A 130,667-nucleotide genomic window follows, 5' to 3' on the forward strand; every position below is an offset into this window, starting at 1 on the left:
ACCGAGAGGGAGCTGGCCCTTACTTATTAAACTTCCCAGGCATTTGCCATTGTCCTTCCATAAGAACTAATGTGACAAAAAGTAGCCAAGACAAGACAGATCGCTCTCCTTGCCTGCTGACTGGTCTTTCACCCCACATTCAACTCAGCCCTTCGGCCTCACCCCTAGAAAACCACCATGACCTCGCTGCAGCTCAAGGACAGGCCCCAGTACCACTTCCTATTTCCCCCAGCCATTGACTTGCTTGTTTCTTTTTCTTTTTTTACCTGTTTTATAGTGGAAAATTCCAAACTGGTGTGAAATGGAACCCCTGATACTTATTACTCAGCTTCAGTAATTTTACTGACTTAAGTTTCACTTCAGTGCATGCTGACAATGGAGTACATTAGTATTCCTTGCATCTATCTATAGGGCTCCTTACCGGGGGATATTTTCCTTAGGATTCAACTTTAATTTTACTTTTCTTATCCCCCCACTCCCCACTTCTTCAAACTAGAGACCTCTAAAAGCAGTACATCCTCTTCTTGGTTTTATGCATCTTAGCACTTTTAGCGTTAGGTGGCTCCTGAAATGTTCTGCAGAATGACACGCATACAAAAATTTTTTTTTTCCCTCAAGTCCGCAATTCTGTCTTTTGTCCCAGTTAAGCTCTAGAATCCCCTAACCTCAGCTCAGTTTTTCCAAGGGCCTGCTTCCTCAGGTTTATCAGCATTGCTTTGTTGCAATCAAACAGATCCAGGATTTTGTTGTTCGTTCCTCTTACACTTTCTTTTAAAATTATTTCTCTACCACCACTCTTATTTGCCATTTAATAGAGTTTAACAGCGCAATGACAGTATAGGGGCAGCCAGGTCCATGCCAAGAGTTTCTCACTGGCGTAGGGCTGAAGTCACCTCTGTGTCCCAAAGTTCCAAGGACAGATCTTGGCTGGCACGGGTTAAGTGCTCATTAAAAGCTCACTTGCTTCCAGTCCTAGGTCTGAAGGCTGCCATCTGCATTCTTTCGTAAGAGCTTCCAGCAGGGAGGCAGAAGGTGGGACTGTGAAGCGCATCATCCCCCCTGTAAGCATTTGTCAAGTCTCTTTTCCCTCCTGTACTGTACGGTTGGTGGGGGCAGGAGCTCTCTGCCGCTGTGTCCCTACCACCTAGTGCCATCCCGACACAACAAATGCACAACAGACTTTTGTTTGATTTGCTTGGATAGTATCTGCTTCCTACAATTACCTTAAATATTAAATGAGATATTTAGAGTAACGGTTACCCTGGTAAATGGTAACTGTTATTCTTATTATGAAACCAACAAAATAACGGCCTCGGGCAGTGAGCCTGTTTCCTTCCCTGGAAACTGGGGGTAACGATGCCCCCTTAGGAGGGGTAATCAAATAAGGGAATGTGTGGGAAGAACTTTGCTCAGTGCTTGACAGATAGCAGATGGCCGGTAACAAGCACACGAACTGCACATACTTTTCCTACCTTGCAGCACCGCCTTCCGGCTGCTACGTTTATCTGCCTTTCTCCAAGGGCTAGGTTACACTCCAAACAAGCACCCAGCACGGGACATTTGTGAATGTCTCCAGGAGGCATACAAGTAAGCAATTTAGCTTCCTGAAATTACTCAGTTTGCAAGTCTTCCAGGGCAGGCTGTCATTGGGGGTGATGTGGAGTCAACGTGAGGGCTGGCTCCCCAGGGCCAGGTACATAACACGAATGGGTCAAGTGGCTTGGGTGCCGGGTATGTTTCGGTTTATGTCCAAAAATCCTTAGCATTTGCCAAATGCTTAAGAGGAAGTCCCTCTTTCAATACATCTGATAAAATCTGCCCAAACTCAGTAATTTTTCCTATGCTTTAAAAAAAATCAAACTCCAGGTTTTGAATATTTTTGGTGGTCACAGCTGGGAGGCGGGTGCTGCATATATCTGGTGGAGAGAAATCAGAGATGCTGTTGAACATCCCACATGCCCGGGACCACCCATGACAAAGAATTATCCGGTTCAAAATGTCGAGAGTGCTCAGGTTAAAAAACCCTGATCTGGAACAATTTTCTTTCTTCGTTTGTAATTTTTTTCTCCTTCCATAATGAAAATGACTCTGGAACTCTCCCAGATTTCACCCAGGTTATTGGAAGGGATTAACCCGTCTCCGAGCACAGTTCCTGCAAACATACTCCACTGAGCCTGTCCTTCCACGTGCCCCCATCTTTCATGGGGGCGGTGTCCACTTGAATTCTGAGAATGGAGCCAAGAACCACATTTGTACATGTGGCCTTAAAGACCACATTCCTTGGTCTTTAAGAACCTTAAAACTATTAATTAAACACATCATTCTGGGTTCCCAGCAGTCAAAAAGAGTTTATTGTGATCTAACTTTTTGCAATCTTTCCCTTTGTCCCTAGCAGTTTCTTGGCACTTGGGTCAAAGATTGCTCTAAATGGGTTTGTTGCAGGGAGGCTTTGGGAGAGAAATTGGCAGGAAATTTGGGGTGCTGCTTGCAACATCTCTGTCCCAGTGAAGGGGCTGTTATTATAATATTAGAATCTATACAAAGATTTAGAATTTCATCTTTCCAGCATTTATTCGAATTTTCATTAACAAAATTAATTCATGTTAAAATTTGTTATTTGTCTCCTTAGAGATCATAAGCTCCATTAGGGTTTCTAAATTATAAGGTTCAAGGAATTAAAAACATTTCATGTAAATATATAGTGGACACATGTCAAAGGTTTTACTCAGCTCAGTAATTAGGGAGAGAACCAGTAAGATGTTATGACCGGTTCAGAGGACACACTGAAAAGCAGACATTCATATACACAATTGGGAATGCCAGAATGAATATTTACCAGTAGCTGCAAAGCCTGTCACCAGCCATAGGGTGTACCAAAATGTTGTGTTTGGGTCATCTTTTCTACAGGGTATAAATGCAATTATCTTTCGTAGAGAACATTCATTTGCATTGTTATCCATGTTCTACAATTTTACTTCTATCCTTACAGATTTGTAATAGAGAGTAGTCAATAAAAATACAATGAAAGGTACACGCCTCTGTAGAATCTAGTAATTCCCCGAAGGTCCTTTAGACCACGCCTCTCACTCTGCCGAAAAAATGCCAGTCATCTCCTTTGCCCATTTCCGAGTGTTGGACAATTTCTTCTGCGGGGCAGAGATCAGAATATGTCCCAAATATGTTCTTTTCTGACTTGGATCCTTGCAAATCCTTGGGGCATAATATGTAAGTTTCTGTGGGATGCGCATTAGCTTGTGGATCCGATAGCCCCACACTCTTAATCTATGAAACTGGAAATAAAAAGAGGGGTGGGGGCGGGGGGTGAGAGCGAGTTTGGCAAAGAAATAGAAAGTGCAGATATAAGAGCTGACATTTATCGCCTACTCTGTGCCAGGCTTGTTGCATATGTTGGCTCGTTTAATCTTTGCAAAACCTCTATTTTGTGGGTAAGGACACTGAATTTCAAAGAAGTTAAGTAACTTATTCAAGGGCATATAGCGAACATGTGTATTGATTTGGTGGCTTTCATGTTTCATGTTCTCTGTAAAGGCGTGAGCTCTGGGAGGGCAAGGGCCTACCCCTTAATTTTACTCTCTGCCATATCTCTGCTCAGTCTGGCCCACAGAAGGTGCTCAGTCAATATCTGTGGAATGCGTGGTTAAGCAATGTAGGAGAGAATGAATGAATGAATGAATGAATGAGCAGAGCACGAACTGTCCTCATGTCTATTCAAGCCCCATATCCCATGCTTTCCCCACCGTACCGCAAAGAATCGCTGTTTCTTCTTCACCCTGTGGAATAAGTAGCTGAATGGAAATATAATCCTTTATATCATATTTAAAATTTTTTATTTCATTTTATGCTTTCCAGTTCTACTGAGAAAAATTTTTTCCCGTGATGAGAATTTTTCAGGTCTATTCGCTTGGCAACTTTCAAATACACAATAGAGTATTGTTAACTAAAGTCACCATACTGTACATCACATCCCCAGGGCTTACTTACTTATAAGTGAAAGTTTGTGCCATTTGACCACCTTCACCCTTCCCCCCCACCACCTGCAGCCCCCACCCCTGGCCACTGCAAATCTGACCTCTGTTTCTATGAATTCGTTTTATTAGATTCCACATGTAAGTGAGATCATACAGTATTTGTTTTTCTCTTCTCTGACTTATTTCATTTGGCATAATGCCCTCAGGTTGGGTTGGGGTTATAATATAACATTTTAGTTGCTCTGGCCCAAGTGAGTGTTTTAATTAGCAGTTTATTGTGCTTAAAATAAATATCTGATTATAGCTTAGGTAAGCAGATAGAGTATGAAGCAAAAGAGAATTCTTAAAAAAAAATAGTCTCACGATGAGGAAAATAGGCATGGGGTAAATAAGAGGAAAGACAGTGTTTGATAAAAGTTTTCTTGTTTTCCCGTAAGTATATTCTGGGTCAGAGTAACTGGACTCTCTAGCTCCTGACCTATATAGTAGGGGCTGAATCAATATTACTGAATGAATGACTAACAGATGGCTAATACATGTTTTCAGATAATGAGAAGGAGATAAGTGCAAATGCTTAGAAGGAAGTAATAATAGCAATCATTCCCAGAGGGGTAAAACACTTCTTAGCAGAGTCGTAAGTTTTACTGTTGTATAAGTTACAAGTTCCTGGGTGAGCCTTTTAGGGGATATGATTTAAAAACTGATGACTACAGAACCAGAAATTGTGGAACTTCCCTGCCTACCTCCCTCCTCAATCTCAGTCCAAACATTTAGATGAAAGAACCTCGCCCTCCTTGAGAAAATGAGATCAAGTATCCTCACGCTTTGTAACTCCCTTTCCTTCTGCTGCTCTCATTTTTCCCCACACAGTCACCAAAGGCAAATTAGGAAACCCCGTTTGAGTTAGTGCATGTTAAAAATGATGTCAGAGGGAAAGGCGCAGATGAAAGCCAGCCCTAGAGATGAAGCGTTTATTTAAAACTGTTACTGGAAGGCAGATCCAGCACATAAAATATAAAACCACCCCGCGCCAGCCTCCAGTAAGTGTAACGGGGTTTTCCAACTTCCCAGGTTCAGAATCCAGGCGCGAAGGTGCTGGCCTTGGCCCTGGTCTGGCCCCTGCTCTGTCTTTCCTCCTCTTTGTCCAAACTGGGTTGAAGTTTTCTTCCTCTGCCTTTGAATTAGTACAAGTGGGCTTGATGAATGAGTTAACAAATCTTACCTGAAGGTTGTTCAACTACAAGAAGCATGTTTTTTTGGCTTTTGGTTAGTAAACATCAGCAAAGTTGTTTGGTTTCTAATCCCAGAGGCAACGGGAGAGAAAGCAAGATGAATAGGAAAGCATGAGGTAAAACATTTATAGGTGAACCCTGGCTTGCATGAAGCCATTCCCTTCAAAACTAGTAGAATTTCGATTTGGAACAATCTCTCTCTCTCTTTCTCCTCCCCCCTGCCCTACCCTTGCTCAACTTCCCCCTCTCTCAGCTGTCTCTTACACAAATTTCAGGCTTAAGAAGGCAGGGCAGCCCATGTTGAGATGACACAAACCTGATTTCCTAAAGGGGCTCGTGCTGCCGTGTTTGTTGGTCATACAAGCGCATTATTTTGTTGGTCATACAAGCACATTATTCATGGTAGAAAATGTCAGGTTAATTAGAATAATATACTCACTAACCTATTTTGTTTTAGTCTTAGTGACTCAGAGAAGACTATCTAAAGTCCTTCATAAGGAACGGCTTGTCAAAGACTGAAGATTGTTGAATGAATCCGAGTGCTATATACTCTGACAATGATTAATCTCAACACTTCATTTCTAATGCTCCATAACCCTGATAATTTCTGTGGAAACTTCAGTTTCTTACCCCAGTCGTGCTGTCATTTTTCCTTTATTATGTTTCTCTATTTAAACCAGCGCTATCCAATAGACCTTCCTGTATTCATGAAAATGTCCCGTATCCGCAGGGTCCAAAATGGTAGCCTCTAGCCGTATCCAGTCACTAAGCAAGGCTATTGGACAATGAGGAATGTGAAGCCCATGGGGGTTACAGGACTTACCAGGGACCACATTGGTAGTTAGTGACAGCATCTGAATGAATCTCCTGGCTTTCCCTAGGATGTCACACTGCCTCGTGTTTAGATTTCATCTGGGCAGGAAAAATGAGGAGCGATTTCAGAAAGGGAGACCTAATTTGTGCACCTAATGACTGAATGGATATATGGGAATAATATTACCTCCTCCAGCCTTGCATGTAGCAGATGACAGAGAAATTCAGTTGTGCTAGATAGCAGGACTGTAGCATTAGGACTCCAAGCCAAATTGAACAGAATAAATCATTAAGTCCTGTGTCACTGTCTGCCTAAGGCTGCTCAGAACAGATCTTAATATTGTGTTCTGTTTATTATTCATTCATTCACTTATTGAACACCTCCACTGGTCCACATAGAGTAGGTGCTGGAGGGAGGGAGGCATATGAAAATGGCTAAAAACAGTTGAAGCATTCGGTGCCTCCAGGAAGACAGATGGCCAATCGTTTGAATGCGATGCCTGAGTACCACACGACATTGTCAAACAGGGGAGCCCAGGGCCGAGGGTTTTATGTTATCTCTCGGTACATGGGTGCACTAGGGCAATAATGGGTTCTGGAAGCCAGATCTGGGTTCAAATTCAGTGCTTCGCTCACTATCTCAGTGACCTCTGGCAAATGACTGAACCTGTTTTTAGCCTTATCTTTAAGATGGAGATAATATGCTGTCTTTGTTGCTAAGATGACACAAAATAATGCACTTACAGCTCTGGGCATAGTGCCTCATTCAGAGGAAGCATTCACTGAGTGTTAGCACTCACTCCTACTGCTTTTGTCATTGTTATTTTTATTATTATTACTAGGAGTAAACAGGAGCCTTGGGAGGCATAATTGTCTTTATTTTGCAGACAAGGAAACTGAGGCTCAAAGAGGTTAAGCAGCTCAAGCCACAGTGATAAAAAGGGACAGGGTCAACATTTGATGCAAGTCAGAGCTCGCTGCTCTCAGGAGGGGAGGACTCCCTGAGAGGGCTGCCTTGGAGTAGTGCTAGGGGCCCCTGCGGGTGCTGAAGCAGAGGCCCTTGACCAGCCAGGGCTCCAGAGAGGAAACCTCAGGCCTGATTAGACCTACCACCTAAACTTGTCATGCCTCTGGTGTCCTTTCCAGAAGTTTCCTGACCTGGCATTTGTTGTCCTAGAAGTATGCACATACAAGATCACTTTAAGCTTTAAACAAACAATGCTCCTTCCAGCACAGGTTTTATGGGAGATTCTGGAGTTAGTGAAAGTGGAAATGGTCCCATCCGTCCATCCATCCATCCATCCCCCGGCATCACAAACGTGAAATGCCTACTATGCACTAGACACCATCCTGATGGTGTTTTTCTTCTGTAAGTCTTACATTTTCCACCAGATAGTATTCTCAATTCAAGACAGCAAGTGGCGAGCGAGGTGTGAGGTGCACATTGGTGAGTGCAGTTAGAGAGGGAGTGCGTACTTTTGCATGGTTTCCACCCGCTCAGCTTGGCAGCTTGGCAGGGAGGTGAAGATGGGATGTCAGGGGACTCTCCCACATCTGAACCGAATAATTAAAGCGCATTGTGCTTCGTGCTACAGCGGATGCCTGTATGTATACATGGGAGCAAGGATTGCTTCGTGCAGGTTTTACAGCTCCAGCCACGAGCGTCGTGATTGGTACATAATATATTAAGGAACCAAATGATTTGGGTTTGGTTTTGTTTGGGTAAATTAGAAAAGAAGTCTCTTGGTTCCCGGGCAATATAAGGTCTAAAGCGGCCGGGGTGGGGGGGTGGGGGTCCACCGAGGCCTGTCTGGGCTAGAACCAGAGAGAGGAGGAGGAGTTTTTAGAAGAGTGGTGGCGTTCCAAGTAGAGGGCTCTGCCCAGGTGAAGGAGGCGTGGATGCTGGGAGAAGGGCGTGCAGGCGTGAGCAGGACTCCCGCCTCGGGAAATGCATGCAGCCCAGGCCGGGTGGGTTCCTCCCGGCGTCACCGTGAAGCTGCCCTGCTGGTCCAGTCGGGAGCGTGTCCAGAACCCCAGGCTTAGCTATCTTTAAAATACCGAGCCGGTCCCGGGCAGGCACCTGGCCGCGCGCTCAGCTCTCCGGCTGGGGGTAAGTAGACCTAAGTAGCATTGCCATTCCGGAGGCTCCATCCGCAAGTCCCTGCTCGGGAGCAGGGGAGGCCGCAACAGGTCCCCGCGGGCACGCCGGGCCTCGCTCGCGCGCCTCCAGGGCCGGCGCCTTTCCCTGCCCGCCGCGCCCCGGGGGCTGGCCGGCGCGCCGGGCAGCGGGGCCGCCTCTCCGGAAGCCGTCCCGGTGGTCCCCGAAGCGGCTCATAAATCATTCATGAGCGGGACAGAGTTGGGCGAACGCCGCTGCAAGGGGAGGGCAGGCGGCGGCGTGGGCCGCCACGAGAGCTGGACCCGGCGCACGGTGAGTAGCGGCGTCCTCATCCCGGAGCCGGAGAGGCATCATCGGGGACGGCGTGGGCCGGAGCGCATCCCCCTTGCAGAAAGCTGGGGTCGGGAAATCGGGAACGGAGGGGCTCGCGCGGCAGGTAGTACGAGCCCCGAGAGCGGTCGGGGAGCCGGGCGGCTGCAAAGTGGGCGAGGTGGCCGGGGCGCCAGGCCCGCGGGAGTTCCGGGCAGAGCGCGGACGCGCGCAAACTTTGCCTGCTGCCTGGTGGCTGCGTGGTGGGTCTTCTTTCCAGCTACAGGAGGGGAGCCGGCGGCTGTGGCTCGCCAGGTACCAGGACACAAGCAAGCGGGACCCGGACCCCCGAAGCCGCCGGCTCGCTCTCTGAGAGGGCAGAGGGCGGAGGGGAGGCTCGTCAGAGGCTTTGGAACTGTTCTGCGGGGAGGGGAGTGCTGGGGGTGCCCCGGGGGCGCGGGGCACTGAGCCTCCCCTGCCGGGGATGGAAAGGAGTCATCTCCCCCTGGTTTTCCAAATGGAGTACGCGGTGCAATAGACCATAGCAGGAGGGGGAGCCCGGGGGGAGCCACGGGAGGCGGTCTCCCCGCGTCTGTAGGAGAGCCTCACGCATCCCTGGCTTGATGCAGCCCCCACTCCCTTGTGTGCACAGTTAGGGGACCTACGGCAATTGGCGGGTGGAGAACTGAATGCTCTGGGCGCACCTCGCCAGTACCGCGCGGTGGGCTGGAACAACAAAGGGAAGCGTGGACGGAGGAAGGAGCTTCGAGGTGCGGGAGAGGCAGGGGGCCCCAGGTCAGTTTCCCCGAAAGCCGGATCCGAGAGGGGGAGGGGATTCGAGGGGGTGGCACACCGCTCCGCTCCCCCTTCTCCTTGGCGACCCCGATGCAGCCTCCGGGGGCGGCAGGGATCCCATGCGGACGCGCGGGGGCCGCCAAGTTACTCCGGCAACCCGCTCCCCCAGGCGGCGGCGGATTCCTCGAGTCTCCTCGCTTCCCGCGCCCGCCCTGCCGCCCGTTCTTTTGTGTCCCGCAGCCCGGGACAGCCTCCTGCCGAGGAGGGAGAGAGGGCAGGAAGGGGCCCGGCCTGGCGGTGGGTGGGAGGGAAAGGTTGGGGGAAGCCGGCGCCCGAAGCTTCTTGAAGCAACAGGTTGCTCCTGTAACCCCGGGCCGCTGCTGACCGCTCTCCCGCCCCGGCTCCGATCCAGAAAGATTTTCCAGGGTGCCTGTGGGCAGCGGCTGACCTTCGTTAAGACACGCAGGTGAACGATCGGGGGTCCTTGAACGCCCCGCTGGAGACTCAAACATCTGCCGTTGTATGTTGGGTTGAACCGTACGCAAATGCTGTTTTTGTGGCTCAAAGACGAGTATGGGAATCATTGTGGATTCACCTTGTGTGAAGTTACTACTTCTTTTTCTTTCTCACTTTTTTTGTGCGTATCCTCCGGGAGCTGTCCTGTCTCTCAAGGTGAGCCCAGGGCCACGGCGGAGTGTGGAGGATTGATGCTGACGGTGGTGGTTCGGTCTCTTTATTGACTGTCAGCTCTGTGCCTGGTGCTCTACCTACTCCGTGTCTAATCCTCCAGCACAATTCAAAACCCCACTTTATGGACAAGCAAAGGAAAGCAGGGAGAATGTAAGCAACCGCTCAAGTTACCAGGTTAATGAGTGGGACTAGAGACTTCTGCCCCGTCTCAAACATGTGGCCTGTTGTCACTTCAGCAATGTCCTTTAGTTTCGTTTTGCTTCCTTGATATGTCCCCATAATTTTTTTTTTTTAAATGAACTTCCTCATGATTTCCACACTGGACTATTTCTGTGCACTCCAGCACAGTGAAGTAAACAAGTGCATCAACGGACTGGTTCAAAGTAGTAAGACTTTAAGCCAAGTATTATTTTATTGGCACTGTTTAATACATGAAGGATAAAGGTTTTGCAGGGGACCAAGAGCTATCTCAGATTTGTTAAGGGTCAGGCTGCTTTGTTACAGACGATAGAAGCCAACGTCTGGTAATTTTAGCAGAAAAGGGACTGGGTAGCTTAGAGAAGTGACAGGAAGGCTGGCTAGCCAGGCTCAGGAGCTCATGCAGGGCAGGCAACAGGTCCCCCGATTGGTGTGTGGCCACGGCTGCCGCCGCAAGACTCTGGATTTGGCTCCTGGCACTGTGCCATCACTGCTAGAATGAATTAGAAACTGCCTCTGCTTGAGTGTGGGCCCCATGCAAAAGCCCAGGAATAAGCATCTGCTTGGTGAGTGTGAGGCACCCCCCAGGGCACAGTTTGGGCACCTCGGCTGACCTCACTATGAAATGCCAGGGTTCTGCCCACAGGACTCACAAAGGTAGGCTCAGAAGTTAAGCAGCTCCTATCCACCTCCCCCCCACTAAATCCCAGGTGACAAATATCCACTACAAAGATCCTTTTGATAGAAGGAGAAATGAAGCTAGATAGTCACCATGTTTGCTTTTAAACTGGTGTCTGTGGAAGTGCCATTCGCTGGACTCCAAGCTCTGAATCATGTGAAGTATTTGCTCAAAATTCACATTCTTGGGCCCCCTTTCCAGGTTGAACTCAGTGCATTTGGAATGGAAACCAGGAATCTGTACCCCATAAATCAGAAAAAATGTTGAGATCGCCTTTATTGATTGGTCTAGTGCCTGTGTAAGGAGCTAGCCTCTGAGGGAGCAGTTTCCAAAAGCCTGCAAAGTTGAGGGTCCCAGTGGAAGGCATGGCCCCAGGATGGAATCAGTTGCTCTGCCATGCAAAACCAGTAAAGAGACAGTCTGCTGCCTCTATTGTGGGGGTAGCTACCAACCCTCCAACACCTCCCTTCCAGAGGCTATGGGACTGCTAATAAATGCTCAGTACAACTTTGAAATGGGTAAAAATGACCATTTCATGTCAGTTCTGCCTCTATCCCTCAACGTTGACTTCAGCAATCCTTTATTGAGTGCCTACTGTGTGCCTGGCTCTGGGGGCACAGAGATGAGTAAATCAGAGACCCCCACACAGCAGCTGAGATAGATCAGTTTAATGCAATATAGGAAGGGCATTTGGAGGACTTTTCCTTGAATCTGTTGTCTTGCAGTTGTATTTGAGAAGACAAAGGTGTCTTCGGAGAGTGGCCTGAATAAGCCAGGTGAGTGGGTACTCAGGAACAGTGCTGGTTCTCAGACTTCAGTTGTTTTGAGAATCAGTCACCAAGGGAGAGTGTTAAAAATGCAGATTAATGGGCCCCATCTCCAGAAATTCGGTCCAATAATTAGCATTTTAAATAAATACACATTTTATGCTAATGCAGCTCCTGGTCCAGGAGAGCTGGCCTGGGTTTTAGACTGGCTGTCTCAGGAGCAGCTCCCAGCGCTCCTGCTACCCAAGGGGGTTAACAGGTGAAGACCCAGACCATCTCTTTTGGCTTGACTTTTATTATCTAGTGTTTCCTAAGTCGTGAGATTTTAGTATTAACATTTACTCTAAATGTGAGAGGGACCGACAGTTTGGAGCAAGAAGTGAAGAAATCTGGACACATAGCTCTAGGTGCCAGCCAGCTTAATTGGCATTTCCAGCCTCGCAGCCGTGAGTGGGCTGCATTTCACTTGGGATTTGCCTTCCCCCGCTTTTTCACGGAGAGTGTTTGAAACTGTTTATTCATACCTCTTCCGCAGGCCCCTTGCCATCTCTCTCCTGCTGTGTTCTCTCCACCCCAGGCATCCCTAATGCCTGGTGGCATTACCAAGAAGTCAGCCTCTCTCAGCAGCTGAGCCTTTAATCCTTTCAGCTGCTGTGCTCCCTGCCTGTCCTTTAGCAGAAAACAAGATGGGAGCATGTTGTGTGTAGTGTGTGTGTGTTGTATATGATATTTATATGAGCGTGTGTTTTGTGTGTATGCATGTTTTGTGAGTGTGTGGGGTATGTGAGTGTGTGTGGTGTGTATATGTGTAGTGTATCAGTATGTGGTGTATATGTGTGTTAGGGTGTGTTATATGCATGTTTGTTGTGTTATGTGTCGTGTGTGTGGTGTGTGTTAATGTGTTGGTGTATGTGTGCTGTGTGTGTATGTATGGTGTCAATGTGTGTGGTGTGTGTTAGTGTGTGTGGTATGTTAGCCTGTGGTGTATGTGAGGTATGTGTATGTGCGGTGTGTGCTAGTGTGTGTGGTGTGTGTATGTGCGGTGTGTGCTAGTATGTGTGGTGTGTGTATGTGTGGTGTGTGCTAGTGTGTGTGGTGTGTGTATGTGCGGTGTGTGCTAGTGTGGGTGGTGTGTGTATGTGTGGTGCGTGCTAGTGTGTGTGGTGTGTGCATGTGTGGTGGGTGGTGTGTGCATGGGTGGTGTGTGCTAGTGTGGGTGGTGTGTGCATGTGTGGTGTGTGCTAGTGTGGGTGGTGTGTGCATGTGTGGTGTGTGCTAGTGTGGGTGGTGTGTGCATGTGCGGTGTGTGCTAGTGTGGGTGGTGTTTGTATGTGCGGTGTGTGCTAGTGTGGGTGGTGTGTGCATGTGTGGTGGGTGGTGTGTGCATATGTGGTGTGTGCTAGTGTGGGTGGTGTGTGCATGTGTGGTGTGTGCTAGTGTGGGTGGTGTGTGCATGTGTGGTGTGTGCTAGTGTGGGTGGTGTGTGTATGGTGTGTGCTAGTGTGGGTGGTGTGTGTATGTGTGGTGTGTGCTAGTGTGGGTGGTATGTTAGTGTGTGGTGTCTGTGTCGTATTTGTTAGTGTGTGTGGTGTGTGTACTGTGTGTGTGCAAGCCTGCCTGCCTGTCTAATGAGAGTAGTCCTAGCCCACCTGAATAACACACACACCCTCTCCTTTCAACTCTCTCTTCTGCCCTGTGCAGCCCCGGAGACTTCCAGAGTATGGCCTTGCGAAGGCTAGCTGGCTTTGTTTCTTTCTCATGTGTCCTCTCTGGAAACTATTTGAAGATGGAGCAGCACAGGCCCGTGTTTGAATGTGTGCAGCGGTGACTTCTGACTAGAACCAGTGAAAAGCTAGAGCGCTCCGGAGCCTGAGTAGGGGGCTGCGGCAGCCATGCCTGGAAGGGGGACTGCCCTTTGGAAACTGTTACCAGGGTCCTGGTGTATCCATGGGTGTGATGGAGGGTCGACAGGAAGCTGATACGGGGTTCACGAGGTTGAAACTGGGAGCTGTAAGGGCTCAGAGCACCCCATGATTAGATAAAGAGAGAGTTTGGGTCATTCTGTTGGGAGTTCTGTGCAGAAGTAACTGGGGTGGGACAGGGCTTAGAAGATGAGGCAGTATCCAGGAGATTAAATATGAATTAACATCTTCACTCAAACAGCTCATGCATTCGCACCTTTTGTCTGGAGCTTTCTTTGACTTGGTGGATTATGGACGGCCCCTTGTGCAATGTGTCACTTTCTTGATGACCTTCCTTCTCCCATTTCACAGTGGTTACAGGAGCACCCTGCCCTTATTTTGAAAGGTACTAAGTATGTATCTCATGTACAAAACAGAAGAGAATCAGGGTGTTCCTGACCCCAGAATAGAGTCCGAGCCGAGCACCCCAGTTCCCCTCTGATGTTGTGTTCTGATACACCTAGTTCCATGCAGTGGTACAAGCAAAGCAGTCATTTTGGCGTATTCAGTTTTATATTCAGGGGAACTTACTGTGCCCCGACTGTGTGCCCTATCTTGTGTTCAGTTCTGGGGCTCAAAACACAAGGGGACAGGGTCCACTTTGGAGACCCTCTCGGTCTCTTGCCCTCGCTAGACACTGGCTTGATAGCTGCTTCTCGCATTCCTGATTCTCTCTCCCTCCCAGAAAGGGTGGTGGGGAATCTCCCTCCACCCTGTCTCTCATCGCTGGGACTCGTAATTCTCAGGTAGTGACTGGGGGGAGAAGGTTTCCATCAGGATTACCTGGTGAACGTGTTAGAAAGGTAGATTCCAGTGTGACCCAGCCTTAGAGAGCTTGGCTCCTGCCCTTGAGGCCTTCTAGTTTGGGTTGGGGGTGAGGTGGAGAGGGAGATGTCTGAAATAAGGTCAGTGCGCAAATGAGTAGAATAAAAAGCAGATAAGATATATTTCCAGAAGCAGGGACAGCAGCACCAGCTTGCAGAAAAAAATAGGGATCTAGTCTACCGCCTCTGGGTACCTGCGGGGAGCCCCAGAGAGAGGTCTCTGTAGGATCGGTGTTCTGGTGTCTTGCGTGGGCTCTGAAGGCAAACTCCCGGGTTTGAATTGTGACCCCATCATTAATCAGCCCTAACCTGGGCAAGTCCCCAGAAGTCCTCTGCGGGGCGGTTTCCTCATCTGTAAATGGGGTAATGCCTTCAACAAGGTCCAGCCGGCCCCGCACTTACAGCAGCGTTGGGTACATAGCAAGTGCTCCGTAAGTGTCTGTTTCTAAAGCCGCACAGCCTTCTCTGCACCATAGAGTGTTTCCGGAGCCCATCAAGGTCTGCGTTCTGCGTCTGGCCCCTGGGGTGGGACCTTCTGGCTTTCCTGCCCCTGCAGCTTTAAGCAGGCTCTGCATTTGCCTCCCACCCAGCAGATTAGGCTGATGCGCTGGCTCTAAATCTCTGCAGCCTTCTCTCCAGAAACTCCTGGGGCAGGCGGGCTGTGTGCGAAGTGAGCGCTGTCTTTTTCTCCCACCAGGGATGGTGCCTTGAACCGCAGACCGGACCTGGACCCGGACCCGGACCCGCAGAAGGCTCTCGGACGCCCTTCGCTGCGTGCCAGCCCGGCCAGGAAAGGGAGTGGACTCGGCACATCCAGCGCTTGCTGCCGAGCCTCTTCTGCGCAGGAACGCAAGCTCCTGTCTCAACCAAGGCTCTGAGGCCGGAGGCCCCCAGCTCTACCTCATGCGTGGGGGACCTTGCTAGCCATGGCCCTCCTCCTAGGCTTCCTGCTGCTGCTGGAGTTGGGCTGGGATACCTCTGCCCTGGGGCCGCTGTCATCCACAAAAGGTTCTGATGTTTTGGAATTTGAATTGCCTGCCAGGAACTATGAGACCAAGGACTCTTACAAAGCTGGGCCCATTGGCGTTCTCTTTAAAATGGTGCACGTCTTCCTCCGCGTGGTGCAGCCCAATGCTTTCCCCGAAGGTAAGTGCCCATTGCGGGAAAAGATGGAGTTTGTCCCCAGACACACTCATGTGCGCACACGGAATATTGTTGATTAATCAAGATACAGTAAATATGTTTTATATTCAGTATTTTATTTATATATTCAGTTTTTTAAAGCATAAGATTCAAAGTGATGGGATTGCACAGGAGCAGAAAGTATTGAGACAGAAGTTAGGAACACTGGTGCCAGGTTAATAGGTTGTCAAGGAATGTGATTATAAGATATGAAATCAAACGATGTTGCTATGCTGGTTTTCCAATTCTTGGTCTTTTTTCTCCTCCCTCTTCCCCCCCCCCGGTGAGAGCAATGAATTACTCTCAAGTGCAAACCAAAGGTAAAAATTAGGGTAAAAATGCAAATTCTCTCAGGTGAGTTAATAATCACCTCTGGTGGCTAGGCCAGCACTTACAGATTGAAACTTCCTTGACCCACCACAAAGTACAATTTCACATTGCTGCAGACAAGGGCAGGCCTGACCCGCCGTGTTTAGCTGGCTAACTCTTTGCTTCAGTTCTAAGAATTTGAGTGTAAGGAAAGGAGAGATGGCCCCTTGTCGGAGGGATGGGCCCTTGTCGGAACTTTGATGGCATGGTGCCTTACCCATCGTGAGTATTGCTACTGTTCACCCTAATCCCTGTACTGGGAAGTCTGTGGGCGTGTGTTTTCAGGGAAGAGATTATGAAAATTTAAATGGTCTGTGGGAAGTATCTGCTATTAGGGTTTGGCAGTCTAAATTTTTATTGACTTCATGTTAGACCTATTCTAGGCTTGTTCTTTAAACTGTGAAGATTTGAATGCTATTATTGATATACAAATATCAATTTACAATATACAAAAGATATATACAAATTATAAGATTTGTACATATATACACAAATTTTAAATTTTACAATATACAAATTATCAAATACAAATACAAGTTATACAATATACAAATTATAAAACTTGTTGTAATCCTTATCATCTTCTTTAGCTGGTCAGCTATTATTCATAAGAGGATTATGTGTCTGTGTGTGTGGGAGAGAGAGAGAGAGAGACAGAGAGAAAGAGGGAGAGAGAATGTATTTAGTGAGCTTTAACACTTGTTTATGTTATGGGCAGTTTATAGATTTTCATTATGATACATTTATATTGAAATTGTCTTACATTTTTTTGTCTCAGATTAAGCAATCAGAACAGTTTGAAGTGTAGTTCTCAATTTTTTGTTAGTTTAAATTTCAATTCAATGAAACAAATCACTCTGAACCCTGTTGCCCTTGAAGAGACCCTGAACATATACTACATACTCTTTATGTCCCTGCTTGAAAGACGAAATTTGAAAATCCAAAAGATGGAAGTAGAAAATAGTTTACTTATTAATGTTGGATACAAGTTCACTATTCTCAATAGGTACCTCTTCCTTTATTTGTAGACTTGGCGTAAATGTTATTAAATAATCAAATACCTACTAGTGTTTTTAGTCTTAGTTTCTTTGTTTTTTTAGGCAAAAGGAATACAATTCAGTTTATTATATGCATTTATAATGGCATCTTCAAAAAGATTGTGAAGCATCCATGTGTTATTAAAGCATATCATGTAATTAGTTAATCCTGTAATCTCTTCCCATATGTTGCTTTATTTTGCTCCCTCTAGGTTTCAGAGGAAGGCTTCCTCACACTTATTTTACAAAGGAAAGCAATATTTTTAAAAGTTTGAATTCAAACGATCAGGTCAAAGGCATCCTGCATCCAACACATCCTCAGGTTTTGAACTCCAGCGTCATTATTAGTCTAGAAGGAGGTGTCTGAAGAATTTAAATCCTGCTATAATCTGAGGGTGTTAGGACTGCTTGTCCCTTGACCTTCATCAATACTTACTACTTTGGAAAAAGAAATTCCCAAAAGTCTCAACAGTAGACCAGAGCAGAGTAGCATTACCCCTTGCAAAAAAAAAAAAAAAAAAAAAATCATTAGGTTGCTTAAAGAATATAATATTGAATTTCATAGGGGACATTGTGGAGTATTGTTTTTTTTCCCACCATCCCATTTTTTAAATTCTTTCATCCAGTTACTAGATCTCATAATGGTCTCAAAGTGCCCTATAGGTGGACATATACCAGATGTAGTTTTCCTGCTGGGACCATTGCGTTTCATGAGCTCCAGATCATAGGCAGACAGCTTCATAATTGAAGATGCAAAAACAACAACAATGAGAGAGAGAGAGAGAGAAATGGAATCCGATTCATTAGCTTAACTAACTTAATATAGTAACCTAAACAGATGACTTCAGGACAAGTCCTCTACGAAGTAACATCTTCATAGAGAGAATGATCCCTGAGGTATATTCTTTCATTTGAAAGAGTAGAGTGTTTTGAATGCAAAGTCCCAGTCCAGTGCAGGAGTGAAAGAGAAAGGGAGGACCCTCGAGCCTGGGCTCCCTTTTCTCATGCTATTGGACTGGGGAGTTTTCCACTTTACATCCTATGTCTGAGCCAAACAGCATAACGCATTTTGCATCTGTAACTCTCTAGAGCGAAGCCCGTGTTGTATCTTTATAAATACAAGATGGAAGGGTCTTGTTTAACTGGGACTTTGCACAAAAGCCTACTTACCTTCCTGGGCAGAAGAAAAGATCAGATTAGACGAGACCAGAAAGACAGGTCACAGCAGAATATGCTCAAAAACCTGGTGTGGTTATTTCATAAACACCTACCCCTGGTCTGAAGCTGCACGAGGGATGCCGAGTCCCGGGCTTAGACACACTGAGGAGAGAGTGATGGCTTACATTCAGGAGGAGTCGCTTGTCTATTCATTCAACTTAGAAAGGGTGTTGATGGTAGGATGACCGGGGGGAGCTGAAGGAAGGGTGCTTCCAGCGCAGGGAACCATGTGCCCAGAGAGTGGAGGAGACAGTGGTTCATAGTGGACCCATGAGGTGGGTATTCATGGAATAAGTCTGCTAAGGGTCAGACCCTGACTGGCAGGCTGGAGAGTTTTATAGAGAGAAGGAAGCTGAGCAAAGGTTTCATTCATTTCTTGAGAGCCCCTGCCTTCTGTGTTGTACCTGCTGGGAGCTGGGAGCCAGGGTGGAAGGGGGATTGGGTTTTGGGAAAAGAATCCGATAGCAGCTGGTAGGAAAGGTCATAGGGAGGTAGAGTCTTCTACAGTGGTCCAGAGGAAGGAAATAACGGACCTAACTTAGCACGAGGCAAAGGTAATGGAGGAAACAGAGGCAGGATCCATTTCATGGATTTCATTTCAAAGGATTTTGGTTCAAATCCTAGCTCTTGCCTATTACCTGCTGGGTGATTTTGGCCAAGTTAATTTTCAGAGCCTCTGCTCTCATAGATGTAATATGACAATAATCATAACTCACTCTGTAGCTTTTAGCTGTGAAGCTTAAATGAGATGACATATGTAAAGCCTATGTTTAAAACCATGCCTGAACGGCACAGATAAAAATCCTCAATAAAGGTAGCTGCTAGTTATATTATTATTTGAGAGGAAGAATTGACCAAATTGGACGCCAAGATTGGTGCCAGAAAGGGACATGGGAAAAAGATGTCTCCAGGAGGGATCACTAAAATGTCCTTACTGCTCCATCAGGAATATTCTCTATGGAGTTACCTTGTAAGAAGCCATTCCATTACTTTTGAAGTTCAGCGGGCTGTGTCTTCCCGCAAGCCCCACAGTCGCGGAACCAGATCTAGAAGGCAGGGTTTGGGTGCAGGGCTAGTCTACTGCGTGGTCTTTACTCCTCCACTAAAACATCTACATCTGACAGGCTCTCATTCTTCTGTTTCTTTGTTCGTTGCCACTGTCCCCAGAATCTGCTGTAAGGCATTCTTTGCGAAGTGTTAGCTCATTCGAAGCCCACGACAACTTTGGGAAATGCACGATGGTGGTAAATGGTGATCTTATTTCTATTTATTATACGCCCTTTTCCAGACTGGAAAGCTAAGTCAGAACAAGAGTACATTTTCAAGGCACATGGCTAGCCTGGGGCAGATTGAGAAACCTCTGTCTCCAGGACTAGTTATTTCTCCTATATTCCACAGCTTACCTTGTGGCTCATTTCTTTCCCTTTTACTTTACCACAGTGCTTTAAAAAGGTCTGTGGGTGGCTGTAAAAAATGGTAATTTCTGCACGCTAAGAGTGTGTGTTGCAGAAGATTATCTCGTGTGGATGGTAAATAGTGCCTTTTCAATTTCACGTGTCTGTGATGAATTTGGTATAAATCATGACCCAGATCAGAGCTATTCTATTGGAGCAAGTGAAAAAAAGGCATCTTCTGCTTTTATTTTTATAGAAAGTCTCTAAAATTATTCTCTGCTCTGTTTTGGGTGTATTTTTAAATGAGATTTTTAGGCCAGTTGACCTGTTTCTAATAGCGTTCTGGGTTAATCTGATTTTGGCAGGTGCCAAAGCGGAGCTGGGTGAGCGGGAGGTGGGAGGAGGGAAGGGTGAAGCTTGTCCTCTGCCGAGTCTGAGATCTGGGCAGGATGTTGCAGTAAGTGGGAGTTTCCTCCATGGGAAATAACAGAAACCTGTTAGCTAAGGGTGTCAAAAAGGAGTTTGTCATCATGCCTTCCGGTTACCTCGTGCTGCCCAGCCACAGGGGACTGGCGCTCACTCTGGGGCCTCCTTGCCTCCCACCTTGGCTCCTCTCTGCACCCAGTCCCTCTGCACCTCCGCCTTCCCATCCCCCCTCCCTCTGGGATCCTCCACTCCTGCCATCCTTGTGGCAGAGAACCAGGATGCCAGCGTCGCAGAATTCAAGCCAACTTCCTGGAGAATGGTTGGGTGTTCTTCTCTTTAAGTCCCAAGCCCCAGTTCCAGTCCTGCCTGGGCCAGTCACCAAACACAGACCCACTGAGGAATGGTGGCCACGGTCACACCTCGTGGGCCTGACACTGGGAGTCGTCACTGTCTCCATGGTGCCACAGGTAAGGAGGTGCTTCCCAGAAAAGGGGATGGCTGGGCGGATAGCCCAGTAGGCGTGTCTTTGCCAATGTCAGCTGGGAATCAGGATGTTTTATTATATCCAGCACCTGTGTGTTCTTACTTAATTCAAACAAAGCCAGCATTTTCTCCTTTAGATCACAGCACTCATATTGGCAATGGGCCTGGCCATAGATAAGGTCATTGAGGGAAAGAACTAATATCTAGTGATCCTTCCTCCCAGGTGTCACTCACTGTGCTGGGCAGGGTTCACCTGTCATTGTCTGTCATCCTAATTTATGTAAGAGCAAACAGCTATCATGTGCCTGCTTCTGGGATTTGAACAACTCCATAACTCTATGAGCTAGGTACTATTATTCTTATTTTATGGAAGAGGAAGTTGAGGTCCACAACAATTTGGGGTCGCACAACGAGTCTGTGGTGGAGGCAGGGTTGGAATCCAGGCTTTATTTTCCAGGCTCATAGTTGCTGCTTGTATTTGCTCATCAGGAACTCAAGAGACTCGGGGACTGTCCCAAGGTTGCACACACTGTTGGCCAAGGGGTCAACTCAGGGTTTGACCCAGGGCCCATGACTTTGCCCCCAAATGCTGCACCATGTTGCCTCTGTGGAGGAGATTTGCTGTACAGATTGCATTCATATGTCCCCAGTGACCTGTGAGTGTGGTGCGAGTTTGGTGGCAGGGGGGTAGGTGACACGTCCCCAGACTGTAACAAGCACTGCTCTAATCCATCTCACGTGTCTTCTGCTTCATAGAACAGCTTTTGCGGCTAAATGGAAAACCCAGTCCTATTGACCATATTCCCGTAACGTCTACAAGGTCCTGCTGGAATGTGCTCCTGACTTTGTGCGTGTAATCAACAGAGGCAGGCTATGCTTTTCTGCGACATGTGTGCCAAGCCCACAAAAAGACACAAGAAAAGCTCCCTACTCCTCTAGTCTCCAGCAGTGATGTCCTTTTAGGAAGCCTCTAAGTACATGCAGGAAATGAGAGATTAAGTACGAATGTAAATAAAGAGAGGCCACTGGAGCATCTGCTGGACGGAGCCAATGTTGAATTAAAGGCCACTTGTCCACTGGCATTGAGCGGAAGAGAAGTCCTACAATTTGCACTTGGAGAGTAGCTGTGAAGTGTGGTCTGTACAGGGAAGGTAGTGCTGGGTCCAAACTGAGCAGTGGGGTGGACAGTAGCAGGAGAGGTGGTAGGCCAAGCAGGCTCGCCACATATCTTCTGCTTGACGGGGATCTAGGTTCGGGAATGAGCCCCATACTTGAACTGTGGTGAAGAACTCACACTCTGGAGCCACTGCCTGGGTTTGGATCCTGGCTCCTTTACTAGCTCTGTAACCTTGGGCAAGTTACTTAAACTCTGTTTATTAGTTTTCCCTCTGTAAAATGACGAAAATAGTCATGGTACTTTTCGGGGTGCCTGCGTGACTCAGGGGGTTGAGCATTCAACTCTTGATTTCTGCTCAGGTCATGATCTCAGGATCATGAGATCGAGCCCCACGTTGGGCGCCATGCTGGGCATGGAGTCTGCTTGAGATTGTCTCTCTCTGCCCCTCTCCCTGCTCTCTCTCTGTTTCTCTCTCAAGAAAAAAATAATCATGGTACTTTTGGGGGCGTCATAATATTTAAAGAAATAGTGTTTGCAAAGCAATTAAAACGGTGTCTAACATACACTAAGTGCTGTGTGTTTGTCAAATAAAATTTGAATGTATAAAATTCATATTCAGCAAAAGCTTTTGAACTAATGTCAGACTTTGATGATCACACAGACAAAAGACCAAGTATTTATTTGACTCCCACTGTACTGGTTTCCTAGAGCTGTCCTAACAAATGATCGCAAACTGGGTGGCTTAAAACAGCAGAGATTTATTCTCTCTGCGTTCTGAGGGCCAGACATCCAAAGTCAAGGTATTGGCAGGGCCACGCTCTCTCTGAAGGTTCTAAGGGAGAATCCTTGCTTCTTTCAGCTTCTAGTGGCTCTAGGTGTTCTAATCTCTGCCTCTCTTCACAAGGCCCCCTTCTGTGTCACTGACCTTCTCTTATAAGGACACCTGCCATTGGATTTAAGGCTCACCCTATATCCAGGATGTTATCGTCTCAAGATCCGTAACTTAATTATGTCAGCAAAGACCCGTTTTCCAAATAAGGTCACTCTCACAGGTTCCTGGAGTCAGGACTTGGACATGGCTTTTTGAAGGCCACCTTTCAACACACACACCCTTCTTTAGTTCTCCCCAACAGCCCAGCAATATCAAGTAATGTGACCAAGGTCCTATTTCTAAAAAATGGAACCAGAGTCAAACCTGACTATTTGATTCCAAGCACTCATATTGTAATCCTGCAAATATGTAGTGAGCTCCTACTGCATGCCAAGCCTGGTGCTGTTTGGGCAGAGATGGCCTTGACCGAGTTTCTCTGTTCTCAAAAGGCTGACATTGAGGGAGGAAATCTCCACCTCCATAGTGAGCTGTGGTGCAGGGTCGGCTGTCCTTGCTCATGGTCAAGTGGGCTCATGGCTGTCCCGAGGAGGGATTAGTCATGATGGGGCCAATAGAAGGCTTCATGGAGGAAGTAGCAATTGAACTGAGCCATAGGATGTGGAAGGGTTCAGGAAGCAGAGGAGAGCATTCCAGGTGTTTAAGTACAGGCCTGATTGATGTGAGTTGAGACAGAGATTCATAGGATATGGCCTGGAGAACACGGAGGCTAGAGCCCTGCATGTCTGGGAGATTGTCAGGCCATGAGCCTGGGGAGAAGCCAACATATCTACATGAGGCTCTGTAGACAGCGAAGGGCGGGCATCACTCAGTAAACCTGTTGCCCTCACCTAAACTACAGGAGAAAGGCTATATGGAGTGTACATTGTCCACTGAACCTGCTCCTGGAAATTCTCAGGTACACTTGGACACGAGTGGCCTAGCTCAGTGCTACCCCAGATGTGACATTTGGAATAACAGCATCAACATCACCTGGAAGCCTATTAGAAATGCAGATTCTTAGGTCCCACCCATATCTACTAAATCAAAGTCTTTCTTTTAATTTAAAAAATACTTAAAGTATTTTTATGTTGAAGCATAATATGCATACCGAAAAGTGCACCTACTCTACAACTTGATGACTTTTCACAAACTGCACACATCTGTGTAACCAGCCCCCAGATCAAGGAAAAGAACAAGGTCCCAGAAGAACCCTGTCTTGTTTCCTGCTCATTATCCCCCAACTCATCCCAAGGGTAACCCAACTCCTGCCTTCCAGTGGCATAGAGGAGTTACACCTGCTGGGATGCCGTACATACACTTTGTTTTCTGCCCTCTTTTGCACAATATTTTATTTGTAGGAGTCACCGAGATTGTTGCATATGGTTGGAAATACTCATTTTTGCTGTTGCATACTCTTCTATCACATGAATATACTGTAATTTATTTATCCCACTGGCTTGGCATTTGGGAGGTTTCCAGTCGGGGCCTGTTTAGTTAGCTTGGGCGGCTGTCACAAAATACCACAGCCTGGGGGTGTAAACAGCATTTTATTTCTCACCCGTGGTGGAAGCTGGAAGTCCAAGATCAAGGTGCAGGAGATTTAGTGTCTGGCGAGAGTCGTTTTCTTGGTTTGAGGCTTCTTGCTGTATCTTCACGTGGAGGAGAGAGAGCCCGCGTGCACCCAGGTCTCTTCCTCTTCTTATAAAGCACTAACCCCATCATGGGGGCTCCACCTCCAGGCCTCATCTAAACCTAATTACCTCTCAAAGGCCTTCTGATGAGCTTTCATTTCCCATCACCCAAGCTTCAGTAACTTTCAACTCATGATCAGTGTTGCTTGGTTTCTACCTCTACCTGTCCCTCTTACTCATCCCCTTCATTCTGAAGCAAATCTCAGTCTTTCTATCATATCATCTGTAAATATATCAGTACCGATCCCTAAAAATAAAGATGCTGAATTTTACACTGTAGAAAGTCAACAATAGTTCTTCAATATAATAAAGTATTGAAGTGTTCAGATTTCTTGATTGTCTTGTAAATGTCATTTTTTTAATACAGTTTGGCTGAATTGGGATCCAAATAATGTCCATGTATTGCAATAGGTTGATATGTCTCCTGTCTCAGTTTAATTTCTAGGATGCGCCTCTAGGTCTTTTTCCTCCTTGCAATTTTTTTGCTGAAGAACCTAGTTATTTTCCCTGTAGTATTTCTTATAGGCTGATCTTCACTGATTCCATTTTCATGGTGTTCTTAACATATTTCTCTGTCTTCTGCATTTCCTATAAAGATCAGATACAAGTTCATTCTGGGGACAAAGGCACTTTATAGGTGGTATTGTACATTTGCACCAGGATACGGATACTATCTGTCTAGTTGTTTCCCTTTTTGTGATGTTAGCAGCACTGATGATCACTGTCTAGTTGCATTCATTCATAACGGGTCCAGTCCTTTCGATGTTGTCTGCAAACATGCTCTCAGGTCTATTAAAAATCTTAGGGAACAAAATGGAATACTTTGCATGTTCCATAACAAGTGTTCACTTAGTAGTATTTCATAGGCATCTTTCCAGGTCTGTCCCTGTTAGGGTGTTGCCTGAACTAGAAAAGTTTTTAAACAAGGAACTTGAAACATTCATTCACCAACCTTTTGATGTAGAGCCAAGACTGAACATTTTTTTTTTTAGCATGAGCTAATTGTTTAAAATTTCATGATTAGCGTTTCTGATATAAAATAGCAGCCAAAATGTATCCTCTGTAATTTGGCTTCTTTGTTTTGATTTCTTTGAATTAAAAAAAAACACTTAAGAGTTCAGAGTTGTGTATTTTTAGTTTGCTTTTTCTTCCCAAACTTTTACAGTTGACTCACACGTGATTTCATCTTATTGGCTGGTCTTTATTAAGTCTTTATAGAATATTTCATTTTCTGCGCTCATTCTTTTTATGTGCATATTTCCTCGGTTTGTATAATATTTAATTAAACATTGAACTTATTATACATAAAGAGACAGAAAGAAGTTTGGGAGCAAATTGAGTGTTATGGGTTGAAGTTGACGTCCTAACCCCTGGTACCTCAGAATGTGACCTCATTTGGAGACAGGGTTGTTGCAGATGCCAGTAGTTAAGATGAGGCCATACTGGAGCAGGGTGGACCCCTAACCCTATAGGACTCGTGTCCTTATGAGGGGAAATTGGGAGACAGATGTAGACACAGGGAGGATGCCAGGTGAAGACTGGCGGGATGTTTCCACAAGCCAAGGAACTGCCAGAAGCTAGGAGAGACCTAGAACTTTTGGAGGGAGCATGGCCCTGTCTGCTCCTTGATCTTGGACTTCTGCTCCCAGAGCTGTGAGACAATACATTCCTGTGTTTTAAGCCACTCCATTTGTGATGTTTGGTTGCCACAGGCCTAGCAAATGCATCCACCCAGTAAGTAGATGCGTGAACTGGTGTTGCAGAGGGCCACGTGGGCCCGGCAGAGGTGGTCACTTCGCGGTGCTCGATGGTGCACTGCCATGTTTTCGGAGGTAAGGAACTGATGACTGGGTGATCTGGGCAGCTGGAAAGTGGGGTTTAGCTCCCCAAGTCTCACTGTGCATTTATACATTTATGATCCGAGTCACAGCATCATTTCATTCATGAAGATTCAACGGTATGTGCTGAAATGGGGGAAAAAAGGAGAAATTACTAGTATAAATGGGTCTCTCTGCCAATCTACAACAATATTACGTAGTATTTGCCGGAAGGAACTACCGCCTCCATCAGCGCTTAAAAGAAAAACTCGCATTGCTTGTTGCAGGCCAGAGATTTAAGGGATTTTCACAGGTAGTTCCTCTCTACCTGCTTTTTGTTCACTGCAGTCCCTGCGTGACATGAGGCCCCAAGCCCCTTCAAGATCAGACCCTTGTTCCCTTGCCTCCTGGCAAAAGTCCTGTTGTTTCTTTAAAACCTTCCCCGTGTGATCCTTATTCTGGAAATCTGGAACCTCTCAACTCATTATTTTGTCTGTACTCTTTCTGTATCACTTGCACACTTCTGCTGTTCCATGTTTAACACTGCCTTTTGATAGTTTGCAGTCCTAGATTATAAACTTATTGATGCCTGGCACTCCGGAGATCCTTCATAATCTCTTGCTTTTGTTTTGGTATTTTTGAACTTGAAAAAGACATTGTACTTTTCCCTCTCTACCAAATTTCTTTATTTATTCACAAAAGTTGAGCATCTGCTATGTGTGCTTTCTTGAAATACTGGTGTCGTCTTGATACCACTGAGCTATTATACAGTAAAACCCTCGGGGCTGTGTGTCTTTCTAGAGCGTGTTGCTCTGCTTTATAAATTTCTTCTATAACTTCCCTTACAGTCAGCTTTGCAACTTTTTTCTTTTGTTCTTGTGCTGTCAGCTGTTAATTCAGCTCTGCTTTCTTGGACTCCTAATGCTTTACTTTATATACCTGAGTTGCAGTGGGTGGCTCCATTTTTACTGTAGAATTCAAAGTGCATGGACTTTATGATAGCTCTATGTATTTCAGACACTTATTACTTTATCTCTGAGGCTACTGCTTTTTTACTCTCATGGGAAAACTCAAGTTTATAATTTTTTAGCCAAAAGGATTCCCAAACTTAACAGTGATTAAATATCTGTGAATAGCTTGAGAGCAAGGAACAGCTACGATGTGAGGAACATCATGTGTGATCCAGACTAAAGGTGACCAGAAGTCCTGGAGATACCTGGACTGAGAAGGAATAAATATTGAATTAAATTCAAATCACCACATGAGTCCAATTATATACATTGCTTTCATGCCCAGTATTTATTAAAATACTTTAAAGCTAATTTTATTTTTAAATATAAAAGCAATATACACACATAAAAAGCAAATAACAAGGTGCTTGGGTGGCTCAGTCGGTTAAGCATCTGCCTTTGGCTTGAGTCATGATCCTAGAGCCCCAGATGGAGCCCCACATCAGGCTCCCTGCTCAACAGGGAGTCCACTTCTCCCTCTGCCCTTCACCCCCTTCATGTGCTTGCTCTCTCTTTCTCAAATAAATAAAATCTTTTTTTAAAAAAAAAGCAAATAACATTTAAAGGTCATGATTACTAACAAGTTTTGCACGTAGCTATTCATTCATTTCTTCATTCATTCATTCAGTAGGTATTTGGTGAGTGCTTACCAAGTACCAGGCTGTGTTCTAGGCTCTGAAAATAAACATCTACCAAATGTTTTACACACACACACATTTTTTTTAAAGGAATTATTCAACGTGCTCTTTGTCCCTTGCTTTTCAAACTTAACATATCTGACAGATTATTCTAGATATCCATTTCATTTCTCTTTAACTTCACAAAATGCAGGAAAGTACAGAGAAAAAGAATTTATAAAACATTGGTAGTTTTCTCATGCTCCCAGAATAAATAAGTAGTCAGATTGTTTTGAATAAAAGATAGAAAACATAATTGACAAAATCGGAATCCCCTTTACATACCATCCCCTTCCCCTCCCTCCCTTCCCTCCTTTGCTTCTCCACAGACACTATTCCTCTCGGGGCAGGTTTTTTTTTTTTTTTTTTTAAGATTTTATTTATTTATTTGATAGAGACACAGCGAGAGAGGGAACACAAGCAGGGGGAGTGGGAGAGGGAGAAGCAGGCTTCCCGCTGAGCAGGGAGCCCGATGCGGGACTCGATCCCAGGACCCTGGGACCATGACCCGAGCTGAAGGCAGACGCCCAACAACTGAGCCACCCAGGCGCCCAGGGCAGGTTTATGTACTTACTATACATATCCGAAAAGTATTGTTTTGTGTGTGAGTCTTGTTTTGTGTCTGCTTATTGTTGTTTTTAACTCTCTGTTAAGTTTTGGGTTTCTTTTTTTAAAGATTTCATTTATTTATTTGATCGAGAGAGAGAGAGAGAGAGAGAGAGCAAGAGAGAGAGAGAGGCAGAGGGAAAGGAGAAGCAGGCTCCCCACTGAGCAGGGAGCCGGACATGGGGCTCGATCCCAGGACCCTGGGATCATTACCTGAGCCGAAGGCAGGCACTTAACTGACTGAGCCATTCAGGCGCCCAAGTTTTAGGTTTCTATTCATGTTGAAACCCATCGATTCTAATCCATTCATTTGAGTTGTACCAAGGTCCCATTGTATGAGCAAGCCACGTTGTGTTTATTCTGTTTCTTAGTGATGGTATTTAGGTCTCTTTCCTCATCTGCTATACAGTGTTCCATTGATTAGACAATGCATTTCACTGTTTTTGATGGATATTTAGGTTACCAGTTATTTTTGCTATTCAAACACTGCTACAAAGACTGCTCTTGAATGTCTGGCTTTGCATACTTGGGCAAGTAAATCCAATAGGAGGAACCTCTAGATAAGGAATTGCTGTGGCAAATGGTATGTGTATTTAAAATTTTGATTGATATTACCAAGTGGTTCCCTAATTTGTATACCGATTTGCACTCCCAGTATTATTAGTGCATGAAAATGTGAGCTTACCCACATGTTTTTCCAATTCTGGTTATTAAGATTTTTTTATCGTTGCAAGTCTGACATGTTATAGGAAAAAAATCATGGTTAATTTGTGTATCTTTAATCACTGGTGAGTCATATCCTTTTATACATTTATATTTCATTTTGCAAAGAACTTCCCTTTTTTTGCCCTGGCTTATTTTCCAGCTGAATTATTGGTATTTTCCACTTTGATTTGCTCCAGTATCTCACTGAATATTAAAAATACTTCATTTTTGGAATAGGTAACATATTTACGTGGCTCCAAATTTAAAAGTACAAAAAGATATGTCATGTGAAACTTCTGTCACCTCTTGGTTCTCAGCCACCCAGCTAGCTTCTTTACAGATGATCGCTGTTACCAGTTTTGTGCGTGCATTTGTGTATCTGTGTCTTTTCGGACGTCTTTTCTACATACACAAGCAAAAATGTGTACATGGTCTTTTCTTCACAAGTGATAACATATTGTATGTATTATTTGGCACCTTGTTTTCTTTTTAAACATACAACTTAGTCATTATTTTATATTAGTACATAAAGAGCTAATTCCTCATTCCTTTTTTTATTGCTGTAGAAGTAGTCCATTACTGATTAACTCATTTCCGCCATTTTACTGCTACAAACACTGTTATAAACCACTTTAATTATTTCATAAACATGCAACTTACGTATGGAAGATATACTTCTAGAAATAGAATTGCCAGGTTAACTTACAATTTCATGAATTTGCACCCATAATAGATGTTGCCCAGTTGCACTCCATAAAGGTTGATCCAGTTTAATCCTACATTAACAATGCAAAAAAATCTTAATGATGTTGTCTAGTGTCTTGTAAGGCAGATATCATCTGTATATTACATATGTGCAAATAGATGCTCAGAGAGAAGAACGCCCTTAGCCAGGATCACACAGCTTGTGAGTGGGCAAAGCAGGAGTTTGGACTCAGGTCTGTCTGATTTCAGGATCTTACTCTTTTTGTCATGCATGCTTTTAGACTAGGCTATTGCATGATACCTTTTAGTGGGATCAAGCAGTGCACCTCGCTTTGTAAGTTCTACTTCCAAGAAGTCTAGGAAGGAAAATAAGTAGGATGATTTTAACTTTTGATATGTAGGTTCAAGTCCAGTTTTACTCATGGATTTTAGATCTTTTCCACGTGCCTTTTCCAACATTGCATTGCTTGCTTTCCACATCAGTCTTCTCTGCCACAACAAGAAAAAACTTCAAAACGAAGGACTGGTCTTTACCGGCTCCCCACGTGCCTTTGAAATGGAAAATTATGTTCATTTTGGTCAATCTGTTTTTAAGAGTTCTTCCCTTCTGTATTCACAAGTCTACTGAATTTTCTTCCTTAGCCTTTTGGGTTAAACATTTAGTTGTTCATGTTTATTCTCATTTCCTAATAGATTTGTGTAAAATATCCCCTGTGAATAGTTTTGGCTTTATCCTGTAGCTTTTGAAATATCCTGCAGATTTGAAATACAGATTTTCATTTGTAATTCCTAATAATCTATCATTTTGAGTTCCTCTTTTACCCAGTTTGTCAACTGAGTAAATTTTACCTTTTTGAAAAGGAATGAGTAAGAAAGGCTAAATGCGAGTTGTTACGTCCCATTGTTTATAAATGCTCATCTCCTGCATGCAGCCTGGTGTGACCTGCGCACCGGAGTGGTTCCTGGTGAGCGCTCCTCTCATGCATCTCTTCTCATTGCTTTCTGGAATTTTCTGGCCTTTCTTCAGTTCCGTCAGGACATTGTTAAGGCAGCTGTCCACTGTGTCTCAGAGTTTCCTTTTGGTGACAGCACATGAGGGAAAAAGCATTCCTTCTAGTCTTGAGTGTTTCCTGAACAACTGGCCTAAGCGATTGTAGGTGGCTTCTGGGCATTCTAGAACAGTGGCTCTGCCTCTAGCCACAGGGACAGGACTCTCCCGTGTGCCCCTTGCTTCACGTCTTCCTTTTCCACAAATGCCAAAAGCACGTGGGGGGTGGGGGAGGCTGAGCCAGAGATCAGAACGTCTCTGTCCACAGGGAGCTAAGGAGTTGTAGCTTCTGTCCCTGGGCTGGCTTGTCTTTCTTCTTTAGTCCTATTCATGTTCTCCTACAGAGTAGGAATGAAGATAAGAAATCCCCAAAGGCCAGATTCTTATTTGAGTGGGATTAAAGAAAAATAAGAACTACACAATTTCAAACTAGAGGGGGAGGGTTGGAGAAGACCCCCAGGGCAGCAGCTGAGGTGAAAGAAGTCTCAGGAGCCTCGAGAGGAGAGTGGTGATTAGCTTACAGATGGCAGCTTGAGAGACAAGAATTCTGGTTAGTCATTCTGGGGCGGGGAAGCTTCTTAGTCCATCCTGTGAGCCAAAAGGTGGTGGCAGAACTGTGTATTTTTTTGTCTGGCATTTCTTTAGCATCGATGACATCATGGAGGAATCTGTAAGTTCCTGAATTTCAATTTTAAAATATTTTAATTTGATGGGGTCGCTGATTCCATGGCCCGTGTTTACTAATTGAGATGAAAGCTCTCTTCAGACCTGATTGGAAGTAAATAGCCTTATATATCCTGGGGAAGAGGGGGCTGTATGTTGTAATAGCCTCTTGGAAATCGGCTGACCCAGAAACTCAGCCTAATGAGATTTGGACAGCAGGCCACTAGGAGGGGAATTATTGTGACATGCCTCGTTTAAGTCAGCCACTTCTGCTGCGCCCCAATAGGACAGTCTGCCCTGGAGGCCTGTGTTGCAGGGAATTGCATTTCTTTAAAAGAGTCATTCCAGATATAACTCGTGCAATAGAAGGAAGGTTAAGCAGAAATGAGTATCTGCGCTGAAATTCAAGTTCATAGCTGACTTCAGGAACGAGCACCTCCCGAGAATTGCACTGCAATAACAGGAACAGACCAGGCTTCCCAGGAACCAGTCTGTCGGCCGGAAAAGCCAGATTTTCTGCTGTGAGCATGTGTGTCAAATCTGGCGCCTTCTCTGTGTCGGGACAGTTGTCCCCGTCGTGAGGCTGCGCATCACCTGGACCGTGATGGTGGCCTCCCGACTCACACAGTGTGGAGGGATAGTGAAACCAGCTGGCCTCCCTGCTCTTGCTGGAACACACCACACCACATCGAGCTCAGGCCTTTACCCTCTTACCATTCCCTTTGTTTGGACCATTCTTCTGCTTGGCTTGTCACTCACGCCACTCGGGTCTTTGCTCAAACGTCATCTCCTCAAAGAGATTGCCCCCGGCCATACCAACGGAGGACCCCTCTCCCTGCTCCCTTCCCTTGCTTCGTTTTCCTTTGCAGCACATATCTTGGTATAATAGTAAATATTTGTTTATCTTGCTTATTAAACTCTAAACATCTCGATGGGGGGCCGTGTAATGCTACCTTGTTCACCTCTCCAACACCGTATCCCCGGATCCTGGCACGGTGCCTGGGACCTAGCGTGTGCTCAGTACATCTCGGTTGTGTGCATAAGGGGATGCACCCTCGCACAGCCCACTTGTTCACTGTGCTGCAGTCACAGCGGGATTACTTGGAGAATCCTCCCTGGGCCCCTTTCTTGCTTGCTTAATCCTACCAGCTCTCATTTGGCTGTACTGACTTAAACAAGCAAGCTTCCTACTTCTGGGCCTTAGTGGTCTCATCTGCACAATGGAAGTAATACATTGGGTGATTACTAGCCTAGAAAGTTCCTAGACTCTAAGTCACTTCCCGACACTGGCGCCTTTGCACCCGCTCTGCCTTCCACCCGAGTGCTCTGCATCCTCTGAGCCGGGGGCTGGCTCCCTGGCATCTTCCAGATCTCTTGCCCGGGCTTCCCCCTCAGTGGTGGCCTTCCCTGACCCAACACAGCAGGCCACCTCCTCGCTTATTCCTCTCCGGCTCTGCACCCCCACTTTCACTCTGGGAGCCCCTCACCTTCACTTTGTGGGCATTATAGGCATTTCCCCTTGCCCACCCCTCCCACCTGATTCTCTTCTCACAGAATTCCAAATCTGGTTGCACCATTCTCTCAGGTTGATTTCAGAGCGGCTAACTGTGCCTACTGGACTCACTTTAAATGTACATCCAAGCGCGTTCCCATTTCCTACTTACCTGCTTTCTCTTCTCTTCTCCAATTTCTACCCTATGTCAGCATCTACCCTCCATCAGCCAGTGACCTCAGACTTCATGGAGAAGATGAATGGAATCACTTAGAAACCAACCCCAACCTCCCTACTTTGATTTCCAGTTGTTCACTCAGGGTTATTCAGGCATTTAGAATTCTTTGCCCCAAGGAGAATTATTATTAGTGGAAAGATCTGATCATTTTCAAAGTTTCAGAAAGAGTTGTCAGTTTACCAGGAGGTCCTGTGAGGGTTTATGCCACCACCAGTAATGTATTGGGCATTTTAAAGAAAGAATTAATTGCAAGAGAGATAATATGCTAGTACTTTAATGTATATCCCTGACTACTCGTGAGATTGATTGTGTTTCCATCTGTTTGTTTCCTGTTTTGGGGAGTTTGTCTGTGAAATGCCTTGTACTTAGTTATGTAGCAGAGTCAGTCCTTTTAGTATTGATTCCATGAGAGCAGAAACGCTTTACCTAATCTGTTTGCTGTGAATTCCCACTAGACCATTTGGATTTAGAGAAGTTGTCATCTGGGGAAGATCATCAGGTCAGAAATAATCATCCAATGTATTACTTCCATTGTACAGATGAGACCACTAAGGCCCAAAAATAGGAAGCTTGCTTGTTTAAGTCAGTACAGCCAAATGAGAGCCGGTAGGATAAGCGAGCAGGAAAGGGGCCCAGGGAGGATTCTCCAAACAGGGAAGGCAGTGCCTCCTTTGCTGTTCAAATGGATTCCTGATCCTTGGAGCATACCAGTAGCTTTCGCTGAATGAATGTGTCTCTGTTGACTAAGCGAATTGTTTAATCATTTGTAGTATCATTCATTGCTAACACGATAGACATACCTTTATTTATTTCCATTTTAAACACTTATTTATTTATCTTAGAGAGAGGGGGTGAGGAGCAGAGGGAGAGGCGCAGAGCCGGATGCAGGGCTCGATCTCATAACCCTGAGATCATGACCTGAGTCGAAACCAAGAGTCAGATGCTTAACCGACTGAGCCACCCAGGCACTCATTTCCATTTTACAAGTAGAATATATTCATACAGAATACAGAGAAGCAGAAATAAAAGAAGTATCTATTCTCCCACCCAAAGATAACCTCTGTTTATATTTTGATCTATTGTCTTTGGATTTTTTTTTTCCTCTAAGCAAAGATTTTTTTTTTGTTATTGTTCTTATATAGCTAAAATCATACTCTACCCCCATATAAGATGGAAGCATAAAGTTAAGACCTAGAAGAAAACCAGAAAGATATTTTGATCATCTGGTTTAGAACCATTTACCCACTGGTCCCCTGTGTATGCAGATTACCTAACCTAACTGTATTTGAGGGTTTAATTTTTTTTATTATGATAAATGAGACTTTTAAAAAAATAGGTTGCACATTTAAAAACCAGACTGAATTAAGGACTTAGAGCTGCAGGGAAAACATTTTTGTCTGATGTTTAATGTACCATTAGAAGGAGTGGGGTCTAGAGGGTAGGGGGATGGGTTAGCCTGGTGATGGGTATTAAAGAGGGCACATTCTGCATGGAGCACTGGGTGTTATGAACAAACAATGAATCATGGAACACTACACCAAACCAAATTATGTAATATATGGTGATTAACATAACAATAAAAAAATTTTAAAAAAAAGAAGGACTGGGGTCTTAAAGTTTAACAATAATGATGATTTGGAATTGTGTTTTAGTTTGTAGGAAGTCTCTGATTTCCCAACCCCACTCCTTTTGGGACTTAATCGAGAAGGAATTTTTTAAAACAAAGCAAAACGTCTTATGAATAGGGCCATTATTGTATCTCTAGATTCTTTTTTCAAGGAAACTATTCTTCTTAGGAGAATGGTAGCTTCCTGGACCTCATTTAGAGCATACAGGTGTTTAGGGCATACAAGTGCTTGCCACAGGTGGATGGCACTGGGTTAGAGGGTCACAGGATTTATGTGGGAGACAGAACTTTCCTGCTTTAAGGAAAGAATAGTTTGTAGTTGAGGAGACAAATGTTTTTGCGGAGAGTAAATTGTCCAGGGAACACATAAGCTGGTGGATCATTAAATGTCACAAGTGAGTGATGACTTGTAGGTATTTAGCGATAAAGGAAGTCGGCTGAGGACCTCAAGTTTGAACTTTGAAGGATAGAAGGAGGTTTTTGATGGGTGTAGGAATAGCATCAGCAAGACTCAGGGGGTCACAAGCAACACATTTGGTTTTGGGGACAAGGGAAGAAGCCTGGCTGGATTAGAGGGGTCTTGTTTGAAGGGAGATAGAATTATATCAACTGCCTATTGATTGCTTAATATGTGCTGGGCTTATTGTTCAGGGCTTTTCACATATTAGTTTTTAAAAATGGGTATTATTACCTCCATCTTACAAATGAGAAAATTGAGGCCCAAGGAAACTAAATAGGTCATACAGCATTATGTATCAGATCTGGAATTTGAGCTCAGGATCACCTGATTTGGGTGACCATTTAGTCCACCATTTAAATCAGGGCATTTAAAAAGTAAAAGGGAACACTGGTAATGATTAGTCCAAGGCAACAGGTGTGATGAAGCAGGACTGTCTGGGCAAATCAAGAAATACGTCTGACCACCCTGTCTCCAAAGCCTGTGCTCACTTTGATTTTAATTAGAAAGATAGGGTGACATGATGGATAGTTCTGAAGATAATTAGTGGAGGCCACATAAAGGAGGTTATAGACTGATTCATCTGACTGCTCTGTGTAGAATGGAATGGAAGAGAAGAGAGATGAGAGACCAAAGGAGTAATTAGTCGGCAGCCTCACTAAGAGTAGGTTAGGTGTGTGATGAAGATCTGGATTGGATAACAGAGTATGAGGGGAATAAGATTTCCTATCAATAGTTTACAGTGAAAAATTTCAAACCTACCCAAGACTGTAAAGAATTGTACAAGGAATCCCCATACCAGTTGTCTGGCTGAAAAATTACCTGATTTTGTCATATTTGCTTCATCTGTCCTTTTTTTTCTCTACATTTTTCTTTGCTGGAACATTTAAAGCAAACCTGGACGTAATATCATTTCACTTTGCATTTCAGTGTGCATTTCTTAAAGATATGGGCATTTCTTACTATCCACAGTGTCATTACCAACCTACAAAAATTAAGAAGAATTGTTATTTTTTTACTATTAAATTCTCATTAGGTTTAATATCCACACTTTCCCAATTAGCTATTTACTGATTCTTTTCTTCCCTTAAATCAGAATCCTGACAAGGAATAAAAAACATGGTGACTCTCTGAAACCATCAAAAAGCTTTGAGCTTAGTAAACAAGAAAGTAGGTTAACTGGCTCACTGGCTTTTGGAAATAGAGTTTGATAAAAGGAAGATGATTTCAGAGAAAATGGGATGAGATCTAGGAATGTTTTTCCTTCCAAATTTTTATTTTGAATAATTTCAAACCTTTGGAACTGTTAAGAATCATACAAATGAACACCTGTAGAGCCTTTACCTAGATTCATCAATTGTTACTATTTTGCCACACCACTAAGTACTTCCCCACATCCCATAAGAATACGTCATTCTCGGGGTGCCTGGGTGGCTCAGTCGGTTAAGCATCTGCCTTTGGCTCGGGTCACCATCCCAGGGTCCTGGGATCGAGACCCGCATCGGGCTCCCTGCTCAGAGGGGAGCCTGCTTCTCCCTCTCCCTCTGCTGATTCCCTTGCTTGTGCTCTCTTGCTCTCTCCCTCGCTCACTCTCGTTCTATCTCAAATAAATAAAATCTTAAAAAAAAGGAATAAGTCGTTCTCCTGTATAACCACATGTGAACACTCTACTCAAGACACTGAACAGTATTGACACTTTTTTTCTATTTACAATCCATACTTACATTTCTCAAATTTTCCCATTAATGTTCTTTGTAGTTTTTATTCCGTAGATCTAGTGTTCAGTCAAGAATCCTGCTTCCTCTGTGGAGATTTAGGCTCCTCTAATCTAGAACAGTTTCCTAGCCTTTTTATTTTTTTGTGACATATACGTTTTTTTTGAAGAGCCTAAGTCGTTTTTGCCCCAAAAATGTCCCTCAATTTTGAATTTATCTTGATTTCTCATGATTGGATTCAAATTAAATATTTTGCAGGGCTACCACACAAATGCTGTATCCTCTCGGGAGATCCGTCCCATCAAGAGGTTATTGGTGTCACTCTGTCCCATTATTGGTGAAATTAAGTTTGATGATATTGTGAAGGTGGTGCCTTCCATATCCAACCCCAGTCCCCAGCCATCATTTGCCTAGCGCTGTTAGCATCCACAGATTGTTCTTGCCTTAATACATCATCACTGTGGTGGTTGTTAAATGGTAATGTCCTGTCATCTCTTTTCCATTCGCTGTGGGCTTTCTGCTGTGTCGAGAGCATTCTGGTGCCCTGTTATGGAGATGGGCAAACTCGCATAGTCTAGGATTTCCCAGGGACTCAGCAGTAATTTTGTGAGTGGCCAGGACAGAGCTCAGGGATTTGGATTCCATGGGAGTGCAGCGAATGCGTGTTTCTCCACACAGACGTGGGAATGATAAAGAGGAAGGGCCATGTGCTTCTTCACTTGCCGGGGAGGCTTTATTTAAGCCCGCACTTTCTCAGTGGGGGTTCACGACTGCTTGCCTGCTCGGGCTCAGCTATCATAAAGCATTCCTTTTCATCTCCACACCGGCTGCAGGGTTCCTGGCCTCATGGCTAATAAATAGACATAGGTACGGATCCAAAAGAAGTTGGTTTGCTTTGTTTTTTAATAGAAAGGAGGCGGCTTTTGGACGCTTCACTCCCTTCCTCTTCATTTAGGGCTTTGTTTTCCGACACTTAGGAAGTTTATGTAACAGAGATTCGAAACAAATAAGCAAACTGTGCTTGTATTGGGGTTTGGGGAGTTTTTTTTTGGGGGGGGGCATTGGGTTCTTGCTCTTCCCAGTCTAATTCTGAGTTTGTGAATGCCCTCGTGCTTTCCACGAGGAAGAACTCACTGAAAGAGTGTTCGAGGGCCGGGGCTCGCTAAGCCAGGGTCGGGAGTTGGGTCCCAGCTGCGTTCCCTCTCCCTGAAGTTCCTTCCTTCCACTTAATACTTTTCTACTTCTCTTTTAAGACATGGCTCAACTATCACCTGCTCTGGTGAGTCTTTGTTTAGCCCCCACAGCTCTCCACCCTTCCCAGTGGGCTGACTTTGAACTCGGATGACTGCATTCGAGCACACCCACTTCATTTCATTTACTTACCTGTGTTCCCAGCAGACTGTGAGCCCATTAACAGCATGGACTGCATCTTTTCAGCTCTGTGGCCTTAGCACCCGGTACAGGGTCTGGGACATATTCATGCTGGTTAAGTATCTTTGTGAGTGTGTAGTGCGACCCTGTCACTACATGGGAGAAAATTTAGACCCCAAGGGGGTAAGGGACTTGCCAAATATAGTGGAGCGGGTAAATGGAGAACGAAAGCTAAGCCCAAAGTCCCTCATGTCCAGGTCTTATCCCTTCCCCCACTGCTAAGAGATGTTTGGCCAATATTTTTCTTGGATTGGAAAGCCCAGAGGTCTATCTTTTACTGAGCTACCACTGCGGCCACCACCCCCTCCCCCACCACTGCCACCATCACCTCCATCACCAGCACGGATGTGCGGGCATTTATTTTGTATCAGGTACTGTTTCCAAGTGCCTTACACATAGTATTCACATTGCTTAGAATAGGCGTGCAAGGTGGGTATGATTATCCCATTTTGCAGATGGGGAGATGGAAACAGAGAATTGAAGTCAGTGGCCTGAGTCTCCCTATGTGCCCACAGGCAGCAAGGCTGGCCCTGGACTCTGAAACCTCGCAGGGTTGCATAGAGGAAAGCGAGCCTGAGTTTGAATTCCTGCCCCAATGCTCGTTAACTGAGTGACATAGTGCAGCCTACTTAGCCTTCCGAAGCCCCAGGGAATTTGGGAGTGGGAATGATGCTGCTTCTCCTACTAGATTGCTGGGAGGGGAGACAGCCACCTTGAGTCATTGATGATCTTTTTAATAAGCCCACAGGTAGTGATTGCTGTCTTTCCGTTTTACAGATGAAGAAACTGAGACCCAGAGAGTTTTTGTAATTTGGCCCATATTCAAACCAGTCGCAGAGCTTCTAACGGTTGGAGGCAGACCTTGAAGCCAGCTCCGACTGACTTGCAGTCACTCCTCTTCCTGCTCTGCCACGTGGCCCCAAGCGCTTAGCTCCGTGGGTGATTCATGGTGACAGCTAATATTCTCTTCTCATCCCCCTCCCTTTCTTCTAAGGCACGCTGAGAAAGTTAGAATATAAGGCAGAGGAATAAAATCCACAGGTTGGAGACTTGGGCAGAACAAGACAGGTAATTATAATTTCTAGAGAATTGCCACTGCACTGGTTTATGGTAAAAAAAATTTGGATTAATTTAGGGAGAATAGAGCTTTCTGATTCAACATGATTATGACTGGTATAGTTAGTTAAAGTTGGTAAATATTGGGAATCCTAAAAACTTTACATGCTTTTCTGAAGCATTTTATCTTGCCCTGAAATACAAATGTAAATCACCCCCTTAACAACCTTTTTTATTTAAATCCCTGTCTGAAAGTTCTCTAACATCTGAATGATCTCTGGATCTGATTCTCTCTTGACAATGGGTCATTTCTTTTTCTTTCTTTTTTTGTGTGTCTTGTAATTTTTTGCTGAATGCTGGACATCCTCTGTAGAACTGCGCATGCTTCTTGCACCTTCTCTGCAGTGGTATTCCTGTCACTTGGTGCCAGGCTCATGGTGGGAGGCAGGGGGGACTCTGTTGTCCTCGTCCGGTCTCAGGCATAGACAGGCCCTGTCCCACTGAGCCTAGGGAGTGGGAGTGGGGCTCATTCTGTGCTCCTGTACCTTCTCCCATGACAGCCAAACTCTTGCGTGGAATCTGTACTGGTCTTAGGAAGGAGCATGTTTTTGCTGTCATCCCAATGGTAACATGCCTGAGAGTGGTTTTGTCCCCAAACACAGAGGGGTTTTGCTTCTACCCTGTCCCTCAACAGCAGTAAGCCTTTACCTGTGTCCTACAGGTAGGAGAGTTTCCAACTTCTTCCCCATAGGCAGATGGGTTTTGCTTTTACCCCCATCCTAGGAACGGTGGAGTTTTGCCATGGCCAGAGGACTGAGAGATTTCCCTGCCCTCCAGCTCAGCGGCTCTAAGACTCTTGCTTTGTTGGAGAGAAAGACCTAGGGATGTGTGCAGGCTCCATGCCCATCCCCAGCTGCAGCCTTTCACCTCCCCGTTACCTGTACCTATACCTACGCCTCTACCACCAGGAGGATTTTCTCCAGTCACTTGTCCTGCCCCAGTCACTCTCATGAGCACCCACTGGAGGCTTGCAAGCAAATGCAAACTGCTTGCTGTTTCTGAGCCTTCTGGACCCACAGTAGACATGCTAGCCCACAATTGGTGTTAAGAGCTTGTCAGCATTTTCAGTGATTTCTTTTTACCAGACCCTCAAAGGGGAAATAGTTTGTGTGTCCCTTGTCTTTCCTCAGAGGGGTTTGGCGCTCTGTGGAATTGATTACTTTGCAGGCTCAGCTCTCTGGTGGGCCCAAGAGAAGCCATAGCACTGTTATCTAACTGGTTCTTCTTGCTGGTGGGAGGGACACTGCTTTGCAGATTCCTACATCCTTAATGTTGGATGAATGTGAGTCTCCCGATAGGAATTTCCCTGGCAACGGAAACTTTATGATTTTCAGTCTGGGTTTTATTCAAGTAACAAGAATTTGTAGTATAAACTCCATGCTGATTTTTTTTTTTCTAGATTTTTGCTGGTTTTCTCTCTGAGCTTTTAGAGCTGCGTCCCCTACATTGAATTCAACAGTTCTTTTATAAGTCAACTCTTCTTTCCCGAGTTTTTTAAAAACATTTGACTTAGAATTTATGTAAACAGCAACTAGCAGAAAGTGGTTTGGGGACAAACACAAGAGAGTCTTGGAGAGCTTACAGCGTAGCCGGCACAACCAGAAGGGGTAGACACAGCCACGAAACATCACTTCTGGTACATTATTAACAAAACACTGGAAGAGTGTATTTGGCCTGAACCAAACACTTATTGGGAGCTTGAGTATTTAGTGATTTCTTTTCCAGTGAATATTTCTTGGGCAGCATGTAAATTTTGGCAGGTTTCAGCCTCATCTCTTTTCAAGATCTCTAGTGACAAGCAGTGCATGCTACAATGCTGGAAAAAACGATGCCCCAGATCGCCTATCCTACACAACATACGGTAAAATCAGATTTACATTCACAGGAAGTAGAATTTTTAACTCAGTAGTGTTAAGAACTGTGTTTTTTTAATGTCATTTTTTGGGAAGAAAGGGGTAGAAGAGTATGTCGATAAAAGTACTTGGTTTAAATTTTTTTTTTCAATATTTTTTTAAAAATCCAAGTGAGCTCAAAAAAACCTACAGGAAAAAAAAAGTCCCCCTTTGCTCTGCCCCTCCACCCCTCGTTTGGGGAGAGGCCACTGTCAACAGCTGAGCCTTCTGGCACATGGCAGAAGAAAATGGGGTGTAGCTAATTCACATTCTCCCAGGAGTGTATGTGAGGTTATGAGGACCCCGGCGCAGACCAAAACATGTGATGCACATTGCATTCCTTTCAAAGGTTCTCAAGGCAAACTTTCCCCCGACAAACAGCAGAGACAAAGGCTGGAAATGGAATTACACTTTCCAGGAATGTCTCAGGGAACGAAATGAACTGAATAGCTCAGGAACCAACAGATATTTTGGCTTCAGTCTCCGCTCCCTTCCCTGGATTCACCAGCGGTGGCAAGACAGCTGCCAACCCAGCCCAGGTCCAGAGGCCCTTACCCAGACCCCTGACAGCATTAGGAAGGCCAGGGAGCCCTGAGCCTTTATCCACGTGCAGCTTTGTCAAGGACCCCGGGCTGCAGGAGACCCCAGAAGTTTCCCTTTGCCTGTGCAACCCGAGCTCCTGCCTCCTCTAAAGGAATTTGAGGTGATTTAAGAGCAACACTGCCCAGTAACAGGCTGGGCCCCATGCTCAGAGTAAGAGCAAACCCCACTGCAGCATCAGTGCGGCCATGTGGCAGGGAGAGAACTGCATGGGCCAGACTGGTCCCAGATGTTTTTGCAAGAATAGCTTCCCGGGCAGCATCTCGCCCGTACCCTTTCTCCGTGTGAGTCAGTGCCATCATTAATTCGAGTACAAGCCGATGTGTGTCAGTCCTTTGGGGATAAGCTGCTCCAGTCAATTAAAGGAGAATAGCACAGAGTCCTGGGCTGGCAGCTGGAATGAAGGGAAAAGCATAACGAGAGTGCTCACATTGTATGTTAAGTAAAGGAAAGGAGGCTCGCCCTCCAGAACACTCGATTGCATACTTGGAGGCAGGGGAGTACAATGGATAGGTTCTAATAAACCCGGCTTGGCTTCTAGATTTCTGAGGCATCAATCCCCGTAACAAAAACCAAACCAGAGTTTAGTCGTGCTGCTGGAGGATTTGAACAGTATCATGAAGTGCTCCGTGCGACTGAAAAGCAAGAGATGGTTGCTGCACGTGGTGCTTGTGAAAATGCATATCCCCCGAGCACTAAATTCAGACAGGCTCCTGGCAGATGTGCCAGAAAGAAATGTGCTTATCTGAGGGAATCTGATGAACTCCAAGACCAGAGGCACTTGCATTGTTTGGGTCCCCAAAATCACTTCTTTGGGCTCAGCCTTACCCACATCAGCCCCAGGAAAATATGACCCAAGCACTGGACAGACAATGTTCATCTTCATGTCAAAAGACAGCAGGTACATTTAACCAAACAGGGCTTCTGAAAGATGGGCTTGCTAAGTACTCTCTCCAGAGAAGCAACATTTAACCTTGCAAGTGACAAACAAATTTGGTTCTGCAATTTTTTTTTCCTTTTCTTTATTCTTTTGAGAGAGAGAGAGCATGCATGAGCAGCAGGGAGGGGCAGAGGGACAGGGAAAGAGAGAATCTTAAGCAGGCTCCACGCCCAGTGTGGAGCCCGATGCAGGGCTCGATCTCACGACACTGAGGTCATGACCTGAGCCGAAATCAAGAGTTGGAGGTTCAACAGACTGAGCCACCCAGGCGCCCCGGTTCTGCTATTTCTGGTGGAAATCTTTTCAAATGGCATTTATTTGCCTGTCTTGTAGTTTAACACACACCAAACATAAGTCAATTTGGGGGGGGGGGGTTGTTAAGGAGCATCATTCAAGATCAGTTGTCCTCAAACACTACATGGGAAACCCTGCCCTCGCACTAACTGGGCCCAGGTGAAGCTCTCTGGTTGTTTGGGGCATGGGTTGTCAGTAGGTACCGTTAATGATGGTGAGTCTACCTGCTCTGTAACAGGGCTGCCCAGACACGCACTGCTCAGACACCCGCAGGGCGCAATCATTCTATGGCTAACATAGCTGGCTTGGGCAGAGCTGTGGTTAGTCTTCTGGATCCACTTGACTGGGCTGTAGCACCCAATGATTTAATGAAATGCTAATCTGTGTGTTGCCATAAAAGTACTTTACAGGTGTGGTTAGCACCTACAATAAGTTGACTTTAAGTGAAGGAGATTATTCTCAATAATGTGGGTGCCCCCCCCAATCAGCTGAAAGTTTTTAAGAGCAAAAACTGAGATTTCCACAAGAGGAAGGAATTCTGCTTCAAGACTGTAATATCAACGCCTGCCTGAGATTCCAGCCGGCTCTAAAAATTTCAAAATGCCTAGCCTGGGCACCCGGGTGGCTCAGCCAGTTAAGCGTCTGCCTCGGCTCAGGTCATGATCCTGGAGTCTGAGGATCAAGTCCCACATCGGGCTCTCTGCTCAGCAGGGGGTCTGCTTCTCCCTCTGTGCTTTCTCTCTCTCTCAAATAAATAACTAAAATCTTCAAAATGTGTAGCCCCATGATTCCTTAAAATCAATCCCCCTTTCTCTTCATCTCTGTCTCCTGTCTCATCCACGCTGTTTCTTTGGAGAGTCCTGACTGACACAGGCAATCCTTTACAATGTTTGGGGACTGGTGGGGGGAGGGTAGTGTAGTTGGAGACAAGCCTATTCCTCCTCTCCCCATTTCAATCACTGAAGATTCAAATCGGCCCGGTCCCCCCATATCTTGAGTCAGAGATCACCAAGTGCTTTCCCTGGGGGACCCACGTTATGTGTAGGTGGTGTAACTTTGGGAGGCATTGACCCCTTCTCATGTACTTAAGTGTGCAGTTTTGAGATGGGGTGGTTGGCATGAATCTACTTTGAAATAAGTGAAGAGCTTTCTTTTACCATAGATGCTGTCCTAACTCACCTCCATTCTAGCCAGAGAACTCATACTCAAAGATGGACCTTGGCTTCCCATCAAACGATGGGCGAAAGATGTGTATCTACATGCCTTAAGTTAAAATCTCTAAGGCATGATTATCCTGCTTTTTCTCTTTCAACTAACCTATCAGCTATCAGAACTGATCACATCTACTGTGCTGATTTTATATAGATTCCACCATTTTTCTTGCAATAAGTTGGCACCTTAAACATTATTCTTGATAAAGAGTGAACTGAGTCAAATTATTCAAATAACCAGAACTTTTTCAATTTGTTCACATTGAAATATCTTTCTGCCAAGAGAAGAAATAAATGTTCATTCATTGAAAATGTGCATCAGGAAGTTCTTTAAAGCACAAAAACAAAATCCAGCAAGCTTAGCCCAAAGAGGGAACACAAGATTCAACCACAGTGAGTTTCCTTTCTGTAGTTTAAAACCTCTTCATGTGGGAGCTCTGGAGAAAGTGCAAGGGCCACATAAAAACCACATAAATGTTTACATTTTTACCAACTAACTTTACATCTTGATGAAAATCTGCATTCTGCTCAGAAAGAGCAGCCTACCTTGGGTAGCTGGTGCTCTCAACCCATCTAAACAGCCATTTTGTGCCCATAACTCTTGGAGATGGTCCTAAGATCTTAAGCCAACTTAGTCTTAACTCCTTTTTGATGCAAACTTCCCAGGATAACACTGTAACCTGAGAGCATTTTCCTTAAATATTTCGGCGGTAGAGACGCCTGGATCAGCGTGTTTTGAACATGTGTTTTGTAGATTAGGAAAACTCAGCTGGTAGTGAAGCTGTTGAAAGGCTTATGGAGATTTAAGGTGGGAATGTGGATGTTTTCCAGAGCTTTGCAGATAGGAAGGTGCTCTACCTGAGCTATACCATACCCCATTTTTGCAGGTTTCTAAGTTGAACTTGAGTATTATTTTATACTACTTATAAAACTGATCCTTTTAGTAGGAACCCGAATAAAATCTTTTACTTTAGAGTGTTGATTTAATGCATAAATTTAACAGATTAAGTCATTCTTAGTAGAGAGACCCCCACACCACATGAGTTTAAGACAGTGCCACTAGAGGTCAAAGAGTGACATGGTGGTGTCTCCACGGGGGAACCCACTTAACACTGTTTATGCTCTTAGTTAATCACATTTCCAAGCAAACACTTTAAGTGCCTAAGAGAGCTTACTTTGTGTGTGTTTAATTTTTATTAATAAGAGTTCTGAGTACAGGGGCGCCTGGGTGGCTCAGATGGTTAAGCATCTGCCTTCGGCTCAGGTCATGATCCCAGGGTCCTGGGATCGAGCCCCACATTGGGCTCCTGGCTTGGCAGGGAGCCTGCTTCTCCCTCTCCCTCTGCCTCTCTCCTTGCTCATGCTCTCTCTCTCTCTCTCTGTATCTCTGTGTCTCAAATGAATAAATAAAAAATTTTTAAAAAAAGAGTTCTGAGTACAATATATACTTTGACATTTGGAAAAAAAAGGTTCAAAAAAAAAAGATTCTCTAAGTTGTGTTCATAAAGAAAAACCCATTCTGTACGTATTAATCTCTAATTTTGATGCTGAACACCTTAATGCTCCCAAGGTTATCACTTCATTTTTGGTTTAATTTTAATAATTCTGTCTTGTTGCATCTAGTTAAAGAGACAAGAAAACATCAGGCAGAGAAAAAGCAAAAAGAGCAATTAAAATGACCTGAATATAAAACTTTACTAAACTTTAAAAAAAAAAACTTTAAAATAAAACAAGCTAAAATTAGAATACTTTTGGCAGAAAAATTACCAGCAACGAACAAAATAACATTCCATAAAAATATTTTCTCAAGAACCACATTACAAATAATATTGTTTTACATAGATTAAGACTGAGCCTGAGTGGCTCAGTCGTTTGAGCATCCAACTTTTGGTTTCGGCTCAGGTCATGATCTCAGGGTCGGGTCATGAGTTTGGTTGGGCTCTGCACTCGCTGGGGAGTCTGCTTATCCCTCTCTCTCGCCCTCTAGCCCCCACCATATGTTCGCTCTTTCTGTCTCTGAAATAAATAAATTTTTAAAATCTTAAAAAAAGAATGATTTGCAACACATTAATGTTCATTTACATCAGACATCAAAATCTCTTCCTTCAAAAAGCTTTTAAATATAATTTAGGAGTTTTTAGGAAGTTCTGTTTCCAATAAATGGCAGGAACACGCTTTAGAAGATATAAGGTAGCACATCTTTTAGTTAGAGACCTAGCCAGGTAGGTCTTGTCAAATAGATATCAGCAAAATCTTTGCAAGACCACTTAAGTTTGTCACAGATCTGATGAATCAACTGCTAGCAGCAAGGTTTTTTGTTGGTTTTTTTTTTTTTTTTAAGTTGTCTACCCATTTTCCAAAATGTTCCAAGAGTGAAATCTCATTTGGCCCAGCTTGGGCCAGAACGTACGTATGTATTAAGAGAAGCCAGTTAGGGAACAGAAATATCTTAGTCAAAGATGAGTTTTGACTAAGATAAGGAAGATGGATTTTTTTTATATACGGATCCTACTTTTCTTGTTTTATCTTGCTGTGTGGCTTCAGATATTAAAAAAAAAAAAAAACCATAGAGAAATTATTCATACACACACACAGCAAAAAAACCAAAACCAACCAACCAAATAAAACCAACTTGCTTTCTAAGTTGGTCATCTAACACAAGAGGTCAGAATTAGCCCTTGTTTCTACATTTCTTAATTTCCATCAGCACATGAAATTTAAAATTAAGTCCCAGATAAGAAGACATCATACCATCAAAGCATTGAATGAAGAAAGGCTGGTAGCCACCATCGTTGTGGAAAGACCCACAGAGCCCCTTCATGAGACCAGATACTGGGAAACAGCCTTTTAACCATGAAAAGAACTTCCTTGTCCACTGGCTTCCAGTTTTCCTTCCAGTTTTCCCTCCTACTGCTATATCTTAAGAGGCAACTGTTAGGTTGTGGAAAGAGCATGGGACTGGTGTAATGGAAAATAAATCGCCACATGGGAAAGGTGGCCAGATAGCTCCCCAGGTTCAGAACAGGGAGAATCTTTCCCTGGTGTCTGGGAGTTGTCTGGCCCTTGGTAAGTGCCTTTCAGGCTCCGTCAGAGCAGACCCTCCCTCAGTTCAGGAAGAACAAGGTGGCCACTGTTGTCCACACCGAGGTCTCACAGAGGCAGCCAAATGCTAATGGCTACCTAGCTCACCAGGAATACCAGGACCTAATCACAGACTTTGAGGATCCCATCTGATCTACGGAAAGGAAGCAACGCTTTTTATGATAATGTTATGTTTATGCAGCGTCAATACCACAAACAGTTCTGAAACCTCGGAACTTTCCGGGGATGCAGGCGATCCAGCGATCAAGATAGTCTCCCCTGGAAGCCTTTAATGAGCTGGCCAGGAAGACAGAGGCAAACACAAAGGATTGCAGTGCAGCAGAATCACCAAGCGGGGGTGGCAGGGGCTCGGGGAGCAGAAGTGGAACCCCGGGTCTTCCACATACTTTCTGAGATGGACCACAATCGATTCAAAGTTCTCACCACCAACGAACATGTTAGAACTGAGATAGAGTTTCCTAGTGTGGGGCTTCATGAGTTCCCACATGAGGCGTGAGTGGCAGTGTTCATGCCAGGGCTTTACAAATAAGGACGCTGGGCTGTATACCGCAGCCTTTCCCATGCTCATTTACCTGGATTAAAAGCCACTTAGAGATACACAGGGAAGGCAAAGGGAACATGGCTATTGTGGATCTCATTTGTGTTCTCGTGACAAGGTACACTGGGAAGGAGGGGGGTTAAGGAAAATGACAGAGGCCTTGGTGCTTTGGGTAAAATGGAATCGCTCCAAGGTGGATGACCTGCAGCTTCTAACCCTGTGCTGTCCAGTAGGGAGGCCATGGCCACGCGTGGCCCCTGAGCACCTGAACGGTAGCTAACCTGACCTAAGATGTACTGATGTGCATTTTACACCTTGAACACTTAGTTCAGGTTCAGACCCTGAGCACTTAGTGTGAAAAGAAGGCTGTGAAGTAGCTCATTAATATTTTTATATCGACTGCATATAGGAATGACAATATATCGCATGTATCTGGGTAAAGTACAACATATTATTAAAATTAATTTAAAATAATCACCTGTTTCTTTTTCACCTTTTAAACGTGGCTACTAGGAAATTTGAAATGACTTGTATGGCTTGTCATAGATTTCTCTTAGGCCGTGCTGCTCTAAACCAGGGGGAGGGAGAACATCCCTGCTCCAAAGCCTCGGATCCGCTTTGGCAGAGAGGCAAGGCTAGCTGGCAGACCAAGGACAGGGTTGAGCTGTCAGTAGGGAGTGCCCTTTGGTGTAGCTGGGACCGTTCCTCGACGCCTGGGACCACCAGGATCCCAGGAGCTTGCGAGAGTCCTCCAGCCAACTGACAGGATCATCTGTTGGACATTGGAAGACTGTCACTGTCTCACGGAGCCTGTAGCCGACACATGACCCACGTGTGTCATGTTTGCCTGCCTCCACGGAGTTCTGTTAGGGAAGCACCTGCTACATGTGTTATTGATAGAACCGGTTAACGTGGAGCGAGAACGATGTGGTAAAATCCTGCGTCTGTCAACCGCACAGATAAAAAAGTTGCAAAATTCTAATTTTTCTTCAACACTCTAATTTTATCACTGGCAACAAGTCCTGTCAGCCGCTTCCTTGAAGTTGCAAGCTCCACTCCCTCCATGTCAGAGGAAACGTCTAAGAGATAGTCAAGCCCGGATAACCACGGTTTCTTTCTTTCGAGCGAAAACAGTGCTCTGTGAGGCCCGTGGTGGGTGTAGCTCCCAACTCAAAACTAGAACCCAGTACTCTTTCTGGAGACAGCTGGATACTGGGGTGTGCAGCAGGAGCGCCTTATGTATACTTCTGTTACTCACAGGTTGAGATCTGATAAGATCACCATTTTGTAATGCTTCACCAAGATTCTTCTGACGTGTAGCAGGGCTTTCTATCTTCCTCGAGTTCATGGCAGCGCCGAACACAACGAACACTGTTTGACTCGTGCCCAATCAGTACAACCTTCTCCACCACTGCTTTTGTACCCTGAGTACAAATGCCAACACAGAGAGACGGCAAATAACGTCTTCTGCTTCCACCTTGTGGGCACCCTGAGCAGATCTTGAGGATTCCAGGATTCCTGGGGGGTTGGGGGGTTCACGGGCCACATGTGCAGATCTGCCCACTTAGGCCAGTGAGGATCCATTTCTCTGGGGCCACTTCCCTAGTCAGTGTGACTCGAGAGGACAGAGGGGGCAGGTCCCCCGAAGAAATCCTATGTTTTCATTTGGGTTGGTTGGTTTGGGTTTATAAAGATGAGAAAAGTGGATGGGTACTGTGTGGCCAGACTAACATAATCTCACTTATCTCACTTGGTCCGAAGCAGTCCTTTGAGGGTGGAGACAGACATCATCCCGATTTGCAGATGAGGATGCTCGTGGCAGTTAATTCTTCACCCAGGATTAGACCCCCAGAAAGCAGTGGAGCTTGGACTCCATCCCAACTCTTACCTGGACCAAGATCCCCAAATACAACACATGAACATCACCTGTGTCATTAAATATATTTTAATAAATGGATTATTTCCAATTTAAAAAACATCATCGGTGGACCCTTACATCCAATGAAATCTAGAACAGAAACACAATCTATAAAATAAACCAAAAAGGGGCACCTGGGTGGTTCGGTCGATTGAGCGACCAACTCTTGATTTTGGCTCAGGTCATGATCTCAGGGTCGTGGGATGGAGACCTGAGTCAGGCTTCGCACCCAACAGGGAGTCTGCTTAAGGATTCTCTCTCTCGGGCGCCTGGGTGGCTCAGTTGGTTAAGCGACTGCTTTCGGCTCAGGTCATGATCCCGGGGTCCCGGGATCGAGTCCCACATCGGACTCCCCCTGCTCTTTGGGGAGCCTGCTTCTCCCTCTCCCTCTGCCTGCCACTTCCCCTGCTTGTGCTCTCTCTCTCTCTCTGACAAAGAAATAAATAAAATCTTTAAAAAAAAAAAAAAGGATTCTCTCTCTCCCTCTGCCCCTCCCCCCGTGCTCTCTTTCTCCCTCTCAAATAAATAAGTCTTAAAAACCAACAAAACAAAGCAAAGTGACTAGTTCAAGATGGGAGGAGATCCCTGATGTCCCTTGGAGAAATAACTAGTGTTCCCAGTGCCCTAGGGTTAGGGTAGGCATCCCAAACCTTCCAGTATGATCCCTGCTCCTGCAGCACACCCTTTAAAGATCTGCTCCATTTAGGCTGCTCTATGAAGGTGGGAAGTTGTTTTCCAGAAAGCCCTGCGGGGAGGTGACTTGCTTTGTCTCCTGGCATGTAAATCTGAACTTCTCGCTTTAAAAAAGAATTCACAACAGGGTTTCCTTTGCCCCCCTTGTAGTGCACTTTAGAAGTGATCAGTATGGATACAACCATAGCACTGCAGAAGCTCATTGCTGGAGTCGATTACAGTGTGGAGCATGGGAAGGACCCTGGAGCGGAGAAAGGAAGACCCACCTGGGCCTTGGTCTGGCCTCCTCACACATCACAGACTTTAGTCAAGTTGTTCTCTTGCTGGGCCTCAGTTGCCTCATATCATGACTAGATTGGTGATTCAGAATAAGAGACGAGTCTTCACCTATGTAAGAATTAGGAAGTGCCCAAAACAAACATGCAGGGAAAAAAATCCCATTTTGTGTATTATTTCAGGTTTTCACGTGCTGCTTGGAGATGGGGAGGGAGGGGTGTTTCATGTGAAGAACTGCTGGATTAAGTTAATTGTAAGATTCCTTTTATTTGTAAAATATTATGTGACTATGGAATGATTAAAGAATGAATTGCATTTGTGTTTCCAAAAATTAAGAGTGAGCAGTTTCAGTGTCACGTTTTATCAGTAATTATTAATGACGTGTATGTTGGTAAATATTAAGTGAGAAATTGAAAACTCTTAAAAATGGCAACCCTCTAATTCTGCCACTGGCAAAATAGGAAGTCAAAAATACTTGTCTTCCATTCTTTGCTTCTGGTTAGAGCCTCATTAGCTCAATTATTTACCTACATTAAGAAATAGGAATAAAATTGGGGCTCCCGGGTGGCTCAGTTGGTTGAGCATCTCTGACTCTTGATTTTGGCTCAGGTCATGATCTCAGGGTCCTGGGATGGAGCCCCGCATCGGGCTCCCCACTCATCGATGAGTCTGTTAGGAGATTCTCTCCCCCTCTCTCCCTTTGCCCCTCCCCCTGCTTATGCACTCACTCTCTCTCTCCAAAATAAATACATCTTTTTAAAAAAAGAAATAGGAATAAAGTTATAAGAATACTACATAGAGGTACAATAATGTGTGAGTATATATAGACATTGTTTCCTAAATATACATTTTGTGTTTTTACTGAAAAAGTAATCCTGCTATTCTTTTGTGGCTTTTTTTCCTCAGATATTTTAAGAAAAGTTCTACAAAAGAAGTTTGACTTCTCAACTGAGTATGAGAAGGTAATTTTTATTGATATATTTGTTATGAAAATAAGTATGTACAAAATTTTGGCTGACTTGGAAGTAAATCTTTAAGCAATCAGTTAATCTGTGAAATCTGTAATTTTTTTTGACTAATAACTTTTATGGAATACTGAAGCACTGTATAAATCCCATTTGAAGCACCTTATAAACCCCATTCGAGCAAAAGCAGAAATTCCAAAAGTAGGAGTCGAAGAAACATTCGCCTTTCAAGGTGTATGTTATTTAAAAATCGAAATTTCCTTAAGGGAAGCATTATGGTACTTTTTTAGCTAAGGGAAAAGAACTCACTAACTAAGAAGAATTGTTTGAGCATTTCTAGAAACAGGGGTGTATACTTGGTTTTAAAATATAGTTTGTGGAAAAGCAGCTTCACATTTGAGCAGGTTCATTGAGAGCTTTGTGTGTGCACTTGCCCTGGCTAGAGATAAGGAAAATAGCCCTTGGTCTCAGGAGGCGTACCAAATTGTTTAAGGAAGAAGAAGGAGAAGAAGGGAATAAGTAGATTTATTAGTAACATGCAGAGGAATGTAGATGAAAATAATTAAATCTGACTGGAAGCTCTTCCATAAGGAGGTGATTGGAGGGCTGGTGGTACAAAGGATAATTAGCAGGGCTGGAGCAGGTAGGGAGGTGGCTTTCCTGGCCTCCCAGGCTTTGGGGACCAGGTGAGCCGCCAGGACAAGGTGTGAAAGGGGCGGGGGGAGAGGAAGGAGAGGCGAGCTGGGACCCTGAACGCTCGCTAAGACGAGTGGACGTTATTTTCACAAAGTATTAAAGGACCTTGTGTGTCTCTACTTGATACCAAGGTACAGCTCTGCTCGTTCACTCTGTGTGCCTCTACGATCGACTACCCGAACAGAAGAGGGATCCTTCTGATTTTGGTTTACTGCGAGTGTGGGTTGCCAGTGAAACAGACAAATGTTTGTTGCATCGAATGTTAGGGTAATAAAAAAAAAATAGTTGAATCTGTTTGTCAGGCTCTTCATCCTGCAGGATTAGGCACTTTGCTCTCTCCTTCCCTGGCATGAAGGTGATTATCAAGAGAACAATAAAAGCAGACATACGGTGGATATTCTTGAATGGCCAGCCACAGCAAACGCTAATGACAGTGTTCCCAGTGGGCGTGGGGGGCAATGTATGGGGAGGGCGGTGAACTCCTGCCCAGTGAGTGGTTACCTCAGATACTGTGGTTACCATGCCTTCTATTCTCAATTTGCAATACAACGATACTCAAGAGAAAACAAACACAGAAGCCAAAGAGGAAAGCCTTATCTAAAAACCATTTCCGTGTATAAAAGATGATGAGCCAGTTTCTCCCTAGTGCTCATGGCCTTCCCTAGTACCGTGGAAAGCATTTTCATTATTAAATGCCACTGGCTTCATGTGTCTCCCAAACCCAAGGGCCCACATCTGCCTGCCTCCCTGGGCAGAACCAAGTTACAGTTGCTTCCATATCGGTATTGACAATTCGCACGCCATCAGCAGCCTGGCCTGAATGCCAACTAGTTCTGCCAAGGAACGGGTGGGGGCAGTGTGCTTCACCTGCCCCAGGCCTTGGAGGATGGGGTCCTGAGACCCTGAGGTCACTATGAGCAACTCAGCAAGTAGGAGCCGGTGTGGGGCTGCCACTCTCCAGGGCAGGATTCTTAGCTGGGCAAGTCCTTTGTGGCGGGCTTCGTATTCGATTTGGAGTAAAATTGGGCATCTCCCTAGTGCCTGATTTCCTCTCCACCTCAGGAGCCTTCGTAGATGAACAAAAGCCATTGGCACGGGGGCGAAGTGGGGAGAGGAGACAGAATTGAGCCCTCATGAATGACCTGAATCCTCCCCTACATGTGGAACTGGGTCATGTTTTCCATGGCTGTCCGAGGAAGAGGGATTTGGGGAGGCGAAGATACCAGGGAAGCCAGGCACCTTGGGAGGGGAGCTCTCTGGTTGGTTTTAGTTTGATGTATGCTGGGTGTGTTGGGTTAGAGTCCTCCCAAGCCGATCAGAAGTCAAGGATTTGGGAGGCGCAGGGAAAACTGGCTGGGAAGTGGAGAGAGAATACAAGGGAGGGAGGGCGGCCTGTAAAGGATGTGGCCTGACGACTGAAGCGTCATCCTATAGAATTGCTGGGGAAATGGTTCCAACCACCAGTGTCCGAATTAGCCCACGGGAAGGGTGAGGAAGCTGAGGTGTCCAGACACCGAGACTGAAGGCGCACAGGTTAAGGGCTGCGTGGGAGGGAGGGGGAAAGGGTCCACCCCTAAGCACTTCTGACCTTCCATGGTTCCAGAAAAGGCCCTCTAGTGCAGAGTTAAAGATGCCAGGGGCTAGAAGTTCAAGGAGGCATAGGCGGATGACTGAGGCCGGAGGGAGGTTGGGGGGCGGTGCCCCAACAGCATCTTCTGCACTGACCGGTACCCATGGGCTCTCTAATTCATGCAGTCACACAGTAAGTTCTGGCCAGGCGAGCGGCCCTGAGGAGGCTTTTCAGCTATCTTTGTCCCGAGCTGAGCATTTCCTCCTCTGGTGAGCCCTCAGATGGTGGCAGAGCCGCTGAAGCAGTGACCTTCCCGCCGGGCGCTCTTTCAGTGAACTCTCTCCATAAGGAGGTTCAGAAGCATTCAGCAGACCTTTTGTTCCGAGGGCTGGGCCTGACTTTTGGAAGGGACTCCCTTTCACAGAACTGCCTCCTTTTTATGCTTCAGCTGAAAGTTAAAGGTAGTGCTTTAAGATCCTTGGCCCCTCTCCTCCTTGACATTCTTTCTTTTACTTCTCTCTTGTTTTATGTATTCATTTTATCACTGTTGACAGAGTGCTGACCAGGAACAAGTCACGGCAGGGCGACAAACATGTGAAAGTTGGTGGAATGGGATAAGAAATAAACATGAATGTTAGGAACCGATTTGCCCCGGATTCATATGTTGAAGTCCTAATCCCCAGCGCCTCGGAGTGGGATTATATTTAGAGATAGTGTTGTTAAAAGGGTAATTAATTTTAAATGGGGTCATGAGTGGGTCCTAATCCAGTCTGACTGGTATCCTTATAAGAAGAGGGGATTAGAACACACACGCGCACACACACACACACACACACACACACACACACACGATCGCATAAGGACAGAGGGAGAAGACAGCCATCCGTCTCCTCCAAGGAGAGAGGCCTCAGAAGTCACCAACCCTGCCCACACCTTGATCTGAGACTCCCAGCCCCCAGACCTGTGAGGAAAGCCCTTTCTGCTGTTCAAGCCCTCCGGCCTGCGGCGCTCGGTCCTGGCAGGCCCGCAGACTAGTGGGGTCGACAGCCGGACTGTGAGGTGGAGGGCAATTCGCATCACGGAAGAAGTTCTGATAAAGGACCGTGAACGCTCGGAGGAGGGGGATTGTTGTTGCACCTGGGAAATCAGGAAGAGCCTCCTCGGTAGGGCTGGCATTTGAACTGAGATGTCAAAGCATGTAGCGTAGATGAGAAATACAGCCTCACTTCCATTTATGAGCACTTGGCTGAGGGCGCAAAGCCGCTTCATTGCTTCTGAAGCACAGACCGGGTCATCGCCCTCTCTGTAATACTAATTCTTGTCCACCCTGGGTCCACACTGGCTTAGGAGCCTGACATTGTTTCTCTTCCTCACAATGACACCTATCTGAGGCAGAAGTATCTCTGTGCTGCGCATGCCAGAAAATCCCACACTCAGAGAGGCTGGGGAACTTGCCCAAGATCACCCAATAACTAAATGCTGAAACTGGGATTCGCACCCAGACGAGTCTAACTCCTAACTGACAAGCACATCACCAACAAAAATTAGGCTCAACCCCGGCCACTGGACTGTAGTCCTAAGTGACTCATTTGGAAGATGCAGCTCATGTGAGTATTCTGGGCTGTATAGAGAGACTGACAGCCTCCATGCAGTGCCTTCTACCTATTAAGCCACAAACGGTGACAGTGGGTAATCATCCCTGGGAAGAAGTGGTCCGGCAGAAATAGAAATCCAGGAGGCAACTAGGATTTGGAATTATGGAGCCATGAGGGAAGCAGAGAACCAGGCGGATGAAGCGATGGAAATCCAAGCAACGACTCTAATAACCCCAGGTTCCTAGCGTCTCTGTAGCATGCGCTCGGGAGGTGGGTGCCCTTGTTCATGACTTACAAGTATTACTCAGTTTGGTCTTCCCAGGAATAGTCTGTCCTCACCACAGATGTGAAGGTAGAGATTACATGGGCAACTCGCACCTGAGGGCGTTCCCTTGGGAATCAGCATGGGTGAGCCCCTTCCTAGAGTCGCTGGCCGACTGAAAACCAATGGAAACAGCATTCCATCACCCTCCTCCCAGCTCACATGGGCTTCCCACAGAGAGAGCCTCTTAGCTGAGTTTGTCAAGCAGCGCCTCCTCAATTAAATAAAAGGACACAGTCCCTGTCTTCAAAGAATGCATAGTTTGGGGCAGTTTAGGTTGATGATTATGATTGGTTCCCATCAACAACCCCTAAGTATCACCTGCACCTCTAGAAATCTTTCCAGGGGACAGTTCTCCCAGCAGCACCCCCCACCGCCACCTCTATCTCTTCATTCTGTGCATCCCTGTCCGTAGGAGTGGCCAGATTCTTTGGGATGACCTCCCGGATTCCTTTCCTTGTGGTCATGGTCCATCTCCACTCCAGCTTCTTGGTTGGCTGCCCTTCCTCATTCATGTCATCCCTCAGTTCTTACCTTTCCCTTTCTTGAAGCTTCCTTTGGGGGCAGGTGCTGGGCCTGGGCCTTGTCCTTGCTGCCTTTCATGACCTCACTAGTGCTAACAGTCATTGGATATGGATTTGGCACTTAGGAAATGGCAGGTCATCATTCCAGGTGGGTGTGTGGTATTTGCAACCCACCCTATGTGTCTGCGAAAGATAAGTGAATGAGTTCCTTGTTTCCTGCCCCCCCCCGGGGGGACGTGGCATGCTGCCTCTAAGAACACACTCTCCTTTCCAAGTAAGGAAAGTACCTTCTAGAGATCTCAGAAGCATTTAAGAGAGCAAGCAGTGCAAGATAGTCCGTGACCAGGATCGTTGTCCGAGGCTTATTGGAGGTGAGAGATGAGAATAACGTTAACATGCATTGATTATTTCTACTTCTGATGATGAGGAGGAGGATGATGATAATGATGACTGAGCATTACTCTGGGAAGCCAGGTCCTAAGCACTTCACAAGTATTAACTCATTTAACATATAGTAAATAGTATATGTAAAGTGCTTAGAACAGAATAATGCACAAAACCGTGTTGCTGCTCACTGTTTTCTCTTGTTCTCTTTGCAAAAACTGCATAAAATAGGATCTCTGCTTATCCCCGTTCTGTCAGTAAGGTAACGAAGGCTCAGAGTAGCATTGGCAACAAGACCCAGGCCCGTCCCCCAGAGATTCTGATGTAGTTGGTCAGGGCTGGCTGGTTATTGATATTTTTCGAGAGGTCCCCAGGTGATGATAATGGGTAATTAACTGGAGTGGGGAATCACAGACACAAAGCGTACAGCAGGATTCAAACTGCTGCACTGCATGAAAATAACTTTAGACCTGTGCGACAGCCAGCATGAATGGGGAAAAGGTGAAGATGCACCCAGCTCCACTGCGGGGTTTGCTGGTACCCCATCAGATATATCGGACCAGACCAACCTCTCAGGGGCAAAATTAAACACAAAAGAATCAGCGGATGGTGGTAGTTTACAGGTCGTTCTGCCCCCAGGGCTCAGCCCAGCACGACCAGCCTTAGAGCCGAGAGCAGGTTTCCGAAACCCACCTGATCACAGCCAAGACACAGGGCTTGCTTTCAAGACAGATGCCTGGGTTTACCCAAATCTCCTGATACCCACTCTAGAGGAGGATCTGGAAGCCGGTATTTAGTATGAGGTGCTATGAGGTGGTTATGGTAGTAAGTTGGGGAGACAACAAGCCTGTGGGGCCCACGCCCAGGGTCATTCAAGGTGCCCCATGTGACCCTGGGGCCATGTGTATCTGAGCTGCCCACCCCAACACGTTGGATGCCTCGTTTAAAAGTTATTAATATCACAATCATCGTTCTTTCACATCTGTGAAAATCTGCCATCCAAAGCTATAGTTTCCAAATTTAGATTTCCCAGAGTACACTGTTTCAAAAAAGTAATCCAGGGAATGGCATAGAGCCACCCGATTTTATTTTGCCACACAGGGATATTTAAAGCCCACCATAGCAACGATATTAACTTTGTCCCCTTTCACATACCTATCACCCCCCTCTCCCCACCAAAAAGATACACTGAGCAAATTTCACTTCATGGGACACTCGTTTTATCTTCATTTTTCCTATTTCACTGCAGGGCGGTCCAGCCCTCTCTCTGGACCACGATTTTGGAAACTCCCTCACTCAGTTCACCAGTTTACCTGATTCCAGTCGGGCACCTGTTGCACACCAGTTCCCGGGGTGGGTGAGAGAATGATGAGCATGACGTCATGGTTCTTGTTCTCCCCGAGCAAACAGCGGGGCTCAGGCAGTGCTCCCATGGGAGAGCCCTTCCTCGTGGGGCAGGAGTGGGCTCCAAGGCAGCATGATAAAAGCAAACTCACACTCGGTTCTCAAGACAGATTTCCAGGAGGACGCAACATCCAGGCCGACTTGAGTTTCATGAGCAGAGCAGTGAAGGGAAAGCTGTTCTGGGTGAGGAGGCAGCACCAGGGAGCCAGAGGGAGGAAGGGGGAGCGGGACTTCTTCCTAGGAACAGAATGGTCAAGATCAGGATGTGCAGCCAGGAATAAATAACAGGATCACATGAAGAGGTTTGAATGAAACATGGTGGGAACCCTTGGAATGCCTTTGAGCAAGAGAGTAACGCCACCAGAGTCTCAGTTCAGAAAGGACACTTTGGAAGCCGTTGTTTTGGCTGGGGTTCTAGGCAGCTACTGGTCCTCTGTTGTGCGAAGACCACATGGTTAGTGTGTTAAACATGTGTAACTTCCCCTCTGTTCACCCACCTCCCGCCCGTCCACAACTGATGAGCAGACTGATAAGAACCTTTCAAGAAATCCATATATAAATTTCAGATGTAAATTCCAGACCTGACTCTACCTGAAGGCTGTTTCTCTAATAACACTCAAGTTTTGTGCTCGCTTCGGCAGCCCATATAATAATAACACTCAAGTTTTGTGTTCCTGTCTTGTTGGATCCTCCTCTCACTTGATTTTCTCTGTATGGAATATTAACGTTCCCAGTTGTGGTTAATTGCTCATGTAACTTTTTCTGTTTTCTTGATGCATGCTGCCTCTGCCTTACTGTCCTCAACTCCTCAACTGCTTTGACTTCCACAGCCAGAAAATGTAGTCTTGACTCTGAAGGTAAAGTCCTTGTTTGCTGTTTCTTGTTGCTCTGTCTAAAGCCAGCAGGTAACGAGATGCTTCTGCCAGGATTTTCTGTTCTTCACTGTGTCTCCGCTGTGGGGGTTTCTAAAGTGGCTTGCTTCATTTTTGTTTATGGAATCGTCGTTAATCCTCTCTTTCAGTTTCAGTCCTTCGCCAAAGAATAGCGACCCATCTCAGTACATTTCAATCCTGATCTCCCCCTCCACATAATCCACAGAGCGCCCTGGAGATCCTTGTGTTATCAGGAAATCATTTAGGTCCTTGCCAGACCTTGGCCAGACTTCAGCCCAGAAGGGAACTCTTGAAATGACACATCTTGTTCCTGATACTTTTTGACATAATATTGAGTCAGCAGCATTGCAAAGGTTGTATATAAAGTGTGAAATTTGTACTTGGAGCTAAACATAGTGCATTGAGAACATTTCAAAACACCTTCTCTCCTGGGTTTGGGTTCATTGTCTTCCTGGGATTCAGAAAGGATTTTAAATCCCTTTGAAAAATAGTAAATAATTTAGAACATTTGCTGGGAAATGACAGGGAAATTGAGAAGAGTTTGGGGTTTCTGAGGCCGGTTTCTCAATTGGCCAATGATGTGGGTCCCCCAACCCCACGGGACTCTCCGTGACTGTGGGGTGCAGCCTAGTTTAAGCAGGAGCGTGTACTTGATGAATGCAGTAAAATTCAACCACTTTTTTTTAGCATTTTATCCTTAATATCAAAGGATAGTCAATTAATATTCAAGTGCCACGTGCACGTCAATGCTCTGAGGCATTTGGCCACAGAGTGAACTAATACTGATTGACTTTTCACTGTGTGTTGGGTACTTAGCTGTTGTTTTCACTTTAAATCATTTAATTATCTGACCCTTACAATACTGTTTATGACGTTCATGCTAATTCTGGTTTAGGGAACTAGAAGCCCCCTGCTGGAATTTAAAGCAGGTCTTCTGACTCCCAGTTCAGTGCTAAGACCTCACATTCGCTCCTAGGAGCAACACTTGTGTTTCGTTTACTTGGCTCAGCTTGGCTTTATGGAAATGTGAGTAACTGTATACATGCATTGGCATAAACTCAAGTTTTGTGTCATCCGGGTGCATTAATTTTTTTTTTTAATCCCAGAATATAGCCCCAGCAGAGATTTGGAAGATATATTTAGGTCACATGATCCTATCTCGAAGTTGTGCTAGGTCCTAGGAACATAGGACTGTCTGAGACATGGGCTACTAAGCCCAGCCTCACCAGCACGGCATGAGTGGTACCACTTATGAAGGCTACATACTGCACTTGGCACATTATCACTGATCATACATTATCTGTAATGTTCCCAATGACATGACCTTACAAGGTATGTATTATTAATCCCAGCCTATAGATGGGGAAACAAAGCGAGTGGCCTGTGATTAACATGTCTGACTCAGAAAGTCTGAGCCTTTTTTCTAAATTTAGATATATTCCAGATTCTTTTGTAACTATGAATTCGTCATGAATTGATCCAATCCAAATTGCTTTGAATCCTTAATAACTTCTACTGGTCCTGTCTTTCTGGTGAAAAATCATCCCGATATGTAGATTATTCATAATGCAAGTATTTCTGCCAAAATGTGTTATACCATTTAAAAACAAACAAAATACCTTTGGGGTTTAAATTCAGCCATTTGCAACTTGACCGTGCATTTGGACATTTTACCCTGAGTTGAAAGAGGATAGTAACCACTTGGTTCCATATTCTGGTAACTCAAATCTGTTTCCTCTGTTTCAAGAAAGGGCATCAAGGGACTCCAGGGTGACTCAGTCAGTTAAGCATCTGACTCTTGATTTCGGCTCAGGTCATGACCTCAGGGTCGTGAGATCGAGCCCTGTGTCAGGCTTCATTCGCTAGGCACGGAGCCTGCTTAAGATTCTCTCTCTCCCTCTTCCCTTGCCCTTCCCTCTAAAAAAAAAAAAAAAAAAAAGGAGCATCAAGATGGAAATACACACATTAAGATTTAACTCGCGCTGGCAAATAGGTTAAAACAAATGAAACATGCACACTATGGAATGTTCTACTTGTTATTTTGTGTTACTGTATACGCTGTTTCTTTTGTTTGATTTGCAGATTATCTACTATGAAATCGGGATTATTATTTGTGTTGTCCTGGGACTGCTCTTTGTCTTTCTGATGCCTCTGGTGGGGTTTTGCTTTGGTCTGTGTCGTTGCTGTAACAAGTGTGGTGGAGAAATGCATCAGCGACAGAAGAAAAACGGGACCTTCCTGAGGAAATACTTTACGGTCTCCCTCCTGGTGATTTGTATATTCATAAGGCAAGTAGCATCTTGGAGGGCAGCGGATTTGTGCTTTGGGTGGGTGAGGAATGGCCCGTGTTTTAACTGTTAAGCCCATGAGTTTAAAGCAGGACAACAACAACATACCCATAAAACAGAAGAGAACAAAAATGCATGTCCAGGATGGTTCACAACAGTGTCACCGTAACCAGAAGTTAGCGTGGTAATCAGGCTGCCCTCATTTACATGCTAAGCCAACCCTTTGGTATTTTTTCCTGTTGAAGACAAGCTGATAAATCTTGGCCCGCGAGAAGTATTTACCTCCCAGAACAGCAGCTCCTGCCTGAAATAGCTGGTTGGAGACAGGCGGCCTGCAGAAGGCAGAGCATTTGCTAGTTGATTTGTACATTCAAAGGGATCTTGAAGGATAGGTACAGTCCCCGAGCTGGGGAATGTGTGAATATTGTAGAAGAGAATTAACTTTCTAATAATAAACTCTGTTTTCTTGAATTTGCAGTTAAGCTGCTACCCTGTCCCGAAGCCTAGAACATGCTTCATGATTTAGAGTGTTTCTTCTGCCGTTCCTTCTGCTGCCATAAGTTTTCCAACTGACTGACAGATCAGTACACTGCTCTTAAGACACCAACATTCTGGGGACTCCTGGGTGGCACAGTCGGTTAAGCGTCCAATTCTTCGTTTTGGCTCAGGTCATGGTTTCAGGGTCGGTTGTGAGATTGAGCCCCGTGTTGGGCTTCACACTCAGTTCAGAGTCTGCTTAGGACCCTCTCTCCCTCTACTTCTGTGCTCCACCCCACTGTCTCTGTCTTTCTCAGATAAATAAATAAATCTTAAAAAAAAAAAAGACAGGGTAACATTTTGTCAAGTGCGAATCAGGATCCTCGGCTGAGCAACATGCTTCACGTGACTGGCCCCCTAGTTGTGATATTTGGTCATGGTTCCATGTCCCCTCATTCATTCAGCCAATGAATGTCCTGACATCTAGCGACAGAACTAAAAGTGCCCACGACGTGAATAATGCTAGGCACCAAGGAGACACAGAGATATTGAGGACCGGGAGTCAGCCTCCTCCTCAGTATTTTCCCAAGCACTGCGTTTGCTCAGTAGCTGTGAGTAAGATTTTTTGGGTTTTGCTAAATAACTGAGATGAGGGAATTTAAGCAGAATTCAGAATTAAACAGAAATTGAGCACAATGAAACAGAGCAATTTCAGTTGGCCTTCCGGCTGAAGTTTTAGCTGGAAATCCAAGAAGAAAAGTTATGCAAGTGTGGCCATTAGCAGGGTCCTGGTAGGATATATACTGTGGGGTGATGATTCATCGGAATGCACTGTACCTATTGGAAGGGATGGGGCAGCTCTAGACATGCTGAGATGAAACAGTCCCCAGGAGAGATGGGTTGAGAGAAGCAGCTTGCAGACTGTGTATAGAACGTGGCCCCTAAGACAAAAACAAAAAAGGAGAGACACAAACATTTGGTTATATTTGCCTAGAGCATACGTGGTAGGCTCGCCACCTGGCAACAGTGGTGGCCTCCGGGAAGGCAATTTGCCGGTTGTGGAGGGTAGGAAGGAAATCACTTCTCACTGCAGATAGACTTCTCGTCTCTTTGAGAGTATCTACCACGCTCAGGTATTACCTACTGAATTCATTGCACCCAAAATTAAACTTCATCAACCAAAAAAATCTCCCCAAAAACCAAAAGCCAGTGCATTACCACTGATTCGAGGACAATCATCGTTGTTTTGTTTTTTTTTTAAAAGACATACTTTTTCCGAAAATAGTTAAATAATAGACCTTAACAGTCTAGGTGCAAACTGGACCCATGTGAATGGGTTGCTGATTTCACACACCCTTGTTTGACCATCAGGGAGGGCTTTTCTGTTTTCTCTTCTCTGTCTCTCCAACGCTCTCTTTGTAAATAACTTGAATCTGTTCCTGCACCTTGAATTATGAAAAACAGCTTGAGGTCAAGTCAATGGTAATTTCAGATGTCCCTGACTCTCTGCTTTGTGTTTGAAATACTTTCAGGAATGCACAGACCGCACTCCAGCTGTGGGAGTGGTTACCTCCTCCCCAGCTACCAGGAAAGTGTCACTTGCCGTCCAAAGACCTATCAGACCCAGCAGATGCTTATGCATTTCTTTTAAGCCTAAAACTTCCATCTTTCATTCATCCCGAGACTTGGACAGCCATGCCTCTCCCTCTCTAGAGGCAAACTCTGGACAGCAAAGATGAGGCTCAGGAGACAAAGTGTCATCTGAAAATACTTGCCCTTAGGGCTTCTTGGTAACTTGATTACTTAGTCAGTAAGTTAATAGTTTTCACTTGATATAAATACATGTGCTGTAATTTCAGGAAAACTCTTTGTTGCATGTAGTTACTTATTTACCCAAATAAATGTTTACATATGTAATAATAGACTTTACATTTTTTTTGAATGAAACACATGTTGTATATTGGGTTCCTATTTTGGGGGTTCCTATTTTATTTTTATTTATTTTGGGGGGGCTTTTATTTACAAATAATTATGTCCACATGTGTCATATTTCACCCTGAACTGTCTGAATTATTTACATTATGTTTAAAACACCACTGGGGTGCTTGGGTGGCTCAGTCGGTTAAGCATTTGACTTTGGCTCAGGTCATGATCTCAGGGTCCTGGGATTGAGCCTGGGTGAGGCTCCATGCAGGGCTCCCTGCTCAATAGGGCATCTGCTTCTCCCTCTCCCTTTGCCCCTCCCCCTGCTCACGCTCTCTCTCTCTCTCTCTCTCTCAAGTAAATAAAATCTTTAAAAAATTTTTTAAAGTAACAAAATATGTGAACAATAAAGCTACAAAGTCAGAAATAAACTCGGCTTTCATTTATATGTAAAATGAATGCTACAATTTTTTTTATTCTTCAAAACTCAGATCCATCAAATAAATTTAGATAAGTTCTTTTTTCTTTCTCTCCCAGGGATATTTTAGTTTAGAAAATTCTTTAAACAAAGACATGCTGTGATTCTGTATAGCCTTCTTTACATTCAGTTTAGATATGTTTCCCCAGGGGTGCGTGGGTGGCTCAGTCGGTTAAGTGTCTGCCTTCGGCTCAGGTCATGATCCCAGGGTCCCCGGATCGAGCCCCACATCGGGCTCCCTGCTCAGCGGGGAGTCTGCTTCTCTCCTTCCCTCTGCCTGCCGCTCCCCCTGCTTATGCTTTCTTTCTTTCTCTCTTTGTCTCTCTCTCTGTCAAATAAATAAATAAATAAAAATCTTAAAATTGTATAAAAAGAAAAGATGTTTCCCCACCCAAGTAAAATTTATTAATTTAAAAACCACATCTTCAAATTTCAATATAATTAAAACAAAGTTGATCACCTATTTGAGGCTAAGTGACAATTTAAAACAAATTTTACATTATATATTGAATTTCTATATGAATCATAAATAGCCCTAAAAAAGAGTAGTATTTGAGACTGTCTAGTTTACCTTAAACTCACACTAGAAGTTTAAACTTCTTGGCTTACATTTGTAAATTTGGAGTAGCTATTATGATGTCTTTCTTTTGAAACCTCTATTGGTTTGCAAGTATTTTCAACATGCGAGTTGAATAGTAGCTCTATTTTATTTGCAAATAATCAAAACTAGCCAAAAATAGGGGCGCCAGGGTGGCTCAGTCGGTTAAGCATCTGCCTTCCCCTCAGGTCGTGATCTCAGGGTCCTGGGATCAAGTCCTGCGTCAGGTTCCGTGCTCAGCGGGGAGTCTGCTTCTCCCTCTGCCCTCCACATGCTCACTCTCTCTCTCTCTCTATCTCAAATAAATAAACAAAATCTTTAAAAAAAAAAAAAACTAGCCAAGCCCTGTGCTGGGTGTGAAGTCTACTTAAGATTTTCTCTGCCTCTTCCTCTGCCCCTCCCCCCTGCTCTGGCCATGAGCGATCTCTCTCTCTCTCTCAAAAAAAAAAAGATAACAGGCAAAATAATGTCAACAAAGTAACAAAGTTAGAAGGCAGAAAGAGAAAGAAAAGGAGGTATAGCCTCCGGGTTTCTACGGACCTCAGCAGAGATTGGATACAACTGATGAATAATCTTTGGATATGATTTTTTTAAAAAAAACCCTTTGATAAACCCAGAGCAGTCTACTTGCCTTTTATCAAGCTCAACATCATTTTGTGGCTTTATACTACATTACAGTTAATCCTGAAGTTGGTTGGTTTTTTTGTTTTTGTTTTTGTTTTAAAGATTTGATTTATTTATTTGACATAGACAGAGAGACAGCCAGAGATGGAACACAAGCAGGGGGAATGGGAGAGGAAGAAGCAGGCTCCTGGTGGAGCAGGGAGCCCGATGCGGGGTTCAATCCCAGGACCCTGGGATCATGACCTGAGCCGAAGGCAGATGCTTAACAACTGAGCCTTTCATCTTGAGTACTCTTATTTTTCATCCATCCTTTTTTTTCATTTAAAACAAATTAAATCTTTTTTTTTAATTGAGAAAGGCATAGTTTGTGGAGGAGAAAGGCCCCCTCGTATACATGGAATATATGTAGTCATGTTCTCTCTCTGAGCTTTTCCAAAGGCAGCTGTGGAATGTTTGAATTCACAGACGTTGACATATGTTTATGTAAGTCTGTTTGACCATCGGCAGAAGATTGAATTTCCACCTCTCGCTGTAGACGGTTCCAACAGATGTGTCTGACTCCAGAAAAAGCCAAGTTTCCTCTCCTTTCTTTCCTTTGTGCTTTGTCATCACTGTGTTTTTCAGAATTCCAAAAGGGTGATAGACAACAACAAAACAGGATCAAACAGCCACCCCTTCATTTTTGCAGTGTATTTCTAAGTTTCTGAGTATAGTAAGTCAGCTTTTGCCAACTGCCATGGTGAAAATTGAATCCCAGTCTCTGTCAGGAAGATGGCTATTTTCAAAATTCATTTTTTTTTTAATTAGGATTGTGATGATCAATTCCTGGCTTAGAGGCCACAGGGTTCTAGAAGAGAAACTGAACTAGCACGCCTGAAAATCGTGAGACTTTCTTAATGTGAATGAGAGGGGGATAGTTATTTAACATTAAAATTTAAAAATTATCTTTAAAAAATAAGAGATCAGTTATAGACTGAAAGCATTTAATTGACTTTTATTGGCTAATTTCATTAAGTCAGTGGAAATTGGTAGGGAAAAAATTGCTACAAATCTTAAAGGTTTATCCTTAGTCTTTCAAAAGCTTTATTTACTTTTAAGTGTATATGGGAGAAAATTGGCCTGTCCATAATAAAATATAGAAGATGTAAAACTAATATGCCATAAAAATTAAAATTCCTGTCTTCAGCTAAAAATTTCAAGAGATTTTGTTGTACTGCATAAAAACACACGTCAAGTGCCAGATTGCTAATAGTCCTTGAAATTTTATTCCCTTTTTGTGTGAGGCAAATTTCCCTCAGGATTCTCCTATTCTAATGGTTGACTGATGGCTGTTTAAAAAAAAAACCAAAAATATTAATTCATGTGATTTTTTTTTTGCTTAAAAAATGTATTGAATAATAAGGACTTTGTAAATCAAGGGCAACAAAAGCATAACTTCTTTATTCTCTATTTGTGTTTAAATAGGAGTTTTAAAGGGCACCTGGGTGGCTCAGTCAGTTAAGTGTCTGACTCTTGATTTCAGCTCAGGTCATGATCTCAGGGGGAAGTCGGCTTAAGATTCTCTCCCTCTCCTTCTCCCTCTGCCCCTCCCCCACCCATGCGCATGCATTCTCTCTCTAAAAGATAAATAAAATAAATCTTAAATAAATAAATAAACAAATAAATAGGAGTTTAAATTAGAGATGACAAACGGAGTTTGCATAGAATTTAGTTTTTTTAATTAGTGGGCAATATTTAAAAAGAGAAGATTTTACATAAAAATCCAGATTTCCAGATTTTTGTGAATAATTAGAAGATCTGGCAATACCGGTCTCGCATCATGGTGGCACTTGCTAGACAGAGCATCTCCCCGACTCCCACCTGCGACCTCCCAGCTCCCAGAGGTTCACACCGTACACTTGCCCTTTGTGCTTTCTGCCTGCCCATGTAGACTTTTGAATTTGCCATCCTTAATTTAAATATAAGATTTACAATGTGTTATAGGTCTGAAAATTAGCTTTGAAAGTTGCTGAGTTTTATTCCAGAATTCTGTTTAGGACAGTTTGTTTTCTGAAAAAGACCAATGCTTTCATTTTAATTGGATCCATAAATGATTGGCAGAAATGTAGGTCTTTTTAAATATATTGCATTGAAATTCAGTGTTTTATTGCAAAGTTGTATTGCAATTCATTTTACTGATTGATGATATTTTGAGTAAAGGCATTTATTCAGTAAAGGAACAAAGACAGTTTATGGACTAGACACTCCAAACATAGGGCTAATCTTCTAAATGGATCAAATTAAACAAAGCCCAGTCCGTAAACCCACTTTCACTGAGCACCCACCATGGACAAGAGACCCATCATTTACCCAAAGTTGACAAAGAAGCAGTTTCCACCTCTTTCTAGGGAAATCAAACATAGGTAGAAATAGGGCAACCGAGAGTATGAAGTGAGAAATAGCCCACCCGAATTTCAGGGAGAGTTCTCTGAGAGTTCAAGGCAAGGAGGTTCTTCTCCCATTGAGTGAAAGCCAAGTGAACTTGGACCTGTTTGTTTTCCAAGTTCATTTTGACTTCCTCTGTGACAAAATGGGTCTGGAGCATGATGAATGACAATGTGGGCTTGCTGGGGAGAGAGAGCAAGGGGCCTCCAGCTTGAAATCCTGTGGTGGGCAGGTGTATTCAGGTGGTGGCCCTGACTCATCATGAGATAGAATGCTTGAAATTGGGCAATGCAAATAAAGCTTCAGGTGCATTGCTACAAGCCAACTTTTTCTCTTCTTCTGTTCACACTACTCCAAAGTCATTTGGCCTTATTCTGCATGAGCGCATCATTTAATAACTATTATTTTTACGGTATATTGCCTGTCTGGTAAATACCAATGCAGACTTCAGAATGGCAAAGATGGATTGTAAGGTGGTCATTCCAAATGGCACAGACTATTGTTAATGTTCATTTTTTTTTAATTACCATCAACATGAACCCAAACTTTAAAAAAAGGTCTTGGAGGGGCACCTGGGTGGCTTAGTCGATTAAGCATCTGCCTTTAGCTCAGGTCCTGGGATCAAGTCCTGCATTGGGCTCCCTACTCAGCGGGGAGTCTGCTTCTCCCTCTACCCCTCCACCTGCTTGTGCTCTCTCTCTCACTCTCTGTTTCTCTCAAATAAATGAATAAAATCTTTAAAAATAATATAAAATAAGTTCTTGGAGACCTTGTGGACATCCAGTACCCCCTCTCCTTTACAGGTTGAGAAGTACTTATCCAATTTAATTTTCAGTTTTGCAATACCAGCCGAAGCTCACAGAAAGAAAGTGACTTTCTCAAGCTCCCATGGTGTGAGTTAGGGGCAACAGTGGGATTAGAACCCACATCTTATGTTCCTACCCTAGGTCACATTCCGTTCCATGGCAACTTGTTAACCATAAGAAATGTTGTTCAACAGTATGTGTTACAGACTTTTTTCAGATTGGTTTGGAAAACCTAATGTACCTATGTAATACTGCAATGGGAAAATATGTTTTAAGCGAGACCAGCAATGAACCAATGCTGCTTGGAGTGAATCATAACTGTAAATAGGGCGAATGATTATCCCCATTTCTCAAGACTGAGGAGTTGCCTGGGAACAAGTTTGCCTATTATTTGCAAAACTTTGTTCTAGAAACCTATCCACACCTTCCATTGGATGGTTACAAACGAACAATTTTGTCATTAATTTCTGTGGGTTAAATACTGTTGTTAGGAGTTTAGCTAATTCCTTGCTGCCATCTAGTGGCTGAATCCAGAAGGGCCTTGGTAATTAACAATTTTCAATGAAACATTTTAACGTTGGAAGGCTTTAACACAAAAACAAACCAACTGGTCAAGTTAATTTAAGTCAGGGGATTGTTAGTAACTAGTTAACATTAAGAGCCCATAGAGAAGAGTGTCCGTATCATAAGTACGTAGGCATCAACTTGCATGATGTGAGCACGTCAATGATGTTATGAAGTTATTAGTCACCCCCCCCAAATACACTGACTTTTAGCACCATTGGTTTCTTGATTTTGTACATTATATAAAATAGAATGATACAATATGATGCTACTGTTTGCAACTTTTCATATGGCAGTTTAATACTAAAGTACTCATGTTTCTTTTCCACCTGGACAATAAAAAAATAATAAAGACAATTAGAGCAAAAAAATGTTAGGAAACCCATACCATTCTTATCATTTTGGTATTTTTCCTGATAGTTTTCTTTGGAGGGAGCAGAGGTATGCACGTGGGGTGTGCTTGTGTAGGCACTGGGCAGGACAGTGTGCACCCACATTCTCCCATGTGGGCAGGAATGACGCTCTCTTGCACACACTGCCTTACAAATATTGCTCCTTCTGTTCTCTCCACAATTTAGTGGGAACTTTCTCCATTTATAAGATTTGTATTTAACAGAACAATACATCTTAAATGGCTGTGTGTCTCATGTGAGAGGACTGAGTCCCATGTTGTGGTCTACATGTTGGATTCTGGGATCTTGGCGGGAAGGCTGCAGCAGTGGGGGAGGGGCAGGTGGGGGAGAAGGTCCCGCCCTCCTGGGCCCCCCCCCCGGCTCGGGAGCCCTGCTCCCCTTACATCTGCTGGGCTACTCTGCTGGCCAGAAGACCACGGGTCACATAGTAAATGCCCTTCCTTCTCTTTCCCATTTCCGGCAGCGTGGGCATCATCTATGGCTTTGTAGCAAACCACCACCTGAGGACCCAGATCGAAAAGACTCGGGAGTTGGCAGACAGCAATTTCAAAGACTTGAGAACCCTCCTGAATGGGACGCCAGAGGTAAAAACCACAAAGACGTTTGGTGTGTGGGGCCTTCCTGAGTCCCTGTGTATATGTGGAATCTCATTTGGACTTCTAGAAGCCCAGAAAATCAGAGTAGACAGGTGCTACCTTTGAACTTTGTAGATGAAGCACTAAAGGCCCAGTGAGTAATTTTCAAAAGCATACAAAAGCATCATTTCAGAACTGGTGTCGTTATTTTATTATTTTATTTTCCTTTATTTTAAGGTATGACATCAAATTATAGTATTTATTATATAACTGCTTAACTATTTTATGGGTCTCGTGATTTTTCTTAGAAAGAAAAATCTTTGGGTGCCATTGTCTTTTCTCTTTAGCAATATAGTTAACCGCGCATGGTTTGCGTGAAGCTACTCTTGTCATGAGACAAGACTTTCAAGAGTTTTCTGCTTTATAAACACCCATTTGCTCATCTCTGCATAGATGTGTAGAATTCCTTGGGAGGGGGGATACACACACACGTTCCCCCCCACACACACACACACAAGTTGTTTTTGGAAGAAGGGGGATGGGGTTGCTGGAGGGCAGGTTTTTCTGTATCCCAGAAGCATGTGATGTCTTGCCTGTAGAGAATATTGTTTTTAAAAATATCTGAGTATATACCAGACCAAATAATTGATGATGAGTTCATGGGTACCAGTATGTGGAGAAGGATGCCTTCCTGTTGAATTCCCTCATCAGAGCCCGCCAGAATCTATGGGCTTTTTCACAAAGAGATGTGCTCTTTGAAGTTTGTTATATTCTAAACAATACTAACATATCAAATATTGTACCAGTGTTTAAAAATGGGGTTGGAACTAAAAGAGCAAAAACTGCAAGCATTTTTTTTAATATTGAGGTTCGAGAAGTTAATTTTATTCAGAGCTTTATAAGAGGGAAATGTTTCCTTTTCCCCATCCGTGAATAAAAATTCATATTTTTTTACCCACCATTCTAAAGACTCTGAAGTAAAACCCTTTTCCTAAAAAGGTGGCAACGTTAAATATATAGCGGTCATGGACGGTGAACTTTGGGATTGCTTTCGGAATCTTGGAAGGATCGTAAATGGTCATGACTTTGGGGGAAACTTATCTAGTTCAAAATATATGAAGAGGTCTAACAAATGTATAAAAAATGGACAGAATGTGAATAGTCAATTTAACGAGGAAATATAATTGGCCCCAAGCATAATAAGATATTTAACCTTACTCTAGTATTTGGAAAAATGAAAATTTAAATACTCATGTACATTTTCACTGAGGGGATTGGCACTGGCTATTCAACCAATGGTAACACCCAGTGTCGCAGAGGGTGTGGGGAAGCAGGTCCACTAGGGCCCAGAAGACAGGAGGGTAAGCAGCGGCTCTGGAAGCCAGCTCGGTCGTAGCCACTGAATGTAATGATTGGTCCTACTGCAGTAGATTACAGACGGCCTCACATTCTTTTTAGTCCCTCGCTTGTAGAGGTGGATCTGTTTCCAATCCCTTGAATCTGGTCCGTGCCTGTGATTTGCTTTGACAAAAAGAACGCAGTGAGTGCAACTTTGCACTAGCTCTGACCTCAGGCTTTCAGAGACCTCACAGTGTCCACTCTTGCTCTCTTGCTGCCGAGACCATGGTGTGAAAACACCCAGACCTGCCACTTAGAAGATGAGAGGCCACGTCAGGGGAGGGACCCGTTTGTCCCCAGCCATGCTGGCCCCACCCCGACTCTCCACAGAGCCAATGCACAGAATCAGGAGAAATTAGAAATCCTATTTCCTAAGCCAAGAAGTTTTGGAGTATTATTAAGAAGTCTGGGTACCAGAAAATACAAGTATCTCTAGGAACCTGCTTTCTTTTTAAGATGTTCTGATTCAGAATAGTTTTTGTTAAATCTCTCTTTATTGTGGCTTTGGACTTTAGCAGAATTTCATACAATTTTTTTTTTTTTTTTTTTAGCAAATCAACTATGTACTGAGCCAGTATGCAACCACGAAGAAAAAGGCATTCTCAGATCTGGATAGTGAGTAAAACTTAAAGTTGCCTCAACTTGGTTGGTTGGTTGGTTGGTTGGTTGGTTGGTTGGTTGGTCTAGAAGATGCTCTGGCCATCTCCCATGAAACATGGGCCAAGTGATCAAGTATGCCATTTCTACAACCTCTGCATCAAAGTTGGAGCAAAGAAGAACAATTCCCTAGAGTTAGAGACAGTTTTCTGTTTGTCACCCGATGAGTAAAACCCAGCCTTTATGGTAAGAATGCCTATGCTTTCTTGTGGTCACAAGAGCTCATTCTGCCTTCCCCAGGTGACGGAGGAAATGGGTCTCTGTTAGGTCCACTGTTACAGATGGAGATGGGCTCCCCAGAGAAACCGGTGGGCTTCAGAAATAGGGGGGTGGGCAGTGCTGGTCCCTGCAGGTCCCCGAGGAGGTCCCACAAGGCCTTGCTCAGCGGTTCTCCCCCAGGGGCTGTTTTGCCTTCCAGGCACCATCTGGCAACATCTGGAGACATTTTGTTTGTCCCAACAGGTTGGGGGGGGGGTGCAGTGCTGCTGTCTTCTGTGGGTAGAGCCCAGGGAGGCTTCCAAACGCCCTACAACCCACAAGACAGCCCCCACCACGAAGAATTATCCAGCTCAAAATATCCGTGGTGTCATTGTTGGGAAACCCTGGCCTAGCTGAAGAGATCAGAGACACACGGCTTAACTTTATAAACACTGAGTTCCTAGGACAGGTTTTCTGCTACCCAAAAGCTGAGCGTTCCTGTGAATACTCTTGTAACCTGAAATGGCATAAAGCAAAGAAACAATTTACCTTTAATTTATATGGAAGCTCTTTGGAGCGTTCCCAGACCCCAAAAGTCACCTCTCTTAGGCTTTCCTCATGCTAGCGGATGCACACAGTCGCTGGAGTCGAAGCCCAGAGTTCTGGGGCTCCACCCTGAGATGCTGCGTGTGATTCCCGAGGAAGGCGCTGGGGCGGCGCCGCTCTCGCGTCTCTGTATGGGCTCATCTCGCTGCAAAACCAGCAGGGGACACCTGTAAGATTAAATACCCAGTCTGTGCTGATTGCTTTTTCACGGGAGACTGCTCGTGTGGGAACTTTGGACAGCGTGAAGAAATCTCCCCAAGAATCAACACCTAAATGGGGTCGAGGATGAAAAGAGGGCTTTCAGGGCAGGCGAGACCCCAGACGACTTTCCAAGGGAGGACATCCTGCAGCGGGAGGAAAATGCGGGTAAGAGGAGAGGAAACTCATGGAGCCTACCCTCACAGCCCCTTCTGCTTCTTTACATTTAGATATTAAGTCATTGCTAGGAGGCGGAATTCACGAACAGCTAAGACCTAAAGTGATGCCCGTGCTTGATGACATCAAGGCCATGGCGGAAGGTAGGCACCGCGCCGGAAATGGGTGAGAGAGGCTTCCCAGGATCACGCTCCCCTTTCTTGTTTTCCCCAGATGTGGGCATGCCAACAGGACAGGTAAAGACACACAGCATCGCAATGGTTTGGTTTGGTTTTTGTTTGTTTGTTTGTTTGTTTGTTTTAAAAAAGCTTGTGTCAAAGAGGTTGTACTGTCTCCAAGTCCTTTGAAATAAAAACAGCAGCATTTGATAGGAGCCTGCCACCTGGTTTTGTAAAGATGGTTATTGGAAGGCAGCCGTGCTCCTCCGGTTAGGGGGCATCTGACAGCAGATGTGGCCCACAAAGCCTGAAGTGTTTACCATCTGCCCCTTTATGGAAAAAGCTTGTCGACTCTTGCTATAGAAGGTAAGTAGCCTCGAGAAGTTTAGGTCTTTGGGGGTCTATTGGTTACTCTTTCCTTTTCTCTGGAAAGAACAACTTTTGGGAAAGAGGAATCTGTAGAGATATCTTAAGACACCACAGTCAGTGATCTAAGTGAGCAGATGTACTGATTTTAAGAAACTACATATTCAATCACAATGAGAAAAAAAAGACTCCGAGCCCCTTCCAAATGTTGAGGAGATATCGGTGCTAAGTGTTTGATAGGACAGTTTCATCTGTGTCTCACATTTGTCAACCTGCCCCTGTGAATTTTACTTTCACGAGCCAGGATTCCCGAGAAGACAGGCCACAAAGGAAGGACTTGGGTTGAAGTTGGAAGGTTACGCCCGTCCCTTTTGACATTCCTCCCTGCCACCCCCCCATCCCCTTAGAGTTCAAAGACATGGAAACAGGAAACGGGATGACATGCAGAACAGGCGAGTTGGTAAGATTCATTTTAACCAACTGATTAGGCTTCCTTGCTCTTCTCCTTGACCCTGCAACGGGTCTACCTGCAACTGAAGGCATGTCCTCTGCTGTGGATAATGTTGAGATGCCTCCCTGATACCTGCTCCCCTCAGCACCAACCACGTCCTTCCAGTGCAAGGAAACCAAGGCCCAGTGAAGGGATGTGATGTAAACACCCATGCCGCCTGCCTGCCTGCCCTCCCTCCATACCTGGCCCCTGCCCATCCTTCCGGTCACTTTCCATCTCAGCCGCCCAATCCCCAAAACTTCCCTTCCAAGCCACGGATCTCAGGGTTTATTCTACCGTAGGTCTCTAGGCATAATTCTCCCTCAGACCCCTGTACTGCACGCACGTCCTTGGCCTGTTGATTTTGTTCGTGTCTTAATTCCCCTTGCTTGTGTCTGGAGACACCCAACACAATGTCCAGCCCAGAGCAGATTGTCATTTCTTGAACAAATAAAGGCCTGCAGAACTTACCTTCATTTTCTAGGTGTAGAATACTCTAACTTTGCTGGTGATGGAGTGGAAAATGGATTATATTCTTTCATAGTCCTGCTTCAGTTGCTAGGCAACTCCTTTTGACTTTACAAGCTTCCTGATCTTTTACTTTTAATGTCTGTAGTCATTTGATTTTTTTTTTTAGTTGCCCTTGATGCGCTTTGTGGATATATCTATCTATTCAAATCAGATTATAGTTGTTTTCATTTGCTTTGGGAATTTTGCTGATGGTTCTTAGAGGTCTTTTGGAGATGCCACTGATGTGATATCAATGCCAAAGACCCTTTACGTGGCTTAAACAACAGGAAATATATCACACATGACAAGATATTGGACGTATGGTGGTTCCAAAGTTAGCTGCTTCGGGGGTTCAACAACCCTGTCAAGGAGCCCTTCCCCCCACCGCCCTATCCTGTGGTTAGCAGAAGGTATTACTTAACCAACCACCAGGAACAGACAGTGAAAGGAGGTGGGGGCCTGGTGGCTCCTCATCGCCTCACTGGGAGAATTGTCACTCCTGTAAAATGCTGACCCTTCCCTTCCCACGTCTTCGGCATCGCTCTTGCTGATTATCCTCCACGTCCCCTTATCACAGCTTCATGTGTTTGCACTTCATCAATGGGTTAATGATTTGGGCTGGCTCTGTGACCTTTACAATCAAATGTCTCCAGTCATCTCTCTTAGAATCATCTCTTGAGTAATTATGGGTCATTTCCCCCAGCACATATAGAAAATCTGTCTCTATCTGACTTTCAACTAAGTGGATTATTTCATGTAACTGACAGTGGCTTCAGGTAAGGCTTGATCTAATGGTGAGATTCTTTTCACCCAGTTGTCCTCTACAATGTCTGTATCATTCTAATGCAAACTTCCCTTATAATTGCAAGAGGGCTAACACCAGCCACATTGCTCCTCCTCCTCAACCGGATTTCTCTCCAGTTGGGCCAACCGGGGTTCCATAGCCATCTTTGGACCAGTGCTACACAGGGGAAATGGGTTAAGTGGGAGGTGGGACCCATGTTATCCAAACACAGGTCTGCTGCAGTGCAGGAGACAGATGACATGGCTTCTGAGATGTCAACCAACAAAGTCCACAGCAAGTGTTTGTAGAAATCATTAGCCATAAAGTAATATTTAGAGTGTTGAGGGCCTTGAGTGTGGAGGGCCTGCTTTTCCTAAATCCCGTTAGTACTCACAAGAGTTCTGTGTGACCGGTATAGTCACCTCCATTTTACCAACTCAGGACAGTAAGGCTCAGAGATGATGTAACTTGTCCAAGACCAGGTAGCTGGGGAGTGGTGGAGCTGGGATTCAGATGCAGGTCTGACTACGAAGACTGTGCTACCTGGTCCACACCAGATGGTATTTGGGTACCAACACCATTGGAGAGTGTTAAGCTGTAGGGTGATTTTGTGCCATCCATGGCAAGACAGCCCAGAGTAACTTTGGAGGAGGAGTTAGGAAGCTAGAGTTCAAGTGCTGCTGTGGCCACAGGAGGATACCAGGCATTTGGAAAACTGGTCTTCCGAGTTCTCCAGCTCCAAAATTATGTGACGGTAAATTCTGTGCAAAAATATATGACTGGTGCAATGTGGTTGCTGTGTATTTACGTTTGGCCCATGATTTGCCCAATTTTTAATGTTTGAATTATAATTTTCTTCGGATTAAAGGCCATGAAAACAGATTTTGTTTTTCTCTTCAGTGCTTCCTGCGTGAGTGTTAAAGTTTTATTATTTTTTTAAACAGGCTGAATATGTGAAAGTTTAGCCTCTGGTGTTGCCAGAACATTTTATACTATGCTTAATAAACTGCTTTGACAATTTCTTTTGGTCCTTGAAGGGGAGCACCATTCCTGGAGGTCCTACAATGCCAGGTCAATGTGTGGAGTGGATGGAGTAAACTCTCATTCCGTCCCCCTGCTCCAAAAACCCATTTAATATATTGTCCTTCGATAGAGGACGTATCAGATATTAAATTGATAAGAACAGATACTGCACTGGATCTTAGCCAAAAGGCTGAGAATCAATGCTTTGACAAATTTTTTGCTAAAAATTCTTTGCAGCTTTACGTGTTTAGTGGCTTTGGAGAGAGCAGAAACATGCGAATTCATCTGTGTGAATCTTATTTGAGCTGCAGATCAGGACCTACAAAGAAAATGTGCTATGAGCTGGTAAAATGTTAATTAACTAAAATTGAGAATCTGAAATATCTTTCCACTGACTTCATATACATAATATATGTGATCTTGCTAAGTCTGGAATGACTCCCAGAGTTGTAACCCAGTAGATATTTTATAGATATAAAATACTTTGAAGCCTTTGGAAAATATATATATATTTATTACCTCTGAGTCTTTCTTGGGACATGACAGAATAGTACCCATAACCCAGAATGTCTATAAACTGTGCTTAAATGGACACATGTATTCTGGGCCATCAATTTATTTTATCACCCATCATTCTAGGTTGCTGTTGTCTCTTGCCTTAAAATACCTTCTCTTAAAATGGAAAGGACTGTGAGAGGTAAACCACATTAAAATGTGAGGTGTGTGTTGTATGATGGGAGGCATACTTTGGCACACTCTTTTGCATCCTGTCATGTGTTTTTAGCGCAACCCTGTTCTTTGTTTCTTGTTTTTGCTGTGGTAGACATTCACTGAGCCTCTAATATGAGCCATGCTTTGCTGATAATCCTGGGAGGTAGGTACAAGAGATGAGACATTGACTTCCAGAGTGACTCTTTGACAAAGTCTTAAATATTATTATATCTCCAACACTGTTAAGACATGACTGGACCAAAATTCAAGAGAAACAATTGAAGCAGATGTTAGGATTTTATATCTAGGTAGCGTGACAGAATTTGGGGCCAGTCATACAGTCCAATCCTGGAAGCCTCCCAGGTCTCAGGGTAAATCACCAGAGCTGGGTTGCGGTGCCATCTTGGGTGACAAGGGCAATGCCATCTCCTAAAAGCATATCTGCTAGCACACAGCCGAGAATCCTAGACTCTCCTAAGAACCAAGAGATGACCCAACCAGCTCCCCAATTTACACATGAGGAAACTGAGATCCCCAGAGGTGAAAGAGTTGGCCAAAGATGCTGTCACAAGGTGATCTCAGAATTGGGGTAAGACCTCAGATGAGATCCCATAACACGAGGCGTTAAAGTGCGTGTGTGTGCATGTGTGTGCGCATGTGTGCATGCAGTTTGAGCACTCAAGTTTTATGTGGTTGCCAGGGAAAGTTAGGGAAACCAGTTCTTAAGAGCATTCACACTTTTGCTTGTAACGTCCAAGTGTGGCTTGATGCTCTGCCATCTGTTCTGTGAGCCTGGAAGACTTGCTACCTTAGGAGAAAAGTAGTGCCCTCTGATTTAAATTTCACATCTTTTACTGCTGTGGCTTTAAGTCACTGTAGAAAAGTGTTGTAATTCACGACCTCCCTGGTCATGAATACATAGTTGTACACCTCAGAAAAATCAGGAGGATAGCAAACAATGATCAAGGATTTCCTAGTATAAGAATGTGTCCTGGCCTGGGAGGCTCCCCAAATAGAACAGATGGACTCACTGCCATCAAGGAACCTCATTCTGATGCCCACATTTTGTGATGAATGTGGTGGTGGTTTCACCATGTTCAGATGAGGAAATCGCTGAAGAACTTTCAGGAATCGGTTTCTGGCGACCAGTAAGTGGCAAGGCTGGGATCTGCACCTAGACCCGCCTGAACCCAAAACCATGCTCTTCCCCTGCTGCTCTGTGTTTAATTCCAGCTCTCCGAATATCCCTTACTAAGCTATGTCTGGGTGTGATCAGTCTTGATGTAGGTTAAAACCACTCGGGGTTGAAGACCCTAGCTTGTCAGGGCTGGCCTCTTCAAGGCTGGGCGATGCTAGGAGAGCAACACCTTTCCCTGCCATGACTCTTCCTGTGCCGGCCAGTGAATGCTGCACCTCGGTGTTCCCCTTGCATTGCTGGGCTGGTTCTTGCTCCTTCTTCTTGTCTGAAGAGCCCCCAGGTGGGAAAGCTGGACTGGCTGGAGTAGCTGGGCAAGGAGGCCACAGTGGCTGCCTCCCAATGTCTTTTATAAGTCCACTTCAAGGTCCCTGAGGGTACTTTGTAGGCGAGAAGGACTTTCGCCAATGCCTGCCTAGTGGGTGCGTCTGTTCTGAAGCCAGGTGTGTCCCCACAGCAATCAAAGAGACCAAAGAAGCCTTGTTGAACGTGAACAACACCTTAAAGGAGCTGAAGAAGTCAACCGCACAGCTTAACACCAGCCTCAGTGACGTGAAAAGGAATGTGGAGCAATCACTCAGTGACCCCATGTGCTCTGTCCCACCAGTGGCCACCACTTGCAACAGCATACAGATGTCTCTCAGCCAACTGGATGACAATACCAACTTGGGTCAGGTGAGCTGGCGACCCTGCTAAAGGGCAGTGCCAATGGGACACCTGTCAGGAGCATGGTGGCCTGGGTCTCTGTCGGGCTTCTGACTGCCACATTGGTGCGGCTGCAGCTGGGGAGAAGGAATAACAGGAAACCCCTTAAGTGTCCTCTGCGGTTGATTTAGTGGAACCTACCAGAATGAATTCAGCTTTAAAAAGAAGAAAGGAAGCGGAATGTGTTTTTGTAGACCTTTAAAAATTAAAATATAGCTTCAAATGACATGCCTAGTATATTAACCACATATGCTTAAATATAAGGGAATTCTCCATATGCCAAAGGGAAAACTGGGGGGGGGGGAGAATTTGGAGCAACTTGAATATATGAAGTCCTGAAATATAGCTAAAATAATCATGTTCCCTCATGATTTTTAATGCATTGAGATAGTGGTATATACATGCCACGTTTTTTATAAAACAGTATCTTAATATGACTTATACCCTTCTCGCCTTTCTATCTGATGGGTCAACATTATGCAGACTCTTCACCTTCAGTCTCAGTGTGTATGTATGAGTTATGCATATCACTGTGGTCACCAGTGCACGGTTTTTCAGAGACTGGGATCTTCCCTTGCATTTAAATTGTATGGGATCGAGTCTTCTGGGGGTAACTTTTTATTTTGATGTCTTTTCAAACATGCAGAAAAGTTGCAAGAATGGTAGAAGGCACTCCTGTCTACACCCTTTACCCAGACACACCAATTGCCAGCCTTTTGCTCCATTTGCTTCATCCTATTTTATCTGTTTATCAATCTGTGTATCTACCATCCACTCATATTGTCATTTATACATATAAAATACTATGCATTTTGTGCTTTTCTCAATCACTTGTCGGTAAGTTACAGACTATGTCCTTTTACCCCTAAATATTTCAGTGCATTTCCTAACCATACACAATCTTTATACAGTTCTCAAAATTAGGACATGTAACGCTGACCCAATATGAGCATCTAGTCCATGGTCTATATTCAGATTTTGCTGATTTTCCTAAAAAAAAACTGACTTTACAGCTGTTTTTCTTTCTCCAGTCTAAGGGCCAGTCCAGGGTCATGTGTGGTCTTTAACTGTCATGTCTGTTTAGTTCCTTCAATCTGGGACAGTCCCCTGCCCATTTTCTTCTTTTCTGACATTGACATTTTTGAAGACTGCGGACCATTTATTTTATAGAAAGACCTCAATTTAAGTTTATCTGGTGTACCCTCATGATTAGATTTGAATTACGCATACTTGCTGGGGATATCACAAGAGTGATATTGTGTCTTTCTTGGTACATTATGTAAGGAGGTCTGTGATGTTTGTTCCAGTCTTGGTGAGAGATAGAACACTTTAAATCCATGTACAATGCTGTAAAGGAAAAATATATTCCAGACCCACTCACCAACATAACCATTGGTTGTATTGCTTTTAAACATATTTTTTAAAAGGTTGTTTACAACTTTATTGAACGATATTCAGTACCTGAAATGTGAGATCTCATGTGTTTGATCTGTGTTAAATTTCTTTCCTTAATTTTTGCTAACTGCCACAGGAGCCCTCCAAACATCTAAAACTTAATGCCCGTAAAGGCCACTTGAGCTAAATGTCTTTTCCCCCAATATTCTATTGTTCAAAAGAAACTTAAACCATACCCTGTAATATAGAGACTTTGGGACTTGGATATAAGATGACTCCCTTTTTTATGACAAATAATGTTGGGAGTAACCACCTTGCCTTATATTTTGTTTTATGAATTTTCAGCTCCCATCTTTGGATCAGCAAATTGATAATATTAATCATGTTCTTCAAACAGATTTGTCCAGCCTGGTCCAACAGGTATGTTTTCTGGAAAAAAAAAAATTACAGTGGTTTGTTTTACATCATGTTAAAGGGTAGACTAGTACATAAGAAAAGAGGTAACTGCAAAAAGAAAAAGCCCTAAAATTTTGGAAAGGGGGTTGCCAAGAAGGGTGTTAACTATTATCCTCCAGGTAATTTTGCTCATTGCACTTGAAGAAATTTGTGTTAAGCATCTGTTGTGTGCAAAGCACCATGCTGGAGATAAAAAGCAAAAGATGATCTTGTCTTCCTGGGACTCAGAATTCGGTGGGTGTAGTGCCGAACCCCGTACTGACTCTGATGTGAGGTGCCCTCCCACTCTGCATGCATCAGCCTGTCACTTCGTCTCTTCCCACTTCTGCACATTCGTACATGCTGTGGGCTATGCCTGCCCCTCTCTCCTTCACCCAGCCACTTAGGCTACTAAGTACTAGCTACTTAAAGCATTCGATATCACTTTCTTAAAGATTTATTTATTTATTTGAGAGACAATGAGAGAGAGAGAACGAGCAAGTGGGGGGAGTGGCAGAGGGAGAGAGAGAACTTCAAACGGACTCTCCGCTGAGCGTGGAGCCCCACGTGGGGCTCGATCTCACGACCCTGAAATCATGGCCTGAGCCAAAATCAAGAGTCGGAGGCTTAACCAACTGAATCACCCACACACTCCTGATACCACTTTCTTAGTGAGGCCTTTCCCGGTCATCTTGACCATGTCAAACCCTTTTTTAACACAGTCTTCCAGCACAGCAGACAGTCTGTTAAGATCGTCATAACTGTAATTATTGCTTTAATGTCCCTATTGTCCCACTGGAGTGTAAATCCTAAAACTGGCAGGGGCCACGTTGGTCTAGAGCATCATCATTTCCCTGATAGCCTACCAATTATTGCCTTTTATTCAATCTATATGTTGAGTGCACGATAAATATTTCTTTGCAGATTATGATTCAGTAAGTATGCCCTGGGCCTGTAGGAAAGGGAGGGAATAGTGTTCTTCTTGACTCTGTCTTTCAGCAGGGGTATAAAAAAGTCATCAGATAATCTGTTAAACACTCATCTACTGACAAAGTTTAGTGTCACCTTAAACAAGTCATTAGAAACTCCCGGTCTTTGCGTCCTGGCGCCTCCTCGTTTGTTAAGTGAGGGAATTGATCCAGGAGATCTATAAGGCCTCTTCGACCATAAAACCTCTTTCAACAGTTGACCTCCACAAGTCCCAAGGCAGACAAAAGCAGAGGGGTCAGGTGTACAGTCATCCAAACAAGCACCTGTGCGCTGGTTCACGTAGGCACCGTTGAGGGAACAGAAGTGGTAGCTGTTCTTTTCCCAGCATCGATGTTACCAGGCTAACCTGGAAACTTGCTGGCACCGTAAATCTTACAAAGGCTATAACCTAGATTGGACTGCCGTAGGAGACTGTCAAAGGCTGGGTGGCTTCTCAACGAGAGGAATTTATTTCTCACAGTTCTGGCAGCTGGAAGTCCAAGATCAGGGGGTCAGCACGACCGAGTTGTGGTGAGAGACCCTTCCAGGTTGCACACGGCCATTTTCCCATCGTATCTTCACATGGTGGAGAGAGCTGCGTGGGGTCCCCTTTTATAAAGGCACTGATCCCATTCATGAGGCCTCACTCTGGTGATCTAATCATCTCCGGAAGGCCCCACCTCCTACTACACTACCGTCACTCACTTAAGGGTTAGGATTTCAGGGTATGATGCCTGGGACAGGAGGCGGGGGTGCCAGACATTTGGTCCGTAACAGGTTGTAATTGATACAGTGTTACCCAGCAGATGGCTAAAGACACCAGCGGACAGCGAAGAAACATACAATACACCCCTTCCCTAGGAAACGCTGTCTGTTCAGTTGAGTTACTTGGAAATAATAACATCTTCTTGTCCCAGATTTAGCCCCCAAATGACATAGCTTGGAGTGGCTGTTTTTGTTTTCACTTCAGCCTCACTAAAATGTATGTCATCTATAAGCTGTGTGTTCAGTGAGACTAGATCCCCAGTCTTACTTCCTAATTGCATTGGAAAATACGACTCTGGTTTGGGAAACTCACTTTCTACCTGCAGATGGAACATTGCACAGATTGGGTCTTCTCAGCCTCAGCACTGTCAACGCTGTTGATGATTCCCCGTGGTGGGGGCTGTCCCAGATGTTGTAGGGTATTTACGAGCCCCCTGGGTCCCTGCTCACACAGCACCATTGTCGTGATAACCAAAATGTCTCCAGACATTGTCAAATGTCCCCTGGAGGACAGAACCATCCTCCATTGAGAAACACTACTATAGATAATATGAGTTAACCGTTTAAAAGTAAAAAACTTTTAGCAAGGTCTTGGATGGATACAATTTAAAGGGAAAGTCCTCCCTTAAGGGGAATTTTTTTGGTAGTCTTTTAATGACCATATAGTGATGATTTCAGCCTTAAGATGACTGTTAGAATTTTTATTTTGCTTCTCTCCTCCACCGTTGAGCTGCTAACTGAATACTCGTTAATTACCCTTCTACTCACTATGTGTATCAATTTACTTTGAACTATTTTCTAGGGCTATAAATCCTTCAATGATATTCCCGAGATGGTGCAAAATCAAACCACAGACATCATATCAGGTGAGAGTCAGAGTTTGAAGTCATTTTGTTTCTCTCTTTGTTAAAAATTGCATGATTACTACAAAAAAATGTATTGTTAAGAAGTGGTGTTTTTTTTTCCTCTTTTAAAATTCTCTCACTGATCTGGAAGATTAAATGAGTACCAGAGATTTTTAATTATGCCACCTTCACACAGCGATTTAGATTTTAAGAAATAATAATCTTATTGAACTCTGATTAACATCATCCTGCTGGCAGGAGGTGGCAAGGTCAAGGGCCACACTCAGTGACCAGGCCTCATCTTGAGCTGTCAGAGCTAAAGACAGCCGTGGTTGAACTAGGAAGGTCACATTTTGATTGGTTTCACTGGGGAAAAACTGTAGATTATTATATTTTCTAAAAACAAAACAAAACTTAAAATTCATTTTTTTTTCCAGGAATACTATGTATAAGGATTTATTTTGTCTTTTTAGGAAGATGTTCGTCTGCCTTCTGATGCTGCTGTAATGGTACCTTAGGCTCTTAAGGTTGCTTAGGATTTTGGGAGGAGCAGGACTAATATTGAGAGAATTCTCCTAGTCTTAAATAACTGAATCACGTTGTATTCAGGTTATGGTATTCGGGGTGAATGCACAGAGAAAGAGCGCAGTATACACGGTTCTTTGTGCAGCAATGGCAATAGACAGGGGTTATTCGCTTAAAGAAGAAATCTCAGAAGCTAGGTGAGATTTTCTTCTTCTTTTAAATCATCTTCTTTGTGCTTCCTTTTATCTGTTGACCAAGTGGTTTTAAAATGTTGTGTTAGAGGTATTTGATTTTTTTTTCCCCCTAATAGTGTTCTTTCAACCCTTTAAGACTTTGGGTAAAAAAAGTATTTTATACTATTACACAGCGCTTTAGATGTTCTGTGTGTTCCTTTTTGTTTCATCTAAGATTCTACTTTAAAATATTAAGAGATTAAAGACAAAGTTCATGCTTTCTTATGCTGGCATCTGAAGGCTAACACACGCTCTACGTCCGGTAGCCACCTGCTTACTAATTTCTGTGTTTACTTTTTTTTCTGTTGTTCTCCCTTTCTGGACCTCTTCTGCCAATACGTGCAGCCCTCCCTTGTAAGTCTGGCAAAGCAAGGTGTGCAGTATGCGTGAGCGAGGCCCATTGCACACTGTCATTGCCTCAACACAAGCCAGAGTTTTCCCAGGTCTGGGCGAGTATCAGTCACTCCATTCACCTGAATATCAATTGCTTATTTTCATGTCCTTCCAAAACAAATAAAACCCCTTAGCTCCCATGTTTTGATCATTCGGTCCTACCCCGCATACTTAGTTTGAGTGCCTACTGTGTGCCAGGCTCTGCTGGGCTCTGGGGATGGGAGATGAATAAAGTGTGATCCCCGGCGGCCCTTCAGCTGGGCACGTATACAGATGCCATTTTCCACACTCTGGCAACATGACAAGGCACACGCAAGGGACCCAAGGGGGCAAAGAGTAGTGGAAGGCTTCCTGGACGAAGACACATCCAAACTGGGGCCTGAGGAAAGTATCTGGGGAGAGAGGATACCGGCCACGTACAGAGTCACCCAAGTTGTCAAGGGCGGGGAGTTGTGTTGTGTGGGAAAGCAGGACAGCCTGAGAAGCAGAAGGAACCTGATTCGGAGTTGAGGGAACTGTTCAAAGGGGAGGGAGAGTCTGCATCCCACATCTCTCAAACTCCCAGAAATCCCAGAGTCAAAGAAGAGACCCACCGAGTCACCTTGTTGAGGATCCTGGAGCCTTCGGGTACATTTAGAGGAGAATTGAACCACTGTGAAAAGCATTCTCCTCCTGGGAGCTCTGTGTGAACAACACCCTTTGAAAAAGATTCCCACCATTTTATGTCATTCCATTTTGATTCATGCTGCCATCTACGTGAAGTTCACCAGGAGCCCTGGGATCTCATTGTAAGAACAGCTAATCTCTCTGCTGCTGCAAAGAGATTGATCTCCCTTTTCAGGATCAGTTGGACATTTAACTGATTAGCATGTTGTTAATACGTCCATGTCAAGAATCACTGCAGATAGCACCAACTTCAGACCTGTGTGAGCATTAAATCAGGTGACGTCCGTGTCCTGGGTAGCTTTGATCCCAGGACCTATCACAATGGACAAACACTTTCCAGAAAATTAGAACTTCTCTTCTCTCTGAAACGTTAGGATGGATGTTAACAGAAACTCTTTGACCACTGGGAATACATTGTTCTCTGCATAGGAGAGAACACAGATGTACTTGAACACATCTCAATTTCTCTGAGTCAAATAAAATTTTAACAAAAATGTTGCCTGGGGTCACTTGTTCAAAAAAAATGTCCCTGGCGAATTACTGTGTTCCTGAATGCTATTTCTTATTAAATTATTTTTCCAAAATCATTTAACGGAAGCTTTGGTGGACAAACCTGGGATTCAATCCCATTTTTGGTGCTTTTCTGGAAAAAGAAAAAAAAAAGATCTTTGGGCAAGTAATTTAACCTCGATGGGCCTCAGGTTCAGTTAGTGAAATAGGAAGAAGAATATCTACCTCGGAATAAATGAGTTAACATTTATAAAAGTGCCTGGTCCATGGTAGGCACGCCATAGGCTTTAATTACCAGATTCATTTATTTTTTAGTGAAATAAGCAGCAGAAGAAAACTCTGGCTTGACTTCAGCACCATGTCATTCAAGTCAGCGCCCATAGCTTGCTGTTCTGTTAAGTAATTGCTCTTTGATGGTCTTGGCTACATTCATGCTTGTTGTAGAACCTTTCCATGTTTAAAACACACACATAACATGGGGAAAACTTAAAGTGGTTGAAGCTTTTCATTTTGGTTCCGAAACAGAGTTTCTGTTTCCCTTAGGTTTGAAAACGCATAACCTGGGTATCTTTGTTTTCAGATATCAAAAGTACCTTGAATTCCCTTGGTTCAGATATTGAAAATATAGGCGAGCAGATTCCGATTCAGGATAAGCTGTCCAATTTCATGGGTTACATTAATGACACTGAAACTTACGTCCACCAAAATTTACCCACATTGGAGGAGTATGATTCATTCAGGTGAGTGCCCCACCCCCCTGGAGCCAGCAAGCTAGGGGGCAAAACTTGCTCTGGAACAGGGTAGAACTCAGACATGGCAACCGGGGTCATCTTGTGAGAGAAGACTGTACAAAGAGCACATAACCTGTATGTGTTAACCCTGCTTTATGTTTATTTAGTAAGTTGGAGTGCTTGCTTTAGTAGCACCTATAGTAAAATTGGAACAATACAAGGAAGATGAGCATGACCCCTGCACAAGGATGGCATGCAAATTCATGAAGCATTATGTATATTTTTAAAAACTGAAGACCGGAAGTTCTTGAGCCAAATAATAATTTGCGATTTTGATGTCATTAATGGCTTCTAGAATCTTAGTTATAACTATCTAACGCGTGTAAAAGGATTTCAAAGCCTAAAAGGAATTAAGGAGGGCATTTGGATAATATTCTTCTTTTCATTGTCTTATAAAATCAACACGTCAAGGTCGGTTCTTAAAGAAAGAACATCCTTGAAATGAGTAAATTGCTCGAGAGCTCAAGTAAGCAGTGTGGTCCTCAGCTGTGGATTGCCCCATTAGAAAATGTTAGCCAGTGGGGTTTGGCCTTGGAGACGACAGTGGACATCTCAGGCGGGAGCGCTAGGGAGTGGTAGACCTATAGACCTGAGTTACTTCAAGGACCATGTGACATGTAAGATGTGCTCTCCCTCTGAAAGGCTCAGCCCCACCACCTGTCACTTTCAGAATCATTCTTACTGCCCAAACTCATGGAGATTCCAGAGACTTCCATTCCTGTTCAGGTATTTACTATGCAAGAACCCAAGATAAATAATAAAATAATAACTATAATTGCTAGCAATTCAGGAACAGTTACAGTCTGCCCTCCAGAGCACTGTACACATGACATCTCATTTAATACTCCAAAAAAAAAAAACCCCAAAAAAACAAAAAACCGCAGGGTTCTGTTCTATTTGTAACCTTGTTTCATAGATGAGGAACTTGAGGCTCAGAGGAGTGGAATAACCTTCACAAGATCAGTGGCAATGTTTGCGAGGTGGGTTTTCAGCCCCCATCCGACTATGCTTTCAATTATTGCCCTGTAATCAGTAAGCCATTTTCCTACCGTGTGGCTAGGTCACCCCAGCAGGTGTCAGGACAAACATAAGACCGATGCTTTCTCAATGAATTTACAATCTCATTAGCGGTTAGAGTTTCACAAATGGAAAGAATGATACAATTATCTGTCTACACATCGGCTCCCCCTGCCCTAGGAACTAGAAGCTTACTTTTAAAGGAAATTTAACCAAGCAGATGAAGCACGCATTAACCGCGAAAGATTTCCGAGGCCAGGACCCATGGCTTGTTTAATTTGGCGTCCCCAGTATCTGGAACAAAAAGCCACAGAGTAGGTGCAGGTGGCTATTACAATTACCGAGATTGCTCTTAATTTAATGAAAAGCTTCAGTGGCAGCTTTTGTTGCAGAAGTAAATTCTTTATTTTTTAGTGTTTTAGTGGTTGGGAAGCATTTCTACCCTTGAATGCCCCTCAGCTGCTGGAAGAGGTTGTTGTACATTCCGGGAAAGCCAGTAAGACCTAACTGAGGACCCATCATCCTAAAATGTCTCACAGGACCATTACAAAATTGAGGTTTGCATTCTGCAGGCATTTGATTTAGGATGCTGGTAAATTCTAAAATATTCAGTGCACTCCCCGTGTAGAGTTTCTGGTTCGGCAAAGAACACAATGCCCCCTTCCCCAATTATTCCTGCAACCCCACAGCATTCTAGAGAAAGACCAGGGAAAAGAAGGGGTCTGAAGGGGTACGGTTATCGGTAGCTTTGGAGAACTTGAGTAGACCCTGCTCAGGAGCCCCACAGAAATGAAGCAAAAGGAAAGAAGCAGTCGTCTCCCGACCAATGAGCAAGACAGAGCTCTTCAAAACCAAGATAAAAATTAAGGTCTCCTGCTGGTTGGGTTGGAGGACTAGGGATGGGAAGGGGTCTTGTCACTACAGTGTCACTCTCTGAGGCATTAACAGGGGAATCGGATAATTGATTGCCAAGTGTTACCCAACCGCTCCAGCCCCAGCCCGACAGCTTCTCCGTTATCACATCAACCTCTTTTATGTCTAATAACACTGTGCTTGCTTCACCAGGTGGCTGGGTGGCCTGGTTGTCTGCTCTTTGCTGACACTCATGGTGGTTTTTTATTACCTGGGCTTGATGTGTGGCATGTGTGGCTATGACCGGCGTGCCACCCCGACCAGACGAGGCTGCGTCTCGAACACCGGGGGCATCTTCCTCATGGTGTGAGTGTTTGCTCTTCCTTGCCGCGTGGGGGTGGAAATGCAGGGAGAAGAGCAGATGACACGAAGCCGGTGGCCTCTGGGCTGAGCGTTCTGGGTTCCAGCGGAGGAGGTGTCCTGGTGTGATTGGACTTCTGTCGGTGTGGGAAATGCTACCACACGTAAAAAAGTAAAAGAAAACTCTAGATTGTTAGCACTTCGATAGGCAAGCATAAACACAGTGTCTGTATATGGTGGACTCCTCGGTAGCGAAACTATAAGCTTGTCATCCTGATTCCCATTGTATTTTCTCTCTCTCCCTCCTTCCCTTCCTTCCCTCCATCCATCCATCTATTCACCAGAAACTTGCTGAGGATTGACCTGGTCTCAGACACTGTTCTCTGTGGTCAGCAGTATCATTAGCTTGTTTACTTTGAGACTTTGGAGACGATTTAGCAAAGGGATCGCCGATCCAGCACCCTTAGGATTTAGACACGGAGCCTAAATCAGTGATAAGAGCCAGTGTGGGTTACCAGTGAGGAGCAATTGTGCCCGCTTCCAAGACATTCATATTCAAGTTCATAGTTTTGAAACAAACAAACAAGCAAAAAACCTTTACTCTACCAGGGTGGGACAAAGCACAAGGCATAAGCTGGATGTGACTGCAGATGGGGCCAGAAATGTCAAGTAGGAGGCAGAGGTAGAAGCTGTGTGGCTTCCAAGTTGACATCTTCTTTTCCAGTCCATACCTCAAGAATCAGAGGCAGGGAGCGTGATGGGGGCTCAAGAGGAAGGTAAAGGTTTAGAACAAGGCCCTGGAGCAATGGAGACTCAAAACCTCAGCCACGCTCTCATTTCCCAGCCTATGTCACTAGTACCAGGCTGTGAAAAGCAGGCAAGCAAGTGTCCTGCATTAATGTGCTTTTCCAAACATTGGGTCGCTACAATAAATAATCAGACTTAGGAGCTATGATGGTATGGCCTTTCCATCAAACCTGTAACCTCTGGTGTGGTACAAGGCTTTCTTAGCATTAACGCAACACAAGAGTCTTTTGGGTTTTCTGTTTGTTTGTTTGTTTTGTTTTGGGGGTTTTTTGGTGCAAAAAAAAAGGTGGTTTTATTAAAACATGGGGATAGGACCTGTGGGCAGAAAGAACTGCACCGCAGGCTCAACAGTCTTACAAACAACCTTAAAGCTAACAACATGGGAGTCTGCCAAAATTGGACAAAACTGAACAGAACTCCGTGCATGGAAAAGCCTGTTTGCTCACACGCCTACACTTAAGAAATTAACCCAGTAAAAAAAGAGTATATTGCCCTGTCTTTTTGTTTCCATGTACACAGTTACAGATAGAAAATGAGTTTAAGGTTCAGATTTTACTAATCCTGGTACTTGGCTGTTTTGTCAGTGTTTCGATGGTGAATCTATAAATCACATCTTTTTAACTGTTTGAGAGGAGGGAGTACATTGCTCTGAACAGGTGCACTTATCGTAAAATTCTATTTGCACATTTTTAAGGGACAAAACCAAAATATGTGCCATCTAGCTTCAAAGAGAAAAGAAACAAAGGGGGTCATGAGCCATTGGAGGGAGGCTAAAATTACTTCAGTTTGGGTATAATTCTCACCTCTGTAGACTAAGGAATCTCTAAAGAGACCAAGTCACACAGAAGCCCGTGGCTTGGGAGCACTGGGCTTTATTACACCATAGGAAAAAGGCTGATCAGATGCATTTCAGGTGGCCTGCAGCCTAAGGGTGGCTGTGGGCTCCATAAGTCGACACCCACCACTCAGCCTAGAATTCGAGTTTGGCAGGCTCTTCCATCTCCTGAGACATCTGGTATACAACTGGATAACTGTAAAGGGGGAAAAGAGTACAGGTGTAGTCAGTCTAGTCAAACCAATTAGAAGAATGTAATTTCTTCTAAAAAACTGTTTTATTTGCCTGTAGGAACCAGAAAGAGTATATTTTGTTCAGCCATAACCACAGGACCACCTGTTCTTAAAAACGGCCACACCATCTATTGAAGAGCATGGTCTCTTCAAAAACCAACCAAGAATCCTTATCTCCCCCGGGGCTCCTAGTGAAAGATCAGGGAGGAGGAGAGGCAGAAAGCCCTGACTCTGCTCTGATCCTTGTGTCTTCTGAGGGTCCAGGGAGTGTATGAGGGACCGGATGGGCTACAGCAGGGGGCATATATCTGTCTCTGGGGCCCATGGAAAGTCTCCCCCGAGGGAAGGAGACCTCACCCAGGCAGCAAGAGAACTGTCTCTTGTACTGACGTCAGCCCACTGTGAAACTTCCAGTTTTAGCTCTTGAAAATCGTGCTTAGATTATCCGGAGCTTTGAAGAGAAGCTAATACTCGGTGTGGCCGCGGGTGTCACAAATTGGGCCACATGGGTGGCAGGCCATCGGTCATAGTTCAGAAAGCAGTTTGTCAGGTGGTAGCAGGGGCCCTAAAAACACAACCCCCTGGGCCAAGTCATTCCCATCCTACGGGATCCATTTTGAAGAAGTAGGACCCAACTATGGACAGAGCATCACAAGCAGTGTTTCTGCACTTTTAGTTATAATCTTGAGGCACTGGGAATGGCACAAACGTCAGCCACCAAGGAGTGGGAGATCCTGGGGTCACTGAAATGGAACAAGGAGTGGGAGGTCCTGGGGTCACTGAAATGGAACAAGGAGTGGGAGGTCCTGGGGTCACTGAAATGGGACGAGGTTGTCTACCCTGGATGGTTGACCAGAGTCCCGAAGATGTTTGGCTGGGGCTCCCGAGATTATGTGCATGTCACTATCCTAACTGTGTGGATCAGGAGTCAGCACATGCTTCTCTAAAGATCCAGATAATAAATATTTTCGCTTCTGCTGACCACAGACAATCTTTGTTGCCTGTTATTTCTCTTGTTCTTGTTTTACTTCTCCTCCTCCTCCTTCTTTCCAACACTTTGAGCACCATTAGCTGTTCTTATCTGAGTGACAGGCCTCAGCCTTATCTAGATAGAAGCATATCTAGGAAACCGAGGCTGGAAATGCTAACAGTAAGCTCTGGAGAGTAGCTGTGTTGGTTTGTAGTGTTCTATCGAAGGTTTGGATGATTTTTGTAACTCTCATGCACACACATGCTCAGGCACCCGGTTAAAACCATGGTGACTGGCTTACGCTCCACAGTGTTCCTCTTCCTTATATGCTCCCTGACTCCCAAGCCTTTTAGGTCAGAGAAATTCAGACTGACAGAGGCCCCTGCAGTGAACATATCTTGCTATTTATTTCAGCCAAACCAGGCAAATATTGGTAATTATGCCTTAAGTGTGTCGACTGGGCAGAATTGTGCCCTTAGAAAGGGAGGTTGTTGTTTCTAAGTCCATCAGCCTGCACACTTCAAGGGTCCTTCCCGCCTGTCCCGGTGATGGTACAATCACCACTGATGGTCTGGCCACTCCACCGAGACAGAGTCAAGAGCCTGCTCTGTCCGTGTCTCCACCCAAGTAACTGAGCACCCTAGAGAAAAGTCACACAAGGGGGCACGCTGGCATCCCTACAAAATTATGATCCCCTCCTCAAATGGATCCTTCAGAGCCCTGTAAGTTTCTTCCTTCCCTCCCCCACTTCCTTCCTTCCTTCCCTCCCTCCCTTCCCCACTTCCTTCTTTCCTTCCTTCCTTCCCTCCCCCACTTGCTTCCTCCCTGCTTCCTTCCTTCCCTCCCTCCCCCACTTCCTTCCTTCCTTTCCTCCCTCCTCCTTCCCTCCCTCCCTTCCTTCTGCAATGGCTTCTTCCACTCTGAAGCATCCATCCTCCTCATTTCCCCCTCTCTTAGCAGAAGGCTTTACCCCCTTCTTCACAGAGGAAATAATACGTATCATACACCTTCCGCAAACTCCAGCGCCCCTGCGTCCACACACAGGCAGCGCCTCGTGCAGAGGGGTGTCTCGCTTTTGGGCCATCCCGCCTGCTGCTCCCTGCGCACTGCCCTGAGGGCGAGGGTGCCGTGGGCCAGCCTTCCCTGTCCGGTGTCCTGCTTCTCTTCCCCTCTCCTAGCCTCGCTTCTCAACACTCAAACACGGTCTGCTCTCTCCCCTCTTTAAACAGGACAACAGAAAACTTCCCAACATCACTTCTTCCCTCTCACTCCACTCCCTGCGCAGACAACTGGAAATAATGATGCTTGCTGCCTGTGTCCTTACCTCCCCGCCCTGCCCTTGGGTCAGCAGTGGCCTCTGGGCTTCCAGCCTCGGGACTTCCTGTAGTTCTCCCCAAATGTGCCCTCCCCCTCCCCGAGGTGACTGGGTCCCCTGCGCACTCCCCCCCCCCCCCCCCCCCCGCAGACACGCCTTGGTTTTCCCTTCCAGCGGGAGCCTAGTGCTTTCCTTCCCACACAGCAACCTTCCCTAGGGGCCTTGTTCGCTGGCTGCCCTTGAGCAAGCGGCACAGTGCCCCCCCCCCCCCGGCCCCACCCCAGGCTGCCTCTCCCTGCCATCCCAGCCCCAGGGGCCAGTGGTCACTTCTAAGCAGTTGATGGCCTCGTGCCTGCCCGCAGCCCGGACATGTGTGCTCCACACACAGCCGACTCCCCTCCGGCACCCCCACAGCCATGTCTCATGGGAGCAGGACCGGATCCCACCTGCTCTTCCCTCTCCGAGCACCAGTGTCTCCTTTCCCTGCTGACAAGCCCTGGCATCACCCGGGGCCCTTCCTCGCCTTCTCTCAGGCAGAATCTCCGGCACATCCTGCTGTGTCCATCTCCTGTGTCCCATCTCTTCTGTCCCCTGCCCCCAGCCACATCAGCCCACCACCCCAGGACCAGCAGCAGCCTCCTCAGTGCTAACCCTGTCCATGCAGACCTCTGTCCATCCTGCCCTGCACGCTCTGCCAAGAACGTTCTTCCTCAGAGAGAAAGGGGGTTATGTTCTTCCTGTGCTTCTAGGCCCTCAGCAGCCTCCCCTTCCTGGACCAGCCAGGCCCCGTGCCGTGCACCCCTGCCTGCCTCCAGAGCTGTGCTCACGCCACTCAGCCCTCCCTCTACATGCAGAGCCATGTTGGCCCCCACAGACTCCCAAGGGTACCATTCCTGCCTCGGAACCTCCCCACTCACCGTGTCCCTGCAGAAGGCCGGGTTCACTCACCTGACCTCAGAGGCCGTGTCGGAACCACCGTGCTGGGCTGCAAGGAGACCAGTGTTCCCTAAGTATATGCCTGGGACTGAAAGGTCACAGTGCTTACCGCTTCCTGTCTCCGCTCCGGAGCAGGGGGGCTTGCTTAACCTGCACAAAGCTAAGACTCTAGGTCCCTTTCCTACACTGCGTAGGTAGGACGCTAAGTATTGGCAGGTAATATTGGATCCGTAGTTTCGTTTTTGTTTTTGTTATTTAAGTAATCTCTACACCCAGCTCGGGGCTTGCACTCACAACCCCGAGATCAAGAGTCACACGCTCTACCAAGGGAGCCAACCAAGCACCCCTGAATGTTGAATAAGTTACAGTAGAATTCCAAACCTCATTTCTGTTTTGTTTCCAGCGGGGTTGGCGTCAGTTTCCTCTTCTGCTGGATACTGATGGCCATCGTGGTTCTCACGTTTGTCATCGGTGGAAACATGGAAAAACTTGTCTGCGAGCCTTACAAAAACAGGAAGTTATTCCAGGTAACGATGGCTTCCAGTCCCCACGGTGGAAAGGGCTTGAGTGGAGACTTCGATTTCCCCATATCTAGTGGGGGCAGAAAGATGAGCATTTTGGCTTTTATTCAGTGACTGAAGATTTCCTTCTATTCATCAGAGCAAAAGGAAAAAAACGTGGTAAAGTATTGTTTTTCCAATGTCAGGTGAACCAAGCACCAGCAGTTGAGGCCTGCCGGTCAGTGTGGATTGTAATAAGCGGGGGAAGAAAATTCCCAAGGATGGGTACCCCAGGAGGCTTCTGACCTTTTAAAGAGGTTCTCAAATGATGGTTGCCCACGCAGATGCTTTGAGGCCTTCAATGTGAAGTGAAAGACACGGAAAAAATTCCACGCCTCGTGGCTGAGTGTCGTCCCTGGTGGCTGTCTGACAAGGCTGTTGGAAAATGAGTTCAGGCTCCACCTTCTCCCTCTGAAACCGAATCCCATGGACTTGACAGGACCACCTCTCAGTTCAGCGTCACTAATTAATGAGGGAGTTTGGGTCTGGGTGGTGCTCTCGTCACTCTGGCTTTCCGGGGTTTTTCTCCAGATTCTGGTTTTTAAAATATATTTCTGTTTTCCTGTTTTATCGTATATGTCCTTTCGCCTCAAATCTGTTACGAAATTTGGTGAGTGACTACAAAGGTGACCAGTTGTCTTAGTATTTTAATTATTCAGTTGAGGAAAATTAAATTGGGAATGTTGATGTGTTAAATTATGTCCATTTGGCCTCTTGATAAAAAATAATAGTGATATATCAAGCCAGACTTCATTATCTCTCGTACTGTGTTAAATTGCCAGAGAGGAATTCTTAAAAAAAAAAGGGGGGGGATTTTCTTTTTAAAGATTTATTTATTTATTTGAGAGAGAGAGAGAGAGAGAGCATGAGCACTAGCAGGAGGGGCAGAAGGGAGGGAAAGAGAATCCCAAGCAGAGTCTACGCTGAGCGCTGAGCCATACGCAGAGCTTGATCTCATCACCCTGAGATCATGACCTGAGCCGAAACCAAGAGTGAGCTGCTCAACCGACTATGCCACCCAGGTGCCCCAAAATAGGGGATATTTTGAAACCATTTACATTCCTCGGGCACGTACACAGTCATGCACTAATGAACTCGTCTTAATTTTATGATATATATGACATATTAGCCATCTTCAATATATGATATTAAGTGAAAGAGTATGCAAGTTTTAATTCTTTTTGTCCAGAGAAAAGTAACAAAGAGGTGGACCAACTGCTTTATGGCTTTCTATTGGCTAGTCTGAATCAAGCTGTCAATTCTCCCATTTCTAATGTACTTGTCTTCCTAAGAGAAGTGTTCTCCAAAAAAAGTAGTTCAGTAATTCTTATTGATGCTACTCAGTGGTCATTTTATTCCAATCACACTATTACTTTCCCATTTTAAATTGGAAACCAATGAAGAAAACCATGATCTGAAAATCCCCAAAATATATTTAACAGAATATTTATTTTATTATATGTACGTGTATTAGTGTAAGAGTATCTCTTTTAAAAAAAACGTTTTTTCAATTTGTTCTAGATTTTGGACACACCATATTTACTAAATGAGAATTGGAAATACTATCTCTCTGGCATGGTGTTTAACAATCCGGATATTAATCTCACTTTTGAACAAGTTTACAGGTAGACTAAATGGCATTATGCATTTTTCAGCTACTGAAAATGTTGTTGTTCCAGAATGAAAATTTTGCTTTCAAAGTGTCTTTAAGCTTGACAAGACCAGCTATTCTCTAGTCCTCGCAAAGAAGTAGTAAAAATAAGACCAAAAAGAGCATCCTTCCCCTGAAAGCCTTCTAGACTTTGGCGTGGCGATGTCTCAAGGTCCCCTTGTCTGGTGTGCACTAGACCTTGCTGGTTAAGGTGACCCTAAGATGCATTAACGAGACCCTTTGAAAACTCTTTATACGGCAATCACGCCGCCCCAAGTAAATGCCATATAAGAAGAAGTGAGCAGATGGGTCCAAATCTCAGACATGCTAATTAATAGTGAAGCAGCTGACTGACGGGCTCCAGTCTTGGCTCTACCATCAGGGAGCAGGCCTTGGTGACTTTGGGCAGTTTTACTTCCTCCCTCCTCAATAGGGTTCAGAGGCTCCCCTAGCAGAGATAGCAAATGAGTGGCTTTCGTGGTAGCTGTTGGTAGTCAGACCTTGGTGGTCTTGCTCATAGCCAGAGGAGTTTCAGGATCCTTCATCCACAGCATGTTGTAGGCAGATGTTATCAATTGATTGGAGTCTCTGGGCATGATTAAACCGTCTTTGGGCTGAAAAGACAAAGCCAATCTTCTTGGCCCAGCCTGCCAGCTCTTTGTGACTCTGGCACCTGCAGAATTCTGCAGCCTACCCCTGGTGGCTAGTGTATCTGGCTCTCTGTTGCAACAACACCAGCTGACTGGGGATTCCCTGGAGAAGAGTATCACTCCTCCTAGGGCTGTGGGAAAGCGGCTTCTCCCAGGCATCCCTCGGGGCTAGTGGGCTTTGGCTGCTGGACACGGAAGAGGCGCCCGCGGGAAGTGGCTGTCTCAGCGGCAGGGACATGCATCAGATGAGCTTGCTCTTCTTAGCTCAGTCAAGGAGGCATTTTGCACATTTTGGAGAAGCACAGAGAGGTGAGGCCAAGTTAGGTGTTCTGACCATCTGGATATAGGTGTGGCCCCCTTCCCTATCTCCATCCTGCCCTTAAAATATACATCCAACCATTTGTTTAGTAAGTGAAGCTCAACCCTGGAAATATGGAGGCAGGTGGTCTGGCAGGGCTTTGATAGAATCTTTTAATAAAGCCCATGATATGCTCTGTAACACACCTCTTTCTAGCAGGTGGTGTCCTTTTTTGTTTGTTTTTTTATGAGAATTTATTTCTTCCCAAGTTGTGAACTTGTTATCCCTCACAGCAGTAGAAAAAGCACAAAGGAGACAGAAAGAAGGATGCTTTACCAGTCTTACTGTATCTGTTCCAAAGATGGGACATTGAGTAAAGCAGGGAACAAAGTCCCAAATTGTAGGGGCATGGCGGGGACGGTGTGGTGACCTCCTGCATTGACACTCAGAAGCGGCTTCTCTGCACCCAGATTTAGACAAAACTAAAGATAAACAGTGAGCCTCTCTCTCCATCCTTAGCAGGGGACAGAGATAGACACGGCTGCCTTTCTGGATCATGATTTCTCTGTTTATTCCCACAGCGACTGCAAAGAAAATAAGGGCATCTATACCACACTTAAGCTAGAGAACAGCTACAATATCAGTGGGCATCTCAACTTTCAGGAGGTAAGGAATCAGAGCCAGTCAAAAAGGGATGTATGTCTTTAGTAAAGCCACTGGCCTTTCTTTTTTTTTTTTTTCTCTTCACTGAGGTGAAATTCACATAAGATAAAATTCACCATCTGAAAGTGACATTTAGTGCGCTGACAAGGTTGTGCAACGCTCATTTCTGTCTAATTCCAAATCATTTTCATTACCCCCCAACCCGTTGTCTTTCTTGAGGCCTGAGTTTCTCTAGTTGACTACGCGAAATCTCTAAAGGGGCCTCTCTGCGGACACGACGCAGGAAGATCTTGCTGTGCGTGTCAGTGTCCCTAGAGGAGCAAAACCCCGGGGATGTTGGCTCTCCAACACTGGCCACCCTTTTCTCCCAGGTCCCTGAAGAGGGAACTAGGCACCCAGAACTCCACCCCACACAGTCCTTGCCCCTCGGGAATCATGGCTGTGGCCGCAGGACTCCAAAGGGGCCTCTGCGGAGCTCCGCCAGTTGGCAACAGCGACGAAAACAGACAGAAGGAAATGACTTCCTCCGCTTCTTTGCCCTCCCCCCTCCCCCCCAAGCCCACCCACAGGGGAGAGCCCACTCAAGAGCATAATGGACAGGAGGAGGAGCAAAAGAGTTTCAAGGACACTCGGGCACTACACGCTGCCCGAAACTCTGCCTTCCTCTTAGAACAACCCCAAGTCACCAGCCATGTCCCTATGATCTCAAGTGTCCTCGCCACGCAAGTCCAGGGCGTGCTGCCTCCTTCCCCTGGGATACAGCCTGCCTGGCCCCCTTCGGCATCTGTATTTGTCCAGACGCATTCAGAAGCCACCTCCCCTCCGTTGCCCTGTCCAGCCCCCTGCCTTGGCAGACTCTCTCCTGCCCCTGGGGTCCTGACGCAGTTTGCGTGCCTTTATTACAACACTGTCTCTTCCTTTGAGGGCTTTGAGGCCTGAGATGGACTATTATTTTGCTTTGCATCCCAGCTCCTCACACAGTGCTTGGCGTGGGGCATAAGGAAGGAGGCAGCGATGCAGGGAAGGAGTGGGAGGGGAGAGAAGAGTACCAGGAAGAAATGCCAGTCAAGTTCACGTCTGTGTTTTTTTTTTTTTTTGTCTTGTGTCATTGCTCTTTTAACGCGTATGTGGCATTCTTGAAGTATAGGCTTACCTATAACTTTTCTTTTTATCATGCAGCATGCTGAAAACATAGACAATGATTTTAAAAATCTGAATGTAAGTATCGACAATGTTGTGCTGCTGGATGAAGCAGGAAGAAGAAACCTTATGGATTTCAGCTCTTCAGGAGTAGACACCATAGACTATAACGTCTACTTGGCTGAGGTGTGACCCGTGTGTTTGTGCTTGATCTTTGGGGGGGAAAAATAAGAGCAGATACCTCCGGGTTTTTGTTTTTCTTTCCTTTTTTTTTATTATTGAGATTAAATTTACATACCATAAATTACCTATTTTAAAGAGCAATGCAGGGGCGCTTGGCTGGCTCTGTCGGTAGAGCATACGACTCTTGATCTCAGTTCAGGCCCCACTTTGGGTGGAGACGTTACTTAAAAATAAAATCTCTAAGAAATAATAAAAAATTTAAAAAATAAAGTGAGCAATTCATTAGCTTGGAGTAGAAAGACAATGTTGCTCAACTACTGGTTCTATCCAGTTCCAAAACATCTTTACCACCTGAAAAGAAAACCTCATTCCCATTACATAGTTGCTTCCCTTCTCCCCTCCCAGCCCTGACAACTACTAATAATCTATGTTCTGCTCCTGTGAATTTACCGATTCTGGCTATGTCATATGAGTGGAATCATACAGCATGTGACCTTCTGTGTTTCATGGTCTTTCCTGGTCCCCTTTCATGGAGCCTCAAGTTTTTGAGATTCATCTCCATTATAGCATGGATCAGTACTTGATTTCTTTTTATGGTTGGATCATGTGGTTGGATAAAAATAATATGGTTTTATATGTATAAATAAGAATGCAGCTGTTGTCACCTATGTTAAGAGTTTCCAGCCTTACTTTATGGACCATAGCTCATGCTATTGTCTGTTAGATATTGTTAAGGCTTAAAAATCCCACAGCCATGACACAGTTCTCTTTCCCCCTCTTTTGTAGATGGGTAAAGCTCCCACCAAAGTGAATCTTTTATCCTTTGCAAATGATCTAGAAGCAAAAGCCGACCATTTGGTGAGTTCGAACAGTCCAATTCTAAATGCTATAATCATTAGAGATGTCAAATGTCCATACTATTCTTAGCTTCCTTATACCACAAGTAACCTTCCGTTAAAACCACCTCTCTTTCCCTCGGGCATGTCAAGGCTTCCCACCAGCCACCACTGCTGTGTGGCCCAGAAATCTGTGAGCACGTGAATGGTCCTGGGGTGACATCGGGGTGCCCGCAGTTCTCCTGACCTCTGCTCGTGGTGCTGGTGCCCTCACTGCTTTAGAACCGTCTCTGCTTTCATGCCCATCCACCCCTCTACCTGCAAACACGCGCGTGCGTGCACACACACACACACACGCGCGCGCGCGATTTTTCTCACAGTGTAGGGAATGGGAGGAGATTCCATTGGGTGCTCGGCGTCACCAACAGCAAGTGGGTAAGGGAAGGCAAAGACATCACCCGAGCCCCGTAAACTTCCGTTCTTCACTTCTCCTGCTGGTTGGTGACTCGTTGGCTCAAACGGGTCCCTTTCAAGAAGCAGCAGCGCATGGGGATGAGGAGCCTGGGCTCTGGAGGAAGACTGGGATTTTAAATCCTGACTCAGCCGCTTCCTAAGGAGAGGAACTAGGACGAGATGTTTCACCCTCTGTGCCTTAGTTTCCTCGTCTGTAAAACGGGGACCTAGCTGCTGGAAAGCGGGCTTTACAGCGGCTCCATTCTGGCGAGGTGAGGAAGAGAACACAGCCTCCAGCCCTCAGGAGAGTCTCCTGGCTTTGGGTGGCCGCTGAGAGTTCATGGTTCTATGATTCGAGGTCGGGTGTCTGGGTGCTGCCCCTCCGGGTGGTCCCCACAACCACAAGCGGACAAGGAGGGCTGCACACTGGTCACGGCTAACCTGCCCCAAGCTCCTGCACGTAGGGAGAATGCTCCAGAGTCTGGAAGGATGGTGTTGATCTGTGTTTATTTGGTTCTCCTTGTAGCCTCAAGGAAGTTTGAAACAGTCCCTGAAAAGTAATGCACAAACCATTAGAACGATTCACCGTGGCCAAGTCATTCCTTTGGAACAGTCAATGGTAACAACCCACAACCTCTGGGGTTTCCCTGGGACCTGAGCAAAGCCCATCTCACTAGCTGGTTTTCATTTAGACTAACCTCATGCGCGAGGGTCAAACCCAGCTGGCCTCAGGCTAAGAAACTGAGCTATGTTAAAAATAAATGATTGCAAGGGCGCCTGAGTGACTCAGTGGGTTGAGCGTCCGACTTTTGATTTCAGCTCAGGTCATGATCTCAGGGTCCTGGGATGGAGCCCAAATTCAGGCTCTGTGCTCAGCGGGGAGTCTGCTTGTCCTTCTCTGTCTGCCCCTCTCCTCTGCTCTCTCTCTGAAATAAATAAAATAAAATAAAATAAAACTTAAAAAAATAAAATAAATGATAGCAGCTGGGCTTTAAAGACACACTTTCAATGTCACCACCCCTTTCGTGCCTTATCTCCTTGCCTTTTCCACTTGCCTGTGACCAGGTAGATTAACTCTGGGATTGCCCCACATACCGGGCTCCAGCTCTCTTGGCCTTCAACCAGCCCCCGGAAGCCAGGCATCTAGCTGGAAGGCTGATGTCTGTGCCCTGGACTCACTCTTACTTACTTATTCTCAAATTCTTTTTCTCCAAACCCTGCCAAGAAATATGGGAAGGCAAGGGTAAGTCCTTTTCTCTCTGCCTCGTTTAGCTCTGTTCGCTGATCTGATGGGCGATGTTTCCCTTCTCCTCTTTCGTAGCCTCTGTCCTGACTTCCCCTTTCTTTTTCTTCTTGCTGCCTTCTGGCTTCTTTCCCTGAATTCCAGAAACGTAGTTTGTAGCAGAGAAAGGGCACGGGCTCTGGAGTCAGGTGGAGCTGATTTCAGATCCTGCTTCTGCCTCTGCAAAGTCTTAGGGCTTTACGTCTCTCGTCTGAAGATGGTGGGAACGGGTCCCGCCCTGCAGTCACCTGGTTCCTGGAGATGAAGCGGCCGATGTCCCAGAGAGACTCTGTGAACAGAGGAATGATTTTTATGCTTGTGTGGGAAACCTGTTACAGAGTTGGCTTGCTCAGGTTTGGAGAAGCGCATCAGTCCACTTGACTCCAGTCTTGAAACCTTCTACAACTAGTTTTTACCATGTCTCTCTCTTTCTCCCTCTCTTTCCCCTTCTGACTTTCTAACTAATTAGAGTATTCACAAAGAAAATTGAGTTGTCTGAATTTTGTATGCTATGCTCATCCCAATTTTCTGCTCTGCTTGTTTATGCCTAGCACAAATTTGTTAACATTTTAAGCTGGTTTTTCCCTGTTCCTTAAACGCTTTCCTTCAAGGAGACACAAGACTCTTTGGCCTTCTCAGAGCTGCGGCAACCTGTCTACAAATAGGCAAATAGCTCTGTACATGTGACCTACAATCTAAACCAGGGTTTGGCAAACCATGGCCCCCAAAACTACAATCTGTGGGCCAAATCCAGCCCGTTGCTTGTTTTTATAAATAAAGTTTTATTGGAACACAGCCATGCCCCCTTATTACAGATGATTCATGGCTGCTTTTGGCTAAAAGGGCAAAGTTTAAAATTAAATTAAATTAAATTAAAAATAAAATAAAATAAAAAAGAATAAAATAAAATGGCAAAGTTGAGTGCTTTGGACAGGGTATGGCCCACAAAGCCTAAAATATTTACTATCTGGCCTTTGTTTTTACCACTCCCTGATCTAAACCATTCAGGTTAAACTACTCTGGGCGATTTGGGTGGAATTTCTTTTAAGGAGTTCTGCTACTTTGAGCAAACCTGACTCAACGTGGTTTCTTGGGCACCTTGCATGGGGCGTGCTGCTCTAGAAAACATACCCTGATTTCCTTCTTCAGCTTTCCTGACACCAGAGCTATCGTTACTTGCATCTGTTGTTTTTTCTAGACTGAAACCATTGCAGAGTAAAGTCAGGTCTGATGGCTGACTGGGGGGAGGGAAGGGAGACACAGGCATGTGATCTCGCTGGTTCATGTCATAAGTTGGAAAATATTGCATATGTTTGTTCGCCAGAGTACTATCTACCAAAGCATCAAGGAACTTCAACACAAAAGCAATGGATTGGGGGTAAGGACTGATTTTCCTTTTCTGTCCTGGGCGGGGCAGGGGGGCGGGTCTTATCATAAAAGCACACACAGACTCTCAGAGATGTTGGTTTTACAAGTATTTAAGTTTAAAAAAACAAGGCTTGGCTATCTACCCATTTTAAATGTCAAAGTGGGTTTTCCTACCACTTGCTTTCTGCAAGTACGTCTCACCTTGGCGCATTGTTAGACACACAGGTGAAAGCTGTGTCTTGGTGTGTGGAACTCAAGCTCAGAAGATGCATGGTCGCTGTTACTGAAATAATGCTACCTGCACAATCCAGTGCCTTCTGACCACAAACGCATTCTCACTGTTGGGTCCACGGCGGGCTTCTCCACCTATCTCCCCACCCGGAGAGCCAGCCTGAAGGAACAGCTCCTGTCTGGGCAACCTCATGTCCTCGAGGTGGAGGACAGGCAATCAGAGGGTGAATGGAAAGAGGCTGCCCTTTCGGTGACTGCCTAGCACCAGCACTCTGCCGCTCTACCTACATTTGATTGGCCAAAGCAAATGACATGACATGGCCGGGCCTATCGTCACAGGGTGGGGACGTATGCCCCCCCCCCCATGAGAAGCCAGGCCTAGAAAGACATTAGTGATCGGGACCACGTGGGCCTCCCTGGGACCACAGACATCCACAGCAGAAACTGAGCTCTGTGGCTATGGTGTGTGCCACTTGTATCCTCAAGGCCAATGGGCAACTCAGAAAGTATTTCTTTATTGAGCAGAATAGGCTGCCTGTGAGAGGTTTGGGATGTCAGTCAGCCACCGTGGAAAACTCCATGGTCCTCCCTGTGCTTTCCTCACAGCTGCCTTTGCAGACCTTTGCCACAGGGCTTCTTGCCACATGCAGCTGGATCTCCCGTGTGAACTGGGAGCTCCTTCAGTTGTAGCTGGTCAACACTGAGTCTGCTACTTGATTGATATACCAAGAGCTTAAGTTTCCCCTGAAGACTGTTCTAGTAGGTTTACTCTGCTTGCGGACCATCACTGTACCTCTAATCACAGTTGTCCCATGCCAAGGGAAGCTGGAGACAGGCTGGGGACTGCGCGCTGATCCTTTACTATGCTACCCCTCTTACGTTCAGGGTGAAAGTGTGCAGCTATGCCTTGCCCTTCACAAAGGGCCAGTGTGGGGGCGAGTTGGGGTGGAAATCAGCCCTTGACCCACTGGCCGGGCTGTGTGCCCTGAGGTCCCTGGGCAGAACAGAAAAGACACCTTTTCTAATTTGACCAAGCTGCCCGGTGGGGATTCTTATCTGTGTGAAATAACTAGGTACAAATCCCAGGTTTTGTGCACCCAGCCTGGTGACATCAAGCAGGGTCAGCCACCTCCTCTGTGAAGGGAGCCTAACACAATGCCTTCCAACAGCCTGTTCATACCAGAGCCCCCCTTATCCATGGGGGGTGCATTCAGTGGAGGCCTAAAGCCACAGGGGGTACAGGACCCCATTGTACTTAGTTTTTTTCCCCTACATACACAGCTCCGATAAAGTCGAATTGATAGATTAGGCACAATAAGAGGGTAACAACAATAATCAATAATAAAAAAGAACAATTATAACAATATACCATAATAGAAATCATGTGAATGTGGTCTCTCTCTCTCAAAATATCTTACCGTACTGAACTCCCCCTCCTTCCTGTGATGAGGTTGAGATGATAAAAAGCCTGAGTGCAGGGCAAAGGGAGCGGAATGGCGTAGGCATGTGGCAGAGCGTTAGCTACTATTGACCTTCTGACCATACGTCAGAAGGAGGGTCATCTGCTTCTGGATCCCGAGTGAAGGAAACTGTGGATAAGGTGGGGGATTCTTGGACTCAGTGAGGTGATTAGGATTAAGAGTTTGGCCCGGTGTCTGGCACAAAGTGAGTGCTTGGTACATACTCCTCTTGTTCCCCTGGCCTCAGAGGGCTGGGCTGGTTCTGTGGTCTTCTTAACTAGCAAGTTGTGGTGGTGTGGGGCTGAGCTAACAGCACCCGAATCCACATGCCAACCATCTACTTAAATCCCTTCATCCTTTGAGACCCTGTCGATCCGCTGTGTTTTCCAGGTGAAAGTGGTCAATATCCTTTCCTCTCTGGATTCTGCTCAGGACTTCCTCAAAACCCGCATCTCCTCGGTTATTGTTGAAGTAAGTGGATGTGAGCCCGTCACTCCGTGGCTGCAGAGTATGGGATAGTCCTCTTAATGATTTTACTACTCTTTGATTTCTTTCCAGGAAAGTAAGAAGTATGGGAACACGATAGCAGGATACTTTGAACGCTATCTGCAGTGGGTCAAGATCTCAGTAAGTAGTTTATCTTTAATGAACTTAAGAGGGCCATGTGTTAGGATAGTCATGTTCTAGGATAAAATCAGGAGGAAATAAAGTTAAGTTCCTAGTAATTGGGTAGGAGATAAGCAAAGGACCTCGAACATGGGGACCATGAAGTGGGGGCTCCTAGGACTCAGCACATGTTATCCACAGTGGACCCCTTCTCAGGCCGGCCCACCGAGCTGGAGAACATGCCCTCACTTTCTCCCCCAGCTCCTTTGCTCGCCATTTTGGGGGTTCCTGCCACACTTGACTCTGTCTCCCCAGTGAACTATGAGCTCCCTTCAAAGTGGTGGTGTGTTCGTGCCCTGGGCCCTGCTGAGCCTGTCAGGTCGTTGGTGTATTAGTCTACTTGGGGTGGCTTGAGCAGAAAACAGAAATTTGTTTTCTCACAATTCTGGAGGCTGGAAGTCCAAGATCAAGGTGTCAGCAGGGTTAGTTTCTTCGGAGGCCTCTCTGCTTGGCTTGTAGGTGGCTGTCTTCTCTCTGTGTCTTCACATGGTCATCCCTCTGTGCATGTCTGTGCCCGAATTTTCTCTTCTTTTATAAAGACACTAGTCATATTGGTTTAGGACTCACCCTGATAACTTCGTTTGAACTGAACTGCCTCTTCAAAGACCCTACCTCCAAATACAGTCACATTCCAAGAAACCAGGGGGTAGGACTTTTGTCATCTTGGGCTTTGGGTCTGTGTCCCTCTAAGGATTATTCCACTGGGGGAGAGGTGCGGGGCGGCAGGGGGAGGTGCTTACAGCTGAGTTACCTGAATGACCTGGGCTGAGTTATGTGGGCTACTTGCTGCCAGCCAAGACAGGTTTTGAGAAGCCTAGGGACTCAGGAAAATTTAGATTACCCCGAGCAGCCTCGAGAGTCTCCTATCTATTCCCAGCCCGCAGCCGCATGAGCCGAGACGAGACTACCGGCCGTCTCTTCCCTCTTTGCTGCCCCACCCCCATATTCCAGCCACACCCAACTGCTTGATTCTCGGAAACATTCACATTTCTCCATGTGATTCCCTCCGTATCATCTCCCCCTCCCCAGTCCCCGCCTCCAGTCCCCACTGTCTGGGCCCTGAGCCTGGTTCTCCTTCAAGGCCCGGGTTTCTGATGTCTATGCTGACACCTCCTCCTACCTCCCAGATGTGAAGACCTCAGGGTCTTCTCAGTGCTGGGGTGAAGGGCGTGAACACGCAGGGGAGTAAGGGCAGAACAAATGCATTATCAACATCACCACCACGGCCACTCAACCCTGTGCATCTCCTCCGCCAGACCGAGGAACCACAGCTTGGTCACTTTCATACCCAGAATATAAAGCAGATACCCTGAAACCCAAGTGAATCTGGACAGGAACGGTTAAGTCATACAAGAGCCACACCATGGGAATATTAGGTGGCCCTTTGTACAAAATGGATCAGCACTATGCCAAAGGACCAGGAGAGATTTTTACAGGGTAGAAATAAGAGAGAAAAGAAAGATGCAGAAAAACATACAGAATATGACTCCTACTCTGCTTTTTGTAAAGCCAGCAGTTAAAAAGCCTAGAAAGAGTGTGTACGGGGTTGTCTGAGCTTGGTAAAAATAAAGTTGTTAACGTGGGTTGCCTTGTAAGGTATATATGTAAGGTATATATGGTATATATGAAAGGGGAAGGTGAGTCCACCCATAAAGGAAAAGAAACAGGACACATCCCTGCCCCAGTGAGCGAACATCTAGCTCACTGTACGCACTCAGAAGTTGTTTTTTTTTAATGAATGAATATAGTTATCTTAAGTCAATGGGATTGGAACATCTGTTTGTGATTCATTAGACTCGTATGAGCCCTGGGTGGTATACGCAGTTGAAGGATTGTTGAACGCTACATCTGAAACTAGTGATGTACTATAGGTTGGCTAGTTGAATTTAAGTTAAAAAGAAATAAAATTAGTTTAATTGATTATTAAAAACTTGTTTATTCTCACCTCATTAATGAGTTCATAGTTTTCCATCTTCTAAAATGGGGTCAGCAGGTGGCGCTGTTTCTGTAAACACAGTTTGATTGGCACACAGCCACACCCATATGTTTCTGCATCCTCTGTGGCTGGTTTTGCCAAACCGAGCCAGAGTCCAGCACCTGTGACAGAAGTGTCTCAGCCTGCCCTGCGAGGTCGAGAAGATTAACTCTCTGGCCCTTTATAGAAAAAGTTTGCCAAGCCCTGGTCTAAATGATATAAGTATTGTTTAATTAGCTTTCCATTTCTTCCCCATATCCTTTGTCAGATCTCAAAGGGGTCAGGTGAGAAATTCAGACTGAGCCCCTGTGCTGGAAATCTGGACTTCTGCATTCTCTCGGGAGCCTGGCAGGGTAGGCCTTATTGTTCCGGATAAAAGGGCAGGAATCAGAGACCCAGGCTCAGACAGAATCAGCATCTCACTTTCCAGTACCTACTTGTATACATCATCGAGCTCATCCCTAGCCATCATCTCACAGCTCTGTATCTGAGACGGTGTAGAGATCCTTTTTGTGAGAACAGGTCAAGGGTAAATGGCACATGTAATTCTTGTGGATTTTTGTGGGCGTGGCTCAAAGTTCCCCTGTGTTTCTTAACCCACAGATTACTGAGCAAATTGCAGCCTGCAAACCCGTGGCCACCGCTTTGGACTCTGCTGTGGACGTCTTTCTGTGTAGCTACATTATCGACCCCCTGGTAAGAATTTCATCTTTCAAAATAACGAAACACAATAAACTCGTCACTCTTCATGGTTTGTTGGCAGACTGTAGTACGCCCTAGGATATAAAATAGTTTTGCGCTTGAGTCCATTACTATTGCAGAATCCAAGACCTAAAATCTAAAATTTAGATGAATGTGTTGTGATACCTAACAGACTGGGAAAAGCCAAAGACCTAGCTGCATACCTTTGTTCCTTACTAGAGTTGTATTTTATAGAAGTCAGGAGACCCTCATGAAGAAAACTTCTATTTGTCCAGAATAGATGGAAAGGGTGGTCACTGGTATGCATATTGCCAATATTTAAAAGGATTCTTAGTGCAACTATATATATAGATACAGATATATAACCCCAAAGCTATAGCAAACTGAATTTAATTTTTTTTAAGATTTTGTTTATTTATTTGACAGAGAGAGAGAGCACAAGCAGGGAGGGGGCGGCAGGCAGAGGGAGAGAGAAGCAGACTCCCCGCCGAGCAGGGAGCCTGAAATGGGGTTCAATCCCCAGACCCTGGGATCATGACCTGAGCCGAAGGCAGACGCTTACCCTCCTGAGCCACCCAGGCGCCACTTAATTTAATTTTTGATTTAAAACCCTTTGAGATATTACCATTGGGTTGGTAAGTTCCAATTAATCAAGTGTATTCCTTAGCTCTATTCACTCCTCAATATACACTGACCGTCTCTGCGAGCCAACCCTCTCATTTCCTCTGCTGGAAGCACGTCAGTGACTTCTTGTGGCTATCCCCAGTGAAGATCAGGGTCTTTAACTGAATATACTAGGCCCTGCATGATTGGGCCCCTGCCCATGGAGGCCACATTTTGCACTATTTGATCACCTTTCTCTCCAGACCCATGTTTTCTTTTCTTTAAATCCATCTTGATGTCCCCACCTCAGGGCCTTTGCACATGCCATTTCTGCTACCAGGACTGTAAACCACACGCACACACACTCTCTCCCTCTCTCTCGTTCTTCCCCTCCACACCCACACCCCATCTGGCTAACTCTAGCTCTAAGTCTGCCAGTGAGTGAGAACACAGGCTCTGGATTCGGATTCTACTTCTACATTTTCTGAACTCTGTGACTTGGAAAAATTATTGAACTTTTCTGAGCTTTATCACCTGAGTGGGGCTGTTTGATGGTTCAGTGAGAGATTATGTGTCAAGCCCTTGACACCATAGCTGGTACGTTGACACTGAATACATGTTTGCTATTACTAGTAAGCAGCGTTCAGGTCTTAGCTCAAACATGTCTTTTTTTCCAGGAAGCCTTTTCTGATCTTCCCACCTAGATTGGGCTCCCTTTTCTACACTCCCATAGAACTCTACGCTTTTCCTTTAGAGGTGTTATTGCTGTTTGAATTGCACGTTTGTGTGGTTCTTTGATTAAGGCCTGTCCCCTGCGGCACACTCTAGACTCTCGACTCCCTGAGCAGAGGGCCCGTGTGTTGCTGTGTCCCTGTCATCTGGCACATTGCCTGGCACAGGCATTTGAATGAATGATGATCGGACAGCTGTTTGTCAAAGTACATCTGTATCGCTCCATCTGTCCATCTCCCTGTCCCACATCCACACGTCCATCTGTCTGGAAGATGGACCTCCACACCTGAATGGAAACACTCTTGCGCTCTGCCTTCCTTCTTCCCCAGCCCGTTAGGGGCTTTGTGCTGCTGCTTGGACCCCCGCTGATGGCTTTGCCTGAACCGTCCTTAGGTGTCCTGGGCTAATCTGGTTGATTCTGAATTAATATCCTCGCATCCAGTCTTCACCACCTGCCCCAGCTACTCAAATCACCCAACTATCAGATGCTTGCCACAAATAATTGGGGACCAGCAGAGCGGAGGCCTGGAGGCTGGTCAGGAAGATCGTAGGCTGGAGCTTTATAGCCGGGCGGTCTAAATAGTGAGAAAGAGCTCTGGGCATTGATTTTGCCAGGAAAACAAACTCCAGACTGACTAACATGTTCCTTTTATATCTCGATTGTTCCCAGAAGAATTATGGCAGCTTCCAATAAAAGGATATGGTTGTCATCAAGCTCTAAAGCCTCTCAAACAAGTTGGAAAGCACAGAAACGTGCCAATAAAAGAACGTGGTGGCGGGACGGGGAGGAGAACAAATTTACTGGAAATTCTGGGCCAGGAGGGGCCACTGCCATTCGATAGCACATCCCATCAGGAGAAGAGCAGGATCTCAGTGGCTGAGCCATGAGGGTTGGGGTGGGGGGCCATTGTGACATCCAAGCTGCCTTTGCTTCGCGGTGGGCTGGGGAGGCGGTCCTACTGTTACCGACAACATCATCCTAAGGCAGTGGCAGATTTTGTGTGTTTATGAAGTCGGCCAAGTGCAAGATTCTGGCCAGTGTATGATGCCCACAGGGTCAGGCTGGTTGTTCCCAGGTGCATCCGTTGTGATTGGTGAGTAAGGTCACACAGTGTTGGGTGTTGCCCCTGCAAAAGCTAGCTGTGTGGCCTGGGGAAAACCGAGGACAGATGCCCCTCTCCACGGAAGAACCACCAGTCAGCTACAGCTGGTGTCACCTTGTGGGGATGGGGGCTCAGTGTTCGGAGATTGAGCTTCAGCCTTTTCAAGAACGGATGTAAACCCAAGTTCCTATGTGAAATCCGACTATGAATGTTGGCAACTACTTTTTGAAACTACTTTAAGCTGCCTTTTAGACAAATCAGGGTTGGATACAGCCTATGATCTGCCCTCAAATTGGCTAAATTAACTATGGAATGTTTGTTGAGAGCCTTGTAATTCTGCCTTTTCCACACAATACTGTTTTGGAATGAGGAGGCTGTGGTCCCACTGTTCTGATGCCCAGCAAGGCCAGGAAGGTGAATTAGCACATCAGACAACTCGGGAAAGGGATCGGGCTCAGGTGGACCCCTCTGCTCTTCTCCTTGGCAGCAAAGGGACGCCATCTGGTGGGGTCTTAGATTCAAACCCTTACTTCCCCACTTGCTGCCACTGTCCCTCATTTGTAAAATCAATATAATAATAGGACCGATTCAAGGTTTTCAGAAAGATTTTAGGACTTACAGTAATATGTAGCACTTCACACAGCGGCTGACTCGTATCTCGTTCACAAATGGTCTCCATGAACAACATCAGGGCTCATTAAAAAAATTGCAAAAGGAAGGGACCCCCCCCACCACCACCAACTGCTGTTTCCCATTCCCCACCCTCAGGCATGTAATCCTCCTGATTTTCTTTCCTTCCCTAGAATTTGTTTTGGTTTGGCATAGGGAAAGCCACCATATTTTTACTCCCAGCCATCATTTTCGCTGTGAAGCTGGCCAAGTACTACCGTCGAATGGACTCAGAGGACGTGTATGATGAGTAAGTAGACACATTTCTGCAGAGTGTGGGGCGGGCGGCCACTTTCTAAGTGGGACTCCGCTCAGAGAGGTCGCGAGAGATGAGCTCTAATGACATTGCACTTGGTCTTTTCTTAAAGTAGGGGGTCACCTCTTGTTTTAGCTCTGTTTTCCCTCTTGCCCACTCTGCTCGGCGTCCTTAACCGACCTTCTTGTTTCTCATTTGCAGTTCCTCTGTCTTGGGGACTTGGCACTTTACTTTATAACTGTTTTTACTGGTTTTCATTTTGACTCTGTAGCCTTCTCTTCACTCTGTGGTGACCCTGTATGCTTCATTTTTACTTCTCTCACTTCCCTCTCGACCTGTGTCTCTCCTGAATTTACTCTGTCAGCATCTGTATTAGGGTAAAAAAAATGTGGGGGATGCAGCTGTTGAGCTGTAATAGTAATTAAAAAAAATAATTGTATCTCCCTTTTTAGTATTTTATACTGCTGAAACTGTATCGCCAAAAAGTAAGCCTTTTCTTTTTTTAACCATATTTATCAGATGGGACTGGGGAGGTCATCATTATTAATATATGATGGGTTTATAAAATAAAAGTAATAACATCTTAACATTACATAACGACATTAGATATGCCCAGATAAAAATCAGTGCCGATGTCTCTTAAAATGAGGGCTGGCACATACAAGGTACTGAGGAAATACTTGTTGAACTAATGACATTTTGTACGTTCAGTTTATTTATCTAAAAATGGTTGTTTCAATACTTGCTTTTAAAGGGACCAGAATGTGAATATACCTTTTCACCTTCTTTGTAGACTTCACAAATTGCCATACACTTTTCATGACCATTACATTGCCTTTGTAACCCATGATGTAACTACTTCATCTTAGAGGTAACGTGGTGTTTTTGGTATATTTATTTCTGTTGCAGTATGGAAAATGGTAATATTGGTTTTCATAGACATCATTCCACTCAGACTGTATGAACAAAGTTTTTAAACAGATCCAACGGCACGAGTTCTTGACCTACAGCACCTCCAAATACTGGAAAAGAAACCCTTCCCTCCTGGAGTTTACAGAGTTCAGTGATTTTTATATTCAACACGCACTGACACGCCAAAGAATGAAAAGCGTGTACACCTATTTTTTTTTAATCTCTAGAAGTTTTGCTTTAATCATCTGAGCCTTCGATGAAAGTTTCAATATGTAATACATTCACTGAATTTCCAGTTTAGCTTTGGGAACAAGACATGAATTGTGTCCCATTTCCTTGCTTGGTAACTTAGACTTGTAGTTAGAAAACGCTCAGCAAATCGCAGATATGCGTGTGTGTGAACAATAAAAGAATGATTTCAGAAATCTGACTCTAATCTTCTTATTGAAAAATATTCCTATATGATAAATACCAGTTACGTCACTGTGTCATTTTCTCAGAGCTACTGTAACAAATTATGCAGAGTGGGTGGCTCTACGCAGAAGTGTCTTCTCTCACAGTTCTGGAGGCCGGGGGTCTGAAATCCCCTTCCTCAGAGAAGGAAGACTCTGTTCCATGCCTTTCTCCTCGATTCTGATGATTGCGACAATGCACAGCATTGTTTGGACACTGTTTGGACACATCACTCCAATCTCTGCCTCTGTCTTCGCAGAACGGAGTCTGCCCTTGTGTGCCTCGGTCCAAATTTCCTTCTGCTTCTAAGGAGTCATTGGATCAGGGCCCATCCTGATCAAGAATGACCCATTTCGATTTCATCACGTTTGCAAACAACCTATTTCCAAACATCCACAGGTTCTAGGTGGTTACGAATTTGGTGGGGAGGGAGGGGACACGGTCCAAGGCAGCACCGTCACACAACAGCAATGGCTAATAGCCAGAAAGATAAGGGAGTGAATTTGAAGGAGAGCAACTCTACACACAGAAACTAAGTTAAATAACCCAAATCACAAGAGACAGAAAAATGACAAATTTTTTGAGACATGTACAAAATAGTGACTCACCCCCTCTTCGTTTTACATTTGTCTTTATTTAAGAACATGTTAATACTCCACTGCTTGTGAGCTTAAATTATCTCTTTATCTAACACAGTGATGCCCAGCCCCTGCCACGCAATGGATTCACGTGGCTGATACTTAGAGACTCTGATACAGTTGGCTAGGGGTGTGGCCCAAACATGTGGATTTTTACATTTCCCCAGGTGAGGGGTGCCTGGGTGGCTCAGTCGGTTGGGCGTCCAGCTCTTGGTTTCGGCTCAGGTCATGGTCTCCGCGTCGGGCTTTGCGCTCAGTGAGGAGTCTGCTTCAGATTCTTTCTCCCTCTCCCTCTGCCCCTCCCCACTCATGCACTCTCTCTCTCAAATAGATGGATAAAAAAAAATTTCCCCAGATGATTCTAATAGGAATACTACCCTAGATTAACTAAATCATTTTCTGGGATATATCCCATGTAATTCTCATGTACAACCTGGTTTGAGAACAACTAATACAACTCTTCATGCATTTCATCCATAAGGACCCTGTCCCTCAGATAAGGTACCAGAGATCTGTGTTCCGCTCACTGCTCCTCATCACAGAGGTGCAGATGCAGAAGCGCGCAGCCATTGTTGCAGTCCTGAGGACCAGCTGCCTGGGGCTCGCACTGTCTTCTCTGTGGGGAGTCTGCAAGGCTGATGACATGGTCAATCCAGCAATCCTGCCCATCTTGCCCAGTCAAGTCTTTCAAAGTCCATTCTACTTCTTGATGACACCACCAGCTGAGAATGAGAAGGAATAGATAATGTCCACTGAATGTCACGTCCATTAGCCCGCTGTCAAGACCCCTTGGGCAGCATATGACGGTAAATGTCCCAGACATCCAAATTATGGCAGAGCTTGGTCTCAAGGGCCACTACAGTGTGGCCAGAGCCTGCCACTCCCACACGACGGCAATTTTGCTTATGGGGTTGTCAGAGGCCACAAGAAGCCAGAAGTTGCCACAAGATGGCAGCAGAGGACACATGTAATCTATTTGCAAGGCAAGCCCTTAGCGCTATGAGGGTTCTTGCTTAATCTTAGAAAATTAGGAGGAATTTTACAAAGAATAAACAAATGACCAATAAACATAAAAAGAAAGGAAAGGAAAAGAAAAGAAAAGGAAAGAAAATCAGATCAACTGCAGACAGGTACCACAGTCCTGAGAGGCCATTTCAGTGTCCTTGGCATGCAGATGGAGGCTCGTCCTTAGCGCCCATGCAGTTAGTGGCAAGATTAGTCTACACAGGCAACAGCACTGGCCACCATACAGGCCTGAACAGCCCCATTGTTAGTCAGGCTTATCTCAGCCTGCACCTCCCCACGGGCATCCACGTGGGGTACAGAAAATGTTTCATCAGGGTGCAGCAATGGCTTTCCAGAACTCACAATTCCAGACATGGGTGTCTTGAACATGTGTGTCATTTTTCACCACTAGTCAGGTTGCTAGCCGGGGCCAAGGACAGATGACAGAGGTATGCCTGATACTTAAGAGTATTGTGTAAAGAAAAGCAAGAGCGCAGGGTCCTGGGATCGAGTCCCGCATCGGGCTCCCTGCTCCTTGGGAGCCTGCTTCTCCCTCTGCTTCTCTCTCTCTCTCTCCCTCTGTCTGTCATGAATAAGTAAATAAAATCTTTTTTAAAAAAAAGAAAAAAAGAAAAGCAAGAGCCTTTGAAGTTAGCCCATCAGTTCCTACCAGAGTTGTCACTAGCACTACAGGGCAGCTGCACCCAGGGGACTCTGTCAGCTCGTACCGAGATGAGCCTTCCGGAAACCAGAGCCAGGCATCCTCAGACCTTCCTGGGAGCCCTGTCCAGGGAGCCCAAGGCTCCCGTGTGAGTAATCAAGGGAGCTACTACGGGTCCTTAGAGATGGGGCACTACCTTCTTGTGTGATGGGCACCTGTATCTGGGATCTGACTTGCTGTTCTGGGATATTCCATTTCCATTTTTATGAGAAGTAAAAAACATCTGCTTTCCCAGGATCCAAGGGCACCAATGCAGGCAGGGGACAGCTGGATACAGTGACGTCTGGCAGTCATCCCTCAGCCACTCACTTTCCACAGGTGTCCAGCAGCCGTCAGCCACAGGGTGTCAAGTGCTGCACAGCAGGGAGCCACGTGGGCAGGAAGGAGGAGCCCCGCCTCCGCGGTGACTCTGGGCAGAGGTGCCTCCAGCTGCCAGAGGCATCACTCAGCACACTCCCCTGCGTCAGGTCGCGGGATTCCACCAAGGTCCTTAAGGTTCACAGGCCCTGGGTAGGGGCCCCATAGGGCTGCCTCCCGCACACCTGCTACCCAGGTCCCCAGGCAAACTGGGCAGATTTTCTGGTCAATTTGTACACCAGGCTCAACAAGTTACGTGGATGAGGCACATATCGTCTCCTGTCCCCAAACAGCCCAACTGAGTCTGTGCTTCCCACTTGGCTAATGAGGTCTGCGGGGCATGTAACTTTCCTTTCCCGTCTCGGGAATCCATCTCCGAGCCTCAGTCCACAGTCCTTCCGGGAACTGACCGGAGGCTGGCCCCTCAGGACTCAGCTCCTAAGCTGCTGCCGCCTGCTCTTCCCGGGAGCTCACGGGCTTGACGTTGTCAGTGCAGTCACCCCTTCAGGGGACAGGAGTGTGAACATTCGGGCATCCCTGGGGCAGGATGGTAAACATGTTTGCAGGCCCAAGTGAGCTTGCAGACAAACGCTCTTTGACACTTTGTGCCAAAGAGATTGAGCAAAAGGCACTAGCCATGCCCAAGACAGAATCCTGCCAAAATGCGTGATCAATATAGCTGCAGTCGGAAGTCTGACAAGGCTGGGGTTCTAGAGGCAACAACTGAATTTTGTTCATGATAATCCACAGTGGAAACACCCATTTTGGATTCACATGAGGAAGAAATGAGTTTTCAGTGTGTAAAGCCCCCGGGGTTGGGTGTTATTGTTATAGCAACTGGCATTCCCCAGCTGATGCACGCGGCTACTGCACAGGCTCTAGAACCTTGTGAGTGGCACATAATCTGTCTGGGTTTCATACAGGAAATCTGTTTGTCAGATTAATTGAATCGATGACTTTAAACTGATGGTATTGGCCTCCTCATCTCTAATATATACTCCTCCTCTCACACCTGCTGATTCAGAGTTTATATGAATATGGGACAGATTAAGCACAGACCAGTTACTGACCTTTTAACAACAATCCCACCGTCTGCAGGAAGGATTTAGGACCAGCCTGGGAGGTGCATATGTTATGGCAGGGGTCTAACTGCTTTGAATAAAATGGCTAAGAAAAATGTGAGAATGAAAAATCCTTGCTGCGCATCCACTTGCAAATATATCTGGGTCTGTGAGCTCCTGAAAGATTGCAGTTTATAATCAGCACAGAGGGACCCTCAGAAGGACTTCTTTCTGCCTGGAGAGCTCAAGTCGGTTGTTGTCTGGGAGGCAGTTGGCAGGTCTTCTCACTGGTCTTTTAATTATAGTTTTGGGGGCACCTGGGTGGCTCAGTTGGTTAAGCGTCTGCCTTCAGCTCAGGTCATGACCCTGGGATCCTGGCCTCAAGCAGGGCTTCCTGCTCAGCAGGGAGTCTGCTTCTCCCTCTGCCTCTGCCCCTCCCCCTACTCTTGCATGCTCATGCTCTCTCTCGCTCTCTCTCAAATAAAGAAATAAAATATCTTAATGTTGTCCTGAAGTCATATGTGTCCGTGCTCTAGGAGTGACAGCTGGAAAAACTTCAGACCTATTAAAGATAGTGACCAAGTTTGTATAGAGACATGGTTCCCACCCCTCTCCAACCATCCCCAGTACCCCCACCCCACACCTCCCAGGGATCCCCGTTCCCTTTCTGCCTCTCCTTCCTTTCCTTCCTTTCTGTCCCCAGAGCCCCCAGAGCAGCTTCAGGCTGCAAGCTGAAGTCTCACCAGGATTTCTCCTCCTGGATTCTCCCAGAGTCCTGTACTCAGGTGGTATCAGGCTTGGTTTGGAGTTATGGTGTCACTTTTCATCTTTTTCTACCTGAGCAGAAAGCAGGCTGTACCTGGAGCTGGAGATCAGTGCACCTGAAAGAAATGACTTTCGGTCAGTTTGCTCATTGTTAATTCAGTATAAAATTACGGCCACTCCTGTTACTGTTGTGATAAAGATCTCTTGTAAATAGATGCACAACTCATATTCAAATGACAGTAGATAGCACTGTGGTTAATCAAATGCAAATAGATTACCAAATTTCCAGGGGCTTTGTGGCACCTTTGGACAGCAGATTAGGGGAAGTACACCGGCTTTTTTAGAGACTCCATGACCTGTTTAGAGCCCTGGCTTCACCAGTCACTAGCTGTCTGTGCTCTTTCATTTCCTCCTCGCTGCATGTAGATAAGACTAGCACCTATCTGGTGAGCAGGGACTGAGTGAGCTCATCACGCAAACTGTGTGCAGTAATGGCCCATGTCATAGCTGCCGTCGCCCTCACCATAGTGTTGCTCGAGCACTTTTAGTAAATGTGTGAGTACTGTGGTGGGGAGGTCTGCCCAGGCTGTGGCGTCATAAACAGTCCTCTTGCCTGGGAAGATGGGGAGCCATTGGTCTGGATGCAGCCTCAGGTGAATCTAGAATGCCCTCCTGCCCACTTCCTCGTCTACCTTACCTATAACTTTCTTCCAGTGCAGACATGAAACCCAAGGGAGCCCCTCCACGCTGGGAACAGCTCTCCATTCTTTGAGAACAGTTGCTCCTTTTGTAAATCCAACCACATGTTTTAGGTGCTGGGCGTTCACTCCAGAATCCTGCTCTTTGCCAGGGTGGAGGAGTCCAATGGCAGGAACATGACTCAAGCCCAAATTATCAAAGTCTCCCCCAGAGATTTCCACACTGCAGCTCGGCTGAGAGCTGCAAATACGCATTAAAAAAAAAGGTGTCAAAAAAACAGGGAGATAAAAGCAGGGAGAGAAAACAAAGCACGTCATGCAGAGAAAACTGAGATGCAATGTGAGAACAGAGCTTCAGGTCCCAACTCTGTGTGGGAGTGGTCTCCCAATCCATGCATCCATGATTTATAAGAAATTCCCCCAAATTCTCAATTTTCTTTGTTTAACATGTTACATTTAATTAGTTGCTATTACTGAAAGCAGAAGTTTCTTGAAAAACACAAAATCCAATTCAATCCAAGGACTATATGCTAGTTTTTTCTAAGGTTCAAGCTAGAGATCTGGGCTGGAGATGTCAATTCCCAGGATGTTGACAGTGGCAAGAACGTAAATGAACCAAATATAATGACAAGTCAACTGTAATAACAGTGAGGTCTGTAAAAATTTAGGGGAATCCAGACAAAGAACCATAGATGTTTTTTGTGGGCACAGGAAATCAGAATGACTATTTGCCAAGTAGACAATGGTAGAATGGAATTTTAAGACAAAAGTAACAGTTTGGCAGAGTTCGAGTCTCTCAAAAGAGCCTGAGATTTGGGCAGGAGAATGAACGGCATGTAACGGCATGTTACATGTAACGTGTAACGGCACGTTACGTTACACGTAAAGATGTAATGGCAGCCCAAGGACATGCCTGTAGGGGGTGATGGATACTGGACAGAATCTGGCTGGGATTCCAAAGAGTAAGTTTCTATACGTTGCCTCCAGAAATTCGGACTTTATTCTGTAGAAAAATGAAAACCGTCTGTTGCCTAATGTTTGGAAGTGACAGGTGTCACCCTACAGCCGTCCTCAGATAGGGAGCCACAGCCTAAACCAGCCCACCTTGGGGGCAAAGGCCAAATCCTACTCACCTTGCTTCCGTAAACTGGTATTAGCAACTGGTATAGAGCAGTAACTGAGTCAGGACTGAATAAATGACATTCCTTTTCCTCCAGCTGTTGAGGGTCCTCTACCCAGCTGCAGGCTCCTAAGACATTGTCTCTGCCTCTGGCTAGGTTAGATGTCCCCACCCAGATCACCCCAGGTTCCCTCCTACACAGCAATTGCCCCTCAATTGTCATGATTGAGATCCTTGTCTTTCCCTTTATTGTCTGCATCTCCTTGAGGACAAGGACCATGTCACCTTGACTACATTCTGGGCAATGACAGAGAGAGCCTGGGACCTTAAGTGTTTCATGAGTGCTCTCTGGATAAATGGAAGAATGAGTGAATGACAGGATGAATGAATGACTGAGTGGCAGAATGAATGACATCTGGTTAGAGGGCAACCCTGTTCTCCCTAGAGCCAACCAGTGTCTTTTTCTCCTGCGCATCCCTGACTTCCCTTCGGTAGCCCATGGCACATGAGAATGCTTTGCTCTCTGGGTGTGAGTGCCATCCACTTATCCTGGGTGTGCTTTTTGTCATAACGTCTTCACCTCTTACTGTGACAGAAGTGCAGTGCATATGCCCACGTGCCTGGTGGCTCACAGGGGTAACACTAAGAAAGATCAACTTGCCTTCTCCCTTTGTGAGCTTTCCAGGGTGGCAACTGGCTCTCTTTGTGACACACTGAAAATTCAAAAGGGCTACTAGCTTTTTTCTGAGTGTCTCAGAAATATTATTCAAATAAAAGCAGGCGTCTTTTTAAAGCATGTTTCACCTGTTTTACAATGTTTTCCTTAAAAACAAAGATATGGAAAATGAAAACCTGGGGGTGATCAATGAACTTGCTTTCTGGAGAGTTTGTTATAAAACGCTAAAAAATAAAAAGGTTTTGCACAGCAAAGGAAACAGTCAACAAAACTAAGAGGCAACCCATGGAACGGGAGAAGTTATTCACAAATGACATTTCAGATAAAGGGCTGGTAACAAAGATGTATAAAGAACTTATCAAACTCAACACCCCGAAAACAAATAATCCAGTCAAGAAATGAGCAGAATACATGAACAGACACTTCTCCAAAGAAGACATACAAATGGCTAACAGACACATGAAAAAATGTTCAACATCACTAGGCATCAGGGAAATACAAATCAAAACCACAATGAGATACCACCTTACACCAGTTAGAATGGCTAAAATTAACAAGACAGGAAACAAATGTTGGTGAGGATGTGGAGAAAGGGGAACCCTCTTACACTGTTGGTGGGAATGCAAACTGGTACAACCACTCTGGAAAACAGTATGGAGGTTCCTCAGGAAGTTAAAAATAGAGCTACCCTACAAACCAGCAATTGCACTACTAGGTATTTATCCCAAAGATACAGATGTCATGAAAAGAAGGGCCACACGCACCCCAGTGTTCATAGCAGCAATGTCCACAACAGCCAAACTGTGGAAGGACCCGAGATGCCCTTCAACAGACGAATGGATAAAGAAGATGTGGTTCATATATACAATGGAATACTACTCAGCCATCAGAAAGAATACCCACCATTTGCATCGACATGGATGGAACTGGAGGGGATTATGCTAAGTGAAATAAGTCAAGCAGAGAAAGACAATTATCATATGGTCTCACTCATATGTAGAACATAAGGAATAGCTCAGAGGACCACAGGGGAAGGGAGGGAAAAAAGAAGGGGAAGAAATCAGAGAGGGAGACAAACCATGAGAGACTCTGGACTCCGGGAACCAAACTGAGGGTTACAGAAGGGAGGGGGGAGAGGGATGGGGTAACTGGGTGATGGGTATTAAGGAGGGCACGTGTTGTGCTGAGCACTGGGTGTTATACGCAACTAATGAATCGTTGAACACTACATCAAAAACTAATGATGTGGGGGGTGGGGGGATGGGTTAGCCTGGTGATGGGGATTAAAGAGGGCACGTTCTGTGTGGAGCACTGGGTGTTATGCACAAACAATGAATCATGGAACACTACATCAGAAACTAATGATGTAATGTATGGTGATTAACATAACAATAAAAAATTTAAAAAACTAATGATGTACAACATGTTGGCTAACTAAACATAAAAAAGAAATAAATAAAAATCAAGTCAGGAAACAATAAAAAAAATAAAATGCTAAAAAATTTGTAATAACATATAAGACTTTGAAACAGCCCTATTACTTGAAGAAAAAAGAAAACCCTTATTATTAGTTTGATCCATTCAAAATTGCTGATATTCCGGGCTCCCTGCTCAGCAGGGAGTCTGCTTCTCCCTCTGACCCTCCTCACTCTCATGTGCTCTCTGTCTCTCTCATTCTCTCTCTTTCAAATAAATAAATAAATAAATAAATAAATCTTTAAAAAAAAAAAAGGGCGCCTGGGTGGCTCAGTTGGTTGAGCGGCTGCCTTCGGCTCAGGTCATGATCCTGGAGTCTCGGGATCGAGTCCCGCATCGGGCTCCCTGCTCAGCAGGGAGTCTGCTTCTCCCTCTGGCCCTCCTCACTCTCATGTGCTCTCTGTCTCTCTCATTCTCTCTCTTTCAGATAAATAAATCTTCAAAATTGCTGATATTCTACCACTTTTGACCTACTACAAACAGCAATTTCATATGGTTTAAACTGTTGCAAAAAATGTGCATTTCTTTTTAAATGGATTTAGAATAAAAGCCAAGCATTGCACATAACTTCTTACAAAATGGATTCAAAATTGTGGTGTGTAAATCTGGATGCCTTATTAAGGTAAATAAACTTTATAGGCTTTCAATTTTCATTCATACCAAATACTCTACTATCAAATTTTAACTGTCTCTTATTTTTCTAAAGGAAAACTTTAGCACCATGTATTAATTGATTTGCTAAACAGGAATTCTGAAATCTCATGACTAATGAGCCTTTTAAATTTGGAATGCAAATACCATTCAGTGGAGCTAAGATGAATACTTTTTTCCAGACTGGTTGGATTTTAAAGTTTTTCAGACAATTTCCTTATTTTCTGACAGTAAGTTTTTAATGCACATGACCTGGCCCTACAAATTAATATCACTTTGATGCAATGACTCAGCATTTTCTAAGTCTGTTCACGTGGCCACTTTTGAAGGAGGGACTGGTTTTTGACCAAGCTTGGCCTGGTATTATTGCAGTTAAAGCTCACCTCGCAACCAAATTACACCCACTGAGGAATCTCTAGTGTCTGCACAAACAAGTGCCAGCTTCCTAAGTCAAGGAATGATATTGCAGTAACAAACACATGAGAGTAAAATCAGCTTTTGAACTTGAAATCACCTGCCAGTGACCAGACGGCATGAGACTTGTATTCAACCACCAGCCTTAACCTGTAGGTGGTCACCAATTGCATTCAGACGTCATGGAACCTCCAAGGAAACCTGACATCCATCATTTAAATCTTTCATGAAGAGAAGAATGACATAACACCAATCTGATCATGAGAAAAACACCAGGCAAACTCCAAAAGGGACACAGTCTCAAAACACCTGCCCAGTCCTCCTGAAAACTCTCAAGGTCATCAGAAACAAGGAACAGCTGGGAAATGTCACAAAGAAGCCTAAGAGTCAAGACTCCTAAATGCCTTGTGGGACATGGGCTGGCATCCTGGACAGAAAAGACCATTAGAGGTTGAAAACTCATGGGCACAATAAAGCCATGAATGTTTATAGCAGCTTTATTCTTATTTATTTATTTATTTACCCAAAACACGGGAGCAACTGAGATGTCCTTAATAGGCAAATGGATAAATGAACTGTGGCATGTCCAGACATTAGTATATTACTCTGTGCTAAAAAGAAATGAGCTTTCAAGCCATGAAAAGACACAGAAGAACCTTAAAATAATAAAGCTAGTGAAATAAGCCGATCTGAAAATACTAAATTCTGTATGGTTCCAACCATATGACAATCCGGAAAAGGCAAGCCTATGGAGTCAGGAAAAAGACCAGTGATTAGCAGGGGTTATGGAAGAAGAGATGAAGAGGTGGGCATACAACAAATTTTCAGGGCAGTGAAACTGTTTTGAGACCATATTAGTGGATACATGTCATTATAGATGTCAAAATCCACAGCATGTAGAACAGCAGGAGTGAACCACACTGGAAACTATGGACTGTGGGTCACCACAATATGTCAGTGTAGGTTCATACATTGCAACAAATGTACACTTCAATGCTGGATGGTGACAGGTGGGGGTGGCTGTTTATGTGTGAAGATGGGACCTCTACGTACTTTCCACCCATTCTGCTGTGAACCTAAAACTGTCCTTAAAAAATAGCCTATTAACAACTTCAAAAAGAACATTGGGTGAATCTAAAGAGTTTGAATAACATATGGACTTCAATAATGATGTATCAATATTGGTCCAATACTTTTTATATATATAGCATAGTAATGCAAGAGATTAATGATAGGCCAACCTGGGTGAGATATGGGGCAGGGGTTTTATTTTTTTCTATAAATCTAAAACTTTTATTTTTTTTACTTTAACAGAATAAGAGGAAAATGGGGAGAGTTCTTAAATACATAAGTATGTTACTTCATTTTTCAAATACTAGAAGTGTCTTTCATACATGAGATTTATAATTGTGTGTCAATCACTGGGCAAGGCACTTTCTGTATGTGTCACATTTGAGCGTAAACAACCCTATGAAGTAGGCATAATTCTCCCTCACATGCAGCTGAGATAACTACTTTCCAGGTTGAAGTAACTTGTCTAATTCTGACCTTTGGTGTAGGTTAGTTCCTACATTTGTAAAATGGAAGTAATAATAGGGTTGTTGTACAAATAAAGTAAGATAACTTTTTAGAATGGTGCTTGAAATAATAGAAGCATTGTGAGAGTACTTGTGAATTAATGTAAGTATCATCACCACCACCACCAAAATAATCATCATCAATACCATCATCATCACCACCACCACCACCACCATCATCACCATCACCATCATCACCACGACCACCATCACCACTATTACCACCATCATGTAGATATCTTGAGGGAAAAACACTTAATATGTTTAATTCTCTTTCCTCAAATGTAAAATGTGGACAGCATCTCACCAGTTTGATGAAATGATGAGAAAAATTTGTTAGTGGACTATTTCTAACCTTCAAGTCCCCAAAAGAGACAGTCTTGATGACGTCGAGACAGTGTTCAGATTTCTGGTTCTTAGCACTTTTTGCCTGGTTTCCTCTCTGTACCCTGGCTTCTATTTCCCATCTCCACTGGGGGGTTAGTTGGCCAAAGACACATCCTTTTTCAGATCCGCAAAAGACACATGACCCTGGGCTACACATGTTACTTTTCTTTTTCTCAAGGGCTATACAGTCTGAAGCAAAATGTGAAGGAAACGGAAATCTTCAATGTAAGTCCCACTCCTGATACAGGCTCACTTTCTTGTGTAAGGCTTGTGGATTCCCTAAGATGTGAGTTTGCTCACTCTTCTGTGTAAAAATACTGGAAACATTCAAATGCCCCTGGCAGGAATGGCAGGTAAAGGTTTTGTCCTTCATGCCAACAATGGTAGATGACAGGTGGCTTTCTGGAGGACTGGGTTGAAATGACCTCTGAGGCTGCCTCCAGGCTCAGCAGGAGTACTCTGCACAGACTACTGGTAATGTCTGCCAAGGACACAGGGAGGGAAAGTGATGGCTCCTGGGCTGCATACTCATGGTCATCCTCAGCCTGTGGAATAAAACTCTCAGCTTTGCATTCAAGACCTCTCTTTGACTTTGAGATCGTATCTCCCACCCTCTCCTGTCACAAACCTTCTCCTTAGGCAACTAGTTTACTTATTGATCCTCAAACAGATTAGGAACAGTTCTGTCGCATGAATCTGATATGGCTTCCCTAATGAGCTAAGTCCTACCTAGCCTGAAGGGAGTCTTTCTCAATAGGCTAGTCAACAGCTGTGAAATTCCAGTATAACTTATTATCTGCATTTGTTCCCATTAAATGAGAACCTGTTGAAATGTCGGGGGGTTGTTTTTGTCCCCTTTTCCTCCTTCCATGGGTGACAGAAGCCCTCTTTCTTCTTGAGAACCTCCCATCCTCCACTCCCTGTGCTTCTGGTGGGCTGTCCACCTCTCATCTCTGCTCCCTGCAGCAGACTCAGTGAACGTACCAGGGAGGGGCTGTCAGAGTTCTCCTGGGCACTCATACGGTGCTAGGGATGAAAGGTCATGTTCTCTTCTATGACAGATGGAAGGACCCTTCCTGAGAATGAAACTAAACAGCAGAGAGTTCACAGAAGACAGAGAGAGAAAGAGAGAATGTGAGAGAGACAGAGTCAGAGATTCCAAGGGCAATAGAGACAGAGAAGAGACTTCTAAACCTTTGAATCTATGTGTATGTGAACCAACTTTACTCCTTCTACTGCCCAGTCAAATGAGCCACTAAGAGCTTTTGTCTTTTAAGCTAGTTGAAGTTGAATTTTTCAACAACTCGGATAAAAATGCCTACACTATGCCAGGAACTGCTGTGGATAATGGGGACATGGAGGTACATAGAATAGCAGGGCTGGGTCTTCTCCTCACAATGTAGAATTGAGACAGATTCAGGTCTCAGAACCATAAGGCAACATCCAGAATACTCTGCTGGGAGGTTAACCAACAACAGACCCACCACCAGTTCAGCCTCTGCCATCCAGAGCTCAGGGTGTTTGCTGAGGGACTTAGCCCACCTAAGCCTCATGTTCATATTTGTACCATGAGAATCTAGGGTGGCCTCACATTTCTCCAGGGGTTCTTGCAGAAAAAAGGGAGATGAATCTTTACAGAGTCAGTCTGCTGATGGCTGCTTTCCCATTGGTCCTGGAAGCATGGGGAGGCAGTGGGAACCTGCTGTGGACAGCCTTGCTGGGGCTCCAAACCTCTCCAGTTTCCCCAGGGCACTGTAGTATAAGTACATCATTTTCTCAGTATATCGAGATGTGAAAGAGTAACACTGCCTCAGCACAATGCTGGCACACATATACACTAACTGGAAATGATGGTTTATTTCTCTCCATGAACACCCACGAAAGGGTGGGGAGCATAGACAATGATGAGAGGACCAATGAAACCAATAGGGAGGAGATGACATATGAGCGGCATCTTAAAGGATGAGCACGTGTGTGCCTGGCACACTAGGACTGGAAGGGCATTCCAAATAAGGGGAACAGCAGGATCAAATGTAGGAAGGGAGCGAGCAAGTGCACCAAGTATTCGGGAAATATTGGCCCAGTGGTTTGGTGTGGTCTGATTGATCAGACGGTGTGTGCATGCGCGCGCATGCGTGTGTGTGTGTGTGTGTGTGTGTGTGTGTGTGTGTGTGTGTGTGTACAGACAGGCTGAGCCAATAGGGCAAGTTACACAGCCTGGTCTCATATTGTACCAATTGTTTGGAATACAAAGACCAAGGCAGAATCGGGGATAGGATCATAGGAAGGCTGAAGGAAGGTCCATGAGAAGCCAATGGGAGAAGGTCCATGTTCCCTGCCAAAGCTCAGAGACAATTCTCAGAAAAGATCCTGGAGTCCATGTGTTTCCTTCTCAATTTGCTTTGTGTTCTGACTTATAGTCTTCCTCCAGAAAGAATCTAGTTGCCCCCTATGATCCATATGAATTTCGCACTTTTTAGGCTGTCATCTTGAACTATATTTTCCTTTGGAACAAAACGGCTTTATTTTGCCTTTGTCCAAATAACCCTGCAAATCCACCTGTTTATGGAGGTCAGGGTTTTAAACAGTGGTGGCCAGGATAATGGAGATGGTCCCTAAGTGAACAATTTTACAAAAGGCTTGGAGTTTGGAGAAATAGCCACCTCCAATGGAATTCATGAAGAGACTCTGAAGAAATGAGTGAACCAGTCAATATCCATAACTCTGTGACCTTGGAATTCTCAAACAAGTGAATTTTTTTTTTTTAACAGAGACAGCAAGAGGGAACACAAGCAGGGGGAGTGGGAGAGGGAGAAGCAGGCTTCCCGCTGAGCAGTGAGCCCGACGTGGGGCTCGATCCCAGGACCCTGGGATCATGACCTGAGCCAAAGGCAGACGTTTAAAGACTGAGCCACCCAGGTGCCCCTCAAACAAGTGAATCTTGAATGAAATACAACCACAGTTATGATTTTTGGCCTGTATATCATTGGAACATATTACTATGTTGGGAAAATATGAGTTAAATGACAATCCAATTTCATATCAACACATTTGGATTTCAGGCATCTTAGAAATTCAGAAAGTCTCACAATGCTGAGCCCCACACTCCAAAGTGTGCTCAGCCAATGGAACTGAGAGTTGACATGTAGAGAGGCAGACATTCTAGTTCACCAGGATCCACACAATTCTCCCTGGTGCTATGTCAAAGCAGAAGGTCAGATGTCATTTATCATCAATTCAGGGAGAGCTTTAAGTAAAATGGGCATGGCAGCTAAGATAGTTTCGTTATTGTTTATAACTCTCCCACAGGTATTGCTGCTGGGGTCTTCATCCCATCGAGGAGGGTCTTTGCAAGGTGAGCTGTCCTCCTACCCTGGCTGTTGGGGGAAAGGGAACGGTTTGAAGAAAGCAGGTCTAATGTCCTGCATGTTACCCCTCCCCCTACACACACACACACACACAGGATTACACCAACCACTTTCCCTGCAGGAACTGGCTCCCTCCCAAGGGATGTGGCTGGGAGGAGTATCGTAAAGATAGATAGATATGGGTATTGTAAAATCCATCTGCCTGGGCTTCTATAAAAAGGGCCTTCCCTGCCTGGCACAGCAGATGAGACAGCTATAAGCCTACAAACTCACTCACATCTGGGATTACACCAGATCTGCATACTCCGAATAAGGTAAGAGCCTGGCTCTTTTAAGAGTTTCATTACCTTCCCCCACTCCTAGCTCCTCAAGACCTCAGGATCCTGGGTCTGGATGCTGTCAAGGACACTTAAGGACTGAGTCCCAATGCCCTGATGAATTAGGGGGTATTCATCTAGTGTACTTAGTTCTCCATCCACCTTCATTCAGGAGCTTACATGCCTGACACTGTCTCCCTTTCTCAATCCTAAGGAACAGCCAGAAGCCCCTTGTGCAAACAAAATTCTGAATTTATTTTTATGGTAGAGCACTATAAATGGATTTTAATGTATTTTTAAGTGGATTCATAATAATACGAATCATCATCAACTAAACCAAAGCAAATCCTGATTAGTTCATAGTTTTCTTATTTGTTAACAATATTATCTGAAAAATAAAATAAGTTTAAGGTGGGGCACCTGGGTGGCTCAGTCGGTTAAGCGTCTGCCTTCGGCTCAGGTCATGATCCCAGGGTCCTGGGATCGAGTCCCACAACAGGCTCCCTGCTCTGCAGGGACCCTGCTTCTCCCTCTGCCTCTGCCTCTCTCTCTGTCTCTCATGAATAAATAAATAAAATCTTTAAAAAAATACATTAAAAAAATAAGTTTAGGGCAACCATCAATCAATAAGGGATGGTATTCAGGACCAAAATGATAGGGTCTGGCTGCCTGTCCCATCTTTGTCACTTGCCTACTTGCATAATTTGTTTACTAGTATGAGCCTTAACTGTCATATCTGTTATACATGGGGATAATTTTTTATTATCTACGAGGCATAGCTCTTGAGTGGATTAAACAAGATGAGAATCAAATGCTGGTAGAGGGCATAGCACACAGTAGGTGTCAAAATACAAATGCTATTTCTTTTCACCTTTCAAGTGTGGTTTGGTTTTTTTTTTTGTCTTTTTGTTTGGTTTTATTTGTTTTGTTTTTTACTGGCTACCTGATAAAATCTATGTAATTTAGTGTACTATTTAAGATCATCATTTTTTCTTTTCTTAAATTTTTAAAAATTTTTTTAATTTTATATTTCACCTATTCCCCTATCCACCTCCCATACGGCAACATCAGTTTGTCTCTTTTTTCCTTTGTTTGTTCATTTGTTTTGTTTCTTAAATTTCACATAGGAGTGAAGTTCTGGTATTTCTCTTTTGGTCAGATTATTTCACTTAGCATTATACCCTCTAAATCAATCCATGTTGTTGCAAATGGCAAGATCTCATTCCTTTTTATGACTGTGTAATATTCCATTGTGTGTTTGTGTGTGTGTGTGTGTGTGTGTGTGTGTGTGTGTATACACACTGTATTTTTTTTATCCATTTATCGATGGATGGACACTTGGGTTGCTTCCATACCTTAGCTATTGCAAATAAAGCTGCAACAAACATAGGGGTATATATATGTTTTCAAATTAGTTTTTTCATTGAGGGGGGGTAAATGCCCAGTAATGCAATTACTGGATCATATGGTAATATTAACATTAATATTATCTATATTAATGTTGTTATATACTATTAATATTATTAATCTATTTTTAATTTTTTAGGAACCTCTGTACTGTTTTTCATAGTGGCTACACCAATTTGCATTCCCACCAACAGAGCACGAAGGTTTATTTTTCTCTACTTTCTTGCCAGTATTTCTTCTTTATTGTCTTTTTGATTCTAGACATTCTAACAGGTGATATCTCATCATGGTTTTGATTTGCACTTCCCTGATGATGAGTGATGTTGAACATCTTTTCATTGTCTGTTAGTCATTTGTATGTCTTCTTTGGAAAAATGGATTATTTGGGTCCCTTGCCCATTTTTTAAAATAGATTATCTGGGTGGGGGGGGTGTTGAGTTGTATAAGTTCTTCAGGTCATCCTTTCTAGTCAATCATTTATTTTTAAAAGCAGTGGTTGAGGGCTTTGGTACATGTCCAGCACTGTGCCACAACAGGGCTCCAGAAATCAATTAGTCATCATCCTTCCCCTCAATTTCCTAGTCTAAATGCTCTGGTAGAAATTCATCCCTATCCACCCTGGTTCACTTTGCCCAGTCAAATTAAATGATCTCTGCTCCTTCATGCCTTTCCTTAAGTTCTTACTGCACCCCAAGCA

The 130,667-nt window shown here is 44.9% G+C and overlaps 1 protein-coding gene and 2 non-coding genes across 3 annotated transcripts; 2 read left to right on the forward strand and 1 right to left on the reverse strand.

Annotated features, from left to right (window-relative positions):
* Positions 1-15,271: 15,271 nt before the first annotated feature.
* PROM1 (prominin 1) lies at positions 15,272-113,284 on the forward strand. The gene is made up of 23 exons (XM_028087855.2): positions 15,272-15,522; positions 51,842-51,897; positions 61,371-61,576; positions 70,347-70,467; positions 72,408-72,471; positions 73,746-73,835; positions 79,387-79,604; positions 81,375-81,449; positions 84,001-84,064; positions 86,951-87,110; positions 89,244-89,396; positions 94,890-95,013; positions 96,568-96,671; positions 98,227-98,311; positions 99,488-99,634; positions 100,418-100,489; positions 101,447-101,539; positions 103,527-103,580; positions 105,652-105,732; positions 105,820-105,888; positions 108,506-108,598; positions 111,846-111,961; positions 112,877-113,284. The coding sequence occupies exons 1-23, from the start codon at positions 15,303-15,305 to the stop codon at positions 112,929-112,931; spliced, it is 2,520 nt and encodes an 839-aa protein (XP_027943656.2). The 5' UTR covers positions 15,272-15,302; the 3' UTR covers positions 112,932-113,284.
* Positions 77,035-77,225, reverse strand: LOC114198723 (U2 spliceosomal RNA). The gene has a single exon (XR_003607161.2). It is a non-coding gene; the product is annotated as a U2 spliceosomal RNA (small nuclear RNA).
* Positions 87,278-87,384, forward strand: LOC114198778 (U6 spliceosomal RNA). The gene has a single exon (XR_003607178.1). It is a non-coding gene; the product is annotated as a U6 spliceosomal RNA (small nuclear RNA).
* Positions 113,285-130,667: the final 17,383 nt, after the last annotated feature.

Source organism: Eumetopias jubatus, unplaced genomic scaffold, assembly GCF_037043125.1.
Source record: "Eumetopias jubatus isolate StellerSeaLion01/CBP00866 unplaced genomic scaffold, mEumJub1_p1.0 scaffold_2, whole genome shotgun sequence".
Classification (NCBI taxonomy): Eukaryota; Metazoa; Chordata; class Mammalia; order Carnivora; family Otariidae; genus Eumetopias; species Eumetopias jubatus.

Excerpts from the sequence above, each read along its gene's own strand:
- PROM1 (XM_028087855.2), top strand. The coding sequence starts at position 15,303 with ATGGCCCTCCTCCTAGGCTTCCTGCTGCTGCTGGAGTTGGGCTGGGAT. Across the intron at positions 95,014-96,567 it reads AAAACAGGAAGTTATTCCAG|ATTTTGGACACACCATATTT; the intron begins GTAACGATGGCT and ends AATTTGTTCTAG. Across the intron at positions 99,635-100,417 it reads ATAACGTCTACTTGGCTGAG|ATGGGTAAAGCTCCCACCAA; the intron begins GTGTGACCCGTG and ends CCTCTTTTGTAG.